General features: G+C 43.7%; 1 protein-coding gene across 1 annotated transcript; it reads left to right on the top strand.

Moving 5' to 3' along the window:
- The first annotated feature begins 30,974 nt into the window (after nt 1–30,974).
- On the top strand, nt 30,975–96,956 carry LOC126456115 (uncharacterized). Its single transcript, XM_050091869.1, has 4 exons — nt 30,975–31,122; nt 70,724–70,867; nt 89,275–90,134; nt 96,148–96,956. The coding sequence occupies exons 3-4, from the start codon at nt 89,298–89,300 to the stop codon at nt 96,550–96,552; spliced, it is 1,242 nt and encodes a 413-aa protein (XP_049947826.1). The 5' UTR covers nt 30,975–31,122; nt 70,724–70,867; nt 89,275–89,297; the 3' UTR covers nt 96,553–96,956.
- The last annotated feature ends 47,223 nt before the right edge of the window (nt 96,957–144,179 follow it).

Raw genomic sequence — 144,179 nt, 5'->3', positions numbered from 1 at the left:
CACTATTTTCGGTTTTGAGACTACACACAGATAAGGAAAAGACCAAAGCAACCGATTACGGGCCTACCAAATATTAACTACGCACCCTCTGACTCAACGTTGCAACATTAAAAGTTTTGGCTGGTTTCGTTGTCTAGGGGCTGGGATACGTAGTTGCCGCATTACAAGGCAAATACTGCTGAGTCTATGGTATACAATATGAATACACACATGAATCGAATGGTCGAAGGTTCTTCTCACTCGGCAATTGCGAATTAATATAGAAATTTATAAATGAAAAATTGCAATTAAATAAAATCTGCAGGTACTATCTTAACGACTTTAAATGATGAGTACGATAGTAAAAGTACGTTTGAGAATGCGGTATATTTCTGTAAAACACTTATTGGTGTAGATGGTCCAGCAAGTAAATAAAATATAAGCTGAATCACAGGGAAACAATAGATTCCTACTGCACGTAATTAGTTATGAATAACAACAACATAGCTCGCGAGATATTCACTATTAAAAGCACATTACGTCTTGAAACTATCTAGCAGATTAAAACTGTGTGCCGGACCGAGACTCGAACTCGGGACCTTTGCCTTTCGCGGGACAAGCGCTATACAACTAAGCTACCCAAGCACGATTCACGCTCCGTCCTCACAGCTTTACTTCTGCTAGTACCTCATCTCCTACCTTCCAAACTTTACAGAAGCTCTCCTGCGAACCTCGCAGAACTAGCACTCCTGAAAGAAAGGATATTGCGGAGGCATGGCTTAGCCACAGCCTGGGGGATGTTTCCAGAATAAGATATTCACTCTGCAGCGGAGTGTGCGCTGATATGAAACTATCTAGCAGATTAAAACTGTGTGCCGGACCGAGACTCGAACTCAGGACCTTTGCCTTTCGCGGGCAAGAGCTCTAGTTTGGAAGGTAGGAGATGAGGTACTGGCAGAAGTAAAGCTGTGAGGACGGGGCGTGTGTCGTGCTTGGGTAGCTCAGTTGTAGAGCGCTTGCCCGCGAAGGCAAAGGTCCCGAGTTCGAGTCTCGGTCCGGCACACAGTTTTAATCTGCTAGATAGTTTCATATCAGCGCACACTCCACTGCAGAGTGAAAATCTCATTCTGGAAACATTACGTCTTCTCTGTAGAAACCTCGGAAATCTCGCAAGTTCACAAGTCCGCACTCCGAAGTACACTCCCGGAAATTGAAATAAGAACACCGTGAATTCATTGTCCCAGGAAGGGGAAACTTTATTGACACATTCCTGGGGTCAGATACATCACATGATCACACTGACAGAACCACAGGCACATAGACACAGGCAATAGAGCATGCACAATGTCGGCACTAGTACAGTGTATATCCACCTTTCGCAGCAATGCAGGCTGCTATTCTCCCATGGAGACCATCGTAGAGATGCTGGATGTAGTCCTGTGGAACGGCTTGCCATGCCATTTCCACCTGGCGCCTCAGTTGGACCAGCGTTCGTGCTGGACGTGCAGACCGCGTGAGACGACGCTTCATCCAGTCCCAAACATGCTCAATGGGGGACAGATCCGGAGATCTTGCTGGCCAGGATAGTTGACTTACACCTTCTAGAGCACGTTGGGTGGCACGGAATACATTCGGACGTGCATTGTCCTGTTGGAACAGCAAGTTCCCTTGCCGGTCTAGGAATGGTAGAACGATGGGTTCGATGACGGTTTGGATATACCGTGCACTATTCAGTGTCCCCTCGACGATCACCAGTGGTGTACGGCCAGTGTAGGATATCGCTCCCCACACCATGATGCCGGGTGTTGGCCCTGTGTGCCTCGGTCGTATGCAGTCCTGATTGTGGCGCTCACCTGCACGGCGCCAAACACGTATACGACCATCATTGGCACCAAGGCAGAAGCGACTCTCATCGCTGAAGACGACACGTCTCCATTCGTCCCTCCATTCACGCCTGTCGCGACACCACTGGAGGCGGGCTGCACGGTGTTGGGGCGTGATCGGAAGACGGCCTAACGGTGTGCGGGACCGTAGCCCAGCTTCATGGAGACGGTTGCGAATGGTCCTCGCCGATACCCCAGGAGCAACAGTGTCCCTAATTTGCTGGGAAGTGGAGGTGCGGTCTCCTACGGCACTGCGTAGGATCCTACGGTCTTGGCGTGCATCCGTGCGTAGCTACGGTCCGGTCCCAGGTCGACGGGCACGTGCACCTTCCGCCGACCACTGGCGACAACATCGATGTACTGTGGAGACCTCACGCCCCACGTGTTGAGCAATTCGGCGGTACGTCCACCCGGCCTCCCGCATGCCCACTATACGCCCTCGCTCAAAGTCCGTCAACTGCACATACGGTTCACGTCCACGCTGTCGCGGCATGCTACCAGTGTTAAAGACTGCGATGGAGCTCCGTATGCCACGGCAAACTGGCTGACACTGACGGCGGCGGTGCACAAATGCTGCGCAGCTAGCGCCATTCGACGGCCAACACCGCGGTTCCTGGTGTGTCCGCTGTGCCGTGCGTGTGATCATTGCTTGTACAGCCCTCTCGCAGTGTCCGCAGCAAGTATGGTGGGTCTGACACAGCGGTGTCAATGTGTTCTTTTTTCCATTTCCAGGAGTGTATTTCTATCAAGTATTTCTATCTATCGCGACCACGCGCAAACGGCTCCACACTGCAAATCTCTCTCGCGACTGTGCCGTACTGTCCAGAACTGCCCACTGTTCCGAACTGCCGCACTCCCAGCACACTCCGTTGCGTCCCGTGGCGTCCTGCTCAGCACCCCGCACGGCCAGAACTACCCCGAGTCCTCTTCAGAAAGTGGAAACCCGCTTCCATCCAGTCTCCCCATTCACGAGCGCTGTGACTGGCTAGAGCGCTCGAGCTACGTCTTCAAGCCAACTCACCCACACACATATTTAAGCACATACGAAATACTGGATTTACATTTAAATGCTTGAAACTAAATAAATATTCCTACGGCTGGACCATAAACACGTTCTACCACACATTATGAAATACATAAACAATTATATAAGTATATATCAAAAGAAAAGAAACAAAAGGTAGGCCAGCAGCCCAACGTGTCTGTGATTTATAAAACACAGTAAATATTTAACCAATTTCTTTATGAATAGCATATATCGGATATAAACAAAGACATAGATGAATAAATACATTTATAAGCATGCTGCTACCGTTTTTCGTGTAACTGTGGAATACTTATGGCCTGACGTGATGAATAGTAGTCGGCCACTTTGACCTCCAATAACTCATGTACTACTCGAGTTATATGCCTGTAATTCATACCAATTTAGATTTACACTAATAGCTTTCTAAAGACACGGCGATCGAATAAATCGGATGAAGCGTTTATATTTTGGAAATTCGTTGCTGGGTGTTACTTGTATAAGTTACCCTCAGATACTAAACTTTAAACTAATAAAGATACTGAAAATCTGATTACACCATCATAATCGTCGTGCAAATAATATTAATGTACATGTTTCTTTTTGAGGTACCACGATTCATCTGGCTGCTATTAATTTCTATACAGACTGTGAAATGTCTGCCATTAAGGTTTTACAAAGTCCGCCATCTTTGGCACTCCCGGCGTGTCTCCTTCATCGACACAAAGCACCGTCCTCGTCACAGCGGAATTCCCAGCCACGCGGCTGGACCATACGCTGGGGCTACCCCTCTCGTCCGGCTTAACGTTTGCCACCACGTGGTTGGTTGCTGCCGGGCCGCGGCTTTGACGAGCGACCTGTGCGGCCACGCCAACTTAGAGTATTTTCAGGGCGCCACAATTCGCCCGCTACCTCACACAATATAACAACGAACTGCAAAGCGGAAACCTTCGCCACAACTATAGGAAAACTATAGCGATGAGAGATTTTAGTTGAGGTCAGTAGTGGGAAACGCAGAAAGAAAGAGGAAAGGGATGGACGTGGAAAAGGAGAGAGGAGCCCTGATACAAAAATAGTTCAAATGCCTCTGAGCACTATGGGACTTAACTTCTGAGGTCATCAGTCCCCTAGAACTTAGAACTACTTAAACCTATCTAACCTAAGGGCATCACACACATCCATGCCCGAGGCAGGATTCGAACATGCGACAGTAGCGGTCGCGCAGTTCCAGTCGGAAGCGCCTAGAACCGCTCGGCCACACCGGCCGGCCTTTATGTCAAAACATTATCGTAAACTTTACTTATAGAAATCTTGAGAAAAAAACACGCAAGTTATTCTTTATTTAGGATGACTAGCTGCTCTCTCGTACTCATCCCATAAATATGCCAGATACTATAAGTTGTCCGTTAGTTTAAGCCCAAAAATTATATGAATTTTGTGGGCCATGATCCACGCTTTTGCGTGCCGCTTTGCGTTGATGAACGGTTTACATTTGGGTATCAAACGTTCAAATGTGTGTGAATTCCTAAGGGACCAAACTGCTGAGGTCATCGGTCCCTAGACTTTCACACTACTTAAACTAGCTTATGCTAAGAACAACACACACACCCATGCCCGAGGGAGGACTCGAACCTCCGGCAGGAGGGGCCGCGCAGTCCGTGACATGGCGCCTCAAACTGCGCGACCACTCCGCGCGGCTACATTTGGGTATCATGGCATTAGAAACCTGTATAGCGAATACATGGCACATCGACAACGCTCTACCTATTAACTCTCAGTTCCATAACGTGACACCTCAAGCAACTAGGCTACGCTCTTAGTCCAGTAACCTCCTATTTTATCTAAAAGTCTAAAGGCTTTAATCGCCGAAATGTTACTCCACGACGTTTAATTATAACAAATCCTAACAAGAACGCCATGTTTTCATGAAACTTCAATGGGTCGTTGCCTTAAAACGGCTTACTCTCGTAACAAGCGATTATAACGCGAAAGTAACTAAATACGAAACTTCTTTAAACAGCAATACGTTTCCTGTCATTTTGTTACAACAAATCGTACCAATAAGGAGTCGGTCTCGAGACATTCTATGTGGTGCTACTTTTAAACAGCATTTATTCATAGAGTTTAATGTATAACATAAAAAGCACCGAATACGGGCTTCTAGAGAACACGTCAAAGAAAATAGGGCGTCACAAGCATGTGACGTAGAAAGAGTTCTTCCTTCCTATTGGTTCTACTTTACGCGGCATGTTTCCGAAATATCGCAGGACTGCTATGTGTTTCCCGTAAAGAAATGGCTCTTCAACGTGAAGTAGCAGGAAGTGACGTCACAACCATCGTAGAGCGCCACGTCAACGTTCGCTAATTCGTCCCGTGTGCCGACGGCTTTAACGCTGCGAGCGCAGCGCTGCGCGAGATTGTGCCCTCTAACGGCCATCTAGGTCCATTACATCCGGCGGACATGCAACTTCCGTGGAGTCGGATACCAGACGTACAAACCTACTGGCGTAATAATGTAAATTACACAGTGTCAAGTAAAAATAAGAATAAAAGTTGTAAATAGTAATATATAGTGGAAATTTATTAACAAAAACCTTTTAGAATAACAAAGCGAGTGCAAGAAAACCCTAGGTGATGATGGTCAATGAAACAATAATTATTTAATAATCTTCCGATGGTCGATAGTGGATTCAGAATAAAAACCAGAAAGGCAGCTCACGACCTCTCTTTAATGTTCTAATGGAGTAACTTTCGATTCCTGGTCCTTCGCGAAGAGATGGTCTGTCCACTTCGTTCTCCGTCATTCAGAGTTGTTTGACCTACTTGCAAGCGTCTGCGTCTCGTAATTACTGTGTCATGTGATGGTGCAATGCTCCCGTGCATTTCCATCAACTTAGTGGAGATTGTCGCAACCATGATCCTTTCAAACACAGAAAACGAATTATCGCCCTGTACTTCAGTTTATCAATGGCCTGCGCCATTTTGTTTTGACACATCTGTACGGTGCTGCGGCGCGGGTATTACAGTGTGTACCAGGCCTGCAAATATGTGCCAACAAAATATTAATTCGGAATTTTATTTTTTAGAGTCATAAAACGTTGAGACTATTCTTCCTATTTATAGAGCATCTTGGTTGTTTTGTGGTATTAAAGGGACCAGACTGCTACGGTCATAGGTCCTATAGAGCATCTTCTATGCCAGTAATGAACTCTCGGAATATTTTTGTACCTACGGTATTTATTTTGTCTTGCTGGTGACAAAATTCGGATGACAGTAGTCGTCACCGTCAGGGCTCCAGACACATTCAACATAAGCTAAATTGTAACTAAGCACCTGGCAGCTCTCCGTATGCAAGGACGTTAGCGCACGTAGCCGGATTCGACAATAACGACTCAAGAGCTCAAAACGGCGTGAAACAAGCACATGTGTAGCAGTTCCAAGGGCTAATTTACTCCACGCAGTATTATGGAGCGTCTCTAGTTTTCTATATCTTTCCTCACATCGCCTTTTTCGACCTAAAAATGTACTTCTTGTATTTTCCGTCGCTTTCTTTACACTAAAATTTTTGCTCTACTTCCAGTTTCTTACTATATTCTCCAATGATACTTCATAAAATTTTCTTCTGTTTTTCTACCGCCTTTCATAATTCGTGACTCTTCCACTCGTTCCTATCAGCTACCTCTAGAATTATTTAGCTTCCTTGTCTCCCGTACTACTTATTTCCTATTTTCACTATAGTTGGCAAAATCGTCCTGAGAGATTCAACAATTCTGAAGATAATTAAGATAATTCTCATTTATTGTTCGGTCTCCGTTGTACACTTTTTAATGAGATTACATGCTTCGTTCGAAACATGTAACTAATTAATCTGCAACTGAGAGGGAACAAAAAATAAGAATTATCTTACTTTTTTCCTGTCGTCTTTTCACTCACATTTCCGTTCCTCTTCTTTGTAATTGATCTTCTATCTCTTCTTTTTGTCTTGCCCCCACTTATTTTCTAGAGACTTCCATTTTTATTGCACTGTTCTTCTTTTTCCTGCTCATCCTTCTCTTACGACAACTTAATCCCTACAGGCGCCGACATCTCATTCATACTACTTCTGCTTTTGCACATATGATGAAGGCTGTGATTGTTCTGTCACTGTTGTAAACTTCCTCTTGCCATCTTGTCCATCAATCTGCGACGAACGCACATCGGTGGCAGATGCTTAACGTAGAGAACACGCTTCGTTGCAAAATAAATTTGACCATGTCTCCTAATACGAAAATATTTCTCTTTGCTTTATGAATCTTAAGGTTGCTCAAAAATTTAAGTGGAAAAATTTTGTTTAAAAGGATAAAATCTCAATAAATTTACTTCGTGGTTGATTTTTTGCAAGTAACCACATCCTAATAACGCTTAGACCCAGTCATGTTCGTATTAAAAGTTAAATATGTTTCAATTTCACAGTGAAATTCTTCTTACTTCTAAATTAATCTTTCACGTTGTTATTGTCCACGTTAGGTTTTTTTATAACTTTTCAAATAAACATATGTTCCGGGAACGGCAACTAGTGTCTAATAAGAACGACGATACTCTCTCGTCTCTGATTTAGTAGGTAGTAAACCAAATCATTACTCGCTGTTACCAAGCCAATCGGCCTAATACCTGTAAATCCATAATTCATCATTTTGGCAAACCATTCAAATAATTCATTAGGGTTGCCATATCTACCTGGGACCTCGTCGGAACACTCTGAGATGGGGCCATAGAAATGAACCAAAAAATTAATATAATATGATTACTTTTTATTTAGAACACAATTTCACGAAACTTGTTGCGGCAGAAGTAGTTGGTACACAACATTTTCGGAAGGTTTCACCTTTCTCAGCAAGTCTTTTTTTCCTCTTTACGTTTTTATAAAACTCCACACAAGTCATCTTGTAGTTAAGCTGGAATTGTAAGATTGATTCCGACGTCCCTGGCAGCAGTCGATTTCTTTTATAAATGCACTGGCTAATATCAAAGAAAATACTCTTTCCACAATGGTGTTGTGTGCAGGAATAAAAAACAAACACTCGCATAATTTTAGCAATTGGCATTTGCAGTCAAGATTTTTGTATTCTTTAACAAAGTAAATCCACCTTTCCTCCACGGAGTGTTTAGACTTCCATTCTTCCGTATCACTCTTCGTTTCTAACCAGCTCTTCAGATATCCTGAATACAATTGTCAGCTGAAATCTTCAGGGATGTAATGGTGTTTTCAATCATTACCCAATCTGGGGTTTCAGATAGTGTCATCCAGTCAAACACTTGATATTTATTAAAGGAAATAGCCCATTTCTCTAAGTAATCAAATGCTATGGTATAGAAGTCATTGTCCCTTTCTCAAATTGCGAAATCAAATTAATTATTTATCGGTTAGGTTCTTATTCTTTAATTTGTTCAAATTCCTCTCGGTTTGCATGCCAATAAGATTGGCAGTCTTCCTTCCATTCAGACATATCTGTCGATTAATATACACACATCAAAAAAAGTTTTCCATCACCACGGTTCCGAGAGTTCCGGAACCTATACATAAAATTGGAACAGAGATCAACATAAACATCATTTCCGCCCTTTCCATTGCTCATGAAAACCACACATTGCATGTTGTACCACCATACAGCGAGATCTTCAGAGTTGGTGGTCCAGAGTGCTGTACACACCGGTACCTCTAATACCCAGTAGCACGTCTTCTTGCATTGATGCATGCCTGTATTCTTCGTGGCACACTATCCACAAGATCATCAAGGCAGTGTTCGTCCAGATTGTCCCAATCCTCAACGGCGATTCGGCATAGATCCCTCAGAGTGGTTGGTGAGTCACATTGGCCATAAATAGCCCTTTTCAATCTGTCCCAGGCATGTTCGATAGGGTTCATGTCAGGAGAACGTGCTGGCCCCTCTAGTCGAACAATGTCGTTATCCTGAAGGAAGTCGTTCTCAAGATGTGCACGATGGGGGCGCGAATTGTCGTCCATGAAGACGAATAGCTCGCCAATATGCTGCTGATATGGTTGCACTATTGGTCGGGAGATGGAATTCACATATCGTACAGCCGTTACAGCGCCTTCCACGACCGCCATCGGCATACGTCGGCCCCACATAATGTCACCCCAAAACAGCAGGAAACCTCCACCTTGCTGCACTCACTGGACAGTGTGTTTAAGGCGTTCAGCCTGACCAGGTTCCTCCAAACACGTATCCGACGATCTCCTGGTTGAAGGCATATGCGACATTCATCGGTGAAGAGAACGTGATGCCAATTCTCAGCGGTCGATTCGACATGTCGTTGGGTCCATCTGTACCGCGTTGCACGGTGTCGTGGTTGCAAAGATAGACCTCGCCATGGACGTCGGGAGTGAAGTTGCGCATCATGCAGCCTATTGCGCACAGTTTGAGTCGTAACACGACGTCCTGTGGCTGCACAAAAATATTATTCAACATGGTGGCGTTGCTGCCAAGGTTCCTCCGAGCCATAATCCGTAGGTAGCGGTCATCCACTGCAGTAGTAGCCCTTGGGCGGCCTGAGCGACGCATGTCATCGACAGTTCCTGTCTCTCTGTATCCCATCCATGTCCGAACAACACCGTTTTGACAAGTGGAATAATCGGGTCTACTGCCAGATGTATGTGTCGCTCTGGCACAATATTTCGGCCACGTAACTCGTTGCCTTCTTCAGGTGCTACCTGAGACTGCCATATTGGAGGATCATGTCCAGTATTTATGCCCAGAGGGTGCTGGGCGCTCTCTTTGCCGTCCGCGCCCGGTTGGCGCTGCTTTAAGGTGTTTTCTCTTCCTCGGTGCTCCCTCGGACGTCCACGCCCGACTTCGTCATTATCTGTAGCAGCTCTCTGAGGCCCGTCCTGTGTCGGGCGCTCCATTTGCGGTCCGCGCCCGCCTAGTGCTGCTCCTGAGGTTTTGGTCTTCCCTGGTGCTCCCATGGACGTCCGCCCCCGGCTCGTCCACCATCTGTGGTCGTGGCAGCTGTCTGAGGCCGGACCCGCGTTTGGCGTTCCGTTCGCGGTCCGCGCCGGCCTGGCGCTGCTCCTAAGGTGTTGGCACTTCCCTGGTGCTCCGACGGTCGTCCGCGCCCAGTTCGTCCATCTGCGGTCGTGGCGGCTGTCAGAGGCCCGGCCCGTGTCCGGAGTTGCGTTCGCGGTCTGCGGCCGCCTGGCGCTGCTCCTGCGGTGTCACAACTTCTTGAGGAGTTTCTTGGTTCCTTTCGTTGGGCCCTGATAAGCTCCAGAGCCGACTCCACGCCGAGCTGAGCTGGTAACCGCTGTCTCGGTTTATTAGGTTGTCTGTGACCTTGATCTCGATGGCCTCCTTTATGACACTGTCCCAAAATCTTAGCGTCTGTGTCACAATTTTGGTGTTGTTGTAGTCCATTGAGTGACCGAGCTCCAAGGCAGTGCTCCGCTATGGCAGATTTGGTTGCCTGTCTTAGTCTGGTGTGCCTCTGGTGCTCTTTGCACCTGACGTCCACTGTCCTACATGTCTGGCCAATGTATGACTTTCCACACTAGCACGGGATGTTGTAAATCCGTGGCTTATGTAGCCCCAGGTCGTCAAAAAATGGTTCAAATGGCTCTGAGCATTATGGGACTTAACATCTGAGGTCATCAGTCCCCTAGAACGTAGAACTACTTAAACCTAACCTACGGACATCAACATATCCATGTCCGAGGCAGGATTCGAACCTGCGACCATAGCAGTCGCGCTGTTCCACACTGAGCACCTAGAACAGCACGGCCACTGCGTTCGGCCCCAGGTCGTCCTTCACACTCCCCAGCATTGTCCAATTTTAGTGGGTGGAGAGGGTGGACAGAAGATACTCTTTATATCATATTTTGAAAGAATTCTGCTGATCTTTGCAGAAATAGGTCCATCATATGGAAGGTATGCCACCTTCTTTGCCTCCTCTGGCTCCTCTTCTGTACCCTGTGGTTGGCTGGTAGCACAAAGTGCCCTTTGGATGTCTGCGGAGGAGTATCCATTTCTACTGAACACTAGCTGTAGAAGTTCTATCTCTGTGGCCAGACTTCCTGTATCTGACAGAGCCCAAGCCCTGTGAACTAACGTTTTCAAGACTCCACTCTTCTGTGCTGGGTGGTGGCAGCTACTGGCTTGAAGGTATAAGTCAGTGTGGGTGGGCTTACGATACACACTGTGCCCCAGAGTGCCATCTGCCTTCCTCTTGACCAGGACAACCAAGAATGGGAGCTGTCCATCCTTCTCTAGCTCCATAGTAAATTTTGTACTTGGGTGGCGTGAATTTAGATGTTCCAAAAAGTCATCTAGTTTTTCCCTGCCATGTGGCCAAATGACAAACATGTCATCGACATACCTAAGAAAGCACTTGAGTTGATAAGTGGCTGATGCAAGTGCCTCCTCTTCGTACCTTTCCATGAAAAGGTTGGCTACCACTGGTGATAAGATGCTGCCCATTGCCACTCCTTCCATTTGCTCATAAAATTGACTCCTGTAAAGAAAATATGTTGAGTTCGGTACATGCTTGAACAAGTCGAGCAGGGCACCATAGAACTCTTCTCCAATGATATTGAGTGAATTGGTGAGTGGCACTCGTGTGAAGAGCGACACCACATCGAAACTGACTATGATGTCAGAGTCCACGGTGTGTAGCTGCCTTGGCCGTTGTAGGAAGTCTTCCGAGTTCCAAATGTGGTGTGCACATTTGCCCACATATGGTGCCAGTATCTTCTTCAGGTATTGTGCAGTGAGTTATGTGGCTGCGCTGATGTCACTGACAATAGATCGAAGAGGGACCCCCTCCTTGTGGACCTTGGGGACTCCATAGAGTCTGGGTAGTACAGGTGCTGTGGGATGAAGCTTTTTGATGAGCTGTTCAGGTAGACCTGTCTCCTTCTTCAGCAACTTTTGGGTCTTCTTGTCCACCTCTTCAGTAGAGTTGCCATATAGTGGTTTGTAAGCAGTGTCTTCCAGAAGTTTTGCACCTTCCTATCATACTCCAACTTGTTTAAGATGACCGTGGAGTTACCCTTATCAGCTGGCAGAACTAAAACACTGTCATCCTCCCGTAGCTGCCTGAGTGCCACCCTCTCCTAGCTCGAGATGCTGGATTTGGGGGGCTTCGTCCTTGTGAGTGCCCTGCAGGTCTCCCTGCGGATCTCTTCAGACATGCTGGAAGGTAGCGTGTTGACGACTTGCTCAACCGAACTGATGAAGGCTGTAACAGGTACGCTTCTGGGAGTTCTGGGAGTCACTGCAAAATTGAGGCCCTTGCTGAGTGCTTTTGAGGCGGCCTCATCGAGCTGCTTGTCACTCAGGTTGACCACTGTCCGTGTGTCCCCATGCTGTTGTACCTTCTTGTGCCAAAGCGACACAAGCATCCGGCAGTAGACCCGATTATTCCACATGTCAAGATATCGCCGGGAAAGCCTGAAGAGTTACAACATCGTTTTGGTTCACTCCGAGACGCCTGGACACTTCCCTTGTTGAGAGCCCTTTCTGGCACAGAGTAACAATGCGGACGCGGTCGAACCACGGTATCGACCATCTAGGCATGGTTGAACCCCAGACAACACGAGCCGTGTACCTCTTTCCTGGTGGAATGACTGGAACTGACCGGCTGTCGGAGCCCGTCCGTCTAATAGGCGCTGCTCATGCATGGTTGTTTACATCTTTGTGCGGGTTTAGTGACATCTCTGGACTGTCAAAGGGACTGTATCTGTGACACAATATCCACAGTCGTCGTCTGTCTTCCCGAGTTCTGGGAACCGGGGTGATGCTAAACTTTTTTTAATGTGTGTATTTCTTATTTCAGTTATCGAGACTTTATTCTTCTCCACATTTGTATATACAGGATGAATTTTTTCCACCGTGTACAAACTACGGGGATTGATCGATTGAGAAGATACGGAACAAAAAAGTTATAATGCACTTATGTTCGGAAATGCATGGTTTACTTGCTACAGATCACTTATCAAACATATTTTGTTAAAGAGACTGCGGTCTAATTCGCTCTATAGAGGATGGTACTGTTCCTCATACGTCATGGCCTAGCGTTCTCTCTTGCCGTAGTCATTGTTACTGTTGTGTCCGATTCACTTCTCTTGTTGACAGTCGATGTGATACAGCGTTATACACAATGGCTCCGTATTCGAATCGAGTGTTTGCCGACATGGTGTTTACTTACGGAAAGGCAAATGTAAACGGGCGGCGGGCAGCAAGGTTGTATCACGAGTCCTATCCTCACCGACGACAACCACAGCATTCAGTGTTCCCAACAGTGTTTCGGCCGACCGCGGTGGCCGAGCGGTTCTAGGCGCTTCAGTCCGGAACCACGCGGCTGCTACGGTCGCAGGTTCGAATCCTGCCTCGGGCGTGGATGTGTATGATGTCCTTAGGTTAGTTAGGTTTAAGTAGTTCTAAGTTCTAGGGGACTGATGACCTCAGCAGTTAAGTCCCATAGTGCTCAGAGCCATTTTTGAACAGTGTTTCGTCGTTGGTCTGAGACAGGGCCGTCTCAGGTAGCAGGAAGTAATGAAGGACGTACCCCGAATGTTCGGACACCAGACTTGGAGGAAAATGTAATTAACACTGTCTAAGGCTACCACCGCGTCGGTACCAGGCATTTGGCCCGCCAGTACAGGGTAAGCCAGACGGCCGAGTGGAACATTTTCCATGACAATTGTTACTGCCGTTATCACTTACAGGGTGTGCATGGCTTATTAGCCACAGACTTTCCACATCGGGAGCTGTTTTGTCACTGGCTTCTTCAACATGCAACCACGGTTCCGGGATTTGTCAGCTATCCTATTCGCAGATGAGGCTACCTTTACGTGGAGTGGTGTCTACAACTTCAATAACAGTCTTTTGTGGAATAGTATACAGAGCCCCCATGGTATGGTGACAGCGAAACATCAACAACAGTGTTGCCGGAATGTGTGGCCGGAATAATTGGCGACAGTATTTTATGACCAGTCTTCCTTCCACGTCGCCTAACAGGCCGGAATTAGCGGCGTCTCTTGCGGGTGACTTTGCGTCCCCTGCTGGAAGAAGTGTCATTGATAATTCGAAGGGTTATGTGGCTGCTACATGATGGTGTTCCAGCTCATTTCGGCGTTAACGTCTGGACGCATCTCAATCGTGTTTTGCCTGGTCAGTGGACCGGACGAGGGCGTCCAGTTGTATGGCCTGCTCGTTCACCAGATCTCAACAAGTGCGATTTCTGGTTATGGTTACATCTCAAAAGTATCGTGTATGCAGAGCCCATTTCAGATGTGGAAACACTGGAGCAGCATATTGATCTTGCCTTTGACACTATTCGGATGCAGCCTGGCCAATGTGAACGTGTGAGACAGAACATGATACGACACGTACACGCGTGTGTTGAAGCACAGGGAAACCATTTTCAACACGTACTGTAAGTGTGGCTGCGTGGTACAGCGCGTATTAGACCGCAATCTCTGTAAAAATGTATGATTGAATAAATAGTCTCTAGGATTAAAACACCAGACATAACTTCATTAGAACTTTTTTGTTCCGTATCCTCTCATCGATCAATCCCTAGAGTTTGTACACGGCGGTAAAGCTGAAATTATTTTAGGTGACCTGTCTTCGTCGTCAAAAAATTGTTTTAATGGAATCCAGAGTTTAAGAACTCCTTCAACTGCTGGAATTAACGACAGACGTCTTGATTTTGAGTAAAATAGAAGAGTCTGATGATTGACATCAACATACGCAGAACACTTTCAGATTATCTGTCCGTACCGTGTACACTGAAAAATAATTAAATATTTTCATGATCATTATTTCAATGTCGATAGTTAAGACTCCAGTAGCGCTTGATGTAGTGTTGTGAAGAATATGGGCAAGACATGCAGTTCCTTCTACAGTTTTTCCTAATTCTTCTTTAATTTGATGAAACACATGCCGCTGAGCGCGTCGATGAAGCACTCCGAAGGTGGTATTGGTATTGACTCCACAAAAAGCGATTAACTTACCTAATGGAATTTGCAGTTGTCTTAGAGTGTCTAGAGAAAACTTTTCAGTTGTCTCCCATTAATCGAATCAAACTTCAACAGCTTCTCCTGGATTCCGTCACTTTCAGTAAAGTATTGAACAAAGAATACATCTTTTCACCCTTGTGGTTCGATGCGCCGGTGCCTGTGACGTAAAATGAAACTTCTCGCGATTGTTTTATGCATTCGGACACGAAGTGTAGCGCGAGGATATTTTTAACAATCGCTGTAGCTTTGGTCCTGGCTATAGACTGCTTTTCGGCGACTTTTGAGTTAGGACACATTGCGGCATTCAGTTTTACCGTAGGCTACAGGCAAGAGAAGTGAAGGATTGATTATGCTTGAAAAATTTATAAACTGTTGTTAGTTCTGCAACATCAACGGCGAATTCTTTCTGAGTATGTTCCGTAGTCATGAATGTAGAAATAGGCTTTGATGTCGATGCTACCGTGTCTCTGTTCGCATGATTCTTCATAAAAATGTGATTCCTCACATCTGCCTTATCTCCCTGAGTTACAAATCTCACACAACGCTTCCCAATTGGCACTTCCTGTCTTCAAAAAAGACCACTGTTTTGTGTAGTCATCCGAAAAATGACACTGGCTCTTTCCATCCTTAAGCATTTTCGAAAGTTTATTAGAAGGTAAACAGACGACAATGACACTTTAGCTATCGAAGTACACGTCACTATACACTTCACGTACTATACGCAGCAAACATTACTGACTTGTACGGTTATTCGTATTACGTTTAGAAAGAATTATCTTATGAGATCGCCATTCAAATGGGAACTGTCCGATTCTTTCGCGTGACGCTGTTTAAATAGTTCCTACTCCGTACTACGGAGAAGTCTGGTATTTTCTCGAATGATGATCGCTATATCTAGAAGATACAGGATACGCAACATGCAACGCCATCTGTGAAACGACATCGTCAAGATAAACTTGGTGACATAAATAAAACTGAGGCTGCATTTACATGTTGCGCTAACAGGTGGCGTTACTCCAGTATTTGAGCCAAGCTTGTAACAGCATTTTGCAAAATCGGGCCAAAACTGGGTCTTGCCGGGTTGTCGGGACAAGAAAATCCATCGCGGTGTCGGTCCCGAAGCGTCTGGATGAATTGCAACCCTAGATGGATGGCAACCCTCGGTGCGAATCAACCTCACGCGACCGTTGCGTGAGACACCCTAACGACGGCTCCTTCCCAGCATTCTGTCGTGTGACTGGTAGTGCCTGGGTACTGTTGAACGTAACAGCAATACAATGTCTCTGCCGAAAAAGAGGCGCGTTCATAGTCCTAAAGTTCCAGAGAACCAGCGACGCGTAAGGGTATGATTTACTTCGCCATACCACTATGGACAGTAGGACCCCTTCGAAATCCACTCACTTATTTTCTGTATGCTGAAGCATTACACCCTAAACTATAACTTCTTCCTTCCGATATCCTGTAACTCTCTTTTTTATTGCTAAAAATCGAACTAATTTTTGAAGTTCTTTTGTGTGATACGAACATAAATATAACGGTTTATTTCAAATTAGCTTTGCACTCAAGCAGTCTGTAACGCAGTACTTGGGTTCTTATGCAGCACTGTACACAAACTATATCGTCTGTGTTGATGATAGGCCGGCCGGTGTGGCCGTGCGGTTCTAGGTGCTTCAGTCTGGAACCGTGTGACCGCTACGGTCGCAGGTTCGAATCCTGCCTCAGGCATGGATGTGTGTGATGTCCTTAGGTTAGTTAGGTTTAAGTAGTTCTAAGTTCTAGGGGATTGATGACCACAGTTGTTAAGTCCCATAGTGCTCAGAGCCATTTTTGTGTTGATGATAGATGTGTTGTTGGTGCTACTTAGATGACTTAGACAAAATTTCTAGTTGGTTTAATGAATGGCAGCTAGCTCTAAATGTAGAAGATTGTAAGTTAATGCAGATGAACAGGAAAACCAAATCTGTAGTATTCGGATACAGCATTAGTAGTGCCCTTGTTGACACAGTCACGTCGTTTAAATCTCTGGGCGTACGCTGCAGAACGATATGAAATGAAACGAGCGTGTGAGGATTGTGGTAGGGAAGGCGAATGGTCGACTTCGATTTGTTGGGAGAATTCTAGCTAGGTGTGGTTCATCAGTAAAGGAGACCGCGTATAAGACGTTAGCGCAACCTATTCTTGAGTACTGCTGTAGCGTCTTGGATCCGTACCAGGACGTATTAAAAGGGGGACATTGTAGCAGTTCAGAGGCGGGCTGCTAGATTTGTTACCGGTAGGCTGAAGCAACATACAAGAGATACGGAGATGCTTCGGGAACTCCCCATGGTGGGAAGCGACATTCTGTTCGAGGAACACTATTGAGAAAATTCAGAGAACCGACGTTTGGAGCTGACTGCAGAACGACTCTATTGCCTCCAACATACATTCGCAGAAGGACCACGAAGATAAGATACAAGAAAGTAGGGCTCAGATGGAGGCGTATAGACTGCTGTTTTTACCTCGTTCTGTTTGCGAGTGGAAGAGGAAAGGAAAAGACTGGTAGTGGTACAGGGTACCGTCAGTCAAGCACCATCGATTGCGGAGTATAGATGTAGACGTAGATATAGATGTAGATGACGCGCTGCTCTGATGTCGTTACTGCTACCAGGTGCTGACCGAATCTCGTGGTCTAGCGCAACGCTTCCCAAACTGTGTTCCGTGAAACATGGCGTTCCGCTGGAAGTGAATAAGCGCTGCGCGAAAAACTGTTATTAATATAGCATTTTTTCAACATTTTGACGATATTAGTTTTTTAATTTTATTACGATTTTTATGTTATTAGTTATGATTATACTTCGGATTTCAGGTAAAAACCTATTTTGTTCCTCATTACATAAAGGCAATAAAAGTTGTACATATGTAAATTACGCCAATTTATGATCGAAAACGCCACTTGTATAGCACCTAAAAATACCTAATTTCAGGTTAGTATATGATTGTGCCTAAATTTTGAAAATCCAACTAAAAATTTTTTATGGCTAACATTCTCTCCTGATCTTCCCAGCTAAGAATTACGCAAATATTTTATCGAAAATTGTAATTTTCTGCTACGTAAAATACCTAATTTCATGTTAAAACCTGACTGTACCTCATTTGTGAAAATCCTAAAAATACCAAATTTCATATTAGAGCCCTACTGTATCTAATTTTTAAAAATCCAGTCAAATAAAATTTCTATTTCTCATTTCCTTTTTATTTTTACGTATGTTCTGAACAGAGGTCGCATTTAAGTCAGCATGTTGCAGGCAAATTTAAGAAAATAAATCAAACTTGAAACAGATGTTTGTAACTAAACCAAATGCAACAATCAAAAATGAATTTCATCTTGACCTGCGTCGAGCAATTGTTGCAGCAAACATACCATTCAATACAGTTGAAAACAGCCACTTCAAAAGTTTTCTACAGAAATACCGTCACCGCCGCATTCTATCGGAATCCATACTGAGAAAGAACTATTTAGATTCTATACATGTAAATACATTGAGCAGGATAAGGGAAGATATAGGCGATTCGTACATGTGGACCTCTGTCGGTGAGACAACTGACAGACAAGGTCGATCTGTGGCTAATTTGATTGTTAGAAAGTTAGATCCTGACACTCGCTCTTCTGATCTGCAGCAAGGAGCTGAAAAGGACTAACCAGGAAACAATTGCTCACGCAATAAAGCCCTCAAATTACTTTTCCTCAACAGTCTAGATGCAAATAAAGTACTTGTAATCTACACTTATGCATCCGCATACATGGCCGCTACTGTTAAATTGTTGAAAGTATTTTACCCAGCCTTGCTCCATATCACATGTGTTGCTCATTCCATGAATCGTGTAGCTAAGTCGATACGTCTCGAATTTCCACATGTAAAGAAGTTAGTTTCAACCATCAAAAAGGTTTTTATTAAAGCACCTACCAGAATCCTGTTATTTTGAGAGGAACTTCCCAACGTACCACTTCCCCCAGAACCAATACTAACTCGGTGGGGAACGTGGCTGGAGTCCATGGAATATTAGAGCGAGCATTTGGAACACATTGCTCCAGAAGTTGGACCATTACAGAATACGGAAAGTTGCTCACAATTGGTTCACCTCTTACTTTAACAACAGTCAGCAAAAGGTCATTAATCACAGTGTTGACAATGGCTGTAGTGTGGGGTCTGAATGGGGTACAGTCATATGGGCAGTGCCCCAGGGATCAGTGTTGGGGCCACTCCTGTTCCTTATTTATATGAATGATATGCACTCTAGAATTACGGGTAACTCTAAAATATTTCTGTTTGCTGATGACACTAGCTTGGTAGTAAAGGACGTTGACTGCAACATTAGCTCGGTTTCAGATAGTGCAGTTCATGACAAAATTTCATGGCCTTTAGAAAATAAACTAACGCTAAATCACAGACTCACTGTTTACAGTTTCTGACGCACAATTAAACAAAACCCGACGTTTTAATTTCACAGAATGGGCATATGAGTAGTGAAACTGAACAGTTCAAATTTCTAGGTGTTCAGATACATAGTAGACTGTCGTGGAAAGCTCACGTTCAGAATCTTGTTCAGAGACTTAATGCTGCCATTTTTACTATTCGAACGGTATCTGAAGTAAGAGATCGTTCGACACGAAAATTAGTCTACTTCACTTATTTTCATTCCCTTATGCCATATGTTATTATATTTTGGGGTAACTCTTTCCATTCTGTAAGGATATTTTTGACTCACAAACGGGCGGTTCGGGCAGTAAGTGGTGTGAGTTGGCGGACCTCTTGTCGATCTCTGTTCACTAGTCTGGGTATTTTGACATTGGTCTCTCAATATATATATATATATTTATTTATTTATTCTTTAATGTCGTTCCTTGTTAACAATATCAGCTTCTCCCAAGAGTAAGCAGCTTTCACTCATTTAATACTAGGCAGAAATCCAACGTGCATTTGGATCGGACTTCCTTAACTCTTGTGCAGAAAGGTGTGCAGTATACTGCTGCATCCATTTTCTATAAGGTTTCAAATCGAAACTGTAGAGTTTCCTCATAGGTCACTCCTTCTATTATGTTGAGGAGTTCCTTGAAAACTTACCTGATTCTTATGTTATAATGATGATTGCGTTTACTTAAACTTATGGCTTGACTTTTTTGGGTTCATAAACATTTTATTTTTTATTTGTTATTACTTTTATGTTGTAATTTCATGTACTGACACGTTCCATGATCTTGGAGATTCGCTCCTCAATTTGGTCCTAGGAGCTTGAGGGGTAAATAAATAAACAAACATTGTTCCAAATTGCGCGAGGAGTCAGTGAGCATTACTTCAGCTAAAGATCTTCTAAAGGACCCAACAATTTCCAACGACATTGCACACTTAAAATTTTGTAATGCATTTTTGGTCCCTATTATTAAACCTCTAGAGCGTTCATGGAAACCAGGCTACAAATGACTGCGATTGATAGAAGAGGTGGCAGAAAAAATCAGTTTGATCCCAGGTTATAATGGTATGAAAGTTAGTGAGAAGCTAAAGACAGTGCTACAAAAAGACCCAAGACTGACCACCCTCTGCACAGTGGCTGACATCTTATCAGGTAAATCAACAGAACATTAGTGTACTGTCCCTTGCGCCTAATACCGTCATTTAAATATGCTCCGGTGACATCTGTTGACTTGTAACGCTCATTCTCGGCATATAACATGATATTAACAGACAAGAGATGCAGTTTCTCAACAGGATCTCTGGAGAAAGTGTTAGTTATTTACTGTGACAGTAATTATGGACGTGGACAATAATATAATGTCATCAGGTCACCCTCCATTCAGAAGGCTGTTGCACTCAGCGACTGTTACATTGACTTGTAAATAACAGATTTCAGCTTTCAGTCGTCCTTTTTAAATTTTATTAGCAGATCTAGATTTCAGCTAGAAACTCATTCTCAATTCACTATCATTTTTGATCAATGCATGTAATGCCTGTTGGTCAAAAATGTTCATCGAACTGTGGATAAAGCACGACCAACAGGTATTACATGCACTGATCAAAAATGATAGTGAATTGAGAATGTCTAGTTTCTAGCTGAAATCTAGATCTGCCAATAAAATTTAAAAAGGACGACTGATAGCTGAAATCTGTTATTTACCAATAATATAATGTGAATTTTTGTCAATCTATTTATTTTTCTAGACAGTAAAATGTCAAATTTTGGTCACTTTTTTCTGATTTTTATTATCTATTTTTGTAAGTGATAGAACCTATTTTAGGTACCTAATTTAAGATTTTTAGTACCTAGTACGAGGTCTAGTTATGATTTAAAATTGAAGTAATCACTGAATAACGCAAGATTTTCTCATTTTTTAAATTTTTGTCGACCTTCACAGTAAACAAGGTTCTCCACCAAAACGCAGTTAACAGCGTACAGATCCCATGCGAAGAGACGGGAGTACGGCTGAACTTTACAAGGAAGACTTAAGTTTTTTATTTTCACTTATGTTTTACGACTCTGGAAAAAGTTACTTGCTTCTTTCTCACAGCAGATACACTCTTATTGTGTGATTTGACCCAAACTCTGCCAATAGAAAACTTCAACGGGACATCCTCATTTCCCCAGAGCAGTTTCTTTGAGATCTCTAACCACTGAACATACGAAAATCAGTTCCCAGCAAAACTAACAAATCCCACCAAAACAGGCAAAATTAACTGAAGTAAAATAAATGTTGCTATACTAGAGGCTTACCTACACTGATCGCACTTACAGGGGATTCTTTTCGATAGTGGAAAAACCTTCGGCGTAACGTCCAAGACTTAACAGGCGGTGCTTGTATGGTCACATGCAGCTTCCACCGTTGTCCTCTTTCACAGCAGTCGTCCGGTTATCGAGCCGCGAACACCAACTGATGATAGACTACCTTCAGTCCCAAGACCTCTGTGTACTGAAACAGTTGTTCGAAGTGTACCAGTAAGTTTCGTTTGCATAAAGGGAAGAAAATCGCGAAAGAACCGAGGGAATCACAAGGAGCTACTTTTCTGGAACTGACGAGGAGGCGGATGAAGCGAACTGGAACCAAGTCGGTAATCTTCGGCAGTAAACGGAAGCAGGTAAACCACATTGTGACTGCGGACTCACGCAAGAGAAGTTGCCCAAATGGGTGGCACGCTAAGCGACAACAATGCAGCTATTGCCATAAACATCACAGTGAGGTGTTTTTACATCGATATATTGCGAGATGCCAAGTCGTTACTCGTTCCCTGTAATAATAGTTGCCGTCTTTTCGAATTTCCCGGTAGCCGTCTTGTTGTCTCTTGACGTTGTGTTCCTGCTGTGCAGTGCCACGTACTTGACCGCTGACTGCTTGTCCGATTGCACAGGACTGAGGGCTATAAGGGGGCTTTTGCATTTAAATAACTCACTACGAAATCACAAAACACGGTTTCCGTAATTCTTCCATTTTCAAATAAGCTCTCAACACAATAACTGATAATTAACAAGGCAACAACATTGACGCTACTAGACTTCAGCATAGCACTGTTAACTTTGACATATTGCTCAGAAAAATGCAACAGCTTAATTTCTCAGATAGTGGAATGAGATGGTTTGAAAGCTACTTAAAAGACAGACAGCAATGTGTTGTCTGTGTAAATGAAAAATCTTCCTGGAAATATGTCTCCTCAGGAGTGCCTCAAGTATCAGTCTTAGATGTCAATGATATTTCATCGGTTCTGTTCTCCTGTAAGTATCATTTCTATGCCGACGACCTCCAGCTCTACCTAAGCGTCAGACCTGAAGATATGAACCCTGCAATCGCTCAGATGAATAATGATCTGTCTTCAGAGGTGACATGGGCGAAAAACCTGGGGCTTCAACTAAATGCAAAAAAGACACAAGTAACCTTAACAGCTCATCAGAATTAATAAGATCAGATTTCCGCGGACGGCTGACTCCTATTCTGGTGGACGGTATTCCAATACCGTATCATAAAAGAGTTAAGAACTTTGGTGTAACTTTGGATGAGCACTCAGCTGGGCAGAGAATACAGTCGCAGTGAGCCGGAAGACGTCCGCTTGTCTCTATGCTCTCAAAAAGTTTCGGAACGTACTTCCACAGGACGTGAAACGCCAGCCCGTGCAAGCACTCGTTCTACCGAATCTCCACTATTGTGATGTAATTCAACAAGGCATGAGCAGTGAAAACAAAAGACGGTTAGAACTAACCATGAATGCCTGCAACATTCGCCGATGTGATCACGTTAGTGCTTCATACTCCCAGTTAGGGTGGCTGCGGCCGGACAAATTGAGTGACTACCACACTCTATGTCTACTTCACCGGTTCCTCGACGCGCAAGCACCCCAGTACCTTCCTTCAGACATTAAACACCTTTCATGCCATCATAATCGAAACACCAGGTCATTGTTACTTGGTATCCTATCTGTGCCCACTCACAAAACAAAAACTTTTACAAACTCGTTCTCAGTTGCCGCTGTCCGCCTCTGGAACAAACTGCCCCTTACCTTGCCCAAAATTCAATCCCCTGCTGCTTTTAAGAAGAAGTTGAAGCATTTCCTGCTATCATCCTCATAACGTTTTACACAAAATTAATGTACAAGGCCAATCGTCCCCTTTGTCAAATAGCAAAGCTTGTGTCTCCTACCTTGCTCCTTTCTCTTCTTCCTCTTCATCTGTCTCCGTTAGCCAAGCAATCTTATTTTCCTTGTTATTTCCTTAATTATGTTTCATCATGTCCCTATTCTTCTCCTCCCTTCACCTAGAGTTTCCCTCATACCCTCTGCTGCTAGCACTCCTATCTAGAATCTGTCTCTATCATAATGTCTAATTATAGCAGTACTTATCATCTACAAATATAAACTGTATACGTATGTATTTTTCCAAGTGTGCCCTTGTAGTTGTTTATTCCACTTTTTGTACTAGATGTAGTTTAACATGCCTACTAAAACATATGAAAGTAAAATAAGTACAACGCCTGGTTAGACATAATAGAGAGCCTGATGGCCCTAATCTTTCCAGGTTAAATAAATCAATAAATAAATAAATAACAAAGCTTTTCAGACAGATTCATACATGACGCTTCACTACTTGACCAAACAAAATAAAAAAAACGACGAAAGTTCGTACTGAACTCGAGATATCATGGCACAGAGTCTATATAACAACATTCATTTTTCTTTAGTGCTCGATCATTATCGTCATGCCCCTTTCTTCTTAGGAGTCCACGGCACCCCACGACTGCAAAGTGCGAGTGACTCAACAGGCCAGTCCAAGTTAACACCCGTCGTCGCTTTCTGCAGTGTGCACGCATTTTTCTTCCTCATATTTGCACACAAATCTCAACAAACCTGGGCACAATAGCTGCTCCTTAGATTACTACTAATTAAAGTCACGTTTTTCCATACGCACATTTTCCGTCGATCTAGTAAAAGGAAAGTGAGACGTGTTACTACGCATTATAGCAACATATACGATTACAACAGGCAACACTGCGTGGAGCCGGGCGAAACACTGGCAATTCGTCAATAATATTACTATGTGTTCGTCTTCATCCAAACTAATAACACTTAGCCAATACCAACTCATGCTCAAAAATTGGCCAGGTTGGGCTACAAGAATGAGACGCGTTTTTCATCGAATTACCGGCGTTCATTAATTTCAGCCATGCTGGACAAAATTTTAATACTTTTCAGATGTAGTTCATAGATGCTATCCCCAGTTTGACTAAGGTTTCGGGCCTCACACTTGATGCATAGGTCATGTGGCTACCACAGCTGAGGAAATTCAGCGTGAAAGTATTGAACCTAATGAATGTTCAGAAATCTCTCAAGCGGATTGATCGAGAAGGAAGGAATATTATTGTTCACATCCTGTCGACGGCGAGTTTTGTACTGGATAAGGATCAGGGAGGAAATCTGCCGCATCTTTGCCAAAGAAACCATGCACGCATTCACTGTAAAACATATTGGGAAACTTTGATCAGGGTAGTCGGACGAGGATTTGAAAAGCGATCGTCGCCTATGCGAGTCTATGTCGTAACCAAATCGCCACGGGTGAGAAACTACAGTGCCGTAGATAATGTCTCTACGAATTTTGCAGAGCTTTCAGTTTCGATCTGACGATGAGTGTCACATCTATGGACCAGCACGATCTACTTACGGAAAAACCTTGGTGTACGGCTTCGTGAAGCAATAGGACTTTAATTATTTAAATAGTAAAACTGCACCAGTTACGTTTTTCTATGCATAGCTTGTCGATTTTTTGGAATTTATGCCCATTTTCAAGTACTAATACTTACAATCGTATGTATTGTATGTCATGTCTGCAGGTGTGTGTCGTTATGCTTTTCCTCTCCAGTAGGTTTCTTTTTTTTCTTTTTTTTTCACGTGAAAATCGTCACTCCGTCTGTTTCTTAGTTTAATAAAATGGCTCTGAGCTCTATGGGACTTAACATCTGTCATCAGTCCCATAGAACTTAGAACGACTTAAACCTAACTAACCTAAGGACATCATACACATCCACGCCCGTGGCAGAATTCGAACCTGCGACCATAGCGGTCTCGCGGTACCAGACTGAAGTGCCTAAAACCGCTCGCCACACCGGCCATCTTAGTTTAATAGACACAAGATTAGCAATAGCTACACATATGCACAATACAGGACACCCATTTGGATTTTTAGAGCAGAATGTCAAAGCACTCCACTGACTGAGAAAAGCCAAAAATATGTAGACAAAATATTGAATGAAAATCTGGGAAGTGGGAAGTGGCACAGTGGATTTCATCAGTTGCTTCGACAAAATCCTTTAAGAAGTGAATAAAATATTTACAATAAATAAAATATAAGCAAACAATATTTCAGATTACATGTGGAAAATACTCTCTGTGTGGAATTATATGTACTCCGCGGACAGTCTGTAGCGTTATCTCTGTTGGCTGCTTGTCCGTGAAATATATTTCTAACTTAACCAACTTCGATTCCATCAGGGACCGTTGTGCACAGCCTCTGTAGATTATAAGGAAGGAGAGGCACATAGCCCTCAGTCGCAAAGCTAGATTTCGGCTATAAATAGTCATCGTCAGTGCATTTCCTTCTGCCTATACACCAGTAAGAACGGACGGTGACATGAACTGCCGCAATTCTGTTGAAATGTAACGAAAATGTACTGAAGATGGCTGTTTATAGCCGAAATCTAGATCTGCAAGAATAGTAAAAGATAATTGCATTGTGACTGACTGCTGTGTGCCTCTCCTTCCTTATCTTTCTGTCTGTTTCTGTATGTGTGCCTTCTTCAGTATACACTGTTCACCTAAATTGTATGAGTGTAGTTTCTACATAAGTTGACTACAAGAAATCTGTAAGTAAAAAGTTTTTTTTTTTTTTTTTTCAAATCCACCATTAATTGTAGTGATCAGTCAAATGAAACGAGAGAGATGAAAAAATAGAAAGTTAACTGTTTATTATTTCATAAATAATAGCCATAACTGTTAAGAGATTTATCCCACTGCCAGACATGATGGTCAGCGCTTTCGTGTAGAAATGTTTGCGGTTCCTTACTGAGCCATTATTGTACCGATAAGCTTCGGACAAAGAGGTACATGCCTGGATGCAATCACGGTTCTGTAGACAACCACAAACACTTTTCCGTGTGGGTACGACCGTCTTGTTAAACTAGAATAAATGTATTAACAATTATGGTGATTACTTTTCAAAGAATAAACAGTTCCCTTACTTTTTTTCCATCTGTCTCGTTTTCATTTGATTGCCGCTTGTATACAGGTTGATTCAGGAGGAATCCACCTAATTTGTGAGGTGATTCTACATGTGAAAACAAACCGAAGTAGTCCGATGAAGTGTCCCATTTTCGATCGTTACGGAACTGGAGAGGTTAAAGACTACACACATCGTGAATAGGGATATGAGGGCAAGCGTGAATATTACTTATGGAAATGCTGTGTAGACGCTGTGGACAGAATAATGGTGGGACAGATGAGTGATGCAGCTCACAAGAGGTGCGGGGATTCTCCAACAGATGGCAGCACTGTGACGTTGCACCGAGGCAACAGCTGCCTGCAAGTTTGCCCAGTGTGCAATCGTGGGTTTGATCAGTAAGCAGCCGTTAGCCACGTACTTGTCGTGCTTGAGAGTTTTTTAATTGAGCAAGTCCGTTGTGTCCGTGAATACCAACATAAAGCAAACGTTCACCCATGGAGAATTTGCAGACATGTTGTTTGCGTACAGCTACTGTAACGGCAGCGCCCATGTGGCTGTGGCAGAATACCAGAGCCGCTTCCCTGATCGACGAGCTCCCTGTGACGGAGTACTTCCCAGGGTTCTTCAAGCGTTACGTGAATCTGGATCACTATCCAGAAGACGTGTAACATCACAAGGTGCATATGTGTAGCTATTGCTAATCTTGTGGCTATCAAACTAAGACGGCCCGTGTGGCAAGCGGTTCTAGGCACTTCAGTCTGGAACCGCGCGACCGCTATGGTCGCAGGTTCGAATTCTGCCACGGGCGTGGATGTGTATGATGTCCTTAGGTCAGTTAGGTTTAAGTAGTTCTAAGTTCTAGGGGACTGATGACAGATGTCAGCCGACGAAAGGGACGACATTTTTGCAATAGTACAACAGACTCCCACCACCACTACACAGAGTATTATTAACCCGTCAACTGGATATTCCATAAATGGGTGTATGGTTTACTACTAGGGCTCGTATCCATTCATGTGCAGCTCATGCAACATCTGCATCCAGGTGACTCAGTGAGCAGACAACAATTTTGTAAATGGTTGGCTGTACACAGATACATTGTGCAGTACATGTTATTTACAGATGAGGCTACATTTACATGCAGTGGTATCATGAACACCCGCAATTCTCATAGACGGGTGATGGAGAACCCACATGACACTTCGGAAACAAGATTCCAAGTTAGGTTCTCAGTGAACGTCTGGTGTGGTCCGATTGATGACCTGGTTATGGGTCCTGCCAAATCTCATAACAGCCGCAGCATACACATATTTCCTGATAGAAGACCTACCTGCAGCCCAATATCTGAATAACACATTTCCTCAACAGTGGATTGGCCGTGGCGGACCCATTAACTGGTCTGTCAGGTCACCCGACCGAACCCCATTGGACTTCTGTTTAGGGGGCTGGTTAAAGGGGGATGTATGCACTACGAAGGTGGATACGAGTGAAGAACTTGGCGCTCGCACTACCAACACTGAAGGCCGCATTAAAGCCCGCCGAGATGATGTTCGATGTGCACCACAACACACCCTGCGATGCATTGACAAGTGCCCTGAGATGGTTTAGGAACTTTTTGAACACCTCTTGCAGGATAAATCAGTCGTGTATCAAAATGGTTCAAATGGCTCTGAGCACTATGGGACTCAACTGCTGAGGTCATTAGTCCCCTAGAACTTAGAACTAGTTAAACCTAACTAACCTAAGGACATCACACACATCCATGCCCGAGGCAGGATTCGAACCTGCGACCGTAGCGGTCTCGCGGTTCCAGACTGCAGCGCCAGAACCGCGCGGCCACTTCGGCCGGCGGTCGTGTATCCCACTATTATTCCGTCGACGACAGCTCCTACACAGTATTTCGGTAAGTAATATTCTCTCTTGTCTTCATATCCATTCATGGATGTGTGTAGTCTTCAAAACGCTCCAGTTCCGTATCGATCGAAAACGGACACACGTTCACAGGATTTTTCGGTTTATTTTGTGATGTAAAATCGTCTCACAAGTTATGTGATATTTCTTCTTAACCACCCTGTATACATAGTCATTATTAACTACAAAATTGCGCGTGTTAGGTGAACGGTCAGCGCGTTGGATTGCCACGCACAGGGGGCCCGGGTTCGATTCCCGGCTGGGAGATTTTCTCACCTCAGGGACTGGATGTTGTGCTGTCATCATCATCATTTCATCCCCACTGTCGACACGCAAGTCACCCAATGTGGCGTTGCACTCAATAAGACTTGCACTTGGCGGCCTAACTTCCCGTCTAGGAACTCCCGGCCACTGACGCCTTAGGATCATTTCTATTTTGTTGTGGTTGTTTATGTATTACAGTAAAGGAACACAAACATCACGTATAAATGCAATATTATACAAAGAAACACACTTTAAAATGGAAATGACTTCCCGAAACGTGCCATGTAAGAAATAACTAAAATAAAATTGTGCCTGGCAGCACAAAAATGTATTTCATAAACAGATGTCGATTACGATGAATGAAAAATTGAATTAGACCTTTAACTGCGAATTATTGAACTAGTCTCTTCCATACTAGTGACGCACATTCTAGCGTTTAGTGTGAGCGGTTTGCTGAGCTGCCTTTAACATCCGTTGTCGTTCCTCACCCTGACAGATGTTTTGAGATTGGGTCAGTCACAGGGTACCCTGCTTTCGCCGTCGTTACTCGCCCTCCAGCAGTCACTATTTATTCATCGCTATGGAATCATGGAAGTTGTTGGGGATTTAACTTACTGGCATATACTGTAGCTTCTCCCAAAGAATAAATATCCCTGTTGGGTAATCCACAAGTCCACTAGAAATTTTGTCGCTGGCATACAAGGAAGTGTATACTATAAATGTTATTTGCCAGAATATATCCTGCTGTATATAAAACCTGACTTCGTCTATTCTGTGATAGACACTGGCGATTCCAAATAAAGGGACTTAATCAGCTGCTCTGTTTTCTCGGTGAAAAGTTACCAAGGGATTTCACTGTATTTTTTCTACTCAGTCCTCGTGGCACTCTAACAGGTGAAACTTGACGATTCTCTGAAGTTCCTCAAACTGCACAGGGCGATGTTGGACAGGGCTGACACTGGACCCACATTCGAAAGGACTGGCGTTTAAATCCTCAGTTGGCCGTTCAGGTTCATGTTTTCCGTGGTTTTCCTAACTCGCTTAAGGCAAATGCCAACACGGTTACTTTGAAAAATTCTCGACCTGTTTTCTTTCTTTTTCTTCCCCAATTCGAGCTTGTGCTCCTCGTCTAATGACCTCGTCATCAATAATACGTAAAATGTAATACAAGTTGTCTTTTTTGTGTTTAGGCCTCTGTTTTCCCATATTGGCATTAATAAAAGTAATGTAGGCTATACTCCTTCTTCTGCGGCAGCAATAAAAGTCTTATTTAGAACTAAAGCGTTTCCCATTATTTCAAAGCATCTTCAGTGGTCAGATTTTTTGTTCCCTACTGCATTCCTATTGTTCTCCCAAACATAGGTGCTCGGTTTCCAGAGTTTTTCGCTGTACTGACACTGAATATATACATACGTTTTCGTGTTTTGTGGAGGCTCATACACTTCATGTACCACGAAAAAACCGCAAGAGGTGTATGTGCTTACACACAATTTGAGAACGTTTATATATCCATTGTCAGTAAAGTGCACTGTTCTAAAAATCGAGCACCGTGGCCTCCCTCTATACAGTCACTCACAGGATAAGATGTAAATCTAGCCATCTTTGTATGAGATCTGCCCTTTACCGACGGTTTCCTATATCATAACGAGCATCCAAAGTGCGACGCCAGTGATGCCGCGGTGATAGCGCACCATTTATTGACCAAGTGTCAGATCTATGTTGAATGATAAGCATCAAGTAGTTTAAACACCGATATACTTATATTTCCCTCTATTTTGAGGGAAGGTATAAGTTTTAGATCCTTCTACATTTTTTCCTTTTTTTGTGAGAGAAGAAAACTAATTCCTATAACTCTTATAAAGGTTTATTTAATGTATTTATAAAATGGTTGTAACTGTCTGAGAGATACAATCTGTATACTCAGTTGTCGTTCATCCACAAGTATTCCGATTCGACGTTCCTTTTGATTTTTTTCCAGGTTTATTTTGTTGCGTTCAGTGCCGTAAATAACCTTTGTACACCCACAAGCAAAGTGTTGGGGTCTTCGACTTCTTCGACACAAGGACGGCGGAGTGACGAGGCAACGAAAAGTGTGTCAGACGCCCCAGCTGGAGGTATCCCCTCCACTCTCCCCCACCAACTCCGCGCTGCGAGAGGAGGAGAATACCGATTGCGCATGCGCTAGTTGCAAGCTGAACTCACGTGGACGTCGCATCCTGAAGATAACGCGTACTTATTTGCACTCACGGTAGTGCGTTATAAGTGACAGTGAAAGCACAACAGCTCATCTAAACTGGAGGCCCTCTTACCTGTGCCGTGTAAGTACTGCAGCCGCTGCCCTGAAAATTCGCTTAGAACATAACATTGACAATGCGTGCTGGACGCTATTTTCCATTCTATCATATATAAAGTTTTCTTCGTGATACATTTGCACTTATAGTGTGGAGGAATGTTTTTTTGTGTGCTGCTCAACGACCCGTAATTAATACCATAGTCATTTCTTAGAGAACTGTAGGGGTTACCTAGATTGCTGATGTTCCGCCTAACGTTTCGTCTTCCACTGCTGGAGACTTCTTCAAAGGCTTTAACGGCTCAGGAAGGTGTTACAGACTCAAACAAGCTCAGCGAGTCGAACTGTTTACATATATCCACGCAAAGGTCGGCTCGTGACGTCATCAGACTGCAGTCAAAGATCGCTGAGTCCAGCCGTCGTATGCTGGGCAGTTTTGTGGTGAGGAGCAGCAGTTAGGAACTACAAAAATAAGCATCAGCACCCGCTTCAGAGAACACAAGAAAAATTGTTGCCTGGCCAAGACGGATAAATTAGTAGTGCAGATCATGCCCTAGTGTTTTGGCTCAGATGGCTCTGAGCACTATGCGACTTAACTTCTGAGGTCATCAGTCGCCTAGAACTTAGAGCTAATTAAACCTAACTAACCTAAGGACATCACACACATCCATGCCCGAGGCAGGATTCAAACCTGCGACCGTAGCGGTCGCTCTGTTCCAGACTGTAGCGCCTAGAACCGCACGGTCACTCCGGCCCGCCCTCTGTAGTTTTTACAAGATCTAATAATTACTACGCTAGGAGGTACAGAGAGGCCATGGAAATTCAAAAGCACAAACACAATTTCAACAGAAAATGAGGAGGATAGAAATTAGAAAAATGGTGCTTCGCCGTGCTAATTAAAACAAACAGCGAAAATCTTCCGCTCTACAAGCTCCATAGCATCTGTGGCGTTAGGTAGCGAACGTCACGAACCGACCGTTGCGTATATACGTATAGATAGTTCGGCTTGTAGAGCTTGTTCGAGTCTGTAATAGCTTTCTGAAGTCGGCCGGGGTGGCCGAGCGGTTCTAGGCGCTACAGTCTGGAACCGCGTGACCGCTACAGTCACAGGTTCGAATCCTGCCACGGCCATGGATGTGTGATGCCCTTAGATTAGTTAAGTTTAAGTAGTTCTAAGTTCTAGGGGACTGATGACCTCAGAAGTTAAGTCCCTTAGTGCTCAGGGCCATTTCAGCTTTCTGAATCGTTAAAGCCTCTGATGAAGTCTGCAGCAGTGGGAGACGGAACGTTGGGAAGAGCCCTTGACCACGGCCATATGCCCATAAATCAAATGTCAGCAATATCACAATCCCCAGCCTTGGAAGTCTGCAGTGCGTGGTTATTCCTAGACTGCCTGCCATACAAACCCTTTCATAAAATGAAGCTACATTTCTGCAAAACAACTGGAATCTTTTTCCGAATATTTGGGTGCGGCAGTTTTCTTCGGCGTTCCGACGTGTAGGTGAGATTTACCGTAAAATGTCACAACGATTTTGTTATTATTCACCACATAAATACGGTGCCCAACATAAACGTAGCAGGAAGCTATCCCACCACCACAGAAAGGAGTTGCTGCAGGAGGTGGTGTGCTTGCACTGTCTTATCACAGCGAACTACAACAACAATGGCAACACAATGAGTAACAATTAACAAGCATTTTAAGAGCATCTACATACACAAACACTTAGTTTTTGTGTGACGCTGATGAGAGGGCTTGACACAGGCGTTAAACATCTGAACACTAGTATAAACGTAGTTGAGAGAACAATGACTAACTAATCTATTAGCAGATCCTGTCGGGTTCTCTTGTCGTTGACTGTTAAGTCCTGTCTCTGTTAATACAGCACACGGCGACACTCGATGATTACTGAGACACTGTGCGGCGCCTGTACGACAGTGCTGTCCGACGACAAATACTGGCGTGAAGCTGTGCGTCCGCTTAAATCCACGGTGGGCTGATTAATGTCCATTTGCGAACTCTTTGACTGACGTCAGATGGAAAAAGGATGTAGCCCCTGCAGAGCTCCCTCTGCAGTGTCAGAACATAACTATGGCAGATAGAGGCGACTTATAGCAGAAGCATAATGTCGTCACTGTTACGTACGTCATCCATGTGACACCTAACCATAACTACACTGCCTGACAAAAAAAGTGAACCACTCACAAGGAGAGGAGGAAACGAAATAAAAATTCACAAGTGATTAAAAAATAGAGTCAAAATGACAAATAAATTGGCAATACGAGCCTGTTTATCAGTATAACGTTGGGCACAGCCTCAAGCCTGGTTGCAAACGCGAAACGTGTCATAAAGCCGTTCAGTCCTCTCCTGAGGCAAGCTGGCCAACATCTGCTGTAACTGCTTCTCAATATCCTGGACCTAGCGTTGGGATGGAGCTGAAGTCCAAGCTGGTGCGACACATATCCTACCAAAGACAGATCTCGGATCCTACTGGTCATGCAAGTACCTCAGTATCACTCTGAAAGTTGATAAAGACACTCGCGATGCGTCGAAGAACATTATTAAATGGTTCAAATAGCTCTAAGCACTATGGGACTTAACATCTCAGGTCATCAGTCCCCTAGACTTAGAACTACTTAAACCTAACTAACCTAAGGACATCACACACATCCAAGCCCGAGGCAGGATTCGAACCTGCGACTGTAACGGTCGCGCGGTTCCGGATTGAAGAGCCTAGAACCGCTCGGCCACATCGGCCGGCTCAACGAACATTGTCCTGTTGAAAAATAGTAGCATGATACTGCCACTTGAGAGGTAACACATGAGGAAGTAGGATGATCGTGACGTATCTGTGTGCTGACAGAATTCCCTCTATCTTATACCCGATGAGCACCCGCACCAAGACAGCAGTAGCAACACCTGTGCGTCTCTCCAAAACATTGGAAGAATGGCATCTCTCGCCAGATCGCTGTCGATGGTCATCCGGTATGGTGCACACACTATGCGACTCTATTCGTCTTCTGTCCATGATTCCCCGTCGTGGTTTCACCCAAACGCTGCCTTTTGTGCTGCGGTGTTAACGGGAACCTGCACATCAGACGGTCAATCCCTAGTTCGGCTGCACCTAGTCTCTGATAACTGGTGCGGTATGACATGGGATGTAGCAGCTAGTTCATTTCTTATTCTCAGATGGCAGATAAACATGTGAAGGGGTTCCGATGTGCTTGATGCACAATACAGTGATCCTTCCTTGTGATTGTCAGACATGGGCGACCGGAACTTTGAGAACGAGTATGTCTCACTTCACCTTCCCATACAGTCCTCCGTCGGGCGACTGCCACATCCAAATGCCCCCCCCCCCCCCCGCACCCCTCGCCCCCCCCCACACACATATATATATACATATATATTGCACGATTCAACCGCCCAGCCGAATGGAGACCCAACTGAGGCGTCTTTCAAATTCTATCAGGTTGTGATAACACTGTCTCATACACGTACACGGCACTCCGCGTCCTTCGCAGTAATTAGTCAACATACGACACAGTTCACACCCCATATACACGCTACCAGGCCTTGGGTGTGATTTTTAGGCGGTTTTCCACATCCCACTAGGTGAATACTGGGCTGGTACCCACGTCCCGCCTCAGTTACACTACTCGCAGGCATTTGAAAAAAATTAACGTTCGCACTATTTCATGGTTTCCACTAGACGCAGACAGCTGGGGTACATTAATTGCGCCCTGGGATGTATGGGGTGGCGACAGGAAGGTCATTCGGCTATCCTCTGACACTAACATCGCCAAATCAGACCGACCCCGCGTTGAAGTGAATGTTGATGATAACACGCTACCAGGCCTACTAACAACACTAAACACAAACGACACTAACGCATTCTGGTGGCCGTTCTACCTGTCACAGTGAACTGCAATTCTAAATACCTCCCACAGCGTGGATGTTGTGTATGGAGCTACACTGACATCCGGCCATGTCTTCTGGGTGCTTAACTTCTTTCGTCTGGCAATGTGTGTGGCGCCACGATGGAGATCTGCCCTGCAGTGTGGCGCCCTTTGTGTATATAGCTGTGTTCCGTATCAGACCGCGGACACACCAGACGCCACTGGTACCTAATTTTGAAGGTCAGAATCCTTGGACGCCTTGGGAGGTCACAGGCCGCTGCTATGAACATGCCACAAACGGTATTTTCAACGTTTTGACAACGATTCCAGGGCACAGACAATGATCGTGGTACACCAGCACAAACTCGACCACCAATAGTAAAACCACTCCACAGCAGGAACGATATTCACCCTTAACTGCTCTGCGAAATTCAGCGATTCTCTCACGGCAGTAGAGTTCCAAGCTTGCAGTTCCTATCGCAGTAGTAGTTTCACGATAAACTATTTACCAGAGCAGTAGGTCTGGGTAATGGCAGCATGTATTCGGTAACGCAGAGATTAGATTTTCACTAATTGGTGAATGTAGAAATGTGCTTTTCATAGAAGAATTAGTCGTCGCTAGTAGAGAACGTTATAGCTGGACAGTCATAGGAAGGCAGAAAGCAGTTCAGTGGTGGTGAACTCTGACAAGTAAACCTACCTAATGGATAAACATCGATTTTGATCGGCTTTGGATATGTTGTAATGTAGATTGTAGAACAAACTAAGACACGCATATTTTTATACGTGCCCATACGGCCGTTAAGAGGGTTAACAGCGCCTTTAAGAAACTGAGTTTAATATTTCTGAATGAATACCATTGAAACGGTCACAGATACAAAGAAACGTCAAATAAAAGTTCTACGGTTTTTAATGTAAGCTACAACGGTGCAAGAATATTTGTCAAAAATGTCATTTTTTTAAATCCTTTCCCCCACACTATTTTGTTTTCCATTTGGACATTTACTAACAGCAAAACGTATAGCATCACTAATATCAGATTCAGCCATATATGATGAAGTGTTATCCCAAAGACGCATTTGTCAGAAATAAGCTACAAATATCTCTGTGCCACTGTGTGCGTGCCCAATATGTCTCCGCTTCAATGCCACCTGTCATGATGGGTTGTTTAACCTGTCTTTTCGAAATAACTATATTATAAATGTATATTCTGCATTGTTCTATATATACTTTTTTCTTTTAATTTTATAAAATATAAAATGTTTTGTGTTGTATTTGAATATTCTTTTTAAAATTCGTATATTTTTTGTTTTCAAGTTGTAACCGTTTCAGATTTAATGGCGATATCTCTGAAGTTGTTACTGTTTAAAGTTATTATAGATCTGTACAATAATGAGGAGCTGCAAAATTGTCAGGTCAAAAAAATGCTGAATTGGAGGGGATTTCGAAAAAATAACATTTTTCGAAAAATTTGAGTGTGCCAATTAAAAACAATAGAACTTTTATTTGAAGATTGCGTTTTATATCTGCTACCGTTTCAGCGGTATCCGTTTCAGCGGTATTCATTCATAAATACTAAACTCAATTCCTGTCAAGGGGATGTTTCACCCCCTCAAGAGCCGTTTGGTCACGTACAAAAAATACGCGTCTCTTGACTTGTTCTACGCTACAACATATTCAAAGCCGATCAGAATCGCAGCGTATCCCTCGGATATGTTGAGTAGGCATATAGAGCTGGTGGCCAGGGATGTCCTTTCAGCTCCCAGTGATGTAGGACTCAGGAACTGCAATCTGATGTTGGTCTCTTGAGACGCTCCATTGGTCCAGACTTCCTGTTCATGAATAATATTGTTGCTAATATCCAGCTGCCCTGTTGGATATCAATCACATGGAGTCTCCAGCTATTTATCCGAATCTGAATCATAGTATAGCTCAAGTCTGGCGTGTATCAAGGGACCGGCTGTCAATACAGCTCTTGAACTACATCGTATAAAACATATCACATCACTGTGCAAGCGTATGCGGAAGCTATGGGAATCATATCCCTTATTAACGTTTCTTTGTGGAAGAGAGTTTAGAGTGCTGTATTTTTTTAAAATCTACACCTTGGGTTTCAAAGCAGTTATAACTGCATGTTTGAGACACCGCTGTCTAATAAATGTGTTGAATTTATAACTTCATTCGATTGCCCTTTTACGGACTAATTTATTCTTGCTACGTAAAAATATTTTTAAAATATGGGATTAAAGGATAATTTAATTCTTCAAAGTTCCAAAAAAAGAAAACAGCCTCTTTTGTGAGTATTTTATTAATAATCTAAAGATGCTCTTAAAGCGTCAAACGTGTCATTGTTAATAAAACACTTGCAACAGAGTCTGTTTTCTATTTTTGACACATTGAACCACTGTTGCAGCAACAAGCCAAAATGGAATGGTGTAATGTGTTCAGAAGTTTGCCTCATCGGTTTTAAAATTTTATTACCACTAAAGCGGTATCCGCTGTCCCAAGATAATCTGAGGACGGACTAACAGCGCGAAACACGTCGCTATTAATAAAACACTTGAAACAGGGGTCTGTTCTCTATTCTTGGAACATTGAACCTCTGTTTTTGCATGAAGCCAAAATGTGGTAATGTGTTCATTCATTCAGAATTTTTATTTCCATTTTTTTCAAGATGAAATTGATGCAATGGAAAAACTACTTTCCATCACACTTGTGTAGTCGTCATTCAACGCTAAATGATACTTGTCGCAACCGTAAACACGTCTCGTTCCTGCGTTTCTCATTGCCAGTGAACCCAAATGGTGGCATCTGTATGTTTGTTCCAGTACAGGCATTTGAGCCCACGCTTTGACAAACCGTGCATTCTCTAGGACTTTGCTCGTCTTGTTCAGAAAGCTTAGCAGTTTCTGTTTCCGAAATGAGAAGCCTTTAATCAAATGTATTTCAAGTTGCAGCATAAGACTCAGTTGGTCTACCTAACCCTAATGTCCTCTACTCATCTTCCACAAAACATTTAAGCCTCAACGATGGTCAAGACAATAGAACGTAAAATATCTGATTGCACCATTGAGAGAACGCTTTACTGACTGCGCAGCGTTCTCGTAGACGATCGAAGCTACCAGCATCTTCCACAGTTTCATTTTATCTGGTTACAGCAGGTGGATACCTCATCATCTTTTCATCTACATCCATACTCCAAAAGACACATTTGGTGTTTGACAGAGGGTACTTTGTATTCCAGTGTCTTCTCCCCTCTTCCTTTTCCGGGCGCGAATGATTACATCCGTATTTTTTGTAGAGATTTGTGGTGGCCTTAGGGTTTCTGGTGTTATGAGGATGGTCACAAATTATTTGTCTCTCAACAATATGGTAGAATACCCACGTTTTCACTGAAACAGAAATTCCTACCTCTGCATTTTACAGTCCTGTTTAATAATTGAGAAATCCCCGTAGTACTGGGTCTCAGTTTCCGAAGGGAATGCAGGGCGACACAGAAACACTGGAACATTTCTACAATCCAATAAAGTTAGAAGTGATGAAGGAAAGAAACATTGATGGCATTTATCATTTTTTTTAAATGCGTGCTTTAGATGGCGTCCTCCTGTACGAATACATTCGTGAAATCTGGTGTTGAGATTCCTCATTGACCGCTGCAACACCTCATCTGGGATACCGTGAACTGCATCCCGAATTCTCTGTTTTAACTCATCCAGGGTTCTTGGTCGAGTCGTGTAGACTTTGCTCTTGAGGTAGCCCCACAAGAAAAAAATCTGGCGATCTGGGGGGCCAGGGAATGTTATCGAATCGTGAGACCACACGGTTGCCAAACAATTCTCGCACATATGCCACTGATTTCCGTGTAGTGTGTAATGTTGCTCAGTCCTTTTGAAACCGGGCTTTGGGAAGTTATACAGTGCAGGTGTAACGAAATTTCGTAACATCTCCACGTAACGATCGGCATTGACAGTTATTGTGTTTCCCTGTTCATTTGCGAAAAAATACGGTCCGATAATACCACGTGATGAAATACCACACCATACCATCGCTTTTCTAGCGTGTAAAGGGCGCTCATGAAAGTCATTAGGATTTTTGTTTGCCCAGTAGCGGTAGTTCGGTTTATTCACATAACCTGTGAGATGAAAATTTGTCTCATCTGACATCCAAAACTTCCTTAGAAATTCATCGTCATTGTTTATTTTTGTAATCATTTGTTGAATCCTAAGGGCAACCGGTAATCGATGTCCTTCAATTGCTGCACCAACTGTAGTTTGTACGGATGAAATTCTAAATCAAGATGAAGTATCCAGAATGATATTTTTCGCTCTGCAGCGGAGTGTGCGCTGATATGATTAAAGCTGTGTGCCGGACCGAGACTCGAACTCGGGACCTTTGCCCAGATCGAGTCTCAGTTTTAATATGCCAGGAAGTTTCAAGATGAAGTATTCTGCGAACACTCTCCCGGGACATTCCAACCACCGCTGCTTGATTACGAGTTGAGCGCCGTGGGCTCTGTAAGACGGCCCCCCCATACAACATCAATGTTCGCTGGAGAACGCACACTTCTTGGTCGTCCTGTCGGTTTCTTCTTGAGGGCAGATCCAGTCTCTTCAAAGTTATTAATCCAACATGGTATCACGTGTTTCGATGCAATGGAATCATGGCGTCCTAAATTATAAAAACGTCGAAACTCCCTCTGCGCCGCTACCAAACTATCACTGTTTTTATAAAACATTTTTATGGCTAACGCACGCTGTTGTCCGTTCCACTGATCCATGATTACTGGAATGCCGGCCTGTTTACTCGCTTATTGTGTCGAGACTGCAGTGCTGTCACCTGCCCGTGGCTGCCACTACTCATTTCAAACATTCCCCGTTATTCTGTGTCTCCCTGTACATCCATTTTACGGTGAGATTACCATTATATTCATTAGCGGTGACAAAATTACCACACAACATGCGTGCTGCAAATCTTGATTAAGGCTGCGAACATTTCTTTGCCCTGAAGGTACGCTGCTCATTCAGTATAGACCAACATAATTTCTGGAGCGGGTAGTCAAAGTTTGCGCTCGATGTCAGGTAAGATCAAGGTGTAACGTGAGCAAAAGGAAATAGGTACGAAGTCGTTGGGAAGCAGTCTGCAGCCTGCAGCCCCAAAAAGAGTCCTGTTAAAGAAATTTGGGTTCACTTTCTCAATGTGTCTGAACCTGGGACGCTGGTGCAGATATCATCAACACAGTGTAACTCTCCGGTATGCGCTCCATACTTGCAGTACTTGTCAGTTGCTTTCTCTGTACACTGTGATGGTACAGGCGTCGAGCAGCCCGCCAGCAGGAGTTCATAACGTTGTATAGCGGTTCTCGGAGCAGTACTGGTGAGCTACAGTTCGTCGGTCTCATCTAAAATGCTGATGTCTTTTTATCGAGGTCAGCGCGTCGACAAACTGAAAGCTCTCCTTCCCTGGCGCTGCGCTGTTTGTTCTGACTGCCGACAGTCACTGGTGTACAGGGAGGAGTGTCCCACCATTTCAACAGGAATACCTTTTACTACGTTAGATATGTTGGTAACCTGTTATCGCGTAGGCTAATAGTCACAACAGGTTAAAAAAAAATACTGATCGACGTGTTTGCGTAACCTAGTTGGTCCACATAAATGAAGCCTTCGATTTTTTTGATTTTTTTTTTCCAGCTGCAGCTAACGAGGGGACAGCGCCTACTCGCCATCCCCGATTTCGTCGAAGTTTGTGGTATATGCAGGTATTGGCCAGAAATGAAAGTGACAGATGAGAAAGCTCCAGGTGGCCTAGCGCTTAGAAAAAATTGCAGTTTCGGCACGGGGCGGACGAGCTATGAGCCATTATTTTATGTTGGCCTGGCGGCTGACCTAGTAGAAAGAGTACGGAACAACAATGCTAAAGTCATGGGGTCGCCTCTCTGTCCAGAAACTATCTTATTTTTATATTATCAATTCTTACTGTACCTGCACTGCAATTAAGCTGAAATGATATTCCATGTATTGTATTTCTTAATATTTTCGTAAGGACGCATGGAAAGGAGAGGTAAAGGAAAATTTGGAATTGCAAAAAAATATCCAGGAAGCAATTATAAGGCGTAGGTGTACATGCGAGCATCATACACACATCAAATAAAGTTTGCATCACCTCGGTTCCGAGAGTTCCGGAACCTGTACAGAAAATTGGAATAAACATCACTTCCGCTTTTTTTATTGCTCATGAAAACCACACATTGCAGGTAGTACCACCATACAGCGAAACCTTCAGAGGTGGTGGTCCAGATTGCTGTACACACCGGTACCTCTAATACCCAGTAGCACGTCATCTCGCATTGATGCATGCCTGTATTCGTCGTAGTATACTATTCACAAGATAATCAAGGCACTGTTGGTCCAGATTGTCCCACTCCTCGACGGCGATTCGGCGTAGATCCTCGGAGTGGTTGGTGGGCCACGTCGTCCATAAACAGCCCTTTTCAATCTATACCGGTCATGTTCGATAGGGTTCATGTCTGGAGAACATGCTGGCCACTCTAGTTGAGCGATGTCTTTATCTCGCAGGAAGTCATTCACAAGATGTGCACGATGGTGGCGCGACTTGTCGTCCATGAAGATGAATGCCTCCCCAGTATGCTGCCGCTATGGTTGCACTATCGGTCGGAGGACGACATTCACGTATCGTACAGCCGTTACGGCGCCTTCCATGACCACCAGCGGCGTACGTCGGCCCACATAATGCCACCCCAAAACAGCAGGGAACCTCCACCTTGCTGCACTCACTGGACAGTGTGTCTAAGACGTCCAGCCTGACCGGGTTGCCTCCATACACGTATCCGACGATTATCTGGTTGAAGGCATATGCGACACTCATCGGTGAAGAGAACGTGATGCCAAACCTGAGCGGTCTATTCGCCATGTTGTTGGACCCATCTGTACCGCGCTGCACGGTGTCGTAGTTGCAAAGATGGAAGTCGTCATGGACGTCGGGAGTGAAGTTGCGCATCATGCAGCCTACTGCGCACAGTTTGAGTCGTAACGCGACGTCCTGTGGCTGCACGAAAAGCATTATTCAACATAGTGGCGTTGCTGTCAGGGTTACTCCGAGCCATAATCCGTAGGTAGCGGTCATCAACTGCAGTAGTAGCCCTTGAGCGGCCTGAGCGAGGCATGTCTTCGACAGTTACTGTCTCTCTGTAACTCCTCCATGTCCGAACAACATCGCTTTGGTTCACTCCAAGACGCCTGGACACTTCCCTTGCTGAGAGCCCTTCCTGGCACAAAGAAACAATGCGGATGCGATCGAACCGCGGTATTCACCGTCTAGGCATGGTTGAACTACGGACAACACGAGCCTTGTACCTTCTTCCTGGTGGAATGACTCGAACTGATCGGCTGTCGGACCCCGTCCGTCTAATAGGCGCTGCTCATGCATGGTTGTTCACAACTTTGGGCGGGTTTAGTGACATCTCTGGACATCCAAAGGGACTGTGTCAGTGATACAATACCCACATCCAACGTGTCTTCAGGAGTTCTGGGAACCGGGGTGATGCAAACATTTTTTTGATGTGTGTTTATAAAATTAAACACTTTTAATGCGTTATCCGAAGATTTACGCGTGCTGGAGTCATTTTCATTGTAAAAACAAGGAATCAATAATTTTCTCTGCAACATGAACACTTTATAAACGCCGCATTTCTACGATTACATCGTTGTATTAAAGTTTCTATAGGAAAAAACGTCGTTTACGTCCATAGAACGTTCTCTCTCATCGGACAGTTTGTCAGCAAACCACGCGTAAGTAAATCCTATATGCTTGAATTACAACCCCTTCTTGGAAAGTTATCTGCAGAATTCTCTGGACGCTGTAAGTTCAAAACCTTCCTGGAAATTTATTTGCAATTGCATATTTTCCTTAATCTTTTCTTTTCATCCCTTTCATTAAAATATCAGTAAATGAAATACAGTGACCATTATTTCGTTTTATATGCAGCGTACTTAACGTAAAAACTGAAAATAAAAAGTGCTTCCGCATAGGGACCCGCATCCATAACCCACGGATTACCGTTCAGTTCTCTATCCGCTGACCCAATCGCTGCCTGGAAACCATGCTAACATAAAATGTCTCATGCATCGCCCGTTCCTCGCCAAAAACGCCACGTTTTTTTTATTTTCTAAACTCTCGACCATCTGGCGCTACGACTTCTGTCACTTTCATTTTTTTTTCAAACTCCGCTTATATAATAAATCTGGACCAAATTGGCGATGAGCAGTAGGCGCGGTGCCCTTGTAGGCTGCATTTTCGTCCACAATAAACGTTCATGTTTAGAGAAATTGATTGCTTTAACTGTGTTGTAGGTCGTTGTGAGCTTCAGTCCGAACGTGGGAAGTAGCATCTTGAATCAGCTGCGTGTTGACTTTTCAGTTTTAGAGCCCTATGTTGTGGCGTAGCAAGACAGCCACGCCACGGAAGTAGCCGAAAGGCACGCGTTTAGTTCACGCAGGCAAGAGTTAGGTCTGTAACAGGATACGTAATGAATGCTATAAAGAAAAGTACGTAGCTTCTGGAATACTTAACTTTAATCCATCCTTGATACATCGCTATTGACGATATAAGTGAGACTCCATAGATACATGCAATGTTACAAATGGCGCCTTGCTAGGTCGTAGCCATTGACTTAGCTGAAGGCTATTCTAACTATCTGATCGGCAAAGGAGCAAGGCTTCGTCAGTGTAGTCGCTAGCTACGTCGTCCGTACAACTGGGGCGAGTGCTAGTCAGTCTCTCGAGACCTGCCTTGTGGTGGCGCTCGGTCTGCGATCCCTGACAGTGGCGACACGCGGGTCCTACATGTACTAATGGACCGCGGCCGATTTAAAGCTACCACCTAGCAAGTGTGGTGTCTGGCGGTGACACCACACCCTAAACATAGTTTTTACATGGGCTTGAAACAACATTTCTATGTGGTACAATAGTTCAAAAAAGTGCTTAAGGCCGATCCACGCTAGTATACGCTAGTATACGTTTTGCAAGCCTCTTCAGCTCTGCGTAACCACTGCAACCTACACCCTTTTGAATTTGTTTACTGCAGTCGAGTTTTGGATTCCCTCTACAATTTTTAACCACTACACTTCCCTCCATTATGAAACTGACTGGAATTCTTTTTCGTACAAGGATTGTTTCTGTGGAAACAGGGGTTTTACGACTTTATTATATGTACATTCGTGTATGAAAAAAATGTATCTCACAAAAAATTAAAAACAGTGGCTGCAGCCCATCCCAAAATAGGTACCTCGCGGTGCATGCTGGTTTGGGCGGATCTATAAAAATAGAAAATTCTTAAATTACAATGAATTCGAGTGGCCATCGCGACGGGGTTCTGATAAATACATACTTCGAAAAAATGACGGCTATTTGTAACACATTAATCAATTTCTTGGTATGTTTTTCTAAGTTCAAATGCTTAAAAAATATTTAATATTTCAACACAATAAGTTCTCGCAAATGTTTGCCAAATTTAATTCTCTTTCACTAAAAAAAAAATCAAATGAGTCGGTTAATCTGTCGACGATCCAGAGCACTTCACGCGAAGAAAAACATTGTTTCGAGGAAAACGTGTTTAAAGTTCAGAGTAACACAGAAAAAGTTGTTTCAAAACTTACGGTTAATCTACGATCCCAGGACCATATAGACATCGTTTCTCTTCCTCAAACGTGCTGTGGTTCTCAATTTGGTGCTGTATTTGTTCAGTCCGGGCTCTTTTAGCAAACTAACGCATTCCTTGCACCGCGGCGACCACGCGTTTTTGGCAGATAACCCCGCAAAGTTTTAGCTGTTCGTCCCTATGACGATTCCTAACACGTCCATGGCCTTCAGAACAGATGAATAACCTTCACTGAATATACCTGCAGCTATGCATCCTGCTGTTCCGTTTTTGCCCTACAATGAAGGTGTTTCGGTACCTCTTACCAAATGCACACTTTGAAGCGCATATTTCAAGCAAATCTTCATTGGAAAGAACTTCTTATACTGGTCGAATCTTTTCTTGAACTAATTCATCGATCACCTGCAGGTGCCTATATTTCGATCGACGCACAGTTCCATTCAACACTCTGTAACTTCAAAAATACTTTCACAATCAGAAACCCTTTGCAGGCATAATTTATATACTTCAGTGATGCAAATTATGTAAAAAAATCTTTTTTTTATTGTTCTCGACCAGAACCTGCCCTTATTGTCTCATGGTGCGTCCTACGAAGTGATTCCATCTTTTAGCGAATTTGCACCACAAATTTATTTTTTCTCCAGTTCGATTCAGCAGCTCTTCATTGGTTATCAGATGTCCATCCGGTTTTTTAGCCTTCTTCTCTAGCAAAACTTTTCTAAACTTCTATTTTGATCTTGTCGGAACTGTTTGCCGTCCACTTCTCACTTCCGTACAAGGCTACACTCCAGTCAAATATCTTCAGACCTCCTACCACTTAAATTTAAATTCATTGTAGGTAAGAGAGCAATTTAAGGAAGAAAAATACATTTAAAAACGGAATCTTTCCGCACTTTCCGAGGAGGCATATATACGACGCTAAAGCGTAAATCACCCTCATCGTCTTACTTGTATATACGTCTCTTCATTTCACAATAAGTTATGTTGCTTTTATACTTGCAAACACTGTCTGGAGCATTACTTCTTTTATTAATGATTAGCGGTTTCGATCTATCCAACAGATCATCTTCAGATCTGCCACCACAAGGTTCAGTTTGTCAACAGCGGTAAGACTAACATAAAATAAACGTAAAAATACAGTAGATGTTACTTTTGTGTCACCTTACCACTGTTGACAAACTGAACCTTGTGGTGGCAAATCTGAAGATGATCTGCAGTGAACCGTTTAGTTATGCAATTTACGCAGAGCTAACTTTGGCCGCCATTTTATGCTGTATGGCGTATCAATTTGTCTGCCAAAAATTATGTTCATAGTGTTTAAGATATGTACCTTTGTTTGTTCGTAAATATTTGTATGTTAAAATAATTTTATGCAGAACGAAAATGTTCAACGTGACGATAAAATAAGGATCCGAGCTCGGAAAATTCCCTTAAGGCGAACAACAGCATAATTCTTTGCCTTACATGAGTTTATGCTCCGTCTCCAATGATCTCATCGTGTACCCAATGCTCAGCCCTAATCTTCCTTCCTTTCTCCCCGTAGATGTTTCGCTCATCATAAACCTGCTATCTGCCAAGGTTTAGCGTAATCTCAGGCAAGATTGAAGTATTAAGAGAAAGTAGTACATTACCTCGTTTGCAGGCCTCTCCTACAACTTTAGTAAAAAGTTCCAGAAGAGCTAAGTCTCATACTTATTTAACAAAGTCATGTGAAAACTCAGTGATAATTTATTCACAGTCATCGAATCAAATACTGATATCCATGGAACAATCTAACACAATGCAGTTTGAGAACTTTTGAATACAAGCAGTTTTATCTGCTACACCATAACTTATTTCTGATATGTCCTGAACCTCTCTCTCAATTAGAATTTTCATTTGTCTAACTAAAATTTCGGTATGCCTCCTACGAAATGAACACACGCTGCCACATTGCCTTACCTTCTCGTTAATCGCTTTCTCGTCGTTGTCAATATATTTACGTATGTGATAAGATTATTGTGAAGTACCTCACAATACAGTGACACCTGCGAGGCCAGACAATGAAACAACAGGTCAGTGACCCCTCTTCCCCTCCCCCTAATCAGCCCTACCTTGTACCGCTGAACTGAACTGAAAAGTTATAAGCTGAAGTACACTGGACGCACTATGGCTCCGTGCTAACGTGGCCCACAACAGCACAGCGACATTCGCATACTTCCCGTGAGTCCAGTTTTCTGGATGGACTTGCTGACGTCACCAAAAACGCTAAAAACGTACATTATGTCAGTAGTTTGCGCAGACCAATTCTTTTGATTAAATACTTTTGCTAAGTGACTCTCCATAGGCCATAACTATTGTTTGAATGTCATAAAGTATAAACTCCCTAGCAATCGTTACGTGATTTTTTTTTTTTTATTTTAGGCCAGTTTAGGTCTTTAAGACCATATTCAGGAACACAAACATCACCGCAGTATACATATGTTCACATGATGATTTCCAAACATGTTTGTGAAATCATGACAGTCATGACAATGTGATGATGGTTTTATACGATGGACATTTCGTAAATAATGCACAGGTTGGTGTTACTGTGGATTGTTTGATGCAACAACAATGAAAATTACGTCAGATGTGGTTGAAGCCTGAGGAATATGCACATTAACTTTAAATGCGAACATTTTTAGGTTAGGCTTTACCGTGACTATTACTGACATTAAATGAAACAACAAGTTTACTGTTAATAGTCACCGTTTTATTTATTTCCACGATGCGTTTCGAAGGTTTAAACCTTCATCATCGGGTGGATTTACATTAGTTAGTATGATATTTGTGTGTGTGTGTGTTGTGTTACGATTTCTAGAGGAACTTGTGGCACTGCCTAGTGGAGAAACAAGACACTATTTCAGAATATGGTTTAGGATTACTTTTGACAAAAAATTAAACTGGTGTCTAATGGTAAACATTAAAAAAGTAAACTAGAGTACCTCCAGTGGTCACAGGTCCCTTTTGCTGTCGTAACACATCACATGTATACTGCCACATTTGTAAACAAATATGGCGTCTGGAATCAGCTGGGTGCAAGGTTCGCATAGCAGAAGAGAAGACATAATCGCAAAGTGCAAAGACAACACATCGTAAGACAAGACAAGACATCGTAACAACATTATTACAGAATAATTGTTTAAAGCATTTGGAGGTGTTTGTTTTGAGGTGTCGAATATATCTATCTGTATATTTTATAGCATTAACCAATGTATTACCTCAACCTTTAGGCAGCTAATATATGTAACACGTAATCTTAAGACTCCTTGCCATGTAAATGTTTGCTCTCATATAATCACTCTTTCCTCTCTCTCTTTCTCTCTATCTCTCTCTCTCTCTCTCTCTTGGCTCAAATGGTTCAAATGGCTCTGAGCACTATGGGACTTAACTTCTAAGGTCATCAGTCCCCTAGAACTTAGAACTACTTAAACCTAACTAACCTAAGGACAACACACACATCCATGCCCGAGGCAGGATTCGAACCTGCGACCGTAGCGGCCGCGCGGTTCCAGACTGTAGCGCCTAGAACCGCTCGGCCATCCCGGCCAGCTCTCCCTCTCTCTCTCCCTCTCTCTCTCTCTCTCTCACACACACACACACACACACACACACACACACACACTCTCTCTCTCTCTCTCTTCCTCTCCTTCTGCCTCCAGCCCCTCACATCTGTTTATTAATCCCAATCAAAGAGTGTCATCTACGTATGATTTTACTGCTGTAGCCAATATGACCATTGTAATTCAAGTCTGTAACATTTCACCTAATTGTTATTAACAAGTATGAAGTTTAAGCATTTTAACATTACACCTGATGGATAAACGAGTAGGAATGTTTAGCTGTTTTAACTTGTCAAAATTGGATTTATATACCACCTGAAGTACCCACACATATATTCGACACCTCAAAATAAACACCTCCAAACGCATTAAACAATTATTCTGTAATAATGTTGTTACGATGTATAGTCTTTGCACTTTACGATTATGTCTTCTCTTCTGCTATACGAACCTTGCACCCAGCTGATTCCAGACGCCATATTTGTTTACAAATGTAGCAGTATACATGTGATGTTACGACAGCAAAAGGGACCTGTGACCACTGGAGGTACTCTAGTTTACTTTTTTAATGTTACCATTAGATACCAGTTTAATTTTTTGTCAAAAGTAATCCTAAACCATATTCTGAAATAGTGTCTTGTTTCTCCACTAGGCAGTGCCACAAGTTCCTCCAGAAATCGTAACACAACACACACACACACACACACATACACACACACACACACACACACAAATGTCATACTAACTAATGTAAATCCACCCGATGATGGAGGTTTAAACCTTCGAAACGCGTCTTGGAAATAAATAAAATGGTGACTGGTAACAGTAAACTCGTTGTTTCATTTAATGAATATGCACTTTTTTTTGCTGTCTGTGGTGTCACCGCCAGACACCACACTTGCTAGGTGGTAACTTAAATCGGCCGCGGTCCATTTAGTACATGTCGGACCCGCGTGTCGCCACTGTGTGATCGCAGACCGAGCGCCACCACAAGGCAGGTCTCGAGATACGGACTAGCACTCGCCCCAGTTGTACGACGACTTTGCAAGCGACTACACTGACGAAGCCTTTCTCTCATTTGCCGAGAGACAGTTAGAATAGCCTTCATCTAAGTCCATGACTACGACCTAGCAAGGCGCCATTAACCGTATCTGAAGATAGTCTTATTTGTATTATCAAGAGCGATGTACCACCAGGATGGAATAAAGTTAAGTATTCGAGGAGCTGCATACTTTTCTTATTAGAATTCACTACTTATCCTGTTCCAGAATTCATGCCCGTCTGCGTTAGATAGCGTGCATTTCGGCCTCCTCTATCTACAAGGTGTTGGCACATTTGCCAACACATCATTGGCGACAAGGGAAACATGTTCTTTCTAATTGCTTACAATTACTTGTGTCATGGTTTCGCCAGATGTACTGTCCGAATTTTATTGCTTGCAGAATCAGCAAACGCAGGCGTTATTGGATGCCCTTGGACAGCTCGTCCAGGGTCAACGTGCCATTCAAACCGATGCGGCAGCCGCCGCTTCACCGCTACCGCAGCCACAACTCGCAGTTGCACCGCAGTTTCGCAATTTTGATGCGGCGCAAGAATCCTGGACAGAATGGTCACGCCACTTTGGATTTCATCTCGCCGCCTACAGAATTCAAGGTAACGAGCGGCAGCCTCATTTATTGTCGTGTGTAGGGGTGCAAACGTACCGTGTGATAGTGAAATTGTTTCCCCGACGCGACATAGCAACTCTGTCCTACGATGAAATTTTGTCGGCATTGGACGCCTATTTCAAAGAAACAGTCAATGTCGATGCAAAGAGGTATACTTTCTTTCGTACAAAACGTACGGCCGGTCAGACTAATAGGGTGTCGGTTGCAACTTTGCAAGGCCTTACTAGGGATTGTGCGTTTGAATGTGACTGTGGCCTTCCTTATTCAGATACTATGGTGCGTGATGCAATTGCACAGAACGTTTCTGATGTTCGCATCCGGGAGCAGATTTTGAAACTAGTTAATCCCTCCCTTCAACAAGTGATAGACATATTGGATAGACAAGACACGCTTGACTTTGCTCAGGAATCATTTGAAACTTCGCCAGCCGTGTGTAACATTAACTGGCCCGCCGGGCGCACAGCGCGCCCGGTAAACGGCCCTCGCACACGTCAGCACAGCTGCCGCCACGCTCTAAACCAGGTGTGCCGCGCCAGCACACATATGCAGTGAAATTATGCCCGCGGTGTGCTACTAGACATTCGCGTGAACATTGCCCGTCACGCCAAGCTATTTGCTTTTTCTGTAATAAGAAAGGACATGTTCAAAGTGTTTGCCAGAAAAAGCTCAGATCAAACAATCATAATCATTCCAGGCCTTTTGCTTCGCGCTGGAATCCAACCAAGGACACTCAGGCTCGTGGACCTTCGCCCATGGACATTCATGTAGTTAATTCCGCTTCGTTCAGTGCCACTGTCTCTAACAGTGACTGTGTTCGTCCCACAAATACTGTGCGTCGACGTCGCCGGAAATCACGTCAATTAGCAAGTGATGCTGTACCTGTATCAGTTCAAGTTGCACGAGACAGTCGCTCTTGTCGTCAGCAGGACAATAAACTTTTTGTAGATTTGGACTTTAATGGCAAGCTCATACCATCCCAGCTCGATACCGGAGCTGCAGTTTCATTGCTCAATCACGACACGTACAAACAACTGGGCAAACCTCCGTTGCGTGCCGCAAATGTTCAGTTAAATAGTTATTCAGGACAAAATATCCCTGTGTTAGGACAGTGCACCCTTCTTGCAACATATGTACAAGGGACAAACAAAACTTGTGTCATTTTACGTTCTTCGTTCTTCTACTGCAGTGAACTTGTTTGGTTTAGATTTATTTCAATTGTTTAACATGTCTATAGTAAATCAGGTCCTATCAGTGAATCAGACTGTGCCTTCAGACAGTGTTTCTCGTCTATGTGAAGAATTTGCAGACATTTTTGCACCGGGCCTTGGTTGCGCTACGAACTATGAAGCACACTTGGAACTGAAAGTAAACGCGCAACCGAAATTTTTCAGAGCGCGCAATGTTCCTCACGCATTGCGTGTTGAGGTCGCAAGAACATTACACGATTTAGCATCACAAGGTGTGAGTGAACGTGCGCCATGCCTCTTCCATTTCAGCTCCGCTTCATCGCTTACGCCGTACAGGTGTTCCGTTTCTCTGGACGACGGAATGCGAACGCGCCTTTCGCCAGTTGAAATCGGCGTTGCTTTCAACTACTTGCCTTACGCCATTCGATCCCCAGAAACCCCTTTTGTTGATGGTAGACGCATCGGATTTCGGGATCGGTGCTGTGCTTGCGCAAACAGTTGGCTCGCATGATCGCCCTATTGCCTTTGCGTCCAAATTGCTCTCGTCTGCGCAAAGAAATTATTCACAGATAGAGAAAGAAGCTTTGGCTCTCGTGTTTGGTGTTACTAAGTTCCATGATTTCTTGTATGGTCGTCACTTTACCATCATCACCGACCACAAAACTTTGACATCGCTTTTTCATCCGAACAAGCCTGTACGTCCACGTACAGCGCAGAAATTCATTCGCTGGTCTATTTTCCTCTCGCAGTACCGCTACGATAGCTTGTATCGGTCCACTGCTAAGCACGGAAACGCCGATGCGTTGTCCCGTTTGCCTGTTGCTGAGGATAGAGCATTCGAATCTTCCGAACTTGCTTGCATGTTCATTGATGCGGAAACCGATGAAGTGGTCGAATCGTTTCCGATTGATTTTCGTCGTGTAGCTACAGCCACAGCTGCAGACCCTGTCCTTGCTACCGTTTTGCGTTTCGTTGCTACGCAATGGCCTTTGTCAAAGTCTCGGATCGAGGATCCGTTGGTTCGCCGATTTTTTGCTCACAAGGAGAGACTTTCTGTACGACGTGGTGTTTTGTTGTTGCGTTCTGATAATGATCAGTCCAGAGTCGTGGTCCCACGTTCGTTACAGTCCTCTGTCTTACGGCTTCTTCACCAAGGACATTGGGGTATAGTGCGAACGAAACAACTTGCTCGTCAGCACTGTACTTGGTTCGGAATCGATGCTGCGATTACGAATATGTGTTCTTCTTGCATGGCGTGTGCCGAACAACAATCCGCACCGCCGCGGAAAGTCTTTGCATGGCCAAAAGCCACTTCCCCTTGGCAACGCTTGCACATCGATTTTGCTGGTCCATTCTGGAATGCTCGATGGTTGGTTCTGGTAGATGCCTTCAGTAATAATTCCTTTTGTTATCCGGATGTCTTCCACGACGTCCTCTGCCACCATCAAAGCGTTGTCTGCTATCTTTTGCACTGAAGGTCTTCCGCAGACTATTGTTTCCGACAATGGCCCACAATTCATGTCCGCAGAATTTCAGTCATTCTGCCAGGCCAATGGTATTCAACATCTGACATCCGCGCCGTTTTCGCCTCAGTCAAACGGTGCCGCTGAACGATTGGTCCGGACTTTCAAGTCACAGATGTTGAAATTGAAAGAGTCACATTCTCGGGAGGACGTATTGTTGCTCTCTTTGTCTTCGTATCGCTCTCAGCCCCGAGATGGTCGCTCGCCGGCTGAGTTGCTCCACGGTCGTCCTCATCGCACCTTGATGTCTTTGCTGCATCCGCCGCATCAGGTTCCTGTGCAGCGGCAGACTCCTGCTTTTGCTCCAGGCGACGTTGTATTTTATCGCAACTATCGAGGTTCACGGCGTTGGCTCGCAGGGCGCATTCTTCGCTGCCTCGGCCGCGCGATGTATTTGGTTTTGGGGGCCTCTGGTGAGGTGCGTCGGCATCTCAATCAGCTGCGCCTCTGTCGTCGCACGGGTTCTGCCGCTCCCCGTCTGCTTTCAGCGACGGTGCCGTCCGGTCAGCGCCCTGGGGACCCATCTACTGGCTCGCCTCATCCCCAGGTGTTACCGACGATGCCTTCCATTTTGCCCCATGGCGACGCGCCGCCGCAGCAGCCGCCGCCGCCGCCACCGCCGCCGCCTGTTTTCCCGCCGGCGCCGCCCGCATTCGACGCTTCGCTGCAGCCGCCAAGCGCCTCCCTGGGTCACGCGCCGCCGCTCGCTTCCCGTGACCAGCTGTCCTCCGCCTTGGACCTCTTGCCCGCTCCGGACCACATGGCGTCTTCGCGCGTCGGGTACCCCGACGCAATGGAGGTCGACCCTTCGGCCCCTCCTGTTTCTTTACGGGCGCATACACCGCATGTTGACGTGCACCCTGGACTAGGTTTTCAGGCGTTTCCTAGATCCCCTCGGACCGAATGGCCGGGTGCGGGTGGCACAGCCTCGCCTGTTGTTAGGCTCCCCACCTCATCGCATACGTCAACATGGGGTCCTCCCCACGGCGGGCGGAAGCCTTATAACACGACCGTTCGCCGATTTGCGGTGGAGGAATGTGGTGTCACCGCCAGACACCACACTTGCTAGGTGGTAGCTTAAATCGGCCGTGGTCCATTTAGTACATGTCAGACCCGCGTGTCGCCACTGTGTGATCGCAGACCTAGCGCCACCACAAGGCAGGTCTCGAGATACGGACTAGCACTCGCCCCAGTTGTACGACGACTTTGCTAGCGACTACACTGACGAAGCCTTTCTCTCATTTGCCGAGAGACAGTTAGAATAGCCTTCATCTAAGTCCATGACTATGACCTAGCAAGGCGCCATTAACCGTATCTGAAGATAGTCTTATTTGTATTATCAAGAGCGATGTACCACCAGGATGGAATAAAGTTAAGTATTCGAGGAGCTGCATACTTTTCTTATTAGAATTCACTACTTATCCTGTTCCAGAATTCACGCCCGTCTGCGTTAGATAGCGTGCATTTCGGCCTCCTCTATCTACAAGGTGTTGGCACATTTGCCAACACATCAGTCTACCTTAACATAAAATTGGCGAGAGGTAGAATTGGATCCTGTAAGAGTATCGAGTCTATGGCTTAAGACCAGAGGTCAAACATCAAGATCGAAACTTTACGCAGCTAACTCTACAGAAATCACAGTGCGTTAACTGAAGTACGTTGTGAGTTTGCAGTGGACCGTAGTACAGTTTCACGTTGGGTTAACGGTTTTCGTGGTGGTTGTACGGGCATAGACGATAATCCGAGATCCGGAAGGCCAAAAACGTCAACAGATGAACGAAGTGTAAAACTTATGGCAGTTGCTCTTGAAGATGATCGCTGTGAGACTTGTGAGGAACACTCCGAAGTTACTTGAATTTCTCGAACATAAGTATTCCGTATTCTGTCAAAGAGAAAAATTTCTACGAGGTGGGTCCTACAGTGTTTGACTGCTGATGAGAAGCAGAAACGCCTGGACATTGCAACCTTGCTCAAACAACGATTCGATCGTGAAGGTCAATGGTGCATGTTTCGAATTTTCGTCGTTGATGAAACGTGGTAGAGACTTTGAACCAGAGACGAAATCACAGTCCAATGAGCGGAGAGCTTCAGATTCTCATCGTCCAAAAATATTTCGACGCGTTCAATCAAAGCTCAAGAAAACGATGAGTTTTCCTTATGACTGCCATGGAGTCTTCATGGCAGAATCCCATGTGGAACGAGTATCACAGCAGTGTATTATCGTAACTTCATGCAAAGCTTTAGCAGAAAAATGCACAAAACCCGACCTCAGTTGCTCTAGGCTGGGCCACTCATTCTCCACGACAGTGCTCTTATATGGGCAGTGTTGTAGCCCAGAAACTGGGCGAATACGGATGGGAAGTATTGCAGGGTCCTTGCTGCAACCCGGACATGTGTCCACCAGACTTCGAAATGTCTCCAAATAAGAAAAAGAAACTATGCGTGGACGTCGTTATCTGTCTCTGGAAGAGTTTTCTACCACCGTTACCCGAGCCGTTCGACAGATGAAGAGAAGTGGTGTCCTGTACGGAATAACAGGGCTTCTGAGACGCTGGGGTCATATAGCAACAGGGAACACTCTGCATCGATCTGTCAGCTCGCCGCTCCGAGTGAGATGACTGTGTGCAACAGCAGACTTTCGTGCCTGGCGTCTGTTTGTACCGTCCACAGAGGGGAAAGTGGAGGGAGCGGGGGAAGGGGGGGGGGGGGGCAGTCTTGGAGCGGCCCCGATGACTCGGGTGGCTCTCTGGCTTGGGCGTCGAAGCTTTCTTGGGGGCCAGCGGTGGTGCTGCTGTCGTCTCAGGTGAGGCGACACGTCAGCGGGCTACTCTTCTCTGAGATCTCGTCGGTGACAAAGTGCACCTCTGCAGTGGCTAAGGGAGTGGTTATCTAGTCGCTGGCGCCTTCCCACGCTTTGTTATTTGGGTAGGATGGTTGTGGTGGCAGGATCCTCTTCTTTTTCCATACGGAGATCGTGCTCGAGTGCAGCGCGCAGTCGCCGCAGCTGACGGAGGACTCATCTGTCTGCCGCTAGGGCTGCTCTGAAGGCTGCACGCTCTGCCGCCATGGCGTCTTTTGAGGCTACAGTAGCCTCTTCGGTGGCAGCGCGCAAAGTGGGGTGCACACCGTCGCCGATCCTCCTCCAGTGCGTCTTTCCAGGCGCGGGCAGTGCTTGACACTTTTCCTCTCGCTGTCGGCCCCCATCCTCCAACCCCCTCACCTCTGCCACTGTTGGAATTTCCCACTCACTCGAGGGCAGCGAAACATGTTGAAAGATCGTCCCCGTGTTGCGCCATCCTAGAGTCCACCAGCTGTCGACGAGTTTTGTCCTTTATCGGTGTGTCTGTGGCTTGGCTGTGGCCAGAAATTGCCTGCTATCCACGTCGGATGGTGAGAGCCCCACCACAGCAAGCGCACTTCGGTGTCTATACCTTGCTTCTGTCATAGGTGGAGCAATTGTGTTCACCTGAGCACTTCACGCACCTCGTCGTGTTGCGGCAGAACTTCGCTGCACGTACTTATTTCTGGCACCTTTAGCTTTGGGGCATTGGATCCATGCCTGCAAAAGAACCTCCATTTTGAACCCCTCTGAAATTCTGCTTCTGCCTTGGATTGCCTGCCGTTTGTTACAACAAACAGGGGCGGCCTCTTCTTATTGGGGATGCCAAATTAAGCACCTTTGAGCCATCTAGTTTCCGAACTTATTTTATTTGGCTACCAGTTTCGGTGATTTACTACGCCATCTTCAGGCCCCTGATCGACGTTTAGGAAGATTCCACCTTGGTTGTGATAAGATAGGGGCCAGCAACACTGATATTAGTAGCGATACCTTCAATCATCATCTGCCGACTGTTAGATGTAACAGTACAGGAATTGTAATGCCAAAATTTTTGCAATCAGAAGTGATTATAATTTTTTTTACTTGCCACCATAAAATACAATGGGAAACATTAAAACCGAATTACAAACAGGGGTTCTAAAGATCATATGTCTTCTACTTGACAAAGCATACTTTAATATAAAATATGGTCTATGCCCATGGGTTGGCATATGCACGTAAGATGCGCTGTCATTCTAATGAAAAGGCCTTTTTGCATGTACACAGGATGAACTAGAGCACCGACAAAGTTTCAGAGGTCGTCCAGAAATATTTTCTTAATTATTGTTATTATGTAGTATTCTGCCTAGTGGCATGTCTGCAGGTCCATGTCTTCGTACGGAGAATTTCTGATTTCACTGTGCCCTGTCTTCAGCTTCTTCCTTCTGTCTGGTGTATCTCCCTTCATCTTTCATGTCGTCCAGATGTTGAATTCTTCTTCTTCCTCGTCCTGCGTTTCCTCTGAGTTTCCCTTCGATGACATCGTGTATGAGTCCCTCGTGTCTAAGCACATGTCCAATCCAGTTGGCCTTTCTCTGAAGACGCAGAATACTTCTCTTCTCTCCTACTCTTCGCAATACATCATCATTTTTATGCGATCTGTCCACTTGATCTTTTCCATTCTCCTCCAGCACCACATTTCAAAGCTCTCTAAGCATTTTTTCCCTTTTTTTCTTATGGTCCATGTCTCTGCTCCATACAGTGCAAAGCTCCAAATGTAGCACTTTATCAGTTTTTTCCTCAATGCCAAACTCAACTTGCTGGTCAGCAGAGTCCTCTTCTGGTTAAAAGTAGCTTTGGCCATGGCGATTCTTGCTCGGATTTCGTTGGTGCAGCGGGCATCCTTTGTGATAAAACTTCCCAGGTACTTGAACTGATTCACATTTTCCAGTTCTCGACTGTCAACAGTTATCTTCAAGTGTTTCTCACGTTTTGATACGCGCATCACTTTTGATTTTTCGATGTTGATCTCCATACCGTATTTTCTTCCCGTTTCCACCAAATTGTTCATCATGTGTTGCAGCTGTCTCTGATTTTTGGCTAGCACTACCAGGTCGTCTGCATACTTGATGGTGTTGATGAGACGTCGTCCTACTTTGAAGTTTCCGCATCCTTTCAGCGCTTCTCTCGCCAGCATTTCTCCATACAGGTTGGTATAAGAGACCTGTGATCTCGAGAGGCTCCTCACAGAGTAATTACATTTCGTTTTTTACCCCTTGTATCGGTATCGCATTGAAAGTATCTGCGCAACAGTTAATATGTCAACGGTAAGCGGCGTGTGTCTTGTTTGAAGACAAATTTGTCGCATTCGCTCACGGTACTTGATGTAGACAATAGTTACGCCCACTTTCCTCTAGGTACTCAAGCTTTCATTCAGTACTGCTCAGTCCAATCTAGGGTTGGTTCTTCCGGTGGTGTTAGTTGCACTTTGACGGTGCTTTAGAAGAGTATGGAAAGGATTTAATGACGAAAACTTAGCTGATACGCATCTCGTCTATGGGTTCACTAAATGCAATGGATACAGGGGTAAGAAATCAAACAAAATGTAATTACTCTCTAAGGAACCACTGGTGACCACGCGTCTTTATGCCAAAATACTCAGAAAAGTTCCCTGAACAAACTCTGAAATATTTTCGGCGGCGTCCTGGTTCATCCTGTACAGTTGACATGAGTTGTACGTAGATTCTTCTCTCACTCCTAGTGTTAGGCTACAATTTTCTCTATAACAATAAGCCGGCCGGTGTTTCCGAGCGGTTCTAGGCGCTACAGTCTGGGACCGCGTGACCGCTTCGCTGGTACGTTAAGTTCCTAAAGCTACTGTTGTTTATTTTTATTTGGAGCTGGAGTTACAATGAAGCCAGTTGTTTTTAATAAAACATTTCTAGAACGTTTTATTCCTGTAAGCAGGAGTTATTGTAGATATTTTTATGACGTATTTCCGTTTTTAAACAGTAGTTTGTATAAACTACTTTTATATAGTTCACACAGTAATGATACGCAAATGGGCCCCCCACTGACTTCTGAATAATACAAAATCTAAGGTATTTTAACAATGTTTTTATCTATTGTGTTTGATGTTTTCCGGGGAGTCAGCACTGTAAGAACAAGACCAGTAAATTGTGTAAACTAAACCACCTACGTATGTAGGCCGCTGCACACCATTATGACGTACACCGGGGACAGTTGTGTAATAATTGGGACCTCGTGACATCTTCTCTTGTACGAAGCTTATACAACTATATTATGTTTGCTTCATGTACGTGTCTTATTGTAACGAATTCTCATACACTTAAGAGCCAAAGAGAGTGGAACACCTTTCTAATATTGTGTAGGGACCCCGCGAGCACGCAGAGGTGCCGCAACACGACGTCGCATGGACTCGACTAATGTCTGAAGTAGTGGTGGAGGCAACTGACACCATGAATCCTGCAGGGCTATCCATAAATCTGTAAGAGTAGGTGGGGGTGGATATCTCTTCTGAACAGCACGAAGCATGGTATCCCAGACACGAGTACGCTCAATAATGTTCATGTCTGGGGAGATTGGTGCCCAGCGGAAGTGTTTAAACTCAGAAGAGTGTTCCTGGACGTACGGGGTGTCGCATTGTCCTGCTGGAATTGCCCAAGTCCGGCGGAAGCACAATGGACGTGAATTGCTGCAGGTGATGGGACAGGATGCTTATGTGCGTGTCACCTGTCAGAATCTAATCACTACAACTGCACACGCCCACGCCATTACAGAACCTCCACCAGCTTGTACAGTCCCCCGCTGACATGCAGGGTCCATGGATTCATGACGTTGCCTCCACACCGTACACGTCCATCCGCTCGATACAGTTGGAAACGAGACTCGTCCGATATGTTTCCAGTCATCAACAGCCCAATGTAAGTGTTGACGCGCCGAGGCGAGGCGTAAAGCTTAGTGTCATGCAGTCATCAAGGGTATACGAGTGAGCCCTCGGCTCCGAGAGCCCATATCGATAATGTTTCATTGACTGGTTCGCACGCTGACATTTGTTGATGGCCCAGCATTGAAATCTGCAGCAATTTGCGGGAAGTGTTGCACGTCTGTCACGTTGAACGATTCTCGTCAGTCGCCGTCGGTCCCGTTCTTGCAGGATCTTTTTCCGGCCACAGCGATGTCGGATATTTGATGTTTTACCAGATTCCTGATATTCACGGTACACTAGTGAAATGGTCGCTACCTCGGTGATGCTGTGTCCCAACACTAGTGCGCCGAGTATAACACTACATTCAAACGCACTTAACCCATTACTGGCCATTGTCCCTTTTTTGGGACGCGTATATTTTACTTATTTCTACGTAAGCAATGGAGCTTTTATCCTTTATTCTTGCACCTGTAGGTTCAACTAACTGCTATAATGCCTATAAATGTAAAATAAATAACTTTTTTCTAAGTACTTCATGTCAGGTAAATTATAAACTTGCCGATTTTTTGCTCTCGCACTTGGCAGCACTGTATGGTTGCTGGTAGTTTCTGGACGACAATGAGCTGTGATTTAGTTGTCTGGGCGTGTTTGTTATGAACATATAGATGTCCGTGTAAGATTACGTATACTTAAGATTTTTTCAAGTAAGTGCAATATCGATATATTTTATGCGTCCCAGTAATGGAACAATGGCATGTTACACTATCATTTATTGTTGATGTGCCCATATGGGTGGCGTAGAGCTACTGGACAAGCAGATATCACTTTATAGAACGAGGATAAGGTCAAAGAAATGGTGGTGGCCAGTATTCACACAGATGATAGATATCTGCGTAGTAAACACATGGCGTGCATACCAAATTGCTAACTCTAATGAGAAGCTCTCACTTTTGGATGTCCGACGGAGAATAGTGATGTTTTACCTATCAAAGAAAACAGGATCAGTACCAAAACGCAGAGGACCACAAGGAAGCAAATTGATGGTAGGACGGGTGAGCACAGATGTATGACCAGATCTAGGAATTCATTTCATTGTGCCAAGTAAAACACAGAAGAGATGTGCTTCCTGAAAGAAAAAAAAAAAAAAAAAAAAAAACAAATTTGTCATAGGTGCAATGTTGGTGTACACGACAAGTGTTTTCCTACATTTTATACTGAATAGAGACATTCAATAATATTAAAAACATTTTTATTTATTGTTTGTGTTGTTTCTTATAATACACTCCTGGAAATGGAAAAAAGAACACATTGACACCGGTGTGTCAGACCCACCATACTTGCTCCGGACACTGCGAGAGGGCTGTACAAGCAATGATCACACGCACGGCACAGCGGACACACCAGGAACCGCGGTGTTGGCCGTCGAATGGAGCTAGCTGCGCAGCATTTGTGCACCGCCGCCGTCAGTGTCAGCCAGTTTGCCGTGGCATACGGAGGTCCATCGCAGTCTTTAACACTGGTAGCATGCCGCGACAGCGTGGACGTGAACCGTATGTGCAGTTGACGGACTTTGAGCGAGGGCGTATAGTGGGCATGCTGGAGGCAGGGTGGACGTACCGCCGAATTGCTCAACACGTGGGGCGTGAGGTCTCCACAGTACATCGATGTTGTCGCCAGAGGTCGGCGGAAGGTGCACGTGCCCGTCGACCTGGGACCGGACCGCAGCGACGCACGGATGCACGCCAAGACCGTAGGATCCTACGCAGTGCCGTAGGGGACCGCACCGCCACTTCCCAGCAAATTAGGGACACTGTTGCTCTTGGGGTATCGGCGAGGACCATTCGCAACCGTCTCCATGAAGCTGGGCTACGGTCCCGCACACCGTTAGGCCGTCTTCCGCTCACGCCCCAACATCGTGCAGCCCGCCTCCAGTGGTGTCGCGACAGGCTTGAATGGAGGGACGAATGGAGACGTGTCGTCTTCAGCGATGAGAGTCGCTTCTGCCTTGGTGCCAATGATGGTCGTATGCGTGTTTGGCGCCGTGCAGGTGAGCGCCACAATCAGGACTGCATACGACCGAGGCACACAGGGCCAACACCCGGCATCCTGGTGTGGGGAGCGATCTCCTACACTGGCCGTACACCACTGGTGATCGTCGAGGGGACACTGAACAGTGCACGGTACATCCAAACCGTCATCGAACCCATCGTTCTACCATTCCTAGACCGGCAAGGGAACTTGCTGTTCCAACAGGACAATGCACGTCCGCATGTATCCCGTGCCACCCAACGTGCTCTAGAAGGTGTAAGTCAACTACCCTGGCCAGCAAGATCTCCGGATCTGTCCCCCATTGAGCATGTTTGGGACTGGATGAAGCGTCGTCTCACGCGGTCTGCACGTCCAGCACGAACGCTGGTCCAACTGAGGCGCCAGGTGGAAATGGCATGGCAAGCCGTTCCACAGGACTACATCCAGCATCTCTACGATCGTCTCCATGGGAGAATAGCAGCCTGCATTGCTGCGAAAGGTGGATATACACTGTACTAGTGCCGACATTGTGCATGCTCTGTTGCCTGTGTCTATGTGCCTGTGGTTCTGTCAGTGTGATCATGTGATGTATCTGACCCCAGGAATGTGTCAATAAAGTTTCCCCTTCCTGGGACAATGAATTCACGGTGTTCTTATTTCAATTTCCAGGAGTGTATTATGCATGGAGAATAAGGTTGTGAATTTGGATAGCGCATTTGGCCACTGTTCCAAAAATGGGACGGTCTATAGTTTTTGTTCTAATAAACTGAAAATTTTCAAAACAACTTTTTATTCAATTAATCACTCAGTGTAACGTAGTTACGTATAAAAGTTTGCAAAAAATGATCCGATAGAGTTTTGGCCAGTAATGGGTTAAATCTTGATGACCTGCCATTGGAGCAGCAGTAACCGATCTAACAACTGCGCCAGACACTTGTTGTCTTACATAGGCGTTGCCGACCGCAGAACCGTATTCTGCCTTTTTAAATATCTCTGTATTTGAATACGCATACCTATAGCAGTTTCTTCGGCGCCTCGGTGTATTCTTTATCACTGATGATAGCGATGCAGTGGTTTAAATCTAGATATGCAAGATTATTGGAGGCTGGCTGCTGTACATTTTCTCAACTTTAAATAACCACAGTCGGCGAGTACACTCAATCAACATGGAATCGAGCCTGATAAATATTACTGCAGGCAATACGACGGTTAAGAAATCAATACCGACAACAATCATTCAGTCCACAAGGAAACATTTACAGCTGATCAAGCTCAGATTGTGAGCTACGATTTTGTTGTCGTAATAAGCAATTTGTCGGTGTGCTTTCATCGTGTATCATCACACAAATCAGCGGGACCACATCACCTACGGACAGTCAAATGGTAAGGCGACCACTCGCGAATAGCGGGAAATCCCGGTTCGCGTCCGGCTCCTGTCGTCATTCCATTCGACAGCTGACGGTTGTCCTTATTCGCAATTGCGAATACATTTAATGTAAATTTACGAGGGCCGTTCAGAAAGTAACCTCCGGTTGATTTAAAAAAATACACCAAGTTAAATAAAAATATTTTAATATATACATCTTACAACTACATCTTTGCACTATTTTTCTACATAGTCTCCGTAGCGATTGAGGCACTTACCGTATCTCTTCACAAGCTTTGAAATTCCTTCTGCATAAAAATCACCCGCTTGTGCCTGGAGCCAGCCTGTGACCGTATCTTTGAGCTCTTCGTATCATCAAACCGCTGTGACCCGAGCCATTTCTTCAAATGCATGAAGAGGTGATAATCACTTGGCGCCAGGTCTGGGCTGTAAGGTGGATGGTTGATAACGTCCCACTTGAAGGACTCAAGAAGGGCCGTTGTTCTGCGAGCAGAGTGAGGACGGGCGTTATCGTGCAAAAAAACGATACCGGAAGTCAGCATACCACGGCGTTTGTATAGCCCGTCGTAACTTTTTTATTGTTTCACAGTACACGTCTTGATTAATAGTCGTACCACGTTGCATGAATTCAACCAACAACACCCCTTTGGCATCCCAAAACACCGTTGCCATCAGTTTTCTGGCAGAAAAATCTTGCGAGGCTTTTCTTGGTTTGGTAGGCGAATTTGAATGTGCCCACATCTTTGATTGTTCTTTTGTCTCAGGGTTCACGTACTTAATCCAGGTTTCGTCACCGGTCACGATTCTGTTTAACAATGGTTCTCCTTCGTCCTCATAACGTGACAGAAAGTCTCATGCAGAGGCCATTCTTTGAGTTTTGTGGTGGTCGGTAAGAATTTTGGGCACCCATCGTGCACAGAACTTACGGTAACCCAATCTTGCTGTCACTATCTCATACAAGAGAGTCTTAGAAATCTGTGGAAAACCAGTAGACAACTCCGACATTGAGAAACGTCGATTTTCACGAACTTTTGCATCAACTGTCTGAACGAGTTCGTCAGTCACCAATGATGGTCTACCACTCCTCTCTTCATCATGAACGTTTTCTCGTCCACTTTTAAATAAACGTACCCATCCACGGACAACTCCTTCACTCATAACTCTTGGTCCGCACACGGCACAAAGCTCACGATGAAAGCTGCTGCAGAATATCCTTTGGCTGTAAAAAACCTTATGACAGCACGCACTTCACATTTGGAGGGGTTTTCTATTGCAGCACACATTTCAAACTGCCACAAAAACTAAACTAGCGCAGGTACGACGTTCACTCGACCACGGCTTGATGCAGACTGACCTGTTGAGTGCGTGAACGCACAGATGGCGTCGCTACTCCCCCCACAACCCGCACTGTGACCAATCGGAGGTTACTTTCCGACCGCCCTCGTATTTTCTGTCAGCGTATGCCAGATGTGTTGAAGCGGCGTCATATTTGAGTAAAAACTGCAATATTGAGAGATTTACACCATATTCCTTGACAGAAGATGAAGACAGCGCAAATTTTCGGAAGTTCGAGTCTTTAGTTAATTGCGACAAAGTTTGAACCCCGATACTATTTTACACAACGAGTATTAATTCAAATGAAAACGCCGACCGGTGTGGCCGAGCGGTTCTAGGCGCTTCAGTCTGGAACCGCGCGAGCGCTACGGTCGCACGTTCGAATCCTGCCTCGGGTATGGATGTGTGTGATGTCCTTAGGTTAGTTAGGTTTAAGTAGTTCTAAGTTCTAGGGGACTGATGACCTCCGATGTTAAGTCCCATAGTGCTCAGAGCCATTTGAACCATTTTTTTTCAAATGAAAAACCACGCGTAAACTTTCTTCTCCTCAACTTCATCGTCAATACAGAAATACAAGAGAATTCACTTTCTTGTGAAGCTGACATAAAGTTTAGCCATGTCGGAAAATATGTAAGTGTGCAGTGAGCCTTGTCCTCTTGAACATCTGATGCAGTATAACAATACTTGAGAGATTATGAAGTATTTCACGAGGAGTACTTCTTTCAGTATTTAATTTGAATCGTTAGGATTCCGTAGGACTGTAGATTATCATGTGATCCTGAATGTACATGTTCGACAGCGAAACAAAACATAGAACAGAGACAGGAGCCATTGTGGTTTCTTCTCGAACGACAGAACTCATCGTATGTCTGGGATATTCTTCCTAGGAGGACGTGAGATAGTACTAATACTATGCACAGAAAACTGTGTAATATTGTTAACTTCTTGACAAATAAAGAGAAAGTTTCGAAAAGCGCTGTGAAACTTTAAACTTCTTTCCTCGTATCGAACGTTCAGATAACTTACTTGACTGAAGCCGGCTAACGTCCTCTGAACCTGCAGATATTTCTACAGGCGAACTTGTAACCCACAGGCCTTTTGCGGGCATATCCAGCACGTGGCATAACAACAAAGACTGCTTTCCCCCTGACAGAAAACAAATAAGGAGAGTGAGAGAAAACTGATTGGAATAATCTGATTGCCTATTCACAACGCTAGCGAGATAACTAATCGACTGGTCCCGAACAGAGGCCTGTTAGTTGATTTATTTAAAAGTTCATTAATTAATGCGTGTGATTTGAGCACGAAAGTAAAATTTCTAATACCATTAAATCACAGCCATGCCATGGCTTCAAAGTGTACTATCGGGCGGAGAGGACTAAATAATATTCCCCATTCTCCGATAATCTTCAGACGGCCGGGCCACGCCTCCAATCTGGGACACAGAAACGTTGACCCCTCCCCGCCCCCTGCCCCCCGCCCCCCGGCCAAGTTGGTATCACGGAAGTGAATTGTGGGGAGATGCTTAAAACTCCGGAGGGACCAACTGCCTCCCCCAGTTACACGCAGTTGTTCGGAGATGCAAGACGCGCCGCTTCATAAGTAACGCAGAAGTGGCCGCCATCTCATCTCAGACTCTTTTCGATTCTTGGAAGCAGTGTCGCGTAACTCGTTTGCTGTCGCGTACTATGAATACCACCCTGGTACTGCAGCGACTAAGATGGTTTTTCACGTGCTCTTACGCGAGTTTCCATGCTCGCGTCCAGTTTCGCGGCTACGAAGTCAGTAACGTAATCAGACACATCTTGCTGTCTGTGCTCCTACTTTTACCTCTCAACTGTCGTGGTTTACTATTAATGTAATTGAGGTAGAATTCCTGCAATCGTTATCACTCTCTCTGGGTGTTCAGTTCTCTATTGTATTGTGATTAACGGTATCAAAAGCCTTCTGGAAATCTTGAAATATGGGCTCAATTTTAGATCCCCTGTCGATATCTCTCATTACTATGTGAGAATTAAGAGGTAGTTGTGTTTCACAAGAACGCTTACACTGAATCCGTGCTATATGTCAATGAATCGCTTCCATGGAGGTAATTCATGATGTTCGAAAACAGTATATGTTCCAAAATCCTACTGCAAATCGACGTTAGTGGTATAGGTGTGTAAATCGAGTACTCATATTTTCTTTCTTCTTATTTATGTTTCCTGTGCAACTTTCTCGTCTATAGGTACGGATCTTTTCGTCGAGCAAGCAGTTATATATGATTGCTAAAAATGGAGCTATTACATCAGCATACTCTGAAAGGAGCCTAATTGGTACACAGTTTGGACCAGAAGACTGCCCTTTATTAAGTGATTTGAGCTGTGTAGCTACAGCGAGGGTATCTACTTCTAAGTTACTGATGTTAGTAGCAGTTCTTGATTCTAATTCTGGGCTATGTACTTCGTGTTCTTTGGTGAAGGACTTTCGGAAATCCGTATTTAGTAACTCCCCTTTAACGACACAGTCGTCGATAACACGCATACTCTGTCCTAATATGAAAAATCATTGTGTTTGTCACCTTCAAAACATTTTTGTTCTTTTGTTATGCAAGTCACAACGTTACATACGATGTGATGAGTACTCTGTTCTTTTGAAGTGTGTCTTACTTCATATACAGTTTCATAGCGCTCCAGTATCTTCCGATTTGCAGTAGCGACAGTGTTATGTAGTACTGTCCAGGAGTATTGCCCCTACTAATTTCTCGTATCACTGCAGAAAGAAGTGACGTAGACTTTGGTGTCAGTGGTGTTGAGAAACAGCTGAAGTCGCTAAAATTTAGTGAAGCTTCAGCACCCAATGGAACATCTATTAGATATTCCGTCTGATTTCCGTCTGAGTTCACCCCTTTTAATCATATCCTGTCATAGATTCCTCAAACAAACACCTGTGCCCAGTGGTTGGAAGGAAGCGCAGGCCACACGCATCTAGAAAAAGCGTATCAGAAGTGAACCGCAGAACTAACGTCCAATATACTTGAGATCCATTTGTTATGGAATATTATAACTCATTCTGAGCTCAAACGTAATGAGGTATCTCTTCCATGCCAAACAGCACAGATTCCGTAAACATCGACCACGTGAAACCCACCTCGCAGTTTTTCACTTAACATCCTGAAAGCCACGGATGGACGCAGTCAGAAGATGGATTATTCCTCGATTTCCAAAAAGCGTCGGCCTCAGTACCACATCTACGCTTAATATACAATGGGGTATTAAGCGAAATTTATGACTGGAATACGGATTTTTCGTTAGGGAGAAGGCAATAAGTTATGTTGGATGGAGAGCCATCAACAGACGTAGAAGTAACATCGACTATGCCCCAGGGAAGTGTGTTAGGACCCCGGTGAGTAATGTTGTATAGTAATTACCTTGCAGAAAATATTTTGGTTATCTCAGACTTTTCACAGATGGTGCAGGTATCTGTAATGAGAACTGTCTGAACAAACTGTACAAATGATCAGTTAGATCTTTATAAGATTTGAAAGTGGTGCAAAGATTGACAACTTGCTTTAAATGTTAAAAAATGTAAGACTGTGCACATCATAAAACGAAAACAACGCGGTGTCCTATGACTACATTATCAACGAGTCACAGTTGGAGTCTGTCATCCCCTAGAAACAGCTGAGCGTATCGGTTTGTAGGGGTGTGAAATGGAGCGATCACACAGGCTCAGTCGTAGGTAAAGCAGGAGGCAGACTACGATTCATTCGTAGGATACTAGGGAGATGCAATCAGTCTACAAACGAGATTGTTTACAAAATAGTCGTGCGACTCATCCTAGAATATTGGTCAAGTGTGTGGGTCCCGTACCACAGAGGAGTAACAAGGGCTATTCAACGAGAAAGAGAAATCTGATTTGATCCATTATAAATGGTTTTTGAAAGCCTGCGACTGTAGAAACAATAGGTTTGTTTATAAATAAATAAATCTTCTGCTTGTGTGTGATGTTAAGTGTGTGTGAGACTCTACACAAATGGACCATTAGAAAACTGTAAGTACAAATTCTTCTACATTTTAGCCACTAACCTCATAAAAAGAATTGATACCAAACTAAAAAATTGCGTGTTTTTATGTATTACAGTAAACGTCAACAAAATAAAGCAGGCTCACACACACTGACAACATCAAAAGAAATGGCTTAATACATACAAAAAACGCATTTGAAAATGGGAATTATTTCTCGAAACGCGTCGTGCGAATAGTAAGATAAAGAAAAATCGTGGCTGGTAGCAGAAGACTTATTTATTTATAAATAAACCTATTGAGAAAGAGAAAGGCAGCACTAATGGTCACAGGTCTGTTTGACCAGTGGGAAAGTGTCGCGGAGATGCCGATGGAATCGAACTGGCAGCCGCTTGAAGACGAAGACAAACTGTCCCGAGAAAGTCTAGGTAGTAAGTTTCAAGAATCAGCTCTACATGATGAATGTAGGCCTGTACTACAACACCCTATATGTCGCTCACGTAGGAATTGCGAGGATAGGTTTGTACTAATTACAGTGCCCACAGAGTCATTTGAGCAATCATTCTTTCCTCACTCAGTACGTGAATCGAACGTTAAGAAACGTTAGTTACAGGTACAATGGGAAGTGCCTTCTGCCATGTAGTTCACAATGATTTGCACATTATGGATATAGAATTATTGTTATAAAAAAAATGGTTCAAATGGTTCTGAGCACTATGGAACTTAACTTCTGAGATCATCAGGCCCCTAGAAATTAGAACTACTTAAACCTAACTAAGCTAAGGACATCACACACACCCATGCCCGAGGCAGGATTCGAACCCGCGACCGTAGCAGTCGCGTGGTTCCGGACTGAAGTGCCTAGAATCGTTCGGCCACAGCGGCAGGCCCAGCGAACGTACTTTATAAGAAACGAGAAACATTACATTTTACAGTGCATTCAAATCCACACTTCCCTCAGGACCACACAGTTATTGCTTCAGTCTGGTGCTAGATTCATTGAGCTTTAGAGCAACCTGGCTAAGTTTAACTATTGCCGCCCACCTCGTCGAAAGCGAACATAGAATTACAGTTAGTCCTCGCACATGAGGATGTTCCATTCATGTGAAAAAGGGAGGAGCTGGAAATTTTCTGCCAGCAGTCGTCTCGATGTTTTACACCCAACCAGAATGTCTTTGGATTTTCTCCCTGGTTTCGAACAAAGTTTCGTTGTGGGAAGTATTATAAGCATCTCGTTCTGAAGTTGATCCGACGTCTGTCGAAGATGTGGCCACAGCTCTGAGGGTGCGCTACTCAACGTGGCAATGAAGAGCACTGGTTTATGGGAACGTTTCAAAAACCATTTTGAGCTTGACTAGTGACAGCAATTGCCGGTAGGCACATAGGCCCGCTAGCATTGGCCTGTAATAGTTGTGGGGCTCACATATGAAAACATGTTCGCTATTATATGACATAAAGGTTTTTCTACATCGATAGCCAGCTTACTCTGAAGCTCAGTGAAATTAGCACCAAACTGAAACAATAGTTATACGTTCCTGTGGGAAGTCTGGGTATAAATACATTGTAAAGTGTAATGTTTCTTGTTTCTTGTCACATACCGTCGCTGGTACGTTAGTTCCTAAAACTTCTGGTGTTCATTTTTCTTTGGAACGCATTAAAATGAAGCCAGGTTTCCAGTCCAGTTTTATTCCTGTAAGCAAGAGTAACTGTTTATTTTTTCTTATATATTTGCGTTTTTAAATAGCAATGTCTACAAACTACTTTTGGTTCACACAGCAACCACCATGCAGGTCGACCCGCTAATGTGTGTGCTACTGCCTTTTGAATTATACAAATCTAAGCTATTTCAGCAATGATTTTATGTATTATGTTTGATGTTTTACAAACATTAGCCAACGTAGTACGAACAGTGCCAGTAAAATCTGCATTCGTCACTACATATGTGTAGAGGGTTCTGCACACTATTAAGACGTACACCGAAGTCAGCTGTGTAATAATGGTAAACTGCGGCGTCAATGTGAACTGAAATACTGACATGGGTAGTGTAGTAGAGGCTACTTGTATACGCAAGCGAAAATGATGATTTGACCTTCATCTTACCGGTGTGTTTCGTTATCGTCTACTCTTGTACAACGTTTATACAACTACAATACGTTTGATGCATGCATGTGCCTTATTGTAACGCATTTTTATATTTTTTAGCATTCAATATAGCCACACAGTGGTTGGTATGTAGTTATCGAATAGATAAATTATTAGCGACTGATTGTTGTACATTTCCTCAACTGTAATATTTATGGTAGTAATGTTTTGTTTGCGTATCCTAAATGTCAGTGTGTTTCATTTTATATGCCCTTGTATAATGTCTTAACGATATTCATTTTATCTGTTGCTTGTTAAACTTGTTTACCTTGTAAGATGAGAAGACGCATTTTAGGGTGGGAGCACTCCTAGTACCATCTAGTGGCATTCCGCAAAATGGACGGCTCAGTTCGTCCAGTATTATCTGCTCCCTGTCGGGAAACGTTGTAACTTTGGGCGTACACAACGGGACCTTCCGGGTCCTTTGTGCCCGCAGGTACTGTGTAGCGACCGCAGGCAGCGGATGCACAGCGTGGAGACACAGCAACTCAAGGGGTGCCCATAGTGCGTGCGCAGAGCGGAGATTTTTCACCGCTCGCGCATTAAGCCAGTTCGCGCGCGCTCTTCCGTGTAGAAGCAGGTACGTTTGGTGTTGTTTCTGTTTACGTTTAAGCTATTTAGAGTTTCTTCTTTCTGTTTGACTTTAATAATGCCGAACTGTGCGGTGGCCGTGTGTGAAAACTAAAATTAGGAGACAGCAGTAGTATCACTGTCTATCATAAGTTTCCCAAAGATCATGAAACAGGTGCTCGATGGCTTCAGTTCAGTAGAAAAAGTGATACTATTGTTGTTGTTGTTGTTGTTGTTGTGGCCTTCAGTCCCGAGACTGGTTTGATGCAGCTCTCCATGCTACTCTATCCTGCGCAAGCTTCTTCATCTCCCAGTACCTACTGCAACCTACATCCTTCTGAATCTGTTTAGTGTATTCATCTCTTGGTCTCCCTCTACGGTTTTTACCCTGCACGCTGCCCTCCAATACTAAATTGGTGATCCCTTGATGCCTCAGAATATGCCCCACCAACCGATCCCTTCTCCTAGTTAAGTTGTGCCACTAATTTCTCTTCTCTCCAATTCTATTCAATAGTTCCTCATTAGTTATGTGATCTACCCATCTAATCTTCAGCATTCTTCTGTAGCACCACATTTCAAAAGCTTCTATTCTCTTCTTGTCTAAACTATTTATCGTCCACGTTTCACATCCATACATGGTTACACTCCATACAAATACTTTCAGAAACGACTTCCTGACACTTAAATCAATACTCGATGTTAACAAATTTCTCTTCTTCAGAAACGCTTTCCTTGCCATTGCCAGTCTACATTTGACATCCTCTCTACTTCGACCATCATCAGATATTTTGCTCCCCAAATAGCAAAACTCCTTTACTATTTTGAGTGTCTCGTTTCCTAATCTAATTCCCTCAGCATCACCCGATTTAATTCGACTACATTCCATTATCCTTTCTTTTGCTTCTGTTGATGTTCATCTTGTATCCTCCTTTCAAATCACTGTCCATTCCGTTCAGCTGCTCTTCCAGGTCCTTTGCTGTCTCTGACAGAATTACAATGTCATTGGGGAACCTCAACGTTTTTATTTCTTCTCCATGGATTTTAATTCCTACTCCGAATTTTTCTTTTGTTTCCTTTACTGCTTGCTCAATATACAGGTTGAATAACGTTGGAGATGGGCTACAACCCTGTCTCACTCCCTTCCCAACCACTGCTTTCCTTTCATGCCCCTCGACTCTTATAACTACCATCTGGTTTCTGTACAAATTGTAAATAGCCTTTCGCTCCATGTATTTTACCCCTGCCACCTTCAGAATTTGAAAGAGAATATTCCAGTCAACATTGTCAAAAGCTTTCTCTAAGTCTCCAAATGCTAGAAACGTATGTTTGCCTTTCCTTAATCTATTTTCTAAGATACGTTGTTGAGTCAGTATTGCCTCACGTGTTCACGTGTTCCAACATTTCTACGGAATCCAATCTGATCTTCCCTGAGGTCGGCTTCTACCAGTTTTTCCATTCGTCTACAAAGATTTCATGTTAGTATTTTGCAGCCGTGGCTTATTAAAGTGATAGTTCGCTAATTTTCACATCTGTCAACACCTACTTTCTTTGGGATTGGAATTATTATATTCTTCTTGAAGTCTGATGGCGTTGACCAGGTGTGAATAGGATTAGCGTCATGAGGGTTCGATACCAACTTCCTTATGTATAAAGACAGTCCATCCATTTCGAAAATCGAGGACCTCGATACTTTTTTTCCTATCGACGTTGATATTGGCGAAATATCGGTCCCATGGATTCATAGACTTTAAAGTTTAAAATCTGATAAGAAATTATGCTCGGCCACTGCGGCCGGCTGCATAAGGAATGAAGCATTTAGTAATTGTTATAACTGTAAAAAAAGTCTCTGTCTGCTCTTCATTTCAGAAGACTTGGATATAGGCTGGACATTTTAACAATTATAGTTTATGAATTAACGTCCAGCGAAGGTCGATATTTATGTTTTTATATTTCTTTTACAGTATGTATCGGGTCACCGGACTATTTTTTTCTCTGAAACCATTGCTTCATTTCTTGCATTTACGTTGATATACTCCTCACGGGACATGTACCACAGCGTTTCTCCAGAAAATCTGTCTGTAAGTTCCGTTCGCCTCGCAACCTGTCATGTATACTATAACGGCACATTATCCCGCGCTCGTTGACGAAAGGCAGCTGGCACGACACGACAGCCCACACACGTCACCAGCTGTGGAGTAGAGTGCAGTGCAGTGCAGTAGAGTAGAGTGGTCAGGGGATGGAGGAGGCAGGGGCGTTGGCTGTCGGTTGGTCCTACCTGCCCGACATCCCGACGAGGGAAATTCTTCAGTCGGTCCAAACGTCTAGACACGTCCAGTTTGTCGGTCTGTTGGTCGGTGCGTGAGTAGCGGCCCCTCAATAGCTGTGATTGGGAATCAAATTACTGGCTTGTGAATTAAGCCAGATTTCCAAAGGCATGGATTTCTTACACGTGCATCCTTCCCACCACCACCACTCGCATTAGTCATCTTACATGTGGATACAGCCTGCTTACGCACTGTCATATCAGCTGACGCGGAAGTTAACGGAAGTTGAAGGCCGCTCTGCTTTCTTGCATGGTACCGCTATCCCTCCCACCGCCAACGACCTTCAGCAACTGCCAATAGGTGGGTATGTTCTCATTCTACTCTGATTCGTTCGACAGTACAAATATGGAATCGTTTATGTTCGCGGGAAGTTAGCACCATCCCAGAACAGCGGGCGTAATCTTCAACTAAGCAAATAAATGCTTTCTAAACTGGTAAAATGTTCTTAAACAGTGCGATGGGAATATCGTTCTAGCATTCAGCCCCTCCTTAAAATCATTGATTTGTAACAGAGTAACACATCATTTGAAGTGACGAAATGGATTGAAAAGTATTGAAATTGTTAGTGTAGAATTGCCGAGTTTCGTATTACTACAGAACCGTCAATACTATGGAGGTATTTTTTTATTTCAGTACAATGTTAATATTTTTTTTAATCTTTGAGTGTAAATATCACCGTGGAATGGAAATTTATTTGTGGCTTTAGAGATGTAAAACTACTCTTGACCCTCACTAAAATCAAATGTAAATAAGAGTATTCGCATTGGCGCTATCATTGAGCCGGTCAAAGTGACCGAGCGGTTCTAGGCGCTACAGTCTGGAACCGCGCGACCGCTACGGTCGCAGGTTCGAATCCTGCCTCGGGCATGGCTATGTGTGATGTCCTTAGGTTAGTTAGGTTTAAGTAGTTCTAAGTTCTGGGGGACTGATGACCTCAGATGTTAAGTCCCATAGTGCTCAGAGCCATTTGAACCAAAGCTATCATTGAGTAACGACTGTTCTCTACAGTAGTACAAAATTTGGTTACAAAATTAAGTACCTCACCTGTAAAACAAATGTATATTTACAGCAGCTGCGTCCTATCAGAAACCTGACTAACTCTGAAAATAAAAACAGGGCTGAACTGCTGAGACAAAAACCTTGCTTTGCGGTGTACCTTCTGTGTAATGTAGATAACATAAAAATTTAGAAACGGTGCTTTTCGGAATGAAATACGTATATTACAGTGACTCCAGTTGCAAGCTTGTAATTTAATGGGAGTTGGCATGGCTCTCGCATACTTGTATTAGAATTTTCCACAGAGCCAGAAATATGGCTAAAAAAATTCAAAATTAATTTTACTCATTCGAAAATGATTTTCAAATAAAACCTCGTCCTCTTCAGATAACTCCCTATTACTGTATTTGATATTCCCAACAAGATTGCTACGAGATGCCCATTTTCAGAGCCAGTAACTTCGTTTTTTCTTCGTCAGCGTCAACATAAGCTCTTCGGTTAACAGCTGCGCAACTTAATTTCACTTGTCGCCATATTGAAAATTGTGCCAGTAGTGTTTCAAACTGAGGTCCGTGGAAATACTAACGTGCACGTAACGGTAGTGATGGACGGATACGCGTGTAAGAGATTCATGCCTATGGAAACACAGCTTTAAGTAGACAGAGAAAGCAGTGTCAAAGTCTTCTTTATCGGCAAAGTGCTGTATTGACGACTCAAGTACACTAAGTTTTATAAAAAGTCTTTTCGGTCATACAAATTAAATTTCTCTTCATACCCAAGAAGAGAATCCAGTGGAGTCGTGGAAACAAAGCCTTGCTCGTGCCTTCTCTGTCCAGAGAAACTTATATTTATTTGAGAAACATAAGGGTATACCATTACCAGGATTTTCTACTTTAAAAAGATGGATATCTAATTCGTTTCGCTGCGTTGCTGGCATTTTGACTGACGTATGTAAGGAGTAAGCAGGCAACAAGCTTATGTGAAGCAGAAAGGTTGTATGTGCTAAGCTTTGATGAAACAAATGTGGACAGCTGCAAATTCTACGAGCAAGAAACCGACCATATACGGGCCGCATAGCCAAGGGCAGGTCATTGTAGCACGTGGTTTATGTGGAAACTGGTAGCAACCTATACAGTAAAATTTCGATACTACCATGACTCGTTATTTGCTGGTTAGTATCACCGAAGAGACGCAGAAAATGACATTTGTCGTAACCGGTATTGTCTCATCTGTGGGGTAAAACTGGGAGTGTGTGGAAAGCATTCCACATAGACTACACAAACGCGTACTTCATTAACCCAAAAGATATAACGAAACGTGTTTGGGTATTTGTTGATGTACTTGATGACTTGTGAAACTTTCGAGAAGCCGCTGTTTCGATGATGGTATTTCATTGAGAGACAGAAAAGCAACATCAAAACGCGTAATCGAACAGCTATTATTGAAACATATTTGCTAACTATAACTGTGACCTAAACTTAGTGCTCCTCATCTGACAGTTTCCGGAAGAGATCAAATGGTTCAAATGGCTCTGAGCACTATGGGACTTAACATCTGTGGTCATCAGTCCCCTAGAACTTAGAACTACTTAAACCTAACTAACCTAAGGACATCACACACATCCATGCCCGAGGCAGGATTCGAACCTCCGACCGTAGCAGTCGCGCGGTTCCGGACTCAGCGCCTAGAACTGCGAGATCACCACGGCCGGCCGGAAGAGATAGACAGCGTGTTTATTTTGCTTGCAGCTCTTTACCAACACTGTGTCAGAGGCAATTTCTTTTGTAGGCGTTGTCAATGATAAAATATGAGCAACAAATAAGATACACACCTTTTATACAGGCTTCAGAGTGTTCTATAGAAGGTCTCTGCTACATCGCTGGATATATTGCTTCCAGATACGCCTCCATAGACGTCAATGTGATTAAAAACCTGACAAGGCTTTTAATCGGGAAGTTTCCAAGTATATCTCGAGAGGTCATCGCAGTGTGTGCTAAGACCGGAACCATCATCCGGATAAGGCAGCTCAACACATCAGCAAATGCGCTGAGGGCCGAACGGCAGCGGCAGAGAGCAACGCATACCCGGAGCTCTTCTGCAATTCATTCCAGGTCGAATTAAGGTATTTAAGTTATTCGTAAAATTGCTGAAAGTGACGCAGATAATCTCTAGCTTCTGTATGATCACGCGTAGTAATGTATGAAGTAACCGGAAATTCCATTCTAGTTAATATCTGCATGAAAAAAATGTTATGCAATATTGCTGATTATGAAGGCACAAAAATTTTACTAAACTGAAAGCTCTTCTGATTAATGTGTTTCCAGTACTAAAAAAAAGTCTAATATTTAAAAACGGACTGAAGGTTGACAAGTTATGAGTTATGTAACAGAAAATATTGAATAGTAGAATATACGTCAGGGGGAGGCACAGTCTATAGTTCTACTTTCGTCTTTACTACAAAGACATGTTTCATAGCCGTAATAAGTAGTAACATTCAGTCCCTGTGTAGGTATGCTTCTATCGACCCCATAACTAATTATATCGCCCATCAGTTTTCGTAAATTAATGTTACTTTAAGCGGAATACAACTGTACACGAACGTGAGAATACATATAACGCTCCTAACTCGAATCAACCGTGACGTCACGCGGAAGCATTGGCCCAACCTCTATGAAATAACTCTGTCTGCAGCTAGCACAGAGTATAAATGTCTATGGAGTGAGCATTGGGCTGCGCGGAACGAGAATTCTTTCTGCAGCATCTCCTGTAGCTAAAGTCACATGATTTTGGGACGGCGTATTTCAGCCAGTATAGCGAGCGCTTAGCGTCTCATGAGTTTTATTACTTCGCTGCTACAAATGCAGCATCTTCAGAAGTGCTGTGCAATTTTGGTTAAGAGTCTTACAGACATCTTAACAATTTGATACCAGGAACTGACGTTGGATTAAAGATGTGAAGAGCAATGGTATTTCGCTTTTTCGCCACGATATCATCGCTCAGATTCCACTTTATAATATGGTTCAAATGGCTCTAAGCACTGTGGGACTTAACATCCGAGGTCATCAGTCCCCTATACTTAAACCCCTATACTTAAACCTAACTAACCCAAGGACATCACAGACATCCATGCCCGAGGCAGGATTCGAACCTGCGACCGTAGCAGCAGCGCGGCTCCGGCCCACTTCATAATAATAACGGGATAATAAGTGATAGCCAACAATATGTTTTATGTTTTCTATTGCACTTATTCATATTGTCGAATCTCTGTTCTAATTAATTGCGTTGGAATGATACCACAGACACCGTAAAAGTGTCACGAAAACCATTGCATTTGGAACTATGAAATTATTACAGTAAACACAGTAAGCAATCTGCACTACCTGCATGACCATAATTTTTTTAATTTTTCTCATTTACTGTTCTGTTTTGTATAGACAAGTAAAATATCTATAATATTTCTTCGTCTTGTTATCAGAAAAATAAAACCATTCACTACGCACAAAAAATAAAAAATACAAGATCAATGTTCGAATTTTGGAGAAATAAAAGAAGTGATGACGAACGATATTTTTTTTAAATTTTCTATTCCACTGATTCATATTGTCGGACCTGTTCTTACTAATTACGTTAAAATCACACTGCGTCATGCAGAAATACTTAGATAAACACAAGGGTCTGAGAACCTGCATAAATTGGAGGAAATTAATCAGACCGTCATATATAAGTTTTGGCTGTACGTGCCTACCAAAAGTAACTGGTCCCCCTTTCACATACTTATCTTTCCATCCGTAACAATACTGCACCACAGCTGGTACTAAAATTCAAACCTGCAGAAACGTATATCAAACAAGGCGAATAAGTGTAGTATTGAAGTTTCGCTATTCCCGCAAATTATAGACGAGCAGCGTTGTCCCAAAATCACGTGATTAGTCCGGTCGATGTTGAGGACATGTGCATTAGGCTAAGCCCACTCTGCAGATATCGGCTACATCTACGACAGCTAGCAGACGCATGTTTCGTTCGACCAGCCAAGGGCCCCAGCACGTAAGAACCTTGTGCACTTAGTAAAGCATTGCGGAATAAAGGTATTTGTAGGTAGATAGTTTTGTTCCGGTTTATCACTGGAGTGGGAACAAGGGGAGGGCAGTGAGTGCTCTCGCGCTGTATGGTAAAACCTACATGTACCAACGCAGGACCACAAGCCTGTGAGCGAACTGCTTGAAGAAGACTCAACTAGACAGTAAATGACAGCACCATTTGCAAGTAGAAGAGAGTTGTTCACATGGTCTCCCAATTTTTTATACAGATCAGAAATTAGCGAGGTTCTAAAACACTTCCTCAGGGAACTCCAGATATCACTTCCGTTGCACTTTATATCCTCCAGTCAGTTACGAAGGACTGTGTCCTTTCTGACAGGAAATCACGAATCCAGTCACAAAAGTGAGACGATATTCCATAAGCATGCAGTTTGATTAGAATCCCGTTGTGAGGACCAGTGTCAAAGCCTTCTGGGAATCTACAAGTGCAGAATAAACTTGAGATCTCCTATCGATAGAACCCATTAGTTCTTGTGTATGAGGAGCCAGTTGTGTTTCGTAAGAACAATGTTTTTGGAATCCGTGTTGACTGTCAGTAAGTCGTTACCTTCAAGATATTTCGTAATGTACATTCCAAACTTTGACCGCAAATTGGTGTCAGTGATATGGGTCTACAATTCAGCGGATTACTTCTGCTGGGTTTCCTCGGAGCAGTACATCCAGTGGCCGTAAATGAAACCACGCGCGGTGCCACGTAAGCTCTAGAAACGAGACGAAGGAACGTTTCATATTGACGGTGACATTGTTGGCTAGTTCAGTTTCCTAAAGCCTGTTTTTTTATGCGTTATCAAGCCGAAACATTCATTCAGTAACATATCATTAAACAAACATAATGAGGCAGCAAAACCATAAAAATATTCAGCCCAATATTTATTTCTAATTTCTTCCAGAATAGTACACAAGAACAAATATCTCCAAATTTTCTTCACTTAGGCTCGTGAGTCTGTCAGAGAGAAAATTTTTGAACATACAAAATGACTTTTCTACGCCATACGAAGTGGCTGGTGGATACTTCAGTGAAGAAATTTCGGAAAAAGACAGATCAAGTTGATATCATTTACATTTTCGCCATCAAATATTGTTTGCCATCTTCATAAACTCAGAATCAGGATTTTATCTGTTACTTAGGTTCATTTTGTGTCTGCTGCAACAACCACTTCTCCAGGGAATGACTGTAAAAAATTTACAACCTCTTTAATAATTATCAGAGATTCTATCACAGATACAAAAAGATCTACTGGAAGGTGCTGATTGGTGCAAAAAAACCATTTAATGACAAAATAATGTATAATGCAGAGAATAAAAGCAAAGCAGTCTGTTATAAAAAAAGGAAACGGGAAGAGGCAAACACAGAATAACATACTGCTAAGGGAGGGGGTTAAGGTAATAAATTATCCACAACACTTAGCAAATTATGTAAACGAGCATTTTTCAAGTATTGCAGAGAAGTTACAGCAAAACTTCCCCTAAATAAATATAACACCTGTAAATAATGTTTCACTAAATACAGTGATGTTACTTCCAGCCACAGAGAATGAAGTCAATAAAAATGTTCAAAAACTAAAAAATAAAAAGTCAGTAGGCTTATCTGAAGTAACAGTGTGTGTACTGAAACAATGCATTGGGATTATACAAGGCCCCTTAACAATAAATGAATCTTTCATATCAGGGATATTTCCAGAGCAGCTAAAACAGGCGAGAGTTATTCCTTCGCCTAAGAAAGCTAATGCAGAAGACATAGAAAATTACTGGTCCGTTTCCCTGCTGTCAGCATTCTCAAAAATAATAGAAGCAATTATGAAAGATGGATTAATGAATTACCTGAATAAATACAATCTTTTAAGCGAATCACAGTTTGGTTTCTGAAGTGGCAAAAACATGGAATCAACCATATTAGAATTCACAAAAGCTGTACTTGATGCTCTTGATAAAGATGAGTGTATCACAGGCATATTTTTGGATCTTTCTAAGGCGTTAGATAAAGTCGACCACAAGATTCTATTAAATAAATTAGAAGTATTAGGAATAAGAGGGGTAGCTAATGACTGGTTTAGATCATACCTAGCAGATAGAGTAAAAAGAGTAGAGATAACACATACTTCAAATAGATCTAATCATTTTGTAAAACACTTACCGGAATCAAAATACATTAATGTAGGGGTTCCCCAAGGTAGCATATTAGGACCAATACTATTCCTGATATACATCAACTGCATTCCCAGTAGTGTTACTCATGGCGAAAAAATTCTCTTCGCCGATGACAGCAATATTATAGTCACTGAGAAAACAAGAAAACTCCTTGCCGAGAAAAGTGAATAAAACTCTCAAGGAAGTTTATGATTGGTCAATAAGCAATAAACTGACATTGAACATAAAGAAAACTAATGCCATGAATTTCTGTTTGAAGAGGGAAAATTACAATGTTAAATTAAATGTAGATATGCCCTTAGAATCCTATCATTAGTGTGTAACATGGAGTGTCTTTTAGTTACATATTATTCATATGTACAATCAATTCCTAGCAATGGCATTCTTTTTCGGGGAACAAACACACAAAATATGAATATAATTTTCAAACTCCAGAACAGAGCCATAAGAATAATAACCAAAAATACTAGTCGATCTCATTGTAAAGATCTGTTCAAAACACTGGGGATTTTAATTGTTCCATGTAAATACATTTACTAGTCAGTTGTACACATCAAAAATAACATTGATAACTATTGCACAAACATCTCTGTCCATGACCATGCAACAAGAGATAGACTCAACTCACATTTACCAAGAAAAAATAAACATAAAACTCAAAACAGCATTTACTACCAAGGAATAAAACTGTACAATAAATTACCAAAAGAGATTAAAGAAATTGCAAAACTACACGTATTTAAAAAGGCAGCTATAAAGTACCTGCTATGCAATATATTTTATACATTGAAGGATTACTTAGCTAAAACAGAGTAGAGGTTTGATAAAAAAATGTTATACAAATAAATAATAATGATTATAAACCTTCCAACGTTCCACATAACACCTTCACTTTGGTTTTTCCCTCTTTTTTCCGTTCTAGAAACACTCTTCCCTCAAGCTATGCATACACAATACTAGCACCTCCTCCTCTTTCTGAGCTCAGCATCTCACTCATTATTTAGGGATGCTGACTCAGTTTTTCAGGATAGCAAATGGGAAGGTATGGTACAGAAAATGGCCCAGAGATCACCAATGTGCATGCGTGCGTGTGTGTGTGTGTGTGTGTGTGTGTGTGTGTGTGTGTGTGTGTGTGTGTGTGTGTGGTGAGTGAAGTGTTATAAAACAATGTGTGTATAGTGTGTGCAGTGTCTGAAAGTGAGATATGAGTGAACAGTGTGGCATTACATTATTTGATAAGTTTTTTGTAAAAAAAGTAATGTATACCAGGAGTAAACTCTAATGATTGTCTCCAACTAGAAGTCTGTAAATATATGTATATACGAATTATCTTATTTTAAATTGGTCTAAACTTGTAAATACTTTGACATGTCCTATGTCCTTGTAAAAAGAGATCTACAGATGAATAATACTACTACTACTACTATACCAGTTACCTGAGGCTTGAACTTCTATCAAAATTTGATTTCATGTAATTCAGATCTGTTTTCTTGATTGCCATTTCTGGGACTTCAGTGCAAGCTGTATTAATGGCTCAGAATGTCTAAGACTATAACATAAAAAATTAGGGGGCCGTAACTAAGGCTTTTCAATACAATGAAGCAAATAAATGTTAAATTCCATAAATTGGCGGGCATTCATGATCCCTTATTAAGTTAACTTCATCGAAATTGTAACAGTAAAAGATGGCAGCCCTTATCTATTAACCCATCTGGTTAAAATTTGTAGGCTGTGGTGGCGAAGTTAAATCTGACAATATCTCTCTCAATGTTGCAACGTGAACAGGTGCTTTCAAGAATACCTTCAGCAGGAAGAAATCAGCTTATGACTTAATGCTGTAAGAATTATCAAACACAGGCATTTTGTGCCTCTATTTACCGTGTTTGTGGAGGATATCAGGGTATTCACGTTGCCGTGCTTTAGACGTACTGTTTCACCTACACGACAATTCACAGACTGTAACAAAATTCACGATATTACTAATGTTCTGCACTTTTGGCGTAATTCTTATTAAGACAACATCAGTAAAATGTTCTATTATACAAGCTATTGCAATATATACATTAAGGTAAGAGAAACGATGTAATATGCAGTATAAACGTTTAAATTTATGCAGTTATATCGATTAAATCTTCGAAATACGCATTTACTCCCCGAAACGCCAAAACATGCAGACATGCATTTACATGGAAATGCGGGTCTAATGATTACTGAAGGGTCACCTCTACTCCATATTCTAAGATGTAAGTGTATACAAAAACATACAGCTTGGCATTCGCATTACTGGGGCGCAAAAATATTCCTCGAAAGTCATGAGTTTGTCACCCATAAGGCATTCGTTTGCGATCGAATGACACAGTTTGCTGCAGCAAAAAAGCGAAAAGATATTTATTGTTGTACGTATTTTCTCGGCAATACAGTTTTCTGTACCTATTTTTAAATGACGTGTTAGTTTCTGCATTTATTCCTAACATAGCGAGTGTAAAATTTCGTATTTGTTAAAATACATTCTTTCACAGGTAAATTTAAATACTGATCCAGTTTTCAGACGTCGAAAATGCAGACATCGAAAATTGTTACTGACAACTATTTATATAAAAAGTTAAACCCATTCTAGGGAACATGAATTTTTAAGATTTAATGAGTAATACTTAACATCGAACTTAGTTCCTGGAATCCTTTGCACAGGTCATCCACTGAGTACCTCTCTGAAGCTATTTATTGAATGTTTGTATTTAATAAAAAATTAATTTTAAATATATTTGCTTCATGTTGGTTTCATCAATGTAAGTATTGATCAACAGCAATTCGGCAGAATTCAGCCCCTGCCATAAAGTCATAACTTCTTCACTCTATCGGCTTTCAGCTGGAGGGATGTGATTAGTAATGTTCCTTAGAAAAAAGGAAAAAAAAGCGAGAGACAGCAAGCGCAAACATTCTTTCTCAATAAGGGTAAACAAGGATACAGCCATTGTACATCTACATCATACTCCGCAGGCCACTTACCGATGTGTGGTGAAGGGTTCTTTTGGCATCACTAACTAATCCCCCCTTCCTTGCCCCACTCTCGAATAGCGCGTGGAAGAATAATTGTCGCAAAGCCTCTGTATTAGCCCTAATTTCTAGAATTTTCACGTTGTGGTCATTTCGCGAGATGTATGTGGGAATAAGTAGTATGTTGACCTTAGTCCTGTGCGGCAACTGCGTTTCCTACTATTTGTTGTATGTGGCCATTCCACAGGGTATTTTTACACTGTTAAATTGAGCCGAAAATTAGGAACATTTTTTCATGAGTTTTGGAACTGTACTCTCGATTTTCCCACAGTACACAGACATGTAGCATCACTCAGTGTATAACTACCATAGTAGAGGTTGGGCGCTGCTGGGACGTCAAATACTGGTGTCGTCGACGAATGAAAGGAATTCTTAGTACCCTTTACTTTCTTGTGCCAATGTACACGCTTTTTAAATACCTTCGCACTAGATCTTGGCATTCTGAAGATAAGAAACCTCAATGACTACATCAAGTATGGTTCAAAGGGCTCTGTGCACTATGGGACTTAAATTCTAAGGTCATTAGTCCCCTAGAACGTAGAACTAATTAATCCTAACTAACCTAAGGACAGCACACACGTCCATGCCCTAGGCAGGATTCGAACCTGCGACCGTAGCGGTCGCGCGGTTCCAGACTGTAGCGCCTAGAGCCGCTCAGCCACACCGGCTGGCACATCAAGTTTGACTTTAATAACAAACACCTGCATTTATTCACAAAGGGAAGAACACAAATGGCGCAAGTTTGATTGCCAACTGTCCTGCAATGGAGCCAAAAGAAAAAATTACGCTCAATTATATCTCTGGCAACGCAGGCTACGTCAAGCATGTTTCATGTCTCAAACACTGCGGAACTTCGTGTGCTGCAATTTTGAAAGGATGATTTAAAATACTTCTACACACTTCATGTCAATATTTTATACACAACTTTAAACGGGAGACTCTAAATATTTCTAAAATTCATTTTCCCAAAAATCGACTTTCGCATCGAAAAACTCATTCCGTATACCCTTTATGTCGCTCTAATACTCCTGTATATTTTACTGTAGACGCTGTGACCAGCAATTTGTTGTCAATAGTGTAGTTGTAAAATGTAAACTTTCACTGTCGGAAATCTCACAGTTAGTAAAATGTTCCGGGCTATTACGGTGTGGTCGCATGGAAAAAAAGTGTGTGTTAATTCCTGAAGGACCAAACTGCTGAGGTCTTTGGTCCCTACACTTACACACTATTTAAACTAGCTTATGCTAAGAACAACACCCACATCCATGCCTGAGGGAGGACTTGAACTTCCAGCTGGAGGGGCCGCACCATCTGTGAAATGGCGCTTGAGACCTCGCGGCCACTCGGCGTGGCGTGGTCGAATGGAGTTAACGCTTAAACCCAACGTTTTGTCGCCATCTGCGGAGGACTTTGTGCATCCGATTCATACCATGGCTCGTTACTCACTGCAGCAAAATGCCCTTTTCTCATGCTTCCGCGCTGTGGCGTGACGTCACATGTTTTGAATACCCGAGCGTAGTTGGCCGGTGTCGACTGCTGTAGCCCGCTGTTGCTGCCGCCCCATAGTGGAAGACAGGTACTCATCTTCAACACCGGAATTCGGATGTCATTCAGTTTAACGCCCTCCTCCTTCCTACTGAAATTCCTGGGGTGTTTCACAATCTCTGTGGCCTCACTGTACAGCCTTTCATGGCTTGGGGCTGCCAGTAGTCCTATCAAAATGAATGTTGTAGTCTCCTGCCTGCAAAGCATTTTCCGCAACAGCTGATCTGTCAGTCCGCCGGCCGCTGTGGCCGACCGGTTCTAGGCGCATCAGTCCGGAACTGCGCTGCTGCTGCGGTCGCAGGTTCGAATCCTGCCTCAGGCGTGGATGTGAGTGATGTCCTTAGCTTAGTTTGGTTTAAGTACAATACTGGCCATTAAAATTGATACACCACGAAGATTACGTGCTACAGACGCGAAATTTAACCGACAGGAAGAAGACGCTGTGGTATGCAAATGATTAGCTTTTCAGAGCATTCGCAAAAGGGTGGCACCGGTGGCGACATCTACAACGTGCAGATATGAGGAAAGTTTCCAACCGATTACTCATACACAAACGACAGTTTACCGGTGTTGCCTCGTCTAAGGAGGAGAAATGCGTACCATCACGTTTCCGACTATGATAAAGGTCAGATTGTGGCCTATCGCAATTGCGGTTTATCGTATCGCGACATTGCTGCTTGCGTTGGTCGAGATCCAATGACTGTTAGCAGAATATGGAATCAGTGGGTTCAGGAGGGTAATACGGAACGTCGTGCTGGATCCCAACGGCCTCATACCACTAGAAGTCGAGATGACAGGCATCTTATCCACATGGCTGTAACGGATCGTGCAGCTACGTCTCGATCCCTGAGTCAACAGATGGGGACGTTTGCAAGATAACAACCATCTGCGCGAACAGTTCGACGACGTTTGCAGCAGCATGGACTATTAGCTCGGAGACCATGGCTGCAGTTACCCTTGACGCTGCATCACAAGACAGGAGCGCCTGCGATGGTGTACTCAACGACGAACCTGGGTGCACGAATGGCAAAACGTCATACTTTCGGATGAATCCAGGTTCTGTTTACAGCATCAGGAGGGTCGCATCCGTGTTTGGCGACATCGCGGTGAACGCACATTGGAAGCGTGTATTCGTCATCGCCATCCTGGCGTATCACCCGGCGTGATGGTATGGGATGCCATTGGTTACACGTCTCGGTCACCTCTTGTTCACATTGACAGCACTTTGAACAGTGGACGTTACATTTCAGATGTGTTACGACCAGTGGCTCTACCCTTAATTCGATCCCTGCGAAACCCTACATTTCAGCAGGATAATGCACGACCGCATGTTGCAGGTCCCGTACGTGCCTTTCTGGATAAAGAAAATGTTCGACTGCTGCCCTGGCCAGCACATCCTCCAGATCTCACACCAACTGAAAAGTCTGGTCAATGGAGGCTCGTCACAATACGCCAGTCACTACTCTTGATGAACTGTGGTATCGTGTTGAAGCTGCATGGAAGCTGTACCTGTACACGCCACCAAGCTCTGTTTGACTCAATGCCCGGGCGTATCAAGGCCGTTATTATGGCCAGAGGTGGTTGTTCTGGGTACTGATTTCTCAGGATCTATGCACCCAAACTGCCTGAAAATGTAATCTCATGTCAGTTCTAGTATAATGTATTTGTCCAATGAATACCCGTTTATCGTCTGCATTTCTTCTTGGTGTAGCAATTTTAATGCCCAGTAGTGTAGTTGTAAGTCTAGGGGACTGATGACCTCAGATGTTAAGTACCATAGTGCTTAGAGCCATTTGAACCATCTGTCAGTCTCCCCCCTTCTGCAGCTTCCCTTGTGCGAGGCATCATAAAAACGTTGGTGGATACAGCAAGGAACATTTTCGAAAAAGAGCTACGTTGCGCGAAATTAAAACACCTCACCAATCCATTGCTCAACAATGATTATTCGTCCGCTGAGGTAAAAAGAACGTTAAGACCACCGCCTAAAAGTCATAGCGATGCAGAAGCGCCTGTGAAATCGAAAGCTTTCCTGCCCTTCCTTAAGGACGTTACTGAGCGCACAGGAAAAATTTTGACAAATTGTAACTCGCATTAATCTACAAACCCGCGCAGAAGATATAGGATCACCTAAAATTGGCCAAGGATGGTCGCAAACCGCTAGAAAAGGTAGGAATATATAGGATTCCGTGTACTTGCTGTGAGGTACACTTGGGTACTACAAAAAGAATAGCCCAAAAACGAATAGAAGAGCACAAGGGCATGGAGGGCAAAGATTGACAGATCAGCTATTGCAGAACAATCTTTGCACCCGGGTATAGAAAGCATTTGATGTCGCGTGGCTGTGTGGGAGCACGGGCAATCGGAATCTTACTGCTGTCAGTAGCGAGTCAGGGTGTGAATCGGACTGACAAGAAAGCTACGATCCGCACTGAAAACGTCCCTCACAGGTGGGAACGAAAAGTCGGGGTTAAATGTTAAGTCCTTTCGATCACAGCATAATAGCCCGGAACATTTTATTAATTGTAATAATGTATTTGTACAGCAGTGGATTTCTTTCCCCATGTACGTGCAATATGTTATATTTACGAGTCGTGTTTTTTTAAGTATGTACCGTTCTGAAATTAAAAAAGACGTGCTAATATATCTCGATAATTTTATTTTTACATGAAACCCTGTACCTTAATCTACTCACTGACGCCATTACAGTCTGATTCTTCCTTGTTTACGTTGTGTACTGAGTGTTTAAGATGCCTCCGATAATCATGAGTCCCGCCGACTGTGAAGTACGGGCTGTTATAAGATTTCTTAGTGCTAAAGGCCTAAAAGCGATCGACATTCATCGTGAGATCTATGCAATTTACGGAGAAAACATTATGAGTGATGGAATGGTAAGAAAGTGGGTGAGAGCATTTAAAAATGGCCGCACAAATGTGCGTGATGAACAACGGAGTGGGCGTCCTTCGGTCGTTAATGAAAGTTTGGTGCAGGAAGTGGACAATAAGGTGAGAGAAAACAGACGCTTTATGATTTCCTCCTTGCGGGATGACTTTACTAATGTTTCTCGTAGTGTTTGTATGACATTGTGACCGAGCACTTGAATTACCGAAAATTGTGCACACGTTGACTAACGAAAATGTTGACGGATGTGCGAAAAACCAAACGTTGAGACAGTGCATTGACTTTCCTTGAGCAGTACCACAACGACGGTGATGATTTCTTAAGCCAAATTGTTACGGGTGATAAAACATGGGTGGCCTAAGTCACACCAGAATCAAAGCAACGGTCCATGGAAGTTGAGCAAGGACATCGTTTTGCTGCAAGACAATGCCCGTCCGCATGTGGCGAATCAGACCAAACATCTCATCACATCTTTTCAATGGGAAACTCTAGATCATCCTCCGTACAGCCCCGATGTTGCGCCCAGTGACTAACATCTGCTCCTGCACTTGAAGAAACACCTGGGCGGTCAGCGTCTTCAAGACGACGACGAAGTCAAAACAGTGGTGGTGCAGTGGTTAACAAGTCAGGCGGCAGACTTCTGTAAGGAGGGTATTCAAAAACTGGTGCAACGTTATGACAAATGCATCAATATTGACGGAAATTATGTAGAAAAGAAGGTTAAGGTACAGGCCAGGTGTAAAAATAAAATTATTGAGATATCTTAGCACGACTTTTTTAAGGTCCCGGCGGAGGTTCGAGTCCTCCCTCGGTCGTGTGTGTGTGTGTGTGTGTGTGTGTGTGTGTGTGTGTGTGTGTGTGTGTGTGTGTTTGTCCTTAGGATAATTTAGGTTAAGTAGTGTGTAAGCTTAGGGACTGATGACCTTAGCAGTTAAGTCCCATAAGATTTCACACACATCTGGACATCTTTTTTTAATTTCAAAACGGTACTTAAAAAACACGCCTCGTATTTACATTCAGATCAACTGCCAGAGCCTGCAGCATTCGGTAATCCACCATCAGATCATCATTTATCGACGGGTAGACGTCAAAACCAAAAAAAAAAAGTGCAAATACCATTTGAGCTACACATGCAAACAATCACTTATCGTTTCGATGAACTCTGAATAAACTGTGAATGCACTGTGGCAGGAGCCCGAACAACAGGGCATCTATTAAAACTCTGAAATACTGCATTGAGAATGTCTAATTACTAGCCGAATTCTAGATTTGCTTTAATAAAGTCTGAAAGGAAAGGATGACTGACTGCTGAACTCCATCATTTTGAAAGTCTAGCTCTTCTGTTTCATTTTCAGAGAAAAGAAACCGCGGCTGTGTAATGGAGCCGAGCACGGAAAAGAGAAATGAAATGCCGTCGTGGATGGACAACAAATTCATCGAAGAGGCTTTCCTTAAAGCGGGCAACGAAGTGGACTCGGATACTGCACGTATCGAGTACGCGTGCAAGTACGGAGGCGGCTTAATGAGCGAGACTTTCCGCCTGCGGGCGAAGCTTCGAGGGCAGAGTGCCGGAGAACCGTCGCTGGTGGTGAAGAGCGCGCTGCGGTCGGAGGGCGCGATGAAGGACCTGGGCAGCTCGGACGTGTTCTCGCGGGAGCGCGCCGTCTACTGCGACGTGCTTCCCGCGCTGGCGGCCGAGGGCGGTAGCGGGGGCGGCGCGTGGGCGGCGGTGGCGCCCGCGTGCTACGGCAGCGGCGCGCCGCCCGGGCCCGACTACCTGCTGCTGGACGACCTGTCGGCGGCCGGCTTCTGGGAGCCGCAGGCGGCGCCGCTGGACCGCGCGCAGTGCGCCGCCGCGCTGGCCGCGGCCGCCCGCCTGCACGCCGGCAGCGTGCCGCAGCTGCCGCGGCCCCCGCTCGACGGCCCGCTCTTCCGGCAGTCGCTCACCTTCGCCGACGAGAACGCCGCCGCCGTCGGCGGCCTGGTGCAGTCGTCCCTGCTGCGCATGGGGGAGGTGCTCGCGGAATACCCGTGGTTTCACCCGTACGACCAACGCTTCCAGAAGCTAGCGCGCGAGCTGTACCCGCGAGCGGCGCGGGCAGTCAAGGAATGCTCCGGTGGTCTGCGCGTCCTGCTGCACGGCGACCTCAAGAGGAACAACATCATGTTCCGCACCGCAGCGGGAGAGCTCCAAGTCCGTCTCTACGACTTCCAGGTCTGTGTCACACATTCCTTTATATATACACAGTATCTCTCCTGAGAATCATGTCCGTACATACACTACTGGCCATTAAAATTGCTACACCAATAAGAAATGCAGATGATAAACGGGTATTCATTGGAGAAATATATTATACTAGAATTGACATGTCATTACATTTACACGCAATTTGGGTGCATAGATCCTGAGAAATAGGTACCCTGAACAACCACCTAAGGCTGTAATAACGGCCTTGATACGCCTGGGCATTGAGTCACACAGAGCTTGGATGGCTGCCCATGCTGCAGCACGATACCACAATTCATCAAGAGTAGTGACTGGCGTATTGTGACGAGCCAGTTGCCCGGCCGCCATTGACGAGACGTTTTCAATTGGTGAGAGATCTGGAGAATGTGCTGGCCAGGGCAGCAGTCGAACGTTTTCTGTATCCAGAAAGGCCCGTACAGGACCCGCAACATGCGGTCGTGCAGTATCCCGCTGAAATGTAGGGTTTCGCAGGGATCGAATTAAGGGTAGAGCCACAGGTCGTAACATATCTGAAATGTAGGGTCCACTGTTCAAAGCGCCGTCAATGCGAACTAGAGGTGACCGAGACGTGTAACCAGTGGCACCCCATACCATCACGCCGGGTGATACGCCAGTATGGCGATGACGAATACACGCTTCCAATGTGCATTCACCGCGATGTCGCCAAACACGGATGCGACCATCATGATGCTGTAAACACAACCTGGATTCATCCGAAAGAATGACGTTTTGCCATTCGTGCGCCCAGGTTCGTTGTTGAGTACACCATCGCAGGCGCTCCTGTCTGTGATACAGCGTCAAGGGTAACCCCAACCATGGTCTCCGAGCTGATAGTCCATGCTGCTGCAAACGTCGTCGAACTGTTCGCGCAGATGGTTGTCGTCTTGCAAACGTCCCCAACTGTTGACTCAGGGATCGAGACGTGGCTGTACGATCCATTACAAAATGGCTCTGAGCACTATGGGACTTAACTTCTGAGGTCATCAGTCCCCTAGAACTACTTAAACCTAACTAAACTAAGGACATCACACACATCCATGCCCGAGGCGCAGGATTCGTACCTGCGACCGTGGCGGTCGCGCGGTTCCAGGCTGTAGTGCCTAGAACCGTTCGGCCACCCCGGCCGGCACGATCCATTACAGCCATGCGGATAAGATGTCTGTCATTTCGACTGCTAGTGATACGAGGCCGTTGGGATCCAACACGGCGTTCCGTATTACCCTCCTGAACCCATCGATTCCATATTCTGCTAACAGTCATTGGATCTCGACGAACGCGAGCAGCAATGTCGCGACATGATAAACCGCATTCGCGATAGGCTACAATCCGACCTTTATCAAAGTCGGAAACGTGATGGTACGCATTTCTTCTCCTTACACGAGGCATCACAGCAACGTTTCACCAGCCAACGCCGGTCACCTGCTGTTTGTGTATGAGAAATCGGTTGGAAACGTTACTCATGTCAGCACTTTGTAGGTGTCGCCACCGGCGCCAACCTTGTGTGATTGCTCTGAAAAGCTAATCATTTGCATATCACAGCGTCTTCTTCTTGTCGGTTAAATTTCTCGTCTGTAGCACGTCATCTTCGTGGTGTAGCAAATTTAATGGCCAGTAGTGTATTTCCAATTTCCTATTTTCAGTGTGGAGCTGGAGTCAGCTCAGACAAATTCTGCTCGTCACGTCGTTCATGCTATGCCCAGCGCCGACGGAAACCATCAGTTTGTTTCCCGTTACAATCCAAACTACTTTTGAAGCGGATTTTTACTTTCCCCGGTCCCAGATTAGCCTAGTGCCATAATTGTGGTCTAGATATGTACGAGGGTGAGTCAAATGAAAACCTTAAATTTTTTTAAAAATATTATTTATTATGCAGAAGTGGTGCAAAGCTGTAACACTTTTCAACAGAATCTCCCCCACGCTCAAAGCAAGTCCTCCAGCACTTACAAAGTGCATAAATTCCTTTGGAAAAAAATTCTTTCGGTAATCCGCGTAATCACTCATGCACCGTGTGGCGTACCTCTTCATCAAAACGGAACTTCTTTCCTCCCATTGCGTCTTTGAGTGGTACAAATATATGGAAATCACTTGGGGGCAAGGTCTGGTGACTATGGTGGATGAGGAAGACACTCAAAATGCAGGTCTGTGATTGTTGTAACTCTTGTACTGGCAGTGTGGGACCTTGCATTGTCATGTTGCAAAAGGACACCTGTTGACAGCAATCCATGTCGCTTTGATTTGATTGCAGGTCGCAGAAGATTTTTTTAGGAGATCTTTGTATGATGCACTGGTGACAGTGATCCCTCTAAGCATGTAATGCTCCAAAATGACGCCTTTTTCGTCCCAAAAGAGTCAGCATAACCTTCCCTGCTGATGGTCCTGTTCAAAACTTCTTTGGTTTTGGTGATGAGGAATGGCGCCATTCCTTGCTCGCTCTCTTCGTTTCCGGTTGGTGGAAGTGAACCCAGGTTTCGTCCCCAGCAACTATTTTTGCAAGGAAGCCATGACCTTCTCGTTCAAAGCGCCGAAGAAGCTCTTCACGAGCATCAACACGTCGTTCTCTCATTTCAGGAGTCAGCTGCCGTGGCACCCATCTTGCAGACACTTTGTGAAACTGAAACACATCATGCACAATGTGGTGTGCTGACCCATGACTAATGTGTAAACTTGCTGCAGTGTCATTCAGTGTCACTCGGCGGTTTTCCTTCTGTGGTGTCACCGCCAGACACCACACTTGCTAGGTGGTAGCCTTTAAATCGGGCGCGGTCCATTAGTATACGTCGGACCCGCGTGTCGCCACTATCTGAAGACCGAGCGCCGCCACACGGCAGGTCTAGAGAGACTTCCTAGCACTCGCCCAGTTGAACAGCCGACTTTGCTAGCGATGGTTCACTGACAAAATACGCTCTCATTTGCCGAGACGATAGTTAGCATAGCCTTCAGCTACGTCATTTGCTACGACCTAGCAAGGCGCCATTACTAGTTACTATTGATGCTGTAAAACATGTACCGTCAAGAGCGATGCTCACCAATTATGGATTAAAGTTAAGTATTCCACAGCTACGTACGTTTTTTGTTAGTCTCATTTCCTTGACCTGTTCCAGACCTCACGCCAGCCTGCGTGAGCTAAAACGCGTGCCTTTCGGCTTCCTCTCATAGTGGGTTGGCTGTCTTGGCAATCCACAACACCTTCACTATGGCTTCAACTGCTGCAATGTCCTGTGGAGTCACAACTCGTTGTCCCTGACCTGGACGCGGAGCATCTTCCACTGAAGTCACACCATTTGCGAACTTCCTACTCCATTCGTAGACTTGCTGCTGTGACAGACATGTATCACCGCACTGAACCTTCATTCGTCGATGAATTTCAATAGGTTTCACACCTTCACTACGCGAAAACCGAATAACAGAACGCTGTTCTTCCCTGGTGCAAGTCGCAAGTGGGGCGGCTATCTTTATACTGACACTGCGACGGTATGTGTGCATCTGCACTATGCTGCCACCTACTGGCCATTCTGTACACTGTTTGTAGCACGCTTACCAACTTACAGGATAAAGGCGCGAAATTTCGATTTGTTATTACAAATTTCAGGTTTTTCATTTGACTCACGCTCGTAGATAGTTGCGTGTGGACCGGCCTTTAAGGCTTAGAGCAGTGGTTCCCAACCTTTCTGAGACCATTATCCCTCAGTGAAACCAGGTATTAGCCAGAATCCCCCCCTCCCCCCGGAATCTCCTCCCACCTCCCCCGCCCCCACCACCACTATCTTCAACATTACAGTCTAATTGAAAATTAGCATCACAAGCAATATTCTTTGAACACTTTTACTTTCAAAATGAAGGATAAATGATGTATAGTTATTGTAGATTATTAACCCACGAACGAGTAAATAAATGAGACGATTAGTATTGCACGTGTCTAACAATCTTTTTTTATACAATGATGCAGTTCTCAGTCCATCTCGAGTGCTGCTTACAACTCCTTTTCAGAAACGAAAGCTAACTATCAACATTGAGGGTAAATACTTGCTACAAAACACACGCTTCCTCACCATCACTCCTCTCCCTAGTGACACCTACTTCAGCCATAGTCTGCAACCGCATTTCAAATCAACCAAGTTAAGATGAGTGCGCTATACTTATTACTTGCAGTTTATTTCAGTGGCTCGACTCCTTACTTCTGAAATGACACCAACTGAAATACTTCCACTGTGAATGTTGCGAATCTAACCACAACCGACAATGTTGTTGTCGTTGTTGTTGTGGTTATTGTGGTCTTCAATCCTGAGACTGGTTTGATGCAGCTCTCCATGCTATTCTATCCTGTGCAAGCTGCTTCATCTCCCAGTACGTACTGCAGCCTACATCCTTCTGAATCTGCTTAGTTTATTCATCTCTTGGTCTCCCTCTACGATTTTTACCCTCCACGCTGCCCTCCAATACTAAATTGCTGATCCCTTGATGCCTCAGAACATCTCCTACCAACCGATCCCTTCTTCTAGTCAAGTTGTCCCAAAAACTCCTCTTCTACCCAATTCTGTTCAATACCTCCTCATTACTTATGTGATCTACCAATCTAATCTTCAGCATTCTTCTGTAGCACCACATTTCGGAAGCTTCTGTTCTCTTCTTGTCCAAACTATTTATCGTCCATGTTTCACTTCCATACATGGCTACACTCCATACAAATACTTTCAGAAACGACTTCTTGACACTTAAATCTGTACTCGATGTTGACAAATTTCTCTTCTTCAGAAACACTTTCCTTGCCTTTGCCAGTCTATATTTTATATCCTCTCTACTTCGACCATCATCAGTTATTTTGCTCCCCAAATATCAAAACTCCTTTACTACGTTAAGTGTCTCATTTCCTAATCCAATTCCTTCAGCATCACCCGACTTAATTCGACTATATTCCATTATCCTCGTTTTGCTTTTGTTCAAAAAATGGTTCAAATGGCTCTAAGCACTATGGGACTTACCATCTGAGGTCATCAGTCCCCTAGACTTAGAACTACTTAACTAACCCAAGGACATCACACACCTCCATGCCCGAGGCAGGATTCGAACCTGCGACAGTAGCAGCCGCGTGGTTCCGGACTGAAGCGCCTAGAACCGCTCGGCCACCGCGGTCGGCCTGCTTTTGTTGATGTTTATCTTATATCCTCCTTTCAAGACACTGTCCATTCCGTTCAGCTGCCCTTCCAAGTCCTTTGCTGTCTCTGACAGAATTACAATGTTATCGGCGAACGTATAATAATAATAATAGTAATAATAATAATAATAATAATATGTAGGCCCTACAGCATTATAATAGCCATTACCCAGTTACGGTTATGTTGTGCCATCAATTAGTTCGTTTATCTGTGAATAATGAAGCAATTTCTGGTCCTAAAATTCGGAGAAGGCATTTTCAAGAGATATTTAAGCATGTGTGATCTACATGTCTCAATTTTATTGTTGTAAGTGCGTGGTACAAAGTTCACGTGCATCTTCGTTTCGTAATCTGTAATCTCCACCACATAACGACACACGTTAACGCTAGTATTTGAGAATTGCAATTACTGGTAACTTACGTAATCGGTATTACTGTCTTACAAAATAGTGATAACAATAATATTTTAAAAATAATTTAGTTTCGTGACCGAAACACAGTAGGACCCTTTTGTTTATACCCCTCAAAGCGTAATTGCCCCCAGGTTGGGAACCACTGGCTTAGAGTATAACACTAATGCCGCGCGGGATTAGACGAGCGGTCTAAAGCCGCTGCAGTCATGGACTGTGCTGCTGGTCCCGGCTGAGTTTCGAGTCCCCCCCTCGGGCATGGGTGTGATAATTTAGGTTAAGTAGTGTGTAAGCTTAGGGACTGATGACCTTAGCAGTTAAGCCCCATAAGATTTCACACACATTTGAACATTTTTTCATAACACTAATGATGTGAGTGGACTATTTCTGAAGGCGTGTGACTCTGTACATTTTGCAGTGCGCACACGTGGGGTGCCCCGCGGAGGACGTGGTGTACCTGCTGTATAGCAGCGCCAGCCTGGAGGTGCTGCAGCACCACGTGGACGAGCTGGTGGCCGGCTACCACGCCAGCCTGCAGGCAGCTCTGCGGGCCCTGGGGCTGCACCAGGCGGCCGACGACTTCCCCCTGCACCAGCTGACCAGCGACATGGAGCGCATGGCCCCGGTGAAGCTGTTCTGCACCTTCCAGAGCATGCCCTTGCTCATCAGCCAGCACTGCATAGACTTTGATCCCAACGTTGCGCTCGCAGATAACGACGACGGAAACGTGAAGAGATTCATTCGCCAGTGTATCACTAATCCGACTTTCTTATGCACTGTGCAGTACCTGATACCTGTTTTTGAGGAAAGAGGTTGGATATAGACTACTTTGTATTGGCCATTGCTTGCTGCTGACGCGAGTGGTAAATAAACGCTAAGACAAAAAAAAAATTATTCCCTACTAAGGAACTACCCGAATGGGAGTGAAATCGGTAGCTGTGGTGCACTGTACAGAAAAAAAAATTAGTAAAACTTGAGTAAAATTGGGTGATTTGTTAATTGTATGATTTATTCAAGAGAAAAGGCTTCACAAATTCAGTAAGCCAATAATGTGTTGGACCACCTGTGCCCTTATACAAGCAGTTATTTGGCTTGGCATTGATTGACTGAGTTGGTGGATGCCCTGCTAAGGGATATCGTGCCAAATTCTGTCCAACTGGTGCGTTAGACTGTCAAAGTCCCGAGTTGGTTGGAGGGCCCTGACCATAATTATCCAAACGTTCTCAACTGGTGTGTTGGGGGGGGTTGGGGGGGTGATGGTGGGGGGGGGTTGTGGGGAGGGTGGGGGGATGTGGGGGGGGGGGGAGTTCACATTACTCAACGCTGAAGCACATTAAATCTAAGTATCGATATGACGTGGTGAACAATGAAGTAAACATGTGCGTACTGGGCTAATAAGTTATCAGCAAGATTCCGGTAAATGCATACTTCAGAAATCACATGACAAAAGCGATTTCTTGTGCGATGAAATATTATTCAATGATGTTAGTTTTAAAATAAAATGTTTCTTCATTAATGAAATAAAAATGTCCCTTCATTAATGTTAACCACTAGTCTTTAAGCAATGGAGTTGTCTCCAAATCTAGTTCCAGAAGTTCGAGGCTCCGAAAGGTAAGGTTGGTAACCACATCTGCTATTTATGTACATGTCCTGAGTCTACCTAATGCGACGGAAGGAAGATTAGGGTTTAGTATCGCGTCGACTGCGATTAGGAGCAAAGCACATCCACAAGAGAAGGACGGGGAAAGAAATCGACACTATGCTTTCAAGAGAACCATCCCAGCATTCATCTTAAGCCGGCTGGTGTGGCCGAGCGGTTCTAGGTGCTTCAGTCTGGAACCGCGCGACCGCTACGGCCGCAGGTTCGAATCCTGCCTCGGCTATGGATGTGTGTGATGTCCTTAGGTTAGTTAGGTTTAAGTAGTTCTGAGTTCTAGGGGACTGATGGCCTCAGATGTTAAGCCCCATAGTTCTCAGAGCCATTTGAGCCATTCATCTTAAGCGATTTAGGGAAAAGACAGGAAACCTAAATCTGGATGAAATTTATTCCTGAAATTCATCTAACTGTAATACATATAAATGTACTACCTAAAGCGCTATACTATCTAAAGATATGTATGAAAATTTGTACCAGATCTGGACTCCAACCCGGATTTCCCACTTATCACGAGCAGTCGCCTTACTGCTTAGGCAATCCGACCATCTCCCCAAACTAACGCAGACTTCCATATGTTACACATATCTGCTTCTTCACATATATCTACACTCGCACGTGGGTCGGTCCAGGGCTCGAATAGTTGAAGTGATAAGATTACTAGTCTCGGTAAGTGGGAAATCCAGTATCGTGTCCCAGTTCCGCACAAATTTTCATTTGGCGCTTTAGGTAGTACATCTATGCCAATTATAGTTAAGTTGGATTTCAGGAATAAATTTCAATATTTGAAACTAGTTCGTCTTCAAATGTATCTCTGGATGACCGGGTGTAGGTCTGAACTGCCTTTCTCCAGAACTTGGCTCTAGTGTGCAGGCCACCTCACTGGCTTTCTTTCTACAGAAAGGGGCCAGCCAAACCTTGCGTCCCCCAGTCCACTGACATTTTACCATTAAATATGTCTGATGTTCTGTGCCTACTCTACGAAATATTGTGTGGTGTTCTGTAATTTAATGCAGTACTGACAATCTAACGCTGAGTAATAGCTTCTCCTTACAGGAAGTGAACCGTTTTCGCACATCTGCTACTTCCATGGTTACCAGCCTCAATTTCAAAGACCGATAGTGAAACGAAAGAGGAAAAAAGATGACAACAAACGTCTGTCTTGAAGTGATATTTCAGGACACTGTCATTACAATCATCAGCCTTCCTGGCCCGCAAGAACGAACACTGCATTACACTCCCTACGGGTTTAGCACTGTGGTCAAGCATCCAGCCTGCAGTCCTTTTTTATTCGCTTTCAGAATTTGCTCTTACAGCTTGTTTACAACTGGTTTACTTCTTTTTAATTTAATACATTTCAAACTCGAAGAATTTTTTAGTGGATGTTCACAAACAAATTCCTCTTTTTACATTGCGTAAGTTTTTCCATCTACTTTTACATATACAGGATGAGGCAGCTAAGAGAGGCCATCCTAAATATCTTCAGAATTAATAGATATATCAAGATGTGGCAAAACGGCGAATTTTCTGATGTTCGCAAGTAATTTTATTGTTTATAGTGCCAAATTAAGACACCGACTTTCCTCTAGTGAAACTACACTGATGTCCAAAATTAAAACAACAAACCGCTATTTTCAAGTCCTGCGTTTAATTCACAATACAATCATACAAACTGTCAACAGATGTCCGTCTCGTAGTGTTCTGCACGGAAGATGGTTTTCCAGTCAACGGACAACCAGGTCAACGACAATGTCAGAGAGCCTATCAAATGGGTGAATGTTTACCGCGTAGTCCCACATCCAGAATCGCTGTGTAACAGTCATAGATGGTGCAGTATGGCACAGAATAGACGCCTACCAGGCACTCCGCAGTGTAGAGCCATAGGAAGAATGGAAGCAGGACAGTCGCAAACTGTGACTTAACGTGAATCGTTCTGTTGTTTCTCGGATGTGGCGACAGTTTATAGAGACCAAAACTGTATCCCCCGAACCACGTGTGACATCAGAAAGAGAGGAATGTTATTTGGCTGTCAGGGCACGATGGTACCAATATAGTACCGCACTGCAGCTGGCATCTGACCTCGCAATATCCATGGACGTTTGTACCGAGGCAAACGGTGTACGAAAGGCTTCGGCAGGGTAGCCTTTGTTGTCGAAGACCTGTTGCATGTGTACCTCTGACGCGTCTTCACAGAAGGGAACACCTAGAACAGTCGTCAACATGCCACATGGACGGTCGAACAGTGGGCCGATGTTCCTTGCACAGATGAGTCCAAATTTGGTCTGGAGAGTCGACGGGTTCACAATGGAGAAACGTCGAATACGATTTCGGGACCCAAACTACGAAAACAGACCGATATCGAAGAGAATCCCTAATGGTGTGGTCAGGGATTATCTTGACCACTCGAACACCTCTTCATGAAATTGTACGGGTGAATCGGCAAGGCTTAACTGCTGTCGGGAATCGTGACGAGACCTTGCGACCTTATGTGAGGTTCTTGCGGGTTGCTGTGGGTCCAGGCTTCGTACTGAGGGACGATAATGCTCGACCTCATAGAGCGCGGGTGGTTGATGTTTTCTTGGAAACGGAAGCTATTGCACGCGGGGCGTGACATGCTCATTGTCTCGATTTGAATCCCATTGAGCATAACTTGAATGCACTAGCGAGACGGAGTACAACACATTACCATCCACCAACCACTGTCCAAGACTTGCGAGCAGCTCTGCAAGACGAATGGGTGTCATTGCCTTTACATGAGGTTGATGACATGATCCACATCAAGGCCCGTTGTTATCAGGCCTGTATTGCCGCCAGAGGTGGACACATCCCATACTGAGTACATTAACCATTTGTCGGAATGTGAGTGCAAATCCCTTAAGTTGGAAAAAAACGAACGTTTTTGCTGCCGTTAAGGATGTTGCAGTTGTTTACGTTTTGTATTCTTTACATTGTTTCTACTTTTACATCAACTGTTTTGTGACAAAAGAAACGCACCTTTGCAAAATTTCTGTTTGTTGCCTTAATTTTGGACACCAGTGTATATACCTTCTTCTGTGGCATTTTAAAGAAGCTTCTAAGAGAACTTCAATGACATAATCTGCATGGGACTTGATCAAATAGTATCAAGGTAACAGCACCGCCAACAACTGTCCCGCCGTCAGGAGAAGAGGTCCACAAACGTCTGTCCTATTACACCACATGTGAGTAAGCATGTAACTAAAGTGCGGTTCGTGTGTACATTATCATGGCTGTCACACCAAGTGCGCAAAATGTTGATCTTGAGCATTTCAACACGCTATAAAGTGATTCTGGAGAAAAAGTACCGCACGTTGTATTTCATCTAGAGTTAAAGACAGCAGAGGCCCGTATTGTTACCACTTCGGAGACAATGCACTTGGAGTAATATTGGGTCCAGGAAACAGGCCATTTCTGCCATTACTTGAAGAGTTTATGGCACACATGTAATTGATGGATCTTAAAGAGTAATACATACTACAAAGGGGCCAAGCTTCAAGTTTTATTTTTCATATTTATTTGAGATAAATCACAAATTTTAAAATAATGACAGAAAATATAATTATTTTCAAAAAAGAAATATCGAGGCGAGCTATGGAGCAAATTTCTTCCTCTTGAGCTTCCACAATTACTTGCTCACTCAACAAACGTGACGTATTTGTAGCAGAATTACGGAGAACTGCGGAACATAACGAGTACACGCAAAAAATTACCACAGTGATCACATTGGCTCAGACATTAACGACAGTAGCTATTACGTTCACTGTTTCTTTCGAAATAATTCTAGAAATGAACAAAACAACACCAGTCAAGCGGCGGGTTGCGAGACTTCCATAAATTGCTGTTACATGAAATGAGTCCAGTTTTAAAGCGACTGGTGGCTCGCGCGTTAATAAAATCGCGGTCCGACATCTACTCGGGAGTGGTCTTTGTAACACAGTCGCGGCCCGAGCTGTGTTCGGGATTGGTCTCCAAAGTGTTAAGGCATTTCATGCCTTCGGAAGGCTTCGATGTTTCCTAATAGACCTCTTGTTTTAATTTTCGTCACAGATAAAAGTGTTAAGTTTGGTGAGTCTGCAGACCATATTGCGTTTCTTGAAAGACTGTTCCAATGTTCTCTGAAAATGGTCTGTCAGTGCATGAGTGCAATGGGAGGGACATCTGTCATGTTGGCACCACACTTATTGCCCTATGTAGTCGGATGTCTTCCAATAACTGGGGCAGCAGCATACCTGAGGAACACGAGATAAAAATGGTTCAAATGGCTCTGAGCACTATAGGACTTAACATCTGAGATCATTAGTCCCCTACAACTTAGAACAACTTAAGCCTAACTAACCTAAGGACATCACACACATCCATGACCGAGGCAGGATTCGAACCTATGACCATAGCGGTCGCGTGGTTCCAGTCTGAAGCACCTAGAACCGCTCGGCCACACCGGCCGGCGCAACACGAAATATTCGACCGTATTTAGGTTCCCATCAATAAAATAGGGACCAGTAATGTGGATCTTGAAAAACAGGTATCAGACGTTTGTTTTTATTCGCTTCTTTGAGTCAGCGTGTGTTTTCAACTGACGATTAGTGCATATTGCAAAAATTGACTTTCCCATGGTTTGTAAACGATGCCGCTTTCCTCAAACAAAATTTTTTATGGATATGCCGCATCACTTTGCACTTCCCGTAGATAACATTCGGAGAATTGTAACGAAATTTGGAAGTCATTGTCACGATGTCGTATACGCAGCGAAACCTGAAGAGGCTTAAATGCAATGGAATGTAGTGTTCGCGGAACACTAGTTTGATCCCTCCCGTACTGTTAGTGTCATTTTCATTGTGTGTTACATACAGCTGCTAAAATGTTAGTTTCATTTCTTTCATCAGCTGCCCCTCTTCTTCCTTTGCCTATTTTATTCTCCACACTTCCAGTTCCTAGAACTTTTTTTTTTTTTGTCATGTTTGCAAAGGCAGATCATGAGTGCTTTCACGATCAGGATACTCTTCAGTATACAACCGTACCGCTGCAATAATAGTCTGGCGACATTTGCCATAGCAGATATGCTCCTTTTCGAGTGTCATACACATTGTGAATGTCCAATCGTTTACGAGGAAGTTACCTGATTGCTACAACAGCCGAACATAAGCCGATGGGCTTCAAGAGCATTGATAAACACAAGAACCGTACCTGAGTTAAGTGCTTGCTTACGTTTGGTATAAAAGGACAGACGTTTGTGGAACTTCTTCTTCTGATGGCAGGATAGTGACTTGCGGCGCTGATACTATTTGATTAAGTCTCATAAATGTTATGTTGAGGTTCCCTTAGAAGCTTCTTCCAAATGCCACAGAAAAAGGTGCATAGTTCCACTACAAATAAAGTCGGTGCCGCAATCCGGCGACTCTAAACGGTGAAAATTATTTGTGAACATCAGGAAATTCGTCATATTTTCCGCTATAATTTGGCGAAAACCACACGTCGCTATATTTATTCATTCTGGATATACTTGGTGTGGCCTGTCTTAGCTGCGTCACACTGTGTTCTCCACAACCCAATGTAGAGGGTACATTATCTCAATAGGATACACTAAATAGAAAGTATAAGCCCACGTGAAGGTAAATAAACTTGTCTTTTGCTTCTCTTTCTAAAAGTGCTACAAATTTTAGGCAGGTTATACCTTCCATAGCCGTCGGAGATATTTGATTGTCTTTCATCTGTGAGATCTGAGGGATAAAAATTGTTTCTGCCCCACATTTCATAAATAGAGCTAAACTAAAAATAGGGAGCAAATTTTTCTATTTTCGTTTTTCCTTGGTAGTTTTGTGTTCTCTCTGATACCTCAGTGGTGCCTTGGCGCGTCGAGTTAATAATAAATGTTTATCTTAGACGTTATGATCTGCCAGTGAAGCTCGACTATTTGGAAATTTGTGGTACTGTAAATTATATTGGACCAAACTGCTGAGGTCATCGGTCCCTACTTAATCTAACTTAAACTAACTTAGGCCATGGACAGCACACACACCCATGCCCGAGGGAGGACTCTAACCTCTGAGGGGAACCGCGTGAACTGTGACAAGGCGCCTCAGACCGCACGGCTACCCCTCGCGACACGTACTATTCGCATGCCGTCTGTCTTCCAGAAAATTAAAATTTGGCGTTTTGCAACACTTATTGCTCATAATTACTGCAATATGGACCTCCGAGGTATGTACAATGTTGTATCTAGGTAAGTATAGGCTCACATTCACCTGCAAACCACTACCACTGTGAAGAATATTGTCTCCGAACAGTATAGAAATGTCCGTCCCCGGTAGCTGAGTGGTGGCCGGCACGGTAGCTCAGCGTGTTCGGTCAGAGGGTTAGCAGTCCTCTGTGATAAAAAAAACTGAGTTAATGGATAAACGATGAAGTGAAATGGGTGTCTTGCGACGTCCGCCCCGAGCAGATGCAACTAACAAAATGAGATTAAAAAAAAAAAAAAGTGGTCAGCTCTACTGTCAGTCCTAAGGGCCTGGGTTCGATTCCCGGCTGGGTCGGAGATTTTCTCCGCTCAGGGACTGGGTGTTGTGTTGTCCCGATCATCATCATTTCATCCCCATCGACGCGCAAGTCGCCGAAGTGGCGTCACATCGAAACACTTGCACCAGGCGAACGGTCTACCCGACGAGAGGCGCTCGTCACACGCCATTATTATAGTATAGAAATGGAAAGAACTTAATTGGTTAGCTGTCAGGGGTGCTTCGCGATATATGTCCGGCACCGTATTGGAAAATAGCGTGATGTCAATAGGTTTTGTATCATTTGAATCGCATAAATTATTTCTGACTCACGATATAACAAACATTTTTACTAACCATGTTGATGATCACAAAAACATTATCGTGAACAGGTAACTTAAAGTCGGAAGGAAATACATTGCAAATAAAACGTTCCAACAGCGTTCACATAACACTTAGCAATGTATTTTTTTGTTGTTTATTTGTTTCTCAGCAGAAGTTTGAGTGTCCAACGCCAAGATTACGACTAACGGATATAGTCGCACGATGGACTGCCACACGAGCGCTTACATTCGTGAATATTTGTGAACATCTTCTGTGGCAGTACAATGAAACAATACTTGGGAGTTCAGTACACATGGCCGGCCGAGCGGTTCTAGGCGCTTCAGTTTAGAACCGCACTACGGCTACGGTCGCAGGTTCGAATCCTGCCTCGGGCATGGATGTGTGTGATGTCCTTAGGTTAGTTAGGTTTAAGTAGTTCTAAGTTCTAGGGGACTGATGACCTCAGATGTTAAATCCCATGGTGCTCAGAGCCATTTGAACCATTTTTTCAGTACACAGGGTGTTGGTAGTTAATTAGTTACATAATCCATAAATATGTCGCAAGAGACACTTTAATTGTGTGGAATGATTGATTATGTGTATTATGCAATTCGTTTTAATATGCGGATATGCATAACATAGATGTTTACCTTGAATGAAGGATAAGCATTTTGTTATTTTAGACAATATATGCCACAGGTTTCTACATAAAATCTGTATATACGAAATTACAGTTGCCTGGAAGCAACATTTATATTTTAAGATTACATTTCGTATTGTTATTGAGACTAGGCACTATGTTTCATCATAGACAATCGAGGTAGGTGTCTTCGTCGAGGCACTGGTCGCTGACTGGGCATATGAGGCTTATGACCATAACAGTGCGAATCGTAAACTGTGGACCTCGATCAAAGCAGCCAGCAGCCCCTTTCCTCATAAACCAATTAAACGGTTTTTTAATGCTTATGTGCCCAAGTCCAATGGCATTACGAGTGGCGTCAACATCATCGTGATGTCTGCTAGTTGCTATGGGCCATGGGGCACTAAATTCTCATCCAATGGCATGCAAGCTCAACCCCCCACCACTCCACCAATTTTAATTTTTATAATTGGACTGCGCAAGCGTCATCATTGGGTCGATGTCTCTACGTATGTCCAGATCTCATGTGCTCAATTGACGAGACTTTTGCGTCAAGCAAAGAAGACTTAAACAGATCTGTAGTTGTTGTGGTCTTTAGTCCTGAACTGGTTTGATGCAGCTCTCCATGGTACTCTATCCTGTGCAAGCTTCTTCATCTCCCAGTACACACTGCAGCCTACATCCTTCTGAATCTGCTTAGTGTATTCATCTCTTGGTCTCCCTCTACGATTTTTACCCTCCACGCTGACCTCCAATACTAAATTGGTGATCCCTCGATGTCTCAGAACATGTCCTACCAAACGATCCCTTCTTCTAGTCAAATTGTGCCACAAGCTCCTCTTCTCCCCAATTCTATTCAATACCTCCTCATTACTTATGTGATCTACCCATCTAATCTTCAGCATTCTTCTGTAGCACCACATTTCGAAAGCTTCTATTCTCTTCTTGTCTAAACTATTTATCGTCCACGTTTCACTTCCATACATGGCTACACTCCATACAAATACTTTCAGAAATGACTTCCTGACACTTAAATCTATACTCGATGTTAACAAATATTTCTTCTTTAGAAACGCTTTCCATGCCATTGGCAGTCTACATTTTATATCCTCTCTGCTTCGACCATCATCAGTTATTTTGCTCCCCAAATAGCAAAACTGCTTTACTACTTTAAGTGTCTCATTTCCTAATCTGATTCCCTCAGCATCACCCGACTTAATTCGATTACATTCAATTATCCTCGTTTTGCTTTTGTTGATGTTCATCTTATACCCTCCCCTTCGAGACACTGTCCATTCCGTTCAACTGCTCTTCCAAGTCCTTTGCTGTCTCTGACAGAATTACAATGTCACCGGGGAACCTCAAAGTTTTTATTTCTTCTCCATGGATTTTAATACCTACTCCGAACTTTTCTTTCGTTTCCTTTATTGCTTGCTCAATATACAGATTGAATAACATCGGGGACAGGCTACAGCCCTGTCTCACTCCCTTCCCAACCACTGCTTCCCTTTCATACCCCTCGACTCTTATAACTGCCACCTGCTTTATGTACGAATTGTAAATAGCCTTTCGCTCCCTGTTTTTTACCCCTGCCACCTTCTGAATTTGAAGGAGAGTATTCCAGTCAGACAGATCAGTTCGTTGTAAACACCCACCAGAGAAATGAATTCACAAGTTCCTGCAGCAAGAATGTAAAGGCGTGATAATGAAGGGTAGTTTACTCATAAATCAAGAGGAATACTGTTCAACAACTAATGACAATGCAACAGAATAGCAAGGAGTTGCATTACCTGTCTGGGTCTTCGAACACGACTTGGAGCATTTCCCGGAATTATTTCCCTTTTTTAAAATGCTCACAGCTAATTACTAGATTGTTTGACTGTCAACTTAATATACTTAAAAGGTGCGATCCCCTGAACATCTGCAGACCTAGTACTACTTTTATCTCACCTATGCCTTGCGGGCTTTCAAAACGACTACGCACCCTCAGACTCGGAGTTGCAATATTAAAAGTTTTGGCTGGTTTCGTTGTCTAGGGGCTGGGATACGTAGTTGCCGCATTACAGGCCAAATACTGCTGAGTCTACAGTATTCTATAAGAATACACACATGAATCGAATGGTCGAAGGTTTCTATCACTCGGCAATTGCGAATTATGAACGCAACATATAAATTTATAAATGAAAGATTGCAATTAAATAAAATCTGCAGGTACTATCTTAACGACTATAAATGATGAGTACGATAGTAGAAGTACTTTTGAGAATGCGGTATATTTCTGTAAAACGCTTATTGGTGTCGATGGTCTAGCAATTAAATAAAATACAAGTTCAATAACAGGGAAACAACAGATTCCTACTGCACGTAATTAGTTATGAACGACAGCATAGCTCGGGAGATATTCACTTCTAAACGCACACTACGTCTTCACTGTAGAAGCCACGTAAATCTCGCAAGCCCGCACTCCGACGTATTTCTACCTCTCGCGACCACGCGCAAACCGCTCCACACTCTGCAAGTCTCTCTCCCGCCGTACCTTCCAGCTCTTCCCGAGTCTTGTCCAGCACTGCCCGTGTCCAGTGCCGTACTCCCAGGACTACCTCTGTGTCCTCTCTTGAAACCCGCTTCCATCCAGTCTCCCCATTCAACAGCGCTGTGATTGGTTAGAGCGCTCGCGCCATGTCTTCATGCCAACGCACAGTCACACAAACATAATGAAACATATTCGAAATACTGAATTTACATTTGATTACTTGAAATTAAATAAATATTCTTACGACTGGACCATAAACATGCTCTAATACACATTATTAAATACACAGACGATTAAATAAACATATACCAAATGAAAAGAAGCAAAATGTAGGCCAGGAGCCTAATGTCTCTGTGCTTTCTAAAACACAGTAAATATTTAACCACTTTCCTCATGAATAGTATATATCGGATATAAACAAAGACGTAGATGAATAAATATGTTTATAAGCATTCTGCTACCGTTTTATCGTGTAACTGTGGAGTACTTATGGCCTGACGCGATCGATAGTAATCGGCCACTTTGACCTCCAGTAACTCATGTACTATTCAAGTTACATACCTGTAATTCATACCAATTTAGGCTTACACTAATAGCTTTCTAAAGACGCGGCGATCGACAAAATCGGATGAAGCGTTTATATTTTGGAAATTCGTTTCTGATTGTTACTTGTATAATTTAGCGTAAGATATTAAACTTTAAACTAATAACGATATTGAACATCTGATTACACCATCAGAATCAAAAATCAAATGGCTCTGAGCACTATGGGACTCAACTGCTGAGGTCATTAGTCCCCTAGAACTTAGAACTAGTTAAACCTAACTAACCTAAGGACATCACAAACATCTATGCCCGAGGCAGGATTCGAACCTGCGACCGTAGCGGTCTTGCGGTTCCAGACTGCAGCGCCTTTAACCGCACGGCCACTTCGGCCGGCTCCATCAGAATCGTCGTGTAAATAATGATAATGTACATGTTTCTTTTTGGGGTATCATGATTCATCTGGCTGCTATTAATTTCTGTACGAACGAAGGTTTCACGAAGTCCACCATCTTTGGCACTTCACAAAGCACCGTCCTCGTCACAGTGAAATTCCCAGCCACGCGGCTGGACCATGCGCTGGGGCTACCCCTCTCGTCCGGCTAAAGTTGGGCACCACGTGCTTGCTGGCGCGCCCCCGCTTTAACAAGCGTCCTGTGCGGCCGCCCCAATTCCGAACATATAATATTTCCAGGGCGCCACAACTCGCCCGTTACCTTACAGCCTGGACTCATTACACCCAGTGGATTGCACGTAAATTATACAGTTTAACTTTGCTAGTATTCTGGAACGTACGGCAGTGTTACATACACATATGAGCTGAAGTGTGTCGCACGTCACCGCCTGAGACGCCATTGCTGTATACGGGGAGTTTACATACCACGCCTCATCCTTGCCTCCCACCCTCTCCCCACGGTCCGCTGCTCACGCCAACGTGCCGAGAAGCGATCCATGTGCTCGATAACTCTCATCTTTCCGCTGTCATTCTCTAGAGTGCCTTACTAGATACAGTAACTATAATATTGGCATTCCTTGTTTCTGGCGCGTTGGAACTGGCAATAACTACTCGCCATGCCCTGCTTTTAATGCGGTAACTCTGGTTTGAAGGCCCACAGAACGCGTGTACACTGCCACACTAATGTTCTTGGACGAATGTTCTTGGACCTTTTCTGTTCGTTCTCTATGTTAATGACTTCTCGAATTACATACCGCGTAAGAACATACTATATGCTGATGATATGACATTAATAAGTACAGGAGAGAACTTACAGAGTGTACTGGACAAAAATAAAGAAATGATGCAAATGGCTAATTACTGGTGTCAGGCTAACCAGCTGTGCATAAGTCAAACAAAAACAGAAGAAATAATATTTAATCTCAAAGTAACTAAAAATGAAAACAAAACAGTGAAATTACTTGGACTAATCATAGACCAAAGCTCTCATGGGAAGGACACACCAATTATCTATGTAGTAAACTAGCACGAGTACAAATTAAGAAACAGTGTGAGCAAGCAATTGCTACTCCACTCATACTACGCTTTTTTTCATTCCCAACTGCAATATGGAATATTGCTTTGGGGTAACTCCCCAGGGGCTGAATGTATTTTCAGTTGGCAGAAGAAAGCAATCAGGTGCATGGAAGGGTTAGCACCCAGAGAGCCCTGCAGAAGTTATTTTAAATCTCTTGGCGTAATGACAGTTCCAAGTATGTACATATATAACTGTTTAATATATGCCAGAGAAAATCTGCAAAAATTGAACATGAGATGTGATGTGCATGTACACAATACAAGAAACTGTCACCTGCTGGACTTGCTTCCACAAGACTTGCTGTAGTCCATAATAACTATAAGTACTTAAGCATAAAATTTTTCAATAAGTTACCATGCTCAGCTCGTACAGTACCACTAAATAAATATAAGAATACATTGCAAACCTGGCTAAAAAACAACGAATTCTATACAACTGAAGAATTCTCAGAAACTAATCATCAAAATATATGTTTTACCTAAGTTATGAAGAAAATGTTTTGATATTATATAAGCTAGTTATTTACTGTGATTCTTTTCTTATGTGCGTATTTAATTATTGTATAAAACATTGTTTTACATAATGCTGAAGAAAAGGTCTTTAGTTCCTTTTCTCCCCTTTCTGTAACTATTTGAATATCGTACTGAAACTAAAACCCTCTGTAAACTCTGATGAAGCCAATTGTATGAACAATACTGAAAGGCTAATAAAAATATTCTATTCTATTCTATTCTACAACAGTGCCTGGTGTCAAGACCAGCAAGCGATTCTTCCTACACCGTCTATAAGTGACTGTCTGCTCTAAATCCCCCTGCTCACCTCAAACATTGCCCGAGGGTAGAAAGTTCGCTCTGTTTCTTCCCCTGTGACAGACGTCCTTAAAACTGCTCAAGAACACGAGCACATCGGGAACTGTCCCCCAGTATGGTCGTTCTTATTCATAATTTATATACTTCCTCATACAGTATTAAGTTTCCAGCTGGCACCCCTTGTTTTTTCAAGTATTGTGTTCCCAGAAAACATTTTTCACACATACCCATGGGTTACTTTGAAAATACCATACTGCTATCTTCACGAGGCACATCAGACTTTTAATTACGCTAGCTAACTATCCCATTCCATACTGCCTAATTACGGATGAGACTGTCGATGGCTCTCAAGATTAATATGCAGTGTTTAGTTTCGCATTACAACGAATACCTGGCATTTGCGCCGTTAAGTGGTGTTCAAATGCGCTCAGCCTGTGCCTACATCTAAAGAGATATTCCGCAGAACCACGTACGGGAAAGCCGTTTATGTAGTCGACGACACTATGGGTCTCACCGGGACGTACTCTTTCGCCCCTCCAGTTTCGGCATTTTATAAGCTTGTCTTGTATATTCGTCTACTTATTAAGCTGAGGCACTGAAAGCACAGGCAAACCAATTAAAGCACTGCCAGGAAACCCGTTATTCTCTCCTTTCGACTTGCCAATAAGTAGCACATCATCAGTTACTTGGCCGCCCTCTTACTGTTAAGCCTGCATAACCATAGCTCTCAAGTACTGTGTGCACTGCCCAGTCTCCTGCTCGGGTTACCCGATATTTTACGACTCGAATACATAGTCATCCAGGTTGTGTATAGTTCATAAATACCCGTGAGTAGGAGCACGAGAATAACTTGCGCGACAGCACTTGTCCCTGCCACTGAACTACGTTACATTGCTGCCAGGAAGTTAAGTTCACTATGTTGAGTCTTCGACGAAGGTTTCCAATTTATCTACACGTTTTAAAATGAGTACTGCTTACACGAACCACTGCTCGGCCGATAAGTGTGGCCAGTTTTCAGAAAGAGTCTCTGTTCTGCACTAATCCAGCAGAATTCCAGTTCTGCTCCCCAGCAAACACAAGTGACGCTTGGGTTTGACGAGGCAATGAATGACCAGGTCATCTGCAGACCCAAAATTTTGCCTGCTCTTTATGTGGTCAATTGTGTTCGCTGTCACATTTCGAAATAGGTCAATACGCGCTGTGGTCAATTTTTGAGCCACGTCAACTGCGCGCTGAGAGAAACACAAGTTGGCACCACGAAGTTGTACTCGCCATTTTCAGAGACTCAGGACCCTCTTTGACTGCAGAGATAGCGCAGTTATAGCCATGGTGAGAACTGCTTGATAAAACACTCATGCCCGCAACGGGGCACCCGTCAAGACACGGGAACTGTTTTCGTTCCTTTTGATAATAAAGAGAAACGCTCAATATCTCACTTTCTTGTTAATTTGGTTCTAGATCTTTTACCTATAGTACCACATTACAGTCCAGGGAGAAGAAATAAAACTTAGAGGTTTGCTGATGACATTGTAATTCTGTCATAGACAGCAAAAGACGTGGAAATATTTTTGCAATGATGCATCTGTGTCAACAGCTATTCAGCATCTCGAAGGGAAATAATTCCTCTGCCAAATCCAGACGTTCATCTTGTGTCTGTTTTGATATTAATCACTGCAAATAAAATTCCCCGATTGGAGAAAAGATAGCATCAAAGACAAGATGTAAAGTATCAAGTAAAAACACTAATTATTTCGTTGTTTCTGACCTTTTGTTGCTAATCTTACATGTAACACAACGACGATCACCGAAATTGCAACCGATTTTCGCCAGCGATTTTACATGTTAAGCACTTTCGATAGCTTGGTCATCAGTTTCTGTGGACGAGTGGCCTCTGGAAATCAGCTGTACCAGTTTCCGGTTTACTCAGCACACTTTCTGTTTCTCTTCAATTAAACGTAGGAGGTAGGTAATATTATGCTTAGTCTACTATTTTTTCTCCTCCTTCATTGCACAAAACGTCGCTCAGTCCACATTAACAGACAGTTTTAAATCAAGTAGGAACACGATAACACAACATTTTTCGAAAAGTGTTGAGGGTTTTCATGTTAGCTGTTGTGTATGACTTCATGCACAACAGTAAGGAGAGGAGGGCTACACATTCGTGTGGCAACAGTCGTCGTAGGTTAACCGGGCAAGAACAGAAATGATTAGTGAACAAGCTAACACAACAAACAAAAAATTTACTTAACTTGTATTTCTCCAAGCGTACAAAGACTCATTACAAATGAAACAGCAAGAAACAGAATCCAGCAATGAAATTGTCAACAAGGATGAGGGTCTCTGTACTAACAACGGAACCTCCCCATTGCACCCTCCTCAGATTTAGTTATAAGTTGGCACAGTGTATAGGCCTTGAAAAACTGAACACACATCAATCGAGAAAACAGGAAGAAGTTGTGTGGAACTATGAAAAAATAAGCAAAATATACCAACTGAGTAGTCCATGCGAAAGATAGGTAACATCAAGGTTAGTATGAGCTGAGGAGACCGTGGTCCCCTGGTTAGCGTGAGCAATTGCGGCACGAGAGGTCCTTGGTTCAAGTCCTCCCTTTAGTGAAAAATTTATATTTTTATTTTCAGACAATTATCGAAGTTCAAGCACTCACACATAATCAACTTCGCTCTCCAAAATTCCAGGACATGTTCAGATTTGCTTGGACATATGCAGGATTTTAAAACGTTGAAAACATGTTTCGACAGAGCACAAAGAAAACTGTGCGACTGTGAAACTGTTCCGTTCATTTAATGCAGTTTATGTAACAAACTCTTATGGTTTTATCACTTTTTTGGGAGTGATTATCACATCCATGAGAAAACCTAAATCGAGCAAGGTAGAAGAATCTTTTTACCCATTCGCCAAGTGTACAAGTTGGATGGGTCGACAACATATTCCTATCATGTGACGCACATGCCGTCACCAGTGTCGTATAGAATATATCAGACGTGTTTTCCTGTGGAGGAATCAGTTGACCTATGACCTTGCGATCAAATGTTTTCGGTTCCCATGGGAGAGGCACGTCCTTTCGTTTACTAATCGCACGGTTTTGCGGTGCGGTCGCAAAACACAGACACTAAACTTATTGCAGTGAACAGAGACGTCAATGAACGAACGACAGATCATACCTTTGCGAAAATAAAGAAAGTAAAATTTACACTTGAGGGAAGACTTGAACCAAGGACCTCTCCATCCGCAGCTGCTCACGCTAACCACGGGACCACGGCGCTCCTTGATGTGGCATATCTTGCGCATGGACTCCTCAGTTTGTATATTTTGCTTATTTTTTTCATAGTTCCACATAACTTCTTCCTGTTTTCTCGATTGGTGTGTGTTCAGTTTTTAAGGCCTATCCACTGTGCCAACTTATAACAAAATCTGAGGGGGGTGCGATGGGGAGGTTCCCTTGTAAGCATGAACGACGGTGTCACAGCAAAGTGGGTCTGAGCGCGAGTGGGCTGTGGCTGCTTACGGCCATCCTGCATTGGGAGGGACTGATGATCCTGTGGTTTGGTCCCTTTACACCCCAAACCAACCAGCCTACATTGCGTCGACAGAGGACGCTCGTAGTGCAGAGCCAGTAGAGGTGTGGCCCAGCAGGAGAGCGCCATTGGTCTCACCAGAGCCCGTGAGAGTGCTTTGGGGTTTAGGTGGAAACGTAAAATCCCATTGCCAAATGCGAGACGTCCGTAGGGTGGTATCGATACATGGTACCACAGTACCGAATATCATTGTGAAAGATGAAATCCAAGGACTAGAGTCGCATTTCCAGAATCAGTATTGAAGTGCTTACGTGACCCACGAGAAGCAGTATTGGATAATGGATTTACAAATAGCAGATACAAGAACCGGTGCAAAAGTAGTGCATGTAATAAAAAGTTAATAGGGTGATTTCGTGACATGTGGTGCAGTTTCAAGCGACCATAGGTCACGAAATCAGCCTATTAACTTCACCAGCAACATAAGAGAAAGCACCACAATATCAAAACGGTAAGTTACACACAAGAAAGTGATATATACTCACTTCCGTTTGTAAATGCATAATAAAAATAATAATTACGTTTTGCTGTTTGCAGATGAGAAGTTGTAGACTGCGTAGCAGAATAGTTACCAAAATAAATGTCCAACAGCATCATGTAAGGTATGTAAACTAATGCATACATCCACTCTTTTTGCCAATTAAGCTATGAATAGAACTCTGACAGAGTGTTATAAACAACACAGAGTGCATCAGGTCGTTAATACATATCTCAACTGTGAACTATGAACAAATGATGTATACTCGTAATATTTTACAACAATTATTCATTCACAATTGTAAATATTATGTACCAAAAGTTTCGCTAAATGTTAATATGTAACAACAATTTTACAGTAACAACATAAAAAATAACCCACTGAAGATAGCACAAAAAGTGCTGAAACATGTCTGGGTGAAACGAAACAGAAAAAAAGGTTTCTTGCATAAGGTGAGCCGCGCGTAGTGGCCTTGCGGTTTGAGGCGCCATGTCACGGACCGCGCAGCCCCTCCCGCCGGAGGTTCGAGTGCTCCCTCGGGCATGGGTGTGTGTGTTGTTTTTAGCATAAGTTAGGTTAAGTAGTGTGTAAGTCTAGGGACCGATGACCTCAGCAGTTTGGTCCCTTAGGAATTCACACACATTTGAACGTTTTTAGCATAAGCTGGAATTCGTTGTCCTGTAATGTTTTCAGAGTGTTAACTCAGAGCCACTCGACGCTACTTTGGCCATCAAATTGGAGGGTCTAACCGGCACGTTGCCACTGAGCCGACTGACATCTCCTGCCCCCCCCCTCCCCCCCACCCCCCACCCCACAAGAGCGTGCACCGTACGTCACAGGCGCCTGGAGCCAACATCGTTGGGGGCCCTCAACGACCGAGCAAACCGACAGATGTCGATACGGTCACGCTATCGTGATCCCTTACCGATCAATTTTACAGTAACAACATAAAAAATAACCCACTGAAGATAGCACAAAAAGCTGAAATACTAAACACCTTTTTCCAAAGCTGTGTCACAGAGGAAGACCGCACTGCAGTTCCTTCTCTAAATCCTCGCACAAACGAAAAAATGGCTGACATCGAAATAAGTGTCCAAGGAATAGAAAAGCAACTGGAATCACTCAATAGGGGAAAGTCCACTGGACCTGACGGGATACCAATTCGATTCTACACAGAGTACGCGAAAGAACTTGCCCCCCTTCTAACAGCCGTGTACCGCAAGTCTCTAGAGGAACGGAGGGTTCCAAATGATTGGAAAAGAGCACAGGTAGTCCCAGTCTTCAAGAAGGGTCGTCGAGCAGATGCGCAAAACTATAGACCTATATCTCTGACGTCGATCTGTTGTAGAATTTTAGAACATGTTTTTTGCTCGAGTATCATGTCGTTTTTGGAAACCCAGAATCTACTATGTAGGAATCAACATGGATTCCGGAAACAGCGATCGTATGAGACCCAACTCGCTTTATTTGTTCATGAGACCCAGAAAATATTAGATACAAGCTCCCAGGTAGATGCTATTTTTCTTGACTTCCGGAAGGCGTTCGATACAGTTCCGCACTGTCGCCTGATAAACAAAGTAAGAGCCTACGGAATATCAGACCAGCTGTGTGGCTGGATTGAAGAGTTTTTAGCAAAAAGAACACAGCATGTTGTTCTCAATGGAGAGACGTCTACAGACGTTAAAGTAACCTCTGGCGTGCCACAGGGGAGTGTTATGGGACCATTGCTTTTCACAATATATATAAATGACCTAGTAGATAGTGTCGGAAGTTCCATGCGGCTTTTCGCGGATGATGCTGTAGTACACAGAGAAGTTGCAGCATTAGAAAATTGTAGCGAAATGCAGGAAGATCTGCAGCGGATAGGCACTTGGTGCAGGGAGTGGCAACTGTCCCTTAACATAGACAAATGTAATGTATTGCGAATACATAGAAAGAAGGTTCCTTTATTGTATGATTATATGATAGCGGAACAAACACTGGTAACAGTTACTTCTGTAAAATATCTGGGTGTATGCGTGCGGAACGATCTGAAGTGGAATGATCATATAAAATTAATTGTTGGTAAGGCGGGTACCAGGTTGAGATTCATTGGGAGAGTGCTTAGAATATGTAGTCCATCAACAAAGGAGGTGGCTTACAAAACACTCGTTCGACCTATACTTGAGTATTGCTCAGTGTGGGATCCGTACCAGATCGGTTTGACGGAGGAGATAGAGAAGATCCAAAGAAGAGCGGCACGTTTCGTCACAGGGTTATTTGGTAACCGTGATAGCGTTACGGAGATGTTTAATATACTCAAGTGGCAGACTCTGCAAGAGAGGCGCTCTGCATCGCGGTGTAGATTGCTCGCCAGGTTTCGAGAGGGTGCGTTTCTGGATGAGGTATCGAATATATTGCTTCCCCCTACTTATACCTCCAGAGGAGATCACGAATGTAAAATTAGAGAGATTAGAGCGCGCACGGACGCTTTCAGACACCGTTGGGTGGCTTGCGGAGTATAAATGTAGATGTAGATGTAGATTAATTACAGCATCAACTTAAGAAAACAAGTTAGGCCGTTCAGATTTCCGAAATGTGTCTTTATCTGTAGAATACATATGCATGCAGTCTGAAAAGTCAGTCCAAAAGCTCGCAACTCCAAATGAATGCCGTTGCTGAAAGGAAGGTGTTGAAATGCGACTCTTACAAAATCAGGTTTCCCGATTTAAAAGAAGCTATGATGAATTAAAAGCGGCTTGCGTGTGGTATTGGACCCCCTACAGAAGTTTTGCGGTGACAGGTGTAGCCTAGCCTGAATTATAGGATAGGTTGGGAGATAATACTTCTGGTTGTGAGTTGACGAAGTTGACAAATGTGATAACAGACTGACTTGTTGTGTTACCTAATGTTTGTGTTCGCGCTATATACAATGTATCTTCCAAATTTGAAGACCCTTTCGTCATAAGAACTAAAATTGCAAGGCAAATTCAGAGAACCTGTATTGTATCATGGACATATTTCAGATAGACATGTTTCAGGTATTTTGATCCATATTATATAAACTACGAAATTTGCAAGAGACTGAGGATCTACAACATGGCTTTTACCTTAAAAGGAAACGTTAAAGCGCAAAAACGTAATGTAGAAGGAAAAATTTGTGTATTGCAGTTTGTAATAAGGGATATATTTTGAGAAAGTAGCTTTTATTTCTTTCGACATCTGTGTTTGGAAATATATCAAGCAATTCAAATTCTTCTAGTCCAAACTTCTCTATTATGTTTTCTGTGCCTTCACTTACTTTAAAATCATAGGTAACTGGTGGCAGCCCCAGGTCTACAATATTTCTGAATTGAGGCAAAAACTCGATATAAAAAATTTTAAAACATCTATTTTTCAAGAACATGTTCATTTTGTAGCGCACACCTTTCTAAAAAGTTTGATAGAATACAACAAATATGTTCGGGGAAATGTAAGACATGTTAAGCGGTGCAGTGCCAAAGTGCGGTGCCACACCTTTTCAGACAGTGTTCTTGTATCGCTCTGCTCTGTGGATTTCAAATGTGTGTATTTTGTGATGGAAGCCATCAAACCTATACTCAGGACACCAGACATTAAAAGCCATCGAACCTATACTCACTCAGGACACCACAAATTAAACTGTCTGTGGTGCCTCTCCTGCACCCAGTCGGCTGATTTGACATCCTACCCATTTTAATACTGCCCAACTTAATATACAGGGTGGTCCATCTGCAGTTTCGGATGAGATTATCTCGAAAAGTATACATCGGCTAAAAATAGTGGGTAAGACAAGTTCTTAAGCTCAAAGGGGGACATCAAATGATACTACACGTGACCCCCAGCCCCCGCCCCCTTGGGTGGGGCGGGGGGCAACTTTTAAATCTTAAATGGAAACACCCATTTTTATTACAGATTCGGATTCCCCATAAAAAAGTAATCAATTTTGGTCTGGAACAGTTTGTTAAACCATTCACAGATAGTGCTGAAATCGAGTAAAAAGTAAAACTGGAGATGATCTCTGTTTTATTTAGAATTACCCGAGAAGCACACATCAAATCGATAAAAAATGTGCACCAATTGTTTCGTTACGCCAAATAAAGCTCTTTTTGTACAAAATGTGCTGTATCCTACTTTTAGCGTTACCCAGGAACAACGACATGGACGTAGTAGAATGATTTTCCCATGGGGTGCCTCGTTAGTGAGAGTCCCCTTGTCTCTCACATGCTGGGGTGCTTTATTAGTGTGAGTCCCCTTGCCTCTCACAATCTGGGGTGCTTAATTAATGAAATTAGCCAGGAAGAAATTGTTCAAAATTATCCCCATTTGCTTCAATTCATAAAGTCAATCGTCTACAAAAGTTGTCCACAGTTTTGCCGTGGTATGGCTGCACACACTCTTCGAATGCGTTGCTCCATATCGTTTCGGGTTGTGGGCTGTCTTTCATAAACAATATTTTTTAAATAACTCCACAAGAAAAAATCAGGAGATGTTAGATCTGGTGAACGTGGAGGCTACTAAATTGGTCCGCCGCGTCCTATCCACCGATCAGGGTACCGTATATTTGAGACGTTCCGCACATTTTTAGCATAATGGGGAGCTGCTCCATCCTGTTGGAACCACATTCGTTGCCTTGTTTCTAAATCAACATCTTCCATTAGCTCCAACAAATCATCGTGGAGAAGTTGCAAATAAGATTCCCCAGTAACATTTCGGGCAAAAAATTACGGTCCTATCAAGCAACCGTTTAAAATTCCATACTAGACCATTATCAACCATTTGCGCTGATTGCCAACAGGTCTGTACCAGTGTGGATTGACTGGGGACCAATAATGACAATCATGAAGATTTAATTCACCATTGTTCTTGAATGTGGCTTCATTGGTGAACATAACGTATCATAAAAAAAAAAAAAAAAATTGTCACCTCTTATCGTTTCCAAGGCCCTTTAGCAGAAATCAGAAATGCAGCATTAATTCCTCTGTCAGTGTGATATGATACACATGATATTTATGTGCCTTCAAAATCCTCAAAACTGTTGCTTTCGGTTTCCCAGTTTGTCTCTGAATTGCACGACTACTCATTTCAGGATTCAGTTGAACACAGGAGTCATTTTCATTGTATTCACGATGACGAGGTTGACGGTGCATGTATCCATTTCGAGCTTGTTGAGTGTAATTTCTAATAATGTTTCCGCTTGGATGTCGTCTGTTTGGGAAACGAACCGCGTACAATTGCACAGCTGCAGCGTAATTGTTATGGCATTCACCTAAAATTAACACCATATCAACAATCTCTGTAGGAGGATAGTGAGCCATGTTCCGCTAAAGAATAATTTACTTTTGTCATTTGATGTTTACGGTTCACAATCTGAAAGTGAACTGACCTCTGATTGCATTGTACCAACCTTTATACTGAGCCATAGTTGGCAGTTTGGCCACGGTAGCGCCACAGTCGGGTGAGTAATGCAATTGTGAAGAGTTCCCTAACGAGATTTTAATACCATTCCGCCTCCCTCCATCAAAAACTGTGGCGGGTAGGATACATTTTGTAAAGAAAAGGCTTAATTTGGCGTAATGAAAGAATTGGTGCACATTTTGTATGGATTTGATGCGTCCTTCTCAGATCATTCCAAATAAATCGGAGTTCTTCCCCAGTTTTAATTTTTCTCCATTTCAGCGCCATCTGTCAACGGTTTAAAAGAATGTTTAAAACAAAACTTGATTACTTTTTTATGGAGAATCCGCATCTGCAATAAAAAAATGGGTGTTTCCATTTAAGATTTAAAAGTTGCCTCCGCCCCACCCAAGGGGACGGGGGCTGGGGATCATGTGTAGTATCAGTTGATGTCCCCCTTTGAGCTTACGAACTTGTCTTATCCACTATTTTTACCTGATGTATAGTTTTCGAGATAATCTCATCCGAAACTTCAGATGGACCATACTGTATATATTGCGTGGGGTTATTTATGACCGAAAGAATAACAACTCTTCACAAAATCTGCACGCTTTATTGGTCATTGACTAATAACATTCTCTTTTATGTCACATAAAATTAAATATGTTGTTGTTGTGGTCTTCAATCAAAATGGTTCAAATGGCTCTGAGCACTATGGGACTTAACATCTGTGGTCATCAGACCCCTAGAACTTAGAACTACTTAAACCTAACTAACCTAAGGACATCACACACATCCATGCCCGAGGCAGGATTCGAACCTGCGACCGTAGCAGTCGCGCGGTTCCGGACTGAGCGGGTCTTCAATCCAGAGACTGGTTTGACGCAGCTCCCAATGCTACTCTATCCTGTGCACGCCTCTTCATCTCCAAATAACTACTGCAGCCTACATCCTTTGAATCTGCTTAGTGTATTCTCTTGGTCTCCCTCAACGATTTTTACCCTCCACGCTTCCCTCCAGTTGATTGGTGATCCCTTGATGCCTCAGAACGTGTCTTACCAACCAATACCTTCTTCTAGTCAAGTTGTGCCACAAATTCCTCTTCTCCTCAGTTCTTTTCAGTACCTCCTCAATATTTACGTGATCTACCCATCTAATCTCCATCTTTCTTCTGTAGCACGACACTTCGAAAGCTTCTGTTCTCTTCTTGTCTACACTGTTTGTCGTCCATGTTTCACTTCCACGCATGGCTACACTCCATACAAATACTTTCACAAAAGACTTCCTGACACTTAAATCTATAATCGATGTTAATAAATTTCTGTTCTTCAGAAACGCTTTCCTTGCCAGTCTACGTTTTCTGTCCTCTGTATTTCAACCATCAGCAGTTATTTTGCTCCCCAAGTAGCAAAACTCCTTTACTACTTTAGGCGCCTCATTTCCTAATCTAATTCCCTCAACATCACTTGATTTAATTCGAATACATTCCATTATCCTCGTTTTACTTTTGTTGATATTCATCTTATATCCTCAATTCAAGACACTGTCCATTCCGTTCAGCCTCTCTTCCAGGACCTTTGCTGTGTCTGACAGAATTACAGTGTCGTCGACAAACCTCAGAATTTTTATTTCTTCTCCATGGATTTTAATTCCAATTCCAAATTTTTCTTTTGTTTCCTTTACTGCTTACTCAGTATACAAATTGAATAACATCAGCGATAGGCTGCAGCCCTGTCTCACTCCCTTCTCAACAATGCTTTCCTTTCTTGCCCTTCGTTTCTTATAACTGCCATCTGGTTCTGTACAAATTGTAAATAGCCTTTCACTCCCTGTATTTTACACCTGCCTCCTTCAGAATAGGAAAGAGAGTATTCCAGTCGACATTGTCAAAAGCTTTCTCTAAGTCTACCAATGATAGAAACGTAGATTTACCTTTCCTGAATGTCCTTCCTTAACCTATCTTCTAAGATAAGTCGTAGGGGTGGTATTGCCTCACGTGCTCCAACATTTCTACGGAATCCAATCAGATCTTTCCCGAGGTCGGCTTCTACCATTTTTGCCATTCGTTTGTAAAGAATTCGTGTTAAGTATTTTGCAGCCATGACTTATTGAACTGTTAGTTCGATTACTTTCACACCTGTCAACACCTGCTTTCTTTGGGATTGGAATTATTATATTCTTCTTGAAGTCTGAGGGTATTTCGCCTGTCTCATACATCTTGCTCACCAGATGGAAAAGTTTTGTCATGGTTGCCTCTCTCAAGGCTATCAGTGGTTCCAATGGAATGTTGTCTCCTCCTGGGGGCCTTGTTTCGACTTAGGTGTTTCAATGCTCTGTCAAATTATTCGCGTAGTATCATATCTCCCATTTCGTCTTCATCTACGTCCTCTTCCATTTCCATAATATTGCCCTCAAGTACATCGACCTTGTATAGACCCTTTAAATACTCCTTCCACCTTTCCGCTTTCCCTTCTTTTCTTAGGATTGGTTTTCCATTTGAGTCTCGATATTCGTACAGGTCTCTTTAATTTTCCTGTAGGCAGTATCTATCTTACCCGTAGTGATACATAGTTCTACATCCATACATCTGTCTTCTAGACATCACTGCTTAGCCATTCTGCACTTCCTGTCGATGACATTTTTGAGATATTTATATTCCTTATCGCTCGCTTCACTTACTGCATTTTTATATTTTCTCGTTTCATGAATTAAATTCAATATCTCTTCTGTTACCCAAGAATTTCTACTAACCCTCGTCTTTTTACCCACTTGATCCTCTGCTGCCATCACTATTTCATCTCTCAAAGCTACCTATTCTTCTTCTATTGCATTTCTTTCCTCTGCTCTTGCCAACCGTTCCCTAATGCTCTCTCTGAAACTCTGTACAACCTCTGGTTCTTTCAGTTTATCCAGATCCCATCTCCTAAAAATTCCTACCTTTTTACAGCTTCTTCAGTTTTAATCTACATTTCATAACCAATAAACTGTGGTGATTATCCACATCTGTCCCTGGAAATGTCTTACAATTTAAAATCTGGTTCTTAAATCTCTGTCTTACCGTTATATAATCTATCTGAAATCTCCCAGCATCCCCAGGCCTCTTCCGCGTATACAACCTTCTATCAACCAAGTGTTAGCTATGATTAAGTTATACTCTTCGCAAAATTCTACCGGGCGTCTTCCTCTTTCATTCCTTACCCCCAGTCAATATCCACCTCTTACTTTTTCTTCTCTTCCTTTTCCTACTACCGAATTCGAATCCCCATGACTATTAAATTTTCGTCTCCCTTAACTATCTGGTTAATTTCTACTGTCGCATCATACATTTCTTTAATCTCTTCATCATCTGCGGAGCTCGTAGGCATATAAAATTGTATTGTTGTGGTAGGCGTATGGTTTGTGTCTATCTTGGCTACAATAATGCGTTCAGTATGATGTTCGAAGTAGCTTATCCGTGTTCCTATTTTTTATTCATTATTAAATATAGTCCTACATTAGCTTTATTTGACTTTGTATTAATAACCCTGTATTCGCTTGAACAGAAGTCTTGTACCTCTTGCCAACGAACTTCACTAAGTCCCAGTATATCTATTTTTAAACATTCCATTGCCATTTTTAAATTTCCTAACCCAACTGCCCCATTAAGGGATCTGGCATTCCATTCTCCGATACGTAGAACCCCAGTTTTGTTTCTCCTGATAATGATGTCTTCCTGAGCAGTCCCCGCACGGATATCCGAATGGGGGGACTACTTTACCTCCGGAATGTTTTACCCAAGAGGACGCCATCATCATTTAACCATACAGTAACGATGCATGGCCTCGGGAAAAATTACGCCTGTAGTTTCCCCCTGCTTTCACTCGTTTGCAGTACCAACACATCAAGGGTTGTTTGGTTGGTATTACAAGGCCAGAGCAGTCAATGGTCCAGACTGTTGCCCCTGCAACTACTGAAAAGGCTGCTGCTGCTCGTCGGGGAGAAACGTTTGTCTGGCTCTAGCAGATACCCCTTCGTTGTGGTAGCTCCTACGGTACCGCTATCTGTGCCGCCGAGGAACGCAAGCCTCCCCACCAAAGGCAATGTCTATGGTTCATGGGGAGGGGGGAATTAAATATAGGAAACATAAAACCAGTAAAAGCAAGATACAATCAAGAAAATGTGTTCAAATGTTTGTGAGCTGCTAAGGGACCAAACTGCTGAGATCATCGGTCCCTAGATTTACATACTACTTAAACGAACTCATGCTAAGAGCAACACACACACCCATGTCCGAGACAGGACTCGAACCTCCTGCAGGAGTGGGCGCGCTATCTCTGATATGGCGCCTCTAACGGCGCGGCCACTCCGTGCGGCCACGCAAGACAGTACACATTTCCTCAATCCTTAGGTCCCAGCATCCTTTCTCTCTCTCTCTCTCTCTCTCTCTCTCTCTCTCTCTCTCTCTCTCTGATCTTGTCGCAGGTTTACAAGGCGTGCTCTCCTTTCTGCGGAAGAATGCATTACATCATCAAAGTTCGTCAAACGTTTTGCTGTATAGAAGATCAAAATAACGTTGTCTGATGCTGAAAAAGCTGTTAATACGATTAGTACCTAAGACTGTTGTGGATTTCCGATTTGATTACGAAAATTTTACCACTGTCTGCTAGATAAAACGAAATAAGCCTTTCTAATATTGCAGCACGCTAAATAACCGAGACACAAATGGTCATTTTTATGTACTTGATTTACATAAATAACACGTCCGAACATATTTCACACAGTATCAATATCAAATGCCTTTGAGGCCTACTACAAGCAAAAAGTTCACATTTCATTCATATGCTCCAGTTTCTTAAGCATGAGATCGAAAGCAGTAGTACAAAATTTTTATATATATATTTGGAATCGTCATATTTTTTTAAATATAATTTGTGTGATGTCGTCTCCACTTCTTCCCCTTCCTCGTTCTAACAAACAATCTTGTCATCACAAACTCTGTAACTATTCCTGCCATTGTCAAAACGTATCCTCCGGTTAACTTCACTAACCCTGCCAAAATCAGAGGTTCAGTTATGGCGCATTTATTGTCCGGATAGGCGTTGGTACATGTTCGTACAATGGGTTTTCCGCACTATCCCGAGAATAGAACTTAAAGCGGTTGCTAATCGGGGAATGTACAGCTTGTAGTGTAGCGATCTGGCAAAAATTTTAGGTCAAAATTTCGTTTTCTTCGATACATCGAGAATATAATATATAATCTTTCGTACCTATTATTCCTGTTATTCATTACTTTCACTCTAGTAAGTCTGAATCTATGAATTTCGTTAATAATTAGAACGACGCTGATCATTCGCACACCAATCAACCACATAAAGAAACACCTATTGGCGTTCACCCATTTGTGTTTATTCGGCTCAGCTCGTGTAGCACCGCCCCGTTTTGTGTGTGAGGAAGTTTTCTATTTCTAGACGCGACGGGTCTTCCCCTGCAGAAGCGCCACGTACACTATGCACACATTCGAAAATCAACTTATGATTCGTTCAGAAATCAATTTAGAATGTTTTTAAAAACGAACAGGGATGCGTTTCAAAATCATACGAATAACTGACGGACCAACATGAGCTGGATAGTAAGACGCTTCGTGAAATAACGTCGTTTTCTTCAAGAATATGAATTTGGCGCCCCCTGAAATTGGCACCCAGGGCAGATGCCCTGGTCTGCCCCCTCTCCACCTTCCCCCCGCCACCCCTCCCCCTACATCCGGGGCTGAATGGTGGCGGTATACTGAAATGTTGAATATTCTTCCTCCTGAGAAATTTGTTTCGACTGTTGTGTTGTATTCCTGCACAAGCAACTTCAGTAGTTATGTCACTGTAATTTTGATAGGTTAGATGCTCACTGTTTCACAAGAATAACTGAAGCACTCGATACCACTATCATCAAAACGGCGGACACAAATGGCTCTTGGAATGCAGCATGCGTAACCATTACAATAATTATAGTTATACTCATGACAACACATTCGTTGACTTCGAGATCTTATCACAGACTATCATCTTCTAGCCTCACGTTGTAGCCTAACCTACACTTGGAGCTACATATCTGTCTGCCAAAATCTATAACCAAAAAATAACATTGACTCAAAACTAATTTGCCTGTTCTATTTAAGCACGTATTCCACAGGCTACAGCTTAATTACGTCAGGGTAAGTATTTAAGAAGCAAAGACAATAATGAGATGAGTATGTCGTAATCCATAATCTTAATAATACAGCTGTGCATGTAAGTCCGTACTTGAATCGTTATTGAGAAATTAATCAATTGTATCTGTGACATTTGTGATGTGGAATAATAAACATAAACTACTACTGCCACGAAAGATCGCCGAAGACTGAGTTTGTGTAAATGGTCAGCCTGGACTCTCAAAGGATGACGGTAGCATGACCATTGCGACATATATCGATTTGCTTGATAGTTGAGGATCTCTTACGATGCTGGCTCCAGGCGCCTGTACCGCATAGAAGGCGCCCACTCTACAGCGAACTACTAGCTGCGGATCAGCGCCACCCTGCCCTAAAGTCTGGTTGCGGCAAGCAGAGGCGCTCATTCAAATCACCGGAACGATGGACATCCGGCAGAAACTCACGTAAACTTAGGTCTCGCTATTTGGTCAGAGTCAGCCTTTGACACTCCTGATGTTGCGCTTAACGGAAGGAGAAACGAGTGGTGTAAGGTAGGGCTGTTGATAAAATGTCGCTATATAGATATTTTCCCCAAAAATAAAATCAAACAATGGAAAATCCAGAATGGAATGTACCAATTTCCAAAATATCGATTTATGTCGGCCACCTTTTTCACCTGTATCGATATCGATATCGAAATGGCAACATCGAGTGCCGATATTTTTGTTTTATATTATTTTTTTCGCAGTTTTCGATAAATATTTGAAGTCGTTCTTTCGAAATTGTGGTAGAACATAATTTTACATTCACTGTGAAGGAGTCTTACTACTCTTTGAGTTTTCATCACGTCCAGTCTTCCTCTTTGGCTATAAAGAAGAAGTCTGATTGCAGCTGGGGGTGGCGGAGTAAATGGAATAAAAGGGTATCTGATGTGAGGAAATAGCACACCAGTTGCGTTAAGAAACAATTTCTAACGCAACTACTGAGCTATTTCTTCACATCGGTATTCTTCAAAAACAGTTTCTGAAACTGATGAGCAAAAAAGTAAATGACAAGAGTGGTCTTTGCGGTGGGTGGAGACGTCTGATCGGAATTGTAACGTACTCTGTGCTACCAACAGAAACTTCTACGTTTAACTTCACCACGCTATTCTGACACTACAGCTGCTAGATCGTTGGCGTTTGCCGAAATGAAAAAACAGGTAAGCCGAAATGAATTGTTACACACAAGTCCGATATGTGACATAACCGAATGACGGACCCATCGGACACGTTGCATTGTGCCACCTGCCTGCAGTTACCTTTGTTACCAAAGTGTTTATTGCCAAGCGTGAACGTACATCGTTTTCCTTTCAATTCTTTCTCCAAGGGGAATAAGCAGCCTGCTAGTTTGTTCAAATACAGAATATCTAATAATAAGTCATCTAATAACAAATCAATGCTTAAATACACGGCTCTAAAACCGGCAGTATATTTACAATGTGCAGCCAATACTTCTTTTTTTTTGTGCCGGTAGGTCGTCACTTCCAGAATGAGATTTCCACTCTGCAGCGGAGTGTGTGCTGATATAAAACTTCCTGGCAGATTAAAACTGTGTGCCGGACCGAGACTCGAACTCGGGACCTTTGCCTTTCGCGGGCAAGTGCTCTACCAACTTTTTTTTTAAATCTCATTTTGTTCGCTTTAGCTCGTTGCATTCGCTCGGGGCGGACGTCGTAATACATCCGTTGAAGTTCGTTGTTGATCGATTAACTCAGTTTTTTTTTTTATTACAGAGGGCAGCTAACCCTCTGACCGAACACGCTGAGCTACCGTGCCGGCGAACTGAGCTACCCAAGCAAGACTGAACGCCCTGTCCTCACAGCTTTACTTCCGCCAGTACTCCGTCTCCTACCTTCCAAACTTTACAGAAGCTCTCCTGTGAACCATGCAGGACTAGCAGCCCTGAAAGAAAGGATATTGCGGAGACATGGCTTAGCCACAGACTAGGGGGCGTTTCCAGAATGAGATTTTCGCAGGAGAGCTTCTGTAAAGTTTGGAAGGTAGGAGACGGGCTACTGGCGGAAGTAAAGCTGTGAGGACGGGGCGTGAGTCGTGCTTGGGTAGCTCAGTTGGTAGAGCACTTGCCCGCGAAAGGCATAGGTCCCGAGTTCGAGTCTCGGTCCGGCACAGAGGTTTAATCTGCCAGGAAGTTTCAGGTCGACGTTTTTCCGTAGATATATCGTATCGATAATGTATTTAACATCTCGAGGGTCGATAACGACACTTTTTAAATCTCGGTATATCGGACTCGGGAGATTTTTAAACATATCAGCGGTCCTGGTGTAAAGTCGTGTTCTTTGATGAGAGTAGTTTCTGCTTTTATGTCAGTCATTAAGGGCACCACTACCAGTGTGTATACAGGCAGTGACATACAGGATCAGCTCTGAGGGTTATGGTACGAGATGCTGTAGCCTACAGTGGGCGTACACCACTGACATTACTTGACAAAACACTGAAAAGTATGGGAGGCGTCCAGGACATAATTCAGTCTACTCTGTTACCTTTCTTAAAACGTTAGAGAGATGGAGCTTTTCCAGCAGAACACTACCTCTGCACACACTTCTCAAGTTAGCCAATACGGCTCCGGTCGCAGGTTCGAATCCTGCCTCGGGCATGGATGTTTGTGATGTCCTTAGGTTAGTTAGGTTTAATTAGTTCTAAGTTGTAAGGGACTAATGACCTCAGCAGTTGAGTCCCATAGTGCTCAGAGCCATTTGAACCATTAGCCAATACGTTTGCCAAGATGTTCTTCAACTCCCCAGTCTATTCCCCGCACTGAACATGAATGGTACATTATTGAAAAGCATGTGATGAGCGTTAACAGTAACGTTCCTTCACCAACTGAAGCAACATCTGGAAACAGCATGGAACCCTATCTTTCAAGGCGAGGTCCGATACTTCTATAGTCATCTGTATTAAAGACTGAAGGACTGCACTGTGTATATACAAGGTACTGTAACTATTGTTCAAGACACTTTGTACATCGGTTATGAATGATATTACGCGATTGTGATATTATACCGTGTAAAAACTGTGTAACACGTGAAAAAAATTACATTTAAATTGGTCCATCGTTTTAACAATGCAAGGTCACATGTTAATGTAAGCGCGAGATAATCCATTGCAGTGCGTAATGCTGGTACATTAATAACCGGCGTAACCACCAGAAGGTTGTAAGCAAGCATCAGGATGTCCGCAGCTCGTGGTCGTGCGGTAGCGTTCTCGCTTCCCACGCCTGGGTTCCCGGGTTCGATTCCAGGCGGAGTCAGGGATTTTCTCTGCCTCGTGATGTCTGGGTGTTGTGTGATGTCCATATGTTAGTTAGGTTTAAGTAGTTCTAAGTTCTAGGGGTCTGATAACCATAGATGTTAAGTCCCATAGTGCTCAGAGCCATTTGAACCAAGCATCAGGATGTTAGTTTGTGAGATGGAGTTCCATGCCTGCTGCACCTGATCATTCAATACGGACACGGTTAATGCTGTTTGTGGATGACGCTGGAGTTGTCGTCCGATGCTGTCCCACATGTGATCGATTGGAGACAGATCTGGCCATCGAGCAGGCCAAAGCAACATGTCGTCGCTCTGTCGAGCATGTCCAATTTCCTGTTTGAAAACGCCCCCTGGATTTCTGGTCATGACTGGCAGCGCAACAGATCGAATCACCAGACTGACGCAAAATTTGCAGTCAAGGTGTGTGGGTAACCACGGGAGTGCTCCTGCTGTCACACAAAATCGCACCCAGCTCGAGTATCATGTCGTTTCTGGAAACCCAGAATCTACTATGTAGGAATCAACATGGATTCCGGAAACAGCGATCGTGTGAGACCCAACTCGCTTTATTTGTTCATGAGACCCAGAAAATATTAGATACAGGCTCCCAGGTAGATGCTATTTTTCTTGACTTCCGGAAGGCGTTCGATACAGTTCCGCACTGTCGCCTGATAAACAAAGTAAGAGCCTGCGGAATATCAGACCACCTGTGTGGCTGGATTGAAGAGTTTCTAGCAAACAGAACACAGCATGTTGTTATCAATGGAGAGACGTCTACAGACGTTAAAGTAACCTCTGGCGTGCCACAGGGGAGTGTTATGGGACCATTGCTTTTCACAATATATATAAATGACCTAGTAGATAGTGTCGGAAGTTCCATGCGGCTTTTCGCGGATGATGCTGTAGTATACAGAGAAGTTGCAGCATTAGAAAATTGTAGCGAAATGCAGGAAGATCTGCAGCGGATAGGCACTTGGTGCAGGGAGTGGCAACTGTCCCTTAACATAGACAAATGTAATGTATTGCGAATACATAGAAAGAAGGATCCTTTATTGTATGATTATATGATAGCGGAACAAACACTGGTAGCAGTTACTTCTGTAAAATATCTGGGAGTATGCGTGCGGAACGATTTGAAGTGGAATGATCATATAAAATTAATTGTTGGTAAGGCGGGTACCAGGTTGAGATTCATTGGGAGAGTGCTTAGAAAATGTAGTCCATCAACAAAGGAGGTGGCTTACAAAACTCTCGTTCGACCTATACTTGAGTATTGCTCATCAGTGTGGGATCCGTACCAGATCGGTTTGACGTAGGAGATAGAGAAGATCCAAAGAAGAGCGGCGCGTTTCGTCACAGGGTTATTTGGTAACCGTGATAGCGTTACGGAGATGTTTAATAAACTCAAGTGGCAGACTCTGCAAGAGAGGCGCTCTGCATCGCGGTGTAGATTGCTCGCCAGGTTTCGAGAGGGTGCGTTTCTGGATGAGGTATCGAATATATTGCTTCCCCCTACTTATACCTCCCGAGGAGATCACGAATGTAAAATTAGAGAGATTAGAGCGCGCACGGAGGCTTTCAGACAGTCGTTCTTCCCGCGAACCATACGCGACTGGAACAGGAAAGGGAGGTAATGACAGTGGCACGTAAAATGCCCTCCGCCACACACCTTTGGGTGGCTTGCGGAGTATAAATGTAAATGTAAATGTAAATAACTCCACATTTAGGTCCAGTGTGTCTCGCAAACAAACAGGTTGGTTGTAGGCCCTCAACTGCTCTTCTTCTAAACCAACACACGACCATCACTGGCACTGAGACAGAAACAGTTTTCATCAGGAGCCGCAACAGTCCTCCACCCTGGCCTACAATAAACTCTCGATTGACACCACTGAAGTCGCAAATGGTGGTGATCTGGCGTCAGTGGAATGCACGCTATAAGGCGTCTGGCTCGGAGCTGTCCTTGAAGTAACGTATCAGTAATAGTTCGTTGTGTCACTGCGGTGCCGACTGCTGCCAAAATTGCTGCTGCAGATTCAGTATGACGCGCCAGTAGTGCCACCTGGCTATCCAGAGCCCGGTCTTCTTGCGACCGTACATCCTCGTGACAGCCGCTGCCAGCAGTCATGTACACTGGCTACTTTCCTGCCAAGTCTTTCTGCAGTGTCGAAGAACGAACGTCCAGTTTCTCGAAGCCCTATTACATGACCGCGTTCAAACTCAGTGAGGTGTCGATATGGAGTCTTTGTCGCCTTAATGGCATTCTCGACTAACATCAACTCATCACTTCCAATCTCAAGGTAACTAGCTCTCAGGCTGCGTGTTTTATGACGAACGAATGTAAGTCGATTGTCGCCCATTATAACGCTCCTTCCCCACATGGATTATTTCCTCTTCTCTTTCACACGTTTCTCTGGGGTACGAGCTGTATGTTCTCGAAACACGATTTGTTCTACCTTGTTGGCTCTTAACCAGTATTAACGACCGAATAAATGTTTAATCTACTAGCTAAGACAACGTTGCGAGGCGGCTTTGGGGTAAGAGGACCAGAAGGTCTGCGTGTATCTCCAGTAGCCTGACAAGCTATCGAATGTCAAACAGAGGGGTCCATTAGGCAATTGTTTACAAACTCCGCAGCGCCGTGACGTAGCTCCACGAGATGATCCTGCACTTACCGTAATTACAATTGCCTTAAATGTACTTTGTTTCTCCCTTCTCACCATCGTATCGTAATATATATTTGTATCGTAATATACATGGCAAGTCAAAAAGGAGTTTACAACATTGGAATGATATAGAAATTTGTTCACATAACTTACAGAATCGGTAGATGTGTCGTTTTGTACCAGACAACCTCACGTTTTATTCACGTAGTGCATCAGTATTCAATTCCACCGCCACGAGCGCCAGCATAGCGCATAGTTAAAATGGCTATTTTCATTGGTGCGGAGCGTGCTCGCTGTGTGTTTTGGTTTCATGAAACGAACTCTGCAACAACTATTCGACCTAAAGTTCGCATCGTATACGCTGAAGAACCTCCAGGCAAGCCTACAATTTATTCTTGGCACAAAAGCTTTGTTGAGAGGATTGTTCACTGTGATATGATAAATCTCCAGGTTAACCGCGTGTTGTTGATTATGTCGAATAAGTTAGGGAGAAATTTGTCCGCAGTCCAGAAGAATCAACGCAACGGGCATCTCGCAAGACTTGCATTCCACAAAACACTGGTGAGTACTGTGTAGACGTTTACACTTGAAACCATACAGATTCAAAATGGCACAGCACGTCTTGATGTAGAGGCGGTTGCTCATGGAGCTTTCTGTGCGAAAATGTTACGTAGGATAGAGGAAGACGAGACAATCCTGAAAACAATCATCTTCAGTGATGAGTCAACATTTCATCTCAGTGACCTAGTGAATACCCATAACTGCAGAATGTGGGGGAGCGAAAATCCAAATTCAACCCTGGAACACGTTCGTGACAGGCCCAAAGTTGAGCGTTTTCTGTCCTTCGCAAATTGAAAATGTGTGGCTCCTTCTTCACGGAGAAAACTGTCACTGGTATTGTATATCTGGATATGCCTGAATTTTTTTTAATTCGTCAGACCAATGAAGATGACCGAGATGGGATGATTTACTACCAGCAAGACGGAGCACCACCTCATTTCCTCATGGAATTCGAGCTTTCCTCGATAATCACTTCCCAGGTCGGTGGATTGGCCGTGAAGGGTAAATCGCATGGCCACCTCGCTCCGCAGATTTGACACCACTGGATTTCTATCTGTGGGGTTTCATTGAAGACCGTGTGTATGTTCCTACCCTACCAAACAATTCAGCCGATCTGAAAAATCGAATCTACGCTTCTGTTGCAAAAGCTACGTCCGATTTACTGGAATATTTGCAGCATCACAAATGGTAGTCACATAGAAACAAAATGACACTTGACACTTTTATGTGAACATGAGGTTGTTGACACTTGACACTTAATGTGAAACTTGGGGTTGTTTGCTACAAAATGACATATCTACCCATTCTGTAAGTTGTCTCAACTAAATTTCTGTATCATTCTAAAATTGTAACGTCCTTTTTAACTCACCCTACACACACACACACACACACACACACACACACACACAATCCATAACTTTTGGAAGCAGGTACGTATTCTGGGCAGGCTAGCCCATTTCAGGAATATTATTGCCCACAAACGACTGCCGCAAAAATGGTGCTTTAGGACAGGGTGCATAGCCGTATCTAAAAATATTAGTACAATTTTGGTAAACATTTTTGGAAAACAGTGATCAATTAATTATTATATTTTGACTAAAGTTCAGTCTTGATCACACCATTTATGTTTTAATGATATAGGTAACCGGTTTCGGTTCTTTTTACAAAACCATCATCAGACCCATGGCTCCCTTAGGATGGTAGGCGGAGCTCTCCTCGCTGCTACGCAGTCAACTGACCAGTTGACTGCGTAGCAGCGAGGAGAGCTCCGCCTACCATCCTAAGCGAGCCATGGGTCTGATGATGGTTTTGTAAAAAGAACCGAAACCGGTTACCTATATCATTAAAACATAAATGGTGTGATCAAGACTGAACTTCAGTCAAAATATAAAAATATTAGTCCTTCCCTGCTTTTATATACTGGAAGTAGTTATGATGTCAAAAAACGTATGCGGAGGAATGAAAACTTTTTACTCTAGAAAAAATTGTCAGTGATTACAGTATCAAGCCAAGCAGTGCCACATATGTTACTCACTGCAACGCTGCATTCTGCCAAAAAGGTGTATCGCGTGCAGGTACAAAACTATGCAACAGATTACCCAAACAGACAGAAACTCATCCTCGACTGTAAAACTTTAACAATTCTGTGACAGCCTACCTTCTGAAAAACTGCCTTTATTCAGTCTCTCAGTATACACTACTGGCCATTAAAATTGCTACACCAAGAAGAAATCCGGATGATAAACGGCTATTCATTGGACAAATATATTGTACTAGAACTGACATGTGATTACACATTCACGCAATTTTGGTGCATAGATCCTGAGAAATCAGTACCCACAACAACCACCTCTGGCCGTAATAACGGCCTTGATACGCCTGAGCATTGAGTCAAACAGAGCTTGGGTGGCGTGTACAGGTACAGCTGCCAACGCAGCTTCAACACGATACCGCAGTTCATCAAGAGTAGTGACTGGCGTATTGTGACGAGCCAGTTGCTCGGCCACCATTGACCAGACGTTTTCAATTGGTGAGAATGTGCTGGCCAGCGCAGCTAGTCGAACATTTTCTGTATCCAGAAAGGCCCGTAAAGCATTATCCTGCTGAAATGTAGGGTTTCACAGGGATCGAATGAAGGGTAGAGCCACGGGTCATAACACATCTGAAATGTAACGTCCACTGTTCAAAGTGCCGTCAATGCGAACAAGAGTTGACCGAGACGGGTAACCAATGGCACCCCATACCATCACGCCGGGTGATTCGCCAGTATGCCGATGACGAATACACGCTTCCAATGTGCGTTCACCGCGATATCGTCAAACACGGATGCGACCATCATGATGCTGTAAACAGAACCTGGATTCATCCTAAAAAATGACGTTTTGCCATTCGTGCACCCAGGTTCGTCGTTGAGTAAACCATCGCAGTCGCTCCTGTTTGTGATGCAGCGTCAAGGGTAACCGCAGCCATGGTCTCCGAGATGATAGTCCATGCAAACGTCGTCGAACTGTTTGTGCATATGGTTTTGTCTTGCAAACGTCCCCATCTGTTGACTCAGGGATCGAGATGTGGCTGCACGATCCGTTACAGCCATGCGGATAAGATGCCTGTCATCTCGACTGCTAGTGATACGAGGCCGTTAGGATCCAGCACGGCGTTCCGTATTACCCTCCTGAACCCACCGATTCCATATTCTGCTAACAGTCATTGGATCTCGACCAATGCGAGCAGCATTGTCGCGATACGATAAACCGCAATCGCGATAGGCTGCAATCCGGCCTTTATCAAAGTCGGAAATGTGGTGGTACGCATTTCTCCTCCGTACACGAGGCATCACAACAACGTTTCGCCAGGCAACGCCCGTCAACTGCTGTTTGTGTATGATAAATCGTTTGGAAACTTTCCTCGAGTCAGCACGTTGTAGGTGTCGCCACCGGCGTCAACCTTGTGTGAATGCTCTGAAAAGCTAATCATTTGCATATCACAGCATCTTCTCCCTGTCGGTTAAATTTCGCGTCTGTAGCATGTCATCTTCGTGGTGTAGCAATTTTAATGGCCAGTAGTGTATCATTAATGGATTAGTACCTCATCGACATCCAATAACTAGTCAACGTTCGAAGTCATTGAGCTATCCTGACCGACCCATTATGCTGCAAATGTTTCACTACTGGCGAGGAAACATCAGCTATTTGACCTCATATTTTAAGGAGAAGAAGCACACCAGCAAGACATCAGCGTCAGTAATCTATCCCGGGCGAAAATTTGGGCCATACTTCTTATAGTACACAGTTACGCAGTTATGACATTCCAAAAGTACAGCTTTTAAACTTCCGCGGACACTGTTTGCCAGTTGCTCAGCTGCACTTTAGTCGTGTAACGCCCAAGCGGGAAATACTCTGCATTTCAGTAACAACCAAAGCTCTGCTATTACGGAATGTTGAAGGCTATGGAGAAGGGATGGTTCAAATGGCTCTCAGCACTACGGGACTTAACTTCTAAGGGCATCAGTCCCCTAGAACTTAGAACTACTTAAACCTAACTAACCTAAGAACATCATACACATCCATGCCCAAGGCAGGATTCGAACCTGCGACTTTAGCGGTCGCGCGGTTCCAGACTGTAGCGCCTAGACCGCTCGGCCACCAGGCCGGCTATGGACAAGGGACAAGGTGGAGACATGTGTTTTGAAATGAGTACGGAATATGTCAACCTCACGCGCATCTATGTTCAATACTATTTTAACAAATGCTCTTATTGACTTGTATCTCAGTATCAAAATAAATAAACCTTACGAACTGAAGAATTATTTTAAAACGAAGTTAATAATTTTTAGTTCACAATTTAATCATTCCAACCACGTTGAAAAGCAGCGCATCTTCATATACTTCAGATTAACTGTTCCGGCTTTAAAAATTCCAAAAAGAGAAGATGCATAATAACAATATTAATAACTAAATAGGACTACGCAATTCCTTTAATGACACACTCATTGGTTTCACTCATTTGCGTTGCATTTGTGAATCGTAACACAAAAATATTCAAAGCAAACAGATCGACGGCACAAATCGCTCATTTGCACGGAGTAAACATAGCACGTTATCAACGTCACAGCAGTATTTCACAAATCTCTTACTCGCTACACTATACAGTACTTCACGCTCGGGTTTTACGCGGCTGCAGTGGTGCGAAGCGAGCAACAAACAATCGGTGCTCTCTAAAGTTAAAAGGCTATATTGTAAGAAGGCTTAACCGCGTACTATCTTAATTATGGCCGAAATTTTCGCGTGGAATCGATTTCTGTGGTTGATCTCTTACTAATGTGCGTTTTTCTTCTTAAAATATGAGGTCAAGCCGGTGATGTTTCCCTGTGAGAAAACAGTTGTCTCCGCCTTTTTTTTATACTGGTGGGTATGTCTCTTGTGACATCTGCTGATCATTCCGCATTACATATGGGTGTCGAGATATTTTTAAGCAGCTAGTGTATAGTGTCCGAGGTGTGGTTGGTAATGGCATCATAGAACCACTACACAACCAGTACCAGTCAAAAACATCAGATGACGTTCTACTAGAGTTGCGTTCTACCATAACTACAAATGGCTCTGAGCACTATGGGACTCAACTTCTGAGGTCATTAGTCCCACCATAACTACAGTTCAGTAGTTTTGGCACACTATGTAAATGACGTAGTGAGTAGTAGTAGCATTACCGGCAGTATTTGTAGAATTTGTGGGGAAAGAAACATAAATGACTGGGAGCCGACGACTTCTCTTTGTCTTTTGATCGTCTGGTTGTTTGTTTTGCACCTAATCAGAACCGCACATCACTCAGTGTTAGTTCATTGTGTATTTTATAGCCTTGCAGAATGTAAATTGTATTTTATGAGTAATAAAAGTTAGTTGATTTCGTAACTTCTGCAATTGCAATAAAACCATTTACTTTTGATGCGCATGTACAGTTTACATGCACAAACATAAAAAAATCCATACAGTTATTGTTTTTATTTTGTGCTCAATAGAACGTTCTTCAACATGATCAAAGGCAAGAGCATTCTGTTATTATCGATAAAAGCGGATGTTGTTCATGAATAACAGAAACATTTTAATTTAAAAATAAAAATTTCGCTCTGCATTGGAGTCTGCACGGATATGGAACTTCCTTGCGATTATAACTATGTGCTGGGCCGAGTCTCGAACTAGGGACCTTTGCCTTTCGCAGGCAAGTGCTCTACTGACTGAGCTCCTCAACCACGACTCACAGCCCGATCTCACAGCTTTACGGCCGCCAGCAACTCGTCTCCTACCTTCCAAACGTCACAGAAGCTCTCCTGTCAGAGCAGTTGCCCGCAAAAAGCAAACTTCCAGAGTAGGAGTATCGCTCCGGCACACATTTTTAATCTGCCACGGTGTTTTATACAAGTTCGATGAAGTACTGAATCGATGTTTTTTTATATTTGAGTTTTTTATTTTATCTTTTCTTGGGGAAATTGTTTTTTGTAGCACTATATGAGAAATCTGTATTTTTTTCTTTATTTTTAAGGCAACATTCCTCCATTTCGTTTCGAAAGCTACAATTTTAGGGTACAATTTTTGAGAAAACCTGATTTAAACACTGACAGTTTGTTTTGCTATAAATACCGTTTATTCTTAAGTAACAGACAAGAAGATAACTATGTACAACAAAAATGTTTCGTAGGTTACCTGGTCATTTATACATCCTCATCCAGTTTTTAGACAGTTCACCACTCCCAATTTTTAGGAGAATCAAACAAAACACTGATCGCATATGTAAAAACAGTGATCGATATGTACGCAACTCACCCAACATATAGGTAACATGGGTACGAGCTTAAATGTTTGAAGCTACTAGCAAAACTACCGTAGTCAGCGCTTACTTGTGGTAGTCTCTGGAAGCCTTCGGTAGGTTTCCAACTCTAAGTTTTGCATATGAGTAAAGCTGTACTTACGTGGTATTAGGTATATATTAAACAGTGACTAAAAAAGAGACACGTACTTAAAAACTCGACAGAAAAATATTATTTAATAATGTATTACAACCAAACATACGCTATTTGATCAAAAGCATCCGGACACCTGGCTGAAAACGACTTATAAGTTCGTGGCGCCCTCCATCGGTAATGCTGGAATTCAGTATGGTGTTGGCCCACTCTTAGCCTCTCGCAGGCATACATTCAGTCAGATGCTGGAAGGTTTCTTGGGGAATTGCGACCCATTCTTCACGGAGTGCTGCACTGAGGAGAGGTATCGATGTCGGTCAGTGAGGTATGGCACGGAGTCGACGTTCTGAAACGTCCCAAAGGTGTTCTATAGGATTCAGGTCAGGACTCTGTGCAGGCCAGTCCATTACAGGGATGTTATTGTCGTGCAACCACTCCGTCACAGGCCGTATATTCTGAACAGGTGCTCGATCCCCGAATTGGTCTTCAACAGTGGGAAGCTAGAAGGTGCTTAAAGCATCAATGTAGGCCTGTGCCACTGCCACGCAAAACAACAGAGGGTGCAACCCCCCTCCATGAAAAACACGACCACACCATAACACCACCGCCTCCGAATTTTATTTTTGGCACTACACACGCTGGCAAATGACGTTCACCAGGCATTCGCCATACCCACACCTTGCCATCGGATCGCCACATTGAGTACCGTGATTCGCCACTCCACACAACGTTTTTCCACTGTTCAATCGTCCAATGTTAACGCTCATTACACCAAGCGAGGCGTCTTTTGGTATTTACTGGTGTGATTGTGGCTTATGAGCAGCCGCTCGACCACGAAATCCGAGTTTTCTCACCTCCTACCTAACTGTCATAGTACTTGCAGCGGATCGTGATGCAGTTTGGAAATCCTGTGTGATGGTTTGCATAGGTGTCTGTCTTTTGCACAGCCGGCCGTTGTGGCCGAGAGGTTCTAGGTGCTACAGTCTGGAACCGCGCGACCGCTACGGTCGCAGGTTCGAATCCTGCCTCGGGCATGGATGTGTGTGATGTCCTTAGGTTTAAGTAGTTCTAAGTTCTAGGGGATTGATGACTCAGAAGTTAAGTCCCATACTGCTCAGAGCCATTTGAACCATTTGAACCTTTTATACATTACGACCCTCTTCAACTGTCAGCGGTCTCTGTCAGTCAACAGACGAGGTCAGCCTGTACACTTTTGTGCTTTACGTGTCCTTTGACGTTTCCACTTCACTATCACAACGGAAGCAGAGGACCTATGGATGTTGAGGAGTGTGGAAACTCGCATACAGACGTATGACAGAAGTGACACACAATCACCTCACCACGTTCGAAGTCTGTGAGTTCCGGGGAGCGCCCCAGTCTGCTCTCTCACGATTTCTAATGACTTGTGAGGTCGCTGATATGGAGTACCTGGCAGTAGGTGGCAAGACAATGCACGTGATATGAAAAACGTATGTTTTTGGGGGTGTCTGGATGCTTTCGATCATATAATGTATTTACAATGAAATGAACACCCTTAGCTGCTTAGCCGGCCGAAGTGGCCGTGCGGTTAAAGGCGCTGCAGTCTGGAACCGCAAGACCGCTACGGTCGCAGGTTCGAATCCTGCCTCGGGCATGGATGTTTGTGATGTCCTTAGGTTAGTTAGGTTTAACTAGTTCTAAGTTCTAGTGGACTAATGACCTCAGCAGTTGAGTCCCATAGTGCTCAGAGCCATTTGAACCTTAGCTGCTTACAGGCGTTGACATACGTCAACAGGGACAGATGAAAATGTGTGCCCCGACCGGGACTCGAACCTGGGATGTCCTGCTTACATGGCAGTCGCTCTATCCATCTGAGCCACCGAGGACACAGAGGATAGCGCGACTGCAGGGATTTACCTCTGGCACGTCCGAAAGAACAGATACCATCTTAGTGTATACATAGTTAAGGCTCACCAGCCACTTGACCATCTTCTTCTTCTGTGCGAATGCACAAACAGTGCCCGAACTCTTACGGGAATCGGCAACGCGACGCGAGTAAAGAGAATAATGGGCTGGGGCACTACGAATGTAGTGCGAGACAATACGTTGAGAATGTGGGTTTCGCGGGAGGCGTGCCAGAGGTAAATCCCTGCAGTCGCGCTATCCTCTGTGTCCTCGGTGGCTCAGATGGATAGAGCGTCTGCCATGTAAGCAGGAGATCACGGGTTCGAGTCCCGGTCGGGGCACACATTTTCATCTGTCCCCGTTGACGTATGTCAACGCCTGTAAGCAGCTAAGGGTGTTCATTTCATTGTAATTTCATTCTAAGGAGCTGCATGACCAACGATGAGAACAGATACCATCTTAGTATACATATAGTGTATGTTGCAGTGACACATTCGGCAAACACTATTTGATGACATCATTTCTAGAGCTCAACTTATGGGCGTTTATTGACAGGTACTATTGGCTATGCAAAACGTGACGTCTCCAGAGCTCTTCCAGCTGTTCTTGAATGTGAGTAGGATTACGGTGTAGGTTGTGAGCGTGGAGGCGAAGTAGACGATGAGCTTGGTGTCGAGCGTGACGGCGCCGTAGAGACAGAACCGCGGCCTGCGCAGCTGCAGTTGCAGCACGAACATCCTCAGCTGCCTCTCTTGGCCGCTGCGCGGGGCCGCCGCCACCAACCGCCGAGCGACCGCCGCGGCCGTGGCGGCCACCTCGCGGTCCGCCAGGTGTGCGGGCAGCGTCAGCACCAGCAACGTCACCGAGCCCGCCGTCGCGTCCAGGGCGCGCGCCCACACCTGCGCATCCGCACTCCCTCCAGCCACCAGCAGGTAGGCCAGGCACACGCCGTAGCACAGCCAGCTGAACGCTATCAGGCTCACGACAGCCTCGTGAGCGGACACCGCCTCCTCCGCCACCCCGCACAGGTGGTCGTACGCCTGCCGAAGCTTCCAGATGGTGGGCAGACCTCCTTCGACCGCGTCAGCAGCATCTTCGGAAAAGTCGTCGCTGGGTGTGCCTGCTGCCTGTCCTGAGCAGCCAGTTGCCAAGTAAGCGTTGATGCGCCTCGCGTACTTCCATATGACTACAACGATGTCAGCAAACCTAAAGAGAATTATATTCTGCAGAAAGATGCTGTAAAATAGCGCAGCTACGAAGAAAATAGTATCGTCGCCACCGTACTGCACTACCCACATCGCCGTTTGCAGCGCACTCGTCAGTAACGTGAAGAGCCACTCCGCATATACCACGGAAGTGTCAATACCTGCTTCTGCACTGTGCTCATTTAGGAGCCTTCGACACTTCAGAATAAGTGACAGCATTCGCTCGTATTTGTCGAAGTTCGTCAACAAATCGAGAATGACAGACAGAGCAGAGACAGTGAAAAAAACCACCATAGCGCCTTTCATGATAAATGTCAAGAGATGAAAGTTCTTGACAGTTTTGTGTTCGTGACACAGAGCGTAGAGCAAACAACTCACGTGCACAACGGAGCCTGCAACAGCTGGAGCAACTGTAGCCACTGTTCGCCTTATTTCAACGTGGTTTTCATGCAGTGTAACGGTGTAAGGCATCAGGCCAAAAATGCGACAGCTGAGATGATAATGTTGAATAGCTGTCAGAAGACCAGACCTTCCACTCATACTGGTCCAGTAACTTGTTTTTGTCTCTGAAGGATGCAACGACAGTGCACCAACGAAGCTGAATGTTCGGTCGCAACTAGGCAGCACCTGCGGAATAAGCCAGCACGAACTGATGTGAGCTCCACGTTTCTGCAAAGTAACCAACTCATTTTTGAACCCTATACTCGTAAGTAAACATCATCTCCATTAGGGTGATCGTCGATCAACATTGTTTCATGTGCAATGTTCTGCAACACCCTGGAGATAATGGATTAGTGCAGAAGGTCAACTCTGTTATAGGGCTAGTTTTCTTTCTAGCTTCCTCTTCCTTCATTTGGAATGGAAGTCAGCAGCACCACTACACAGTTTATAGTCATTTCGTACGAAATATTTATTTGTAAAGAGTAATGTTATTTCTTAGACATCAGTTTAAAACAGTAAAAGGTTACTATCTTAGTTGTAAAGGATTGTAATATTACGTAGAGAAACTAAGTGATCAGTGCTCCCACCGCTAAATCGCATAATTTGTGGGATTTTGCCCACATAAAGATTTCGGTTGCAGCCTGCATAGTCTTGGCTCTGGTTTGGTAGTTAAGGCCATGTGTTTAACAATGGTAGATCCAACCTACCTAATCTTGTGATAATTTAAATAAATCATAATTCATGAAAAGCAACGTCCTAGTTATTGCACAATGAAGTACTACAGGATGCGCCTTGCATCAGAAACGGTCAGGGCATGGGATGAATTTTATTAATGGAGATCCTGAATACAATTATGGGTAAAATGAACATTTATTGACTTCTACATATCACTTAAAACACATGTGAACATAACAAAATGTGACGACTTCTGGTGTCAGATATACTGGGTGAGTCAGCAACCCACAATACCTTCAAATACCATGCATAGGATTTTCATATTCGCCCACCCGCTACATGCATACTATTAATCTTACAGAAAAAATAAACAGGGCCTTTTCATAGAAATTTAATGTAGTTAAATTTTATACTGGGACACATTTGCGCTAGAGGCCGTGGTTTTCGAATTTTTCAAGGAAAATGTGCAGAAGTGACCTTCAAGCGAGTTTTTATTGAATAACTTGAAAACCATGGTCTCCAACGAAAACGTATCTCAGCCAGAATTTGACTACATTAAATTTCCTACAAAAAGGTCGTGCTCGTTTTTCTGTAGGACTCATAGTTAGCAGATAGCAAGCGAGAGAGTATCAAAATCTCGCGTGCCGTTTTTGAAGGCGCTGTGGGTTGCACAAAACCTATTGGTAGGGGCAGCTGTACACTCAGTATTTAACTTACATACTTGATAAATCTTAAACCTTGGTTCTGAGAGGATTAGGGAACCTACAGCGCAAAAGACTTTTAAACCAGAGAACAACCACGCGGTGGTAACAAAACGAAAATAAGTACCGAACAAATAGGAATTTCAGGTTAAACGGATTAGAACTGCACTCAGTTTACCGCAAAGGTAGCAAAATGAGCAATATGTACGCTCTTAAACATTAACACTAGCACGTGATGGTAATGAACAAAGCAAGTACCGAACAATGGAAGGTACGGAATAAAATGGATTGAGAAATCAGTGGCAAAATCACTGTGGTATCATATAATGTATACGAACTCGCAGTTACAAAAATGAGAATCTGATTGAACTGAATCTTCACCTACTGAGCACACTTCCAAGTGTCCAAATGACTAGCTGAATTAAACAATAGCCTACAAAATTATCTAAATTTCAATGTATTCAACACTCATTATATTAAAATAAAATTCGTCACACGCAGTAATAGACTGTGAAGTTATGGAAGAAAAGTGTTAGGGCTTCAGTTAGTCTGAAATCTTACACAATTCAAGCATTAATTAAATTTGAGTAACTGAATCATTGAGGAGAAGCTATTATGAACAACCGATCTTATCAAACTCTCAGTGGACAGTGAACAAGCCCCTAACAAAGCTGGGACTTATCCCTCCAACGGAAGTTACCAGAGAGTGGGCTTCCTGTATTGTTCGAACCTACACAAAAGGTTCGATCATAGCAGCAGAAACCTCTTTGTTACTCTCCAAATATCTACTAAAGTCGTCCACATTGTCTGAGTTGCAAACTATTCCAGCCTCCATGGTTATGCACACAGAATTAGTAAAATGTACACGCACGTTCAGCCGTTTTATT

This window comes from Schistocerca serialis, chromosome 2 (genome assembly GCF_023864345.2).
Source record: "Schistocerca serialis cubense isolate TAMUIC-IGC-003099 chromosome 2, iqSchSeri2.2, whole genome shotgun sequence".
Lineage (NCBI taxonomy): Eukaryota > Metazoa > Arthropoda > Insecta > Orthoptera > Acrididae > Schistocerca > Schistocerca serialis.
This window is presented reverse-complemented; position numbering and strand designations above follow the sequence as displayed.

What these genes read in the sequence shown, in the direction of transcription:
- LOC126456115 (XM_050091869.1), top strand. Translation starts at nt 89,298, where the DNA reads ATGGAGCCGAGCACGGAAAAGAGAAATGAAATGCCGTCGTGGATGGAC. An exon ending in TCCGTCTCTACGACTTCCAG is followed by an intron (nt 90,135 to 96,147) that starts GTCTGTGTCACA and finishes TACATTTTGCAG; the next exon opens with TGCGCACACGTGGGGTGCCC.